The 121,896-nt window shown below is 44.3% G+C and overlaps 2 protein-coding genes across 8 annotated transcripts; one reads left to right on the top strand and one right to left on the bottom strand.

The window, feature by feature from the left end:
* Positions 1 to 664: 664 nt before the first annotated feature.
* Positions 665 to 5,943, bottom strand: JMJD4 (jumonji domain containing 4). 4 transcript variants are annotated; one of them, XM_004284065.4, is made up of 6 exons: positions 5,500 to 5,943; positions 5,078 to 5,243; positions 2,880 to 3,005; positions 2,263 to 2,530; positions 1,539 to 1,685; positions 665 to 1,088 (listed from the first exon to the last, which is right to left on the bottom strand). In XM_004284065.4, the coding sequence occupies exons 1-6, from the start codon at positions 5,762 to 5,764 to the stop codon at positions 786 to 788; spliced, it is 1,275 nt and encodes a 424-aa protein (XP_004284113.2). In that variant the 5' UTR covers positions 5,765 to 5,943; the 3' UTR covers positions 665 to 785. The 4 variants fall into 4 exon arrangements, with proteins under 4 accessions (XP_004284113.2, XP_033269425.2, XP_033269424.2 ...); XM_033413534.2 differs by having other exon boundaries at positions 665 to 1,031; XM_033413533.2 differs by having other exon boundaries at positions 2,263 to 2,494.
* SNAP47 (synaptosome associated protein 47) lies at positions 5,464 to 70,328 on the top strand. Of its 4 annotated transcripts, none has more exons than XM_033413526.2 (6): positions 5,464 to 5,601; positions 6,010 to 6,378; positions 16,759 to 17,303; positions 40,919 to 41,409; positions 48,884 to 49,008; positions 66,357 to 70,328. In XM_033413526.2, the coding sequence occupies exons 2-6, from the start codon at positions 6,220 to 6,222 to the stop codon at positions 66,501 to 66,503; spliced, it is 1,467 nt and encodes a 488-aa protein (XP_033269417.1). In that variant the 5' UTR covers positions 5,464 to 5,601; positions 6,010 to 6,219; the 3' UTR covers positions 66,504 to 70,328. The 4 variants fall into 4 exon arrangements, 3 of the variants coding, with proteins under 3 accessions (XP_033269417.1, XP_004284085.1, XP_049564406.1); XR_007476732.1 differs by lacking the exon at positions 5,464 to 5,601 and adding an exon at positions 58,273 to 61,632 and having other exon boundaries at positions 5,884 to 6,378; positions 66,357 to 66,464; XM_004284037.4 differs by lacking the exon at positions 6,010 to 6,378 and having other exon boundaries at positions 5,578 to 5,601.
* The last annotated feature ends 51,568 nt before the right edge of the window (positions 70,329 to 121,896 follow it).

The raw sequence follows: 121,896 nt of genomic DNA, 5'->3' as shown, positions 1-121,896 counted from the left end.
CCCTACTGGCAGCACGGCCCAAGCGGCACGTCAATGATGTACCTATGACACTTGCGGGGCTTGCATGAAGGACAGCACACGAGGCCTAGAGCCCTGACCAACAGACATCCTTGGCTTAGGATCCTGCTGGGGAGGAGGTGGGCACAGGTGGTTCTAGTGTGGGATAGAGACACAGGCCTTTGGTCTTGGGGCTGCCTTGGGGCCCAGACCCTCCCACTGATGGTCTTGCTCCAGTGGGAGATGTGTGGACTCATGCAGGGATGTGGTGCTACTGCAGAGGGGGCCCTGCCAGACGAGCCAGCTGCCCTGCACTGCTGAGGATGGGAGGCCTGTCAGCTTGGATGCTGGCCTTTGCTGAGGGAAGGCTGGGGGGTGGGGGAGAAGAAAACCTAGCCACATGCCACCCCCACTCCTGAGTCCCCAGCACATTTCCAGCCTCCTTGCTGTGGGTCCAAATGACCAACACCTCCCCATGCACCCCCCCTCACCGGATCCAGTTCCCAGTCCTGGCTGGGCCTCACGAGGACAAGGAGCCTGGACCCTCTGGACAGGCATCGGGGCCCCAGGGATGCCAAGAGACAGCCAGGACATATCAGACCCCAAAGAGCAGGAATTGTGCCTGGGACGCCGAGGTGACAGTTCAACAAGGAGGTGACACATCCCAGGCCACAAAGGAGGACAGAGCTTTATTTCCAGAAGGGACCCTTGCACAGGGTGACTGCCTTCCACACTGGTGCCTCCAGGGTCCCCCAAGGATGTGCTGCACCTGATCCTTGCAGCATGCACTAAAGGGATGTGGTGGTGGCCACAGCCTCCTCCAGCTGCTGTAGGAGCTCCTCTGGCCGTGGTGAGAATGCACTGGTGTCCACTCTCTGGAAGTCAGGGTGGGCCACGACGGACTCCAGCACCTCAGCTATGCGGCAAATGTCAAAAGCGGCCTGCTGGGGGCCCAGCCTGGTGCCCTTGCCGCCCTCCACCTTGCCAGGACCCATCCCCTTCGCCAGGAGGAGAAGCCTCCTTTCAGCAACGACCTTGAGGAAGTGATAAAATTCCTCGAAATTAATCCCGGAGCAGGACTTCATGATGACCTGGGCCAGAAAGAACAACCAGTGAGCTGCTGCTCACTCACAGCTCTAGGCAAGTTCTGCTGACCCTGCATCGAGTCTAGGCTACAAAGGGCCCTGAGACACAGTCCAGTCCTCGAGGATGGAGACACCTGGGGGCCAGCCAGTGATCAAATGGGTCTGAGTCCTGCAGCCTGAAAGCCCCAGAACCCTCACTCAAATAGGTAGGCCTGGTTGCCACCAGGCCCCCAAGACTACAGATCCGACCTTAGAGACCACACCCTCCCTTAAGACTGCAGGCTGTCCTGGGGCTTTTCCATACCCTCCCCACACTGACGCCCTGGGCCAGGTGAGCACCCTCTTGCCCTTGACTGTGGTCCTGGTTCAGGTGAGCCCCCTACCAATCCTCCCACTATAGATAGCCCTGGTGAGCCTCATCCTGTGCCCCCCTCCTGCTCAGACCAGTTGTCCCACCTGGCAGTGGTGGTGCCAGTCGGGCATGCTGTCCCTCCACTCAATGATCTCCTGCTGCACAGCACAGAGCTCCTGCTGCAGAAAGTGCCACATGTTGGCCAGGTTACAGCCGTTGACCCAGTTGTGGTTGATGGAGATAGTGTCCTCCTGGAAGGGGTAGGGCACAGGCTGTCCCCGTGAGCCCACAGGGGGCACCATCCCCTCCCCGTCCTGAGGTCCTCTCAGCTTTCCTCCGCTGGGAGGAGCTGCTTCCATCTCCCAATGGGAGCCAGCAGAGAAGAGGGAGCTGGGATCATTTGAATCCACAATTAGCCCAGAATGGGGCTCCGTAAGGGCTGGGACACCACAGTGTGTGGACCCCTTGCCCACTGTTGCCCAGGAAAGCAACATGGGAGGGAGGGAAAGAGGCTGGGGGCCCTCAGCAGTGCTGCGTGCAGGGAACCAATATAGCCACACGCAGTACCAGCCTTGCCCATGGCCTGCCCCATCCCATACCCAGGCTCTCCCAGAGGGACAGCCTGCCCACTCTATGGGATCAGGGCGGGTGGGCTCAGCCCTCTCTCTGCAGGAACGCATTTAGGAAGGTGCCGAGGGCAAGAAGAGCTGCTGAGCAGGCCAAGGGGCACAGGTGAACGGGGGTAAGAGTCAGCTCAGTGGAGCCCTGTGGCCTGTCTCCCTGACCCATCTGGGCCACAGCACATGGGGTAGGGAGTGCCCAGCATACCAGGTTGTGGACTTGATGGTGCCACCCACTGGGCACAAACACCATCTCGCCTGCCTCCTGTGTGACCTCCAGTGGGGGGCTACAGTGATCTCGCATGGGGTGTAGGCGGCTATCCAGGAGTGTGGGGGAGGTCACGTCGTAGGGCAGGCTACCGTGGCAATCCCGCAGGGCTTCTTCTTGCCCCGGTGGGAAGAAGAACCACTTTTTCCTCCCGCAGATGTTGACGGACCAGCTGAAGGAGCGGAAAATGTCAGCATGGAACGGCGACCTGTGCGAGAGCTTCTGTTGGTGCTGTGTGGCTTGGATGTGGGCTTTGCTTCTTCTGAGTAGACTGGCCAGGCTCAGTGGTCCCCAGCTCTCACACCTGGCCTGTGAGCCAGGTGGGAGGGCCAAGCCTCCCCCACCCCAGAACATCACACAGGAGGTGCACGAGCTCTTTCCACAGAGGAAAGAGATAAGTGGGCTTAGAAATGCCAGACCTGGCAGCCGACTCCATTACGTGGCTAACAGGAATCTCTGAGAGGCTCTGGGCAAGAGCTGACACACCAGCAGGAAGGTTCAGGAGAGTGACCAGGGACGGGGTGTAGGATGGTGGGTGGGAGCAGACAGGCGGTTACCAGGTGCCGGTGGGCCCCATGTAGATGAAGCGGTAGTCATCCACGTCCAGGGCATCCCAGTACTCGTTGAGCCAGTCAGATGAGAAGTATATGGGCAGGGTGAACACGCCCTCCGCCGAGGAGTCCCTTTAGAAAGTGGCATGAAGCTACAGAAGTGGCTACAAGCCAACCTCCTGGCACCCACGTCCTGAGTGCATGAAATATCATGAGAGCTTTGAAATTATGTGAATGACCCCTGACCTGCCTTCTGGAGTCAGCACCAACCACCAGAAGTGGGGCCACCTCAGACCACCCAGCCATAGACCCGCCACCAGATGACCACAGCCCCAAGTAGCCCTAGCTGATCCCTGCCCAAATGACTGAACCAGAGTTGTAAGCAGATGAAATGGTTTTGGGGGTGCTGTGACACAGCCTAGACAACTTGTACAGGCAGTGACCTAGATGTTCCTGGCCACTCCCACACCCATTCCAGGATTTCAGCTTCGGGCTGAGCTGGGGTTTAAATGCATCATCTGCATCATGCTGGTTTCCAGAATTTGGGGGCCTCCTCCACTTTTTTAACCACACCAGTGACCTTGATTCTGCCGAGAAGATTCAAAGCCACAGGCCCAGGCGTGAGGACAGCCCAGGTACACGGAGGTCCTTTTCAACCCCTCACTTCCCTGGATCCATCCCCACAACCCAACCAATGGGGTCCCAAACAGAGGAGCATTCTAAACCAGCCCAAGGGAGAGTGCAGTTCTACCAACATGGTCACACAACACTCTCGGTCAGAGCCCATGACAGGGGAGAGCCTTAGTAGTGCCAAACCACCAGTAGTTCCCCAGAACACCATGCAGGTCCCTCCGCTGCCATGCCTTTGTACAGTGACAGTCTCCTGCTTATCGTTCAAAACCCTGCTCAGATATCACCTCCCATGTGGCTACCCCTGCGTGCCTGATCCAGGCCTTCCTTTGTTCTTTTTATTTTTGGGTTGCCAAGGAAAACACAAGACACTTCCTCAAGACTGAATTTCAAATAAACAGTGAACAAGTTTCTAGGATAAGTATGCCCCTTGTAATACCTGGGACATACTTATACCCAAAAAACTACTCGTTGCTTATCTGAAGCACAAATTCACAGTGCATGAGTGTCTGAATCTATGAGTCCATCTGTGCTGTTGGAATATGAGTCCGTGAAGTCTAGGACCAGAGTCTGGTTGCATCTTAGTGACTGTCTGCCGGGCCAGGTCTCTCTGACAAGTAAGAAGCTGTGTGGCAGACAGTACCAAGGGCAAACTTTGAGCAGGATGCTCGTGCCCTTCATGTACTCTTGGATTGCTCTTGGGAATCACAAGGGCCTGAATTTTTTTTTTTTTTTTTTTTTTGAGTCTTAGTTCCTGCATCAGCAAAACAAGAATTCCACTGTTCACTCATTCATTAAATGAGCACCTGATCGGTGCCAGGGCCCTGTGCTAGATGGCGGGGGTCTGACTAGGACCTCCTCTCTGCTTGTGAAAAGCATACCCCTGGCAGGGGAAATGGCTACAAAACCTAAGGACCACCTCAGAGAGTGGGAAGGCCAGCAGAAGGGGTGGGGCTGCCTTCAAGAGCGAGGCGTTTCTCAGAGCACATCCTTTGAGCTCCCCAGGTGGAAGAAGCATATGGTAGTGGCAACAGATCTCGGAAGGCCTTGTTAAAGAGTTGGCATTGCTTGTTAGTGATGGAGATTTTAAATGGTTGGGGCACAGTCCTGCTTGAAAGCTCACTTGGACTTTAGCAGTGGGGTGCAGGACTTGAGGCGGGGCAGCTAGTCTGGAGACTGGCAACAGCCAAGGTGGATGATAACAGGCCTGACTTGGAGAAGTAGGTCTGGACAGGGGAGGCTGGTCCCAGGGGCATCTGAGAGAACAGGCAAAGGCTGGATGCTGCCAGTTAGATGGAGGTGAAGCTGACAAGCATGGTTCTGGGCAAATGTGACAAAGAAGAGGTGAGTAACCATAGCCCATCTGTGCCTCTGCCAGGCCCACATTCCTCATAGCAACCAAGCCTGTGCAGGCATGGTGAGATGGCCATGATTGGAGAGAATGACACTTCCAACCAGGCCGAGGAAAGTGGGTTAAATTCCGAACTGGGGAAAAGATGAGCTCCTCCGTGTGCAGCCAGGGCTCACTCAGAACTGAAAAGCAGTGCTGTGGCCAGTGCTCCAGGCTCCTTTACCTGCACAGATGCCAGTCTTTGAGATAGAGACAGCCCCGTGAAGAGGAGTAGTTTCCCTGAATGTACTCTTTCCAGTAGCTGATGTAGTCCCTGAGGGTCATGTGTTCTTTGGGGTTGGAGTTGTATTCCCGGACCCCACAATTTGCAACAGGTACAACCACGTCTCCTGAAAGGAAAGGGTCAGGGACAAGACTTTTCTGAGTCCTCCAGCCTGTCAATCCTCCCTGACCCTGTCTGCCCTCCAACTCATTGCTACACCGTCTCCAGGTGAATTCTTCTGGGGAGTGACTCATGCCTTGCCTCCCTCAAGCCCTCTGTGGCTGTCCTCATTTGCGCCCTCCCTCACAGTCCGACCTAAGAGTCTAGTCCTGTGTTTGCACTCCATGCTGTTCTTGCCCGGGGCACTCGCGCTCAGTCCTTACCATAGTTCTGAAGCAGATAATCGAAGTTGGGCTTTCCACTGGGTGTCACCCAGAGCCTCCTGCTGCCCCAGCCCTCGGTGAAGGCGCTGGAGAAAACACAGGGTAAGTTAGGGAGCAGGTAACCCTTGAAAAAGTCGGCGTAGGAAAAGGAGTCCGGCTTCTCGATGAAGTCCACGCGGTCCAGTTTCGGGCAGACCCTGCGGGGGAGACACCCCTCAAGGCCTCGGAAGTGGCTCTCGGCGAACACGCGCGCCTCCCTGTCCATCCCGGGCCAGGTTCGCCGTCCCTGGCGTGCGGGATGAGTGGGGTGGGAGTCTGCCGGGGGGATCTGGAGGGCTGCCGGGAACAGGGCGGGGCTCGGGGGGGGGTGTCGGAGGAGCTGCAGGGCACAAGGAGGGCTGCGGGACGGTCACAGAGGCTGCGCGGAGTCGGAGGAGCTGCTGGGGACGGAGTGCTTCTGGAGGCCCAGAATCCGGCTTCCGGCTTCCCACTTCTCTGCTCTTTAAACAGGGAGGTGAAAAAGGAAGTATTTGTTAAACCTGCTTCCGGAGTACACGCTCTGAGCACCCGCGCCTCACAGCCCCGCGCCGGCCAGAGCGAAAGCGGCGAGGTACAGACACTCATAGGCCGCGGTCGTCCCGGAGCACTCGAGCGGAACCTAGAGCCCGCGGTCTAAGTTCCTGGCCGAGCCTGAAACACGGCGAGCCAGTTCTTGGGCGCATGCTCGCTGCATTCTACGGCCCTCACCCGGCGCAGGCACAGGAGCGGCCCACAGCACGATCCTCCCAGCTCCAGGTTCCCCCGCCCCCGCGGCTTCAGAGATTGTTGAACGGTGTCGGCCCCCAGTCTTGTCGACTTCGCGCCTCCCCCGCGACTCAGGTAAGGCGTGTCTCCAGTCTGCAGCTGGGCCTGTGCTCTTCCGTCAGGGTCCCTCCTAACGCTACCGCCGAAGTGAGGACTCCTCCTCTTTTCAATGCTCCAAGGACTACGGAAGGTGGTGGGATGTGGGCTGGGCTACCAGAGAGGCACAAGGGCCAAAGGTAGTGTCCTGAGGGATGCTGGGTGTCTAAGGGGATGCTGGGGACCTGGAGGGGATGCTGGGGGACTAGGGCGATGATGGAGGCCTAGGGGGCTGATGGGGACTTGGAAGGAATGCTGTAACTTGCCGGTGATGGTGGGACCTGGTGGGGATGCTGGGAGACTAGGGAGGTTCTGAGGGCCTAGGGCGATGCTGGGGACCCGGAGGAAATGCTGTGGACCCGGAAGAAATGCTGTGGACTAGGAGAGGATGGTGGGACCTGAAGGGCATGGTGGGGACCTGGAGTCATGCTGGGGGACTAGGGCAATGGTGGGGACCCGGAGGGGTTGCTGGGGGAATAGGGTGGGTCTGAAGTGAAGGTGTGGGGGCATCAAGGGTGGGGATATGAGGCTGTGCACACCAGCAGACCTGAAATGGGGGACATCAAAGAGGAACTTGGGTGGGGGTGACACGTCAGGGTCTCAGCATGTTGGAGAAATAGATGTCTTTCCTACCCATATCAATATGGAAAGGAAGAAAACAGTTTCATTACTGTATGAGCAGATTACATGCATGTAAGGCATCTTCAAGAGAGTACAGAGCTGGGCAGAACGTCACACATTTTATACACAAGGAAGTAGAAGAATGAACTGTTAAGACCTCTCTCATCTCCTTGAGGGAAAAATAGATGCACCAGTGTAGTCTGCAGCTGATGAGTGACTCCTGCCTCAGTTCTGGAGGTCCGTGTTTACTGCTCTGAGTCAGCAGGTGGTGACTGTGCCCTGTAAAATCTGAACACTGAGTTTGTTTCATTCTTGACTAAAGGAAACACTCAAAGGGCAGGGAAGGGGCAACTTCTTCCCCTTTGTTAAACAGTGAAGATGTAATCTTGTTTATTTACCCTTATAGATGGCATAAGTGAGATTCTGGGGATATGAGGGCTCTGAGCTTTGGAGCGGGGCTTGAGGGGGGACTCTTTCCAAGGGGTATGAAGCTTATGCAGAAGGTGAACAGCGAGGACCAGAAGTGGGGAAAGGCAGAGAAGGGGAGGACTAGGAAAAAGTGAGTTAGGGAGCGTCTGAAGTCCAGGTATAGGAGGGGTCTAAAGTGGGAGCTGAGAACATGGGCAAGATGTTGGAGTGGAGAGTTCGTTGCAACCAGAGCAGTGTGAGGGGTTGTGTGATTCTGTGTGCACTGTGCTCCCTTCCCAGTCTGTCTCATTGTACCTCACATGGTCAAGCTGTGGAATTCTTCATTGGGCCAGTGTTGGGCAGAAAGTTAGAATGCACTGGGAAGTTAAAATGGAGAAAAAGAGTCACCCTTAATTCCATCCAGAGATGAGCAGCTTTTGTTTCTTGATATAGAGTTATCCTTCCAGGCATGCACTCATTCATTCATTTTTTTTCTCTTTGTCCCTCCCTGTACACACACACACACACACACACACGCACACACACGCGCGTGCGCACGCGCGCGCACATACACAAAGACACAGTCTCTCTTTCTATTTTATATGTATGTAAGTTTATATATATAAGCTTTTGCTGCTTTTAACTTTTTTAAAAAGATTAACAGATGTCAATTTCTTGCCACATATTGACCAGATGTTCCTTAATTATTTGGTTTTAGTTGTGGTGAGTGCAGATCATGGAAGGCAAATAGAAAAAGTGTGGGAAGCAGAATGTTCATAATTGTCTAAAGAACTGAGAAATATGGCTCAAAGTTTGCCTCACAGGGGAAATATGAAATTCAGATAGCCATTGCCTGGGAAGAATCCCAGGATTCTAGCTTCTGAAGCTCTGTGGTTGAGACTAAGTTTCATAAGAAAGGGGACGCTTTAGGCCAGCAGGTCCACATGCTCCCCAGGATTGTTGGGGCAACTGAACCAGTAACTCAGGGTAGGAAAGAAGGTCTCCTTTCTTGAGCATTTGCCCTGGGCCAGGCATTTTGTCCTGTATTTCCCCTAGTTCACATGATGGCTCGCTGGTGTTGACAGTATTATCACAACTATACGCATGAGGCCCTGACATAACTAGTGAGAACAGGGGACTGGAACACAGGTCTGTGTCCCTCCAAGGCCACTAGACGGCAGCCCTGGCATCACCTGGGAACTGGTGGGAAATGCACATTCTTGGGCCCCACCCAGACCTGACTCAGAATCTGGGAGCAGGGTACTGCTCTAAGCCTTGTCACATCTCAGTGACACACCCCACAGAGGGCCAGAAAGAAAAATGGCAGGAGTGGAGTTTAAAAGTTAGCATTTTGTAGGAGATGCAGTGGGAATAACATAAAATCCTAGTTGTCTGCTCTGAGAGGTTAGAAAGATAGCACGTACCATGTGAATAGGCTATGTTATTGTAATGAAACGAACACCTGCAAACCTCCCCGGTTGAAAGTGAGAGCCTCTGAGGAGCGGGAGGTGAAGGTAATGGAAAAGACTGGCCACTGGTGCCTGGAGACACTGCTCCCAGTGTTCTGACTCTAAGCCTTCTTGTGGTCAGGAGTTATTGGAAGGTGTATAAAATGTTGCTTAGTCTGTTACTTTGGAAATTAACTAAAAATAGGATGTTTACTTGATACTGAGTCTACTCCAGAACACAGGTCTGATGGAAGTGCTAAGAGAGATCCATTATACTAATTGCAGTGTGTTAATTAGTTCAGTCCCTGTGACCATTCATTTCTTCCCCAGGAGCATCACTGTGTGGATTAGTCTCAAAGACTCTTGAGGTACCTTGCCATGACCTCTTCTCCCTAATTCAGCAGGCATGTTGTGTTTTCACTGGAAGATGTGGGTTCCAGTTTACAGCAGGTGAGGACCAAATAAGGACTCTGTGAACTTAGCATAGAGTGAAGATCTAGTTCAGCAGATAGATGGAAGAAAACTGTCCACAGTGGACACAGTTAATGTTTTCACATCATATGATTTGTGGTTCACTCAACACGTATTTAATGGGTTCCTATGAAGCACCAGCATTGTGCACAAGGCACCCTCCTTGTAATGTTTGCCTTCTCCATTGTTTTGACTGAGTTGGTCAACGTGTAAGCACATTCACAGGCTTTTTGGAATTATGGTGAGTACTGTGGTTGATGAGTGCTGTGGTTGGTGAAGGGGCAAGGATGCCACTGGAGCAGAGGCCTGGAGAGTGAGGTAGAGTTGGCTGTTCAGAGTCCCAGGAGCAGCAAGTGGGGAGCCTGAGACAGGAACAGAGCAGAGCAGAGAGAGGGTACGGGCTGGTCGGTGAGGCTGTAGTTAGTAAAGCCTACATGACTTGGGTGGCGACTTTGGACTTTACTCGAGGTACATGGGGAAGGGTTTCAGCAGAATAATGATATTTTCTAATTTTGTTTTATGACTGTCACATTGGCTGCTGGCTAGAGAACGGGTAGTGGGAGGCAGAGTGAAACAAGGAGGTCAGGTGGGAAGTTGTCCAGGAGAGTAATGACAGTGTTGCATAGTCGTGTGGCTGTGGGGATGGGGGGCGGTGCAGACGGCAGATGTGAGATACAACTGCCAAAACTTGCTGACAGATTGAGAGGGATGAGGAAGAGGGGATCCAGGAGAACTCACCTGGCAGTGCCTTCACTGAAATGCAGGAGCAGAAGGAGGGGCTTGCTAAATTGCAGATGCCTGTTAGATGGTCATGTGGAGACGCCCAGGCAATACTCAAGTCTCAGAGAGTCTGGGCTGGAGAGGAAAGTTTGGCAGGCCAGGCAACAGCTGGAAGGTGATATTTAATGCTGTGAAACTGTGTTGACTCACTTAGAGAGTATTGATTAAGAGGACCAAGGTTGTGACCTGGTCATTCCAGCATTTAGCAGTCAGGTGGAAGAGGAAGAATCAGCAGAGGAGACTGAAGACAGGCCCCAGGGAGTGGGAGACCAGGGGAGCATGGTATCCGGGAAACCAAGACGTGATGTGTCTCAGGAGATGGGCAGGTGTGTTGGACAGAGGTTAGAACAGATGTGGGCATTGGATTTGGCCACCTGGAGGCCTGGACAGAGAAGTGTCAGCGAGTGGCGGGGACAGGAGCCTGTCTGGAGGGGGAGATTCCTGGCTGGTGGTTGGGGGGCAAGCACAGGGAAGCATTTGGAGTCTCTTGGAGGAGCAGTAAGTGGAGAGGACTGCGGGGATGTGGGGAGGGTGTCTGTTTTAAGATGGTCTTAGAGCGTGAGTGTAAACTGATGAGATGATCTAGGACGGGTTGGTAAACTATGGCCCATGGGCCAAGTCTGGCTGCCACCTGTTTTATAAGTGAAGTTTTATTGGAACAGCCACACCCCTTTGTTTCTGTATTGTCGCTGGCTGCTTCTACTCTACAATGGCAGAATAGTTTAAGGGAGACCATGTGCTCACAAAGCCTAAAATATTTACTACCTGGCCTTTAGGGGAAAAAAAGCATGCCCTTTCCTAGTGTCGAAGGGATGGAGACCAGACTAGAATCTGGTCTTTGAGGGAGGGAGCGGGGACACTGCTTCCCGCAAACTGTGCATGGAGACCAGAGGAAAGGCAGGACACCCAGGAACAGGTGTGGTATCAGAGTCCTCAGCTGAGGGAGAGGGAGGGTGTGGGTGGGGTCATTCTAATGCACACGGGAATGTTGTTCTCACTTTGGCCCTTCCACTTAATCCTCATTTATTTTGGTCTGTTGGGAAAGCTGCCATGGAAATCTGTGGTAGGAAAAGTTGTGGCCACAGGTTTTTCCTTTTGCTTTTTCCTTGGTATTTGTCAAACCTGAGTACTTTTCTCATATTTCTTGTATTAGTACAATCATGAGAAGTGTTTCTGTTCTTCTCTTAAATTTTCTTTCCTCTAACTTTTCTCTCTTTTTGAATTTTAGAATAATTTAGAGCTGATATTGCCCTTAGGTCTTTTAGTTATTTTCATGGTTAAACAGAGGCCCAGAAGATGAAATAGCTTTTCCACAGTCATAAAGTTTGTGGCAGAGCTGGAGTTGGAACTACAGCATGGTTCCTTGGATGCTGCAATGCCAGACTCAGTAATTCTTTGGGGAATTTGTGCATAATCTCACTCAGTGCTTAGGGAATACCTCTCAGTACACACTCAGGAATGACAGCTTGGGTCAGGCAATTGTTAATATAAATTCAATTTTCATGCTAAATCAAAGTCTCAAAGTATGGGGAATAGCGGTAAACAAGATATGGCCCCTCCTCGACTCTCTTGGGGGTGGTTCATGGCAGACAGGGGGTGGCCAAGTGGCAGGAGGCTCTTTTCAGCCAGGAGGACCAGAGTCTAGCTGGTTTCAGGGGCTGACCCGAGCTGTGAGCACATTGCAGTGACCGAGGCCAGAGGTACCTTGCCTCTGACATTTGTTTTGGACGTGGAAACACTGAAAACCATGGTTGATGGGGTTAGTAGTCCCTAATGCTGAGAGTAAAAACTTTTCTATTATTCACATCTGAATAACTGCCGAGTGGCCTCATGGCAGGACAGTGCTAGCAGGTTGTGCCGGTGGCTCGCCGGGGACCTCACAGCTCATGGGGGACTGTAGGTGTGTCAGTCATAAAAGCTGAAGGTCTACACACCCTTGCTTCCCTGTCCTGTGAGAAGCCCTAGTCCAGCGACACTCTGTAGTCTTTTTTATGTCTGTTTCAGAGTGCTCAGGTGAGTGTCCTTCTTACTAGGGAGAAAGGTCTGATGAAGACACTTTGGCTTTACAGTTCCTTTTGTCCAGAGTGAACCACTGTTAAAGAGGAAAGGCACCCTCCCAGCTGCTCTGCCCCACGCAGGGAGCTTCCACACAGTCCCACTGTGTGCAGGGAGCTCACACATAAAGCCCCTAAAGAAGACACCAGTCTTCTGTACAGGAGGTCAGGAGTTTTAAACACCTGAGATCTTCGTTAGCGTTCCAGCGACATAAGAGCATGGGTTTCCTGGATCCTTTACAGAGCCCTGCTGAGTTGGGAGTATGAGATTGTTTGTTTGTAGTGTTGAGATTCCCCTTGGTCTGGCATTCATCATCATGTTGCCTAAGAAGATGGATTCTTGGGTTTGTGTCTCCTTGGGGAAGTTTCTGACCCCATAAGCCTCAGGCTCCTCTGTGACTCAGAATGGTCATTCCTACTGACGCACAAGAAGGTGGCACCAGACCTGAGAGTGGAAAGTCTCTGCTTCTTCCTGCTCCAGCCCTGCTACATTCTTCAAGTAGGAGGCTTGCCTTCCTTATAATCTTAATCTGCAGTAGTCTCTTCTAGAATGTTCTTTACCACTTACTGTTTTTGCAGTTCAGTGCAAGTATCTGCAGTCTAATTGTTGCTTATCTTTAACTGTATATGTTCTGTCTCCTTACCCCTGTACCCTCTGGTCCCTGCACTGTATTGTATCTCCTTAAATATGTAGGTCCTAAGGCTATTGCTTTTTCAGAACTGACACTCAGAGAAAACACTTGAAGATGGTAATACTCCTGAAAGAGTATTAGCCAAGCTATCAGTGGACTTTTAGAGCTTCTGCCGTGATAGAGTTGTGCTCATTCATTTGTTGAATGAAGTGAGTTGGAGATGATCTCTGTGGTCCCTCCAGCCCTGACATCATTTTGTCGTGATGACAAAATTCTCATGCTTAATATGGCAGCTTTCTTTTAGGTTTGTCCTAATTTCAGGTATTAGTAATTAGCAGAGCTGGTAGACTGGACTGATTTGTAATACTGAGTAACAGGGGTTGATTGGCACATACGCATATCTGGGAAGTTTGGGTCAGCCCTTGCTACTGTGATTAAGAGAAGTTCTAGAGTGTACTTGGGAAGTACTTCAATCTGATTAACATAGGAGTTAAATTTATTTCTCTTATAATGGAATCAAGTTGTTTGGCACTTTAATTTTGTGTACACTAGGCACATTCTTCCTTCTTTCTTTCTCCTCTTTTTCACTGTCATGTTTGTTTTTGTGGCCAGGTGCTGTCTATAGCCAACTCTGATCAGGTGGTGAAAACTAATGAGACCAAATAACAGATTCTGGGTATGGTGATGTATTAGCAGTCGTTAAAGAAATGGAATCAAGAGTAGACTCTTCACATTCCTAATAGATGAGCTGAGTTAGTTCTGTAGATACTTTGTAGTATTCACAATGATTGTAATAACACCTATAGCATATATTAGGTGCCAAGTACTCTTCTAAGCACCTTTCACATTATCAGTTCAGTTAAGCCTTACAGCTGCAGTGTGGGATAGGTACAATTATTATCCCATTGACAGATCAGGAAGTGGAGGCAGCGGGGCTGAGTAGCCAGGGGTCACACACAGATGAGTGGGAATACCTGCTGTTGTCCATATGAAAGGTTTGTGCTGTAGTCTTCCAGCTGTGCTGCTACCTAAGGCAGTGATTTCAGATGTTTTTGAAATTGTAATGCCCAGCTGAAATTTAGTTTTGGTATATCTTTCATATGTACATTTATTATTAATTTTTAATAAAATCTTATATTATTACTAAATATTTAGTAAATCCTTCATTGAAGTATTAATGAAGAAAAGTGAACAAATCATAAGAACCGAAAATGCACAAATCTTGAATTATCAGAAAATTAATACACCCAGGGCAAGAAATAGAACATTACCAGCACCACAGAGTCAAGGCCTCCTTTCTCCCCAGTTATAACCACCATTCTGACTCCTGTTTCTGAACTTTTCATGTACTTATTTTTAAAATGAATTAAAGTTTGGGGAAAGTTTTAATTCCCGTAAGTCAAATAAGAACATCCTAGGGTGTTATGAATCAATAGAGTTGATTTGTAGAGTTTGCTTCCTAAATATTTAGCTTAATAGAGATTCTCGTATGAAGAACCCATACCCAAAGTAGAATGATCTTTGTGTTGCACATCACTGTTGGGGATTGTGAAGGGTCTGAGACTTTATTGCGGGTTGAAGAGTGAGCCTGCCATAGTTTTGTAGATGTGGCAGAAGAGAGGAGGCCCTCTGTCAGAAAGGGCCTGTTATGCATGGCACAGCAGGATTCATGTGTGCATCTGTTCCCCTTGCCCCCTACATTCTGAGGGCACAGGTGGATGCTGCATATACCATGGGTTTGTGTCACAGCTTATGAGGGGGCTGCTAGCAAATCTGTCCAACACTTGCCTCCAAGGGGACACTGACCTATTATCCTGGTCAGGAAACAGATCTTCTTTCAACCAGGAGGGAGACACTGTCCACAGTTACAAGGAAGATAGCCTGGGACAGTTTTTGGTACATAAAATTTTATGTCAGTTTTTGACATAAAATGTGGAGAAGCACCGTGAAGAATTGCCTCCATAATGTCCATACCTTGTATGTGCAGTATTTAATTAAGCAGTAGGATGAGACCAGCCTGAGCATTGACCTCAGCTATGCTGAGAGTCACAGATGGACAGATACCATAAACCACGAGTGTCTGTTCCATTTATTCAGTCACAAAGTGTTTCCTGAGTTAGGATTATGAATAAAATACGGTCATTGCCCTTTGAGAGCTTGCAGTCAAATAACAAGTGGTCATCCTACCATTTAACAGGTACAGTAAGTGTGCATAAGTTCCATACAACCCCACAAGGGAGAGAGAGAGTGGGAGCGGCCGAGGGCTGGATGGGGCCTCTCTTACTGTGGAAAGAAAATTGCAGTGGCAGTGGGGGGGTATTTTGGAGTACCAAAGGCAGGAGACCAATTAGACTGCCACTGTAGTCCACTTAAGACTTCCTTACATTCCATATCATGCCTACAACCCTATGAGCTTTGGGGTTTTGTTTACATTAACATATTTCATATTTGATGATACATTGCCTAATCTCAAATCACTTTGTTTCTTCATAATTAGGAATCTCAATTCAATTCAGGTTCTTCAGGTGTAGGTACTGCCTTTTTCTTTTGCTGTCCAGGCTTGTGCTGCTTGATGTGGCGTCTAGCACAGTAATTACATTGAAGAGTCTGAGTCTTTAGAATATAACTCAATGAGGAAGTTTATAGAATTCCAGTGGACTCTAAGCTCCATGAACCAAGGACTATGTCATTGTTGTTTCTTTTGTACTTGCAGCCCAGCGTGGCATGGTGGGGGCTTAAAACTTGTTAACCAAATGCAGAGAATCCCTGTACCATTCTGTAAAAGTCCACACGTTTCAACATTTTTAGGGATAATATTATGTCTTCTCCTGTTTTTATAAGTGAAATCATGTCATAATTAAACTCGTGTGTGTGTGTGTGTGCGCACGTGCGCGTGCATGCGTGCAAGAGAGAGAGAACGAGGATTTGAGCAAGGAGGGAAGGAAGGAAAGAAAGAAGGAAAGAAGGAGGAGAAAGGAAAGAAGAAACGCCATATTACAGGTGGACCTCTAATTGGAAGAGCATTGGACTAGGCATTACCCTGCCTAGTTCTAGCCATGTTAATATCATGAACTTGTGGTTTGACCTTGTACAAAGTCCTCATCTTTTCTTGGCCTTATATCCTTTATCTGTACAATGAGAAGGTTGGACTAAGTGTTCTACAAGGGTTGTTTCAAATCTGTCATTCATGACTTTAAAATGCATCCACAGGGAATTCCATGGCAGTCCAGTGGTTAGGACTCCACACTCTCACTGCCGAGGGCCTGGGTTCAGTCCCTGGTCGGGGAACTAAGATCACACAAGCCGTGCAGCGTGTCAAAAAAAAAAATGCATTGATAAGTGCAAATGGTGAATAGTACACCTTTGTTATGTATAACTATATATAAAATATATACATATAATTAAATAATTATGTAGAACCCTATAAAATTAGTTGGGATTACAAGAATGGAAAAGGTTGTCTGTAAGATTATTTTCTATATGAAACTAAGTAAATTTATAAAAATTTCAAAAGGAGAATGTTAGTTTGGAAACTTGTAGAGTGTGTAGTTGATAGGGGTCATCACAGCTGATGGTGTTCCTATGAAGAATCCTTGGGTGGTCTTTTCCAGTGATTTTCTTCTTTTGGTCACATCAGCTGTGGACCCTGGTCCCAATGTGGGTGCTCTGGTGAGTGAAGAGCCCCTGGGGACCTTGATGCTTTGGGTCAAGCACAAGTCTGGCCCCAGCCCTTACCTCTCTGCTGAGTAGGGCAAGGTCTTCATCCTGCCTATCACAGGTGGTGTGAGAGTCCTTGCTAGGTGAGGGCTTGGCCATGTGCTGGAGTCTCCAGTGTGCTTGGAATCCAGACCATATCCTTGCTGTCAGTGTCCTAGTATCTCTAGTCCAAGTGTGATGTCCTATTTTAGGCTCATCTATCCACTAATTTGTCCCCCTCTCCTTCAGAGGCAGAGTGACCTTGGCCGTAGTACAAACCGACGTAGGAACCAGATGAGCAGAGACATCTGCGTCCACACCTGGCCATGCTCCTATTATTTAGAACTTGAGAAGCAATGGGTCCCTGGAAAACTTTCATTAACTTCTCTCTCACTAAAATTTATGACTGATAAAACTAGAGAAACTCTTGTCAACTTTCCTCTTTCTAGTATAATTGAGATCAAGAAAGAAGCTTCTTATTTTATCTTCAGTTCTATTACCATCCTGGAAAAGGACCACAACAAGCACTGGTTCAGTTCCTTGCAGCCTAGTCGAAATGTCGTTTTCAGCATCATCGAGCATTTCTGGAGAGAGATGCTGTTGTCCCAGTCAGGAGCTGCTGTTGAGGAATCATCCTCCCCCATGACCAAGGGGAAGGAGTTGACTGGTCTGATGGCCTGTACCCAGAAGCGTCTGGAAGACACAGCCAGAGTCCTTCACCATCAGGGCGAGCAGCTTGACAGTATCTCGAGAGGCCTGGACAAGATGGAATCTGACCTGGATGTGGCTGACAGGTAAACAAACACTGTAATCATAACCTGGCCTTTGGATGGCTGAGGTATGGTATCTTTTCCATCATCCCGTATTTATTACACATTCAGCCTTCTGAAAACACATGCTGTGCCCCTGTTGTGGACAGTTACACTGGGCTGACTGCTGTGGGCGTGCAAGTAATGAGGGCCAGCGTTCGCTAAGTGTGCAGTATGTGCCAAGGACAGTTTTAAGTGTTGAAGGGGGATTACCTCACTGAATCAGCAGACAAGTCAAGAAGAGTGTGTTGTTCTTCATTTTACCCATGGGGAAACTGAGGCTGAGAGGCTGGGTAATTTGTTCAAGATCACACACACTAAGTTCGTTAGCGTAGTTTATCTTAATTTCTTTTCCATAGCTGTAGAGCAGCAAGGTTTGAGCCAAAGCATTTTGGCTTCAGAAGCTGCCATCTTAGCCACTGCACTAGCCACTCTCAAACCTTCAGTCTTGGGGGCCGCTCCACCCACCTTAAAAACTGAGGACCCAAAGAACTTTTGTTGATGTGGGTTATATATACCGATATGTACCATATTTTTTTAAAACTAAGAAATTAAATAATTATTTATTTAAAAAGTACAATGATAAATCCATGACCTAGTAACATAAATAACATTTTTTTAATGAAAAATAACTTTTATAAAGCAAAACGTGTAGTGAGAAGAGTGGCACTGTTTGAGATTTTTGTACCTCTCTTTAAAGCTTAGCAGAAAACAGCTGGATTCTCATGCCTGATTCTGCAGTCAGTCTGCTGTGATTATCACAGGTCACATGGTCTCTGGAAACTCCACTCTACACTCATGAGAGAATGAGAGTAAAAAGCCAAATAGCCAAATAGTGTTGTGGTATTGTATGAGGTGACTTTGACCTCCCAGACTCCTTTGGAGGGTCTCAAAGACCACACTTTGAGAAGCGCTGCACTGACTATAAGACATATAAGGTAAGTCAGGGATCTTAGAGTCTAGTAGGAATAACCTCTCCCCCATGTCTGGAATGGTTGCTTGAGAGCTCAGGATGAGGTGGCAGCCTCTCAGTGATGGGCCCTGAGTGTGGGCCCCCTGTCTCAGACCAGGGCTGCATGGCTGCTGTTTGTGAGACCCCTTGCCTCTGAGTGACCCCACTCTGCAGTTACCACCTGTTGCTATTTCTAAGCACTGTGTGGTAAAGGGCATCGTGCTAGAGCTACAGGGAACAGGGCCCTGCATCTTATTCTTAGAGGGGGTGCTTATGGTGGTTGAGATGTAAGATCACCAGACCTTTGTGAGTTTTCCTCATGGGAACATGGCTAGACATTTTTCCACCCTCCCTTGCAGTTTCGGGTTTATATGACTGAGTTGTGGCAGAAGTGATGTAGGTCACTTGCAGGCCTAGTCTCTAAAAGCCCTGCTACCCAATCTCTAGTACTGTCTTCCCCTTTACCTGCTGGAATCCTCCAGGACTCGAAGGCCCTAGGACAGAAACATTAGACAGACAGAGTTTAGGGCCTCAAATGGCTTCCCAGAGCAGAACGCTGACCCCAGCCCTCAATTGGACTACAGTGTGAACAGGAAATAATCCTCTATTGGGGCTAGGCCCTTAAGATTTCGGGAGTTGTTATAGCAGTCAGCCCTCGCAGAATAACACAACATTCCTGTAGGAAATTGAGACACCTATTAAATATCTTCAATACATAACAGGACATAGAGACCAGAGATTTAGAAGAATGTTCATTTGCACTGGAAATCAAAGAAATGCACACTAAAATAATGGAAATCTAGGTTTTAATGATCAAATTAGTAACAATTAAAAGTAAGAATACACAATACCAACTGAGGATAGTGAATAAGCATTTTCATACACTGCTTATTAGGAATGACAATTGGTATAATCCTTTTGGAGAACAATTGGGTGGTTTGTAAATCTTCTTTTGACAAACAACAGAGTGAAAGGATGAACCTGAGGCTGGGAGAAAGTATTTGTGATACCTACCCATATCCCAACAAAGGATTAATACCCAGCTAGTTAAAGGCAAAATGAGAAAAAGGCAATTCAGCAGAAAAGTTAGTAAAGGCCGTTGACTGGAGTTTAGACTAAGAAGCTACTATAACAGAGATCCAAAAATATTGTGGTTGAAATAAGCTAGACCTCCATATAATGATCCAGAGGAAGGTAGTTATCCCAGGCAGATAGAAAGCTCTGCTTTAGGCCTTCACCTCTGGCTGCATGTTGGCTAGAAGGTCTCCTGTCTTACCACATGGCACCATCACTACATCAAAAGTTGCTGGTATCACTCACTCGCAGCCAACGGGAAAGGGGAACAAAGAGGGAGGCCAGGGAACACAGCCTTGTCTTTAAGAAGGTGACCCCAAAGTTGCACATATTACTTCTGCTCATATCCTACTGGTAGGGCTTAATCTCATAGTTACACCTAGGAACAAAGAAGCGGGGTAGTTGTGAGAGATTACTCAGGTATTCCATTATGGAAGGAAGAACAGGAAAATGGATACTAGGGATCATTAGTTGTCTCTGCCACAGTGTCTCACAAATGAGAAATCCCAAAAGACCAATGAAAAGGGAGTTTAGCATCCCTACTGATTAGGGAAAGGTAAATTAAACCAACACATGTATTAGTTGGGTAGCACCAGCTGTTGGTTAAGATGTGGGGTGATAAGAACTCTAATGTTTTTGTCAGTAATATGAAATGGTTCAGCCACTTAGGAGAGCAGTTGTCAATACCTAGTGAAGCCAGAGGTGCACAGACCCCATGACTGTGACCTTGCTCTTTCAGATATGTATCTTAGGGAAACATTGGCACTTGTGCACAGCATGTGTGGACATGAACTTTCATTAAAGGATTGTGGATGGTAGCGAGCGATTGCAGTCAGTTGCTTCTCAAGGGGGATTGGGTATATAAGCTATGTTTTAGTCACAAAATAGACTAATTCTTTCATGGTAACTGTTATATGTTAGATCTATACATATCAGCTTGAATAAATCCCAAAGCAGTATTAAAAAAACAAAGCAAGTTGCAGAGAGATGTGTACAGCAGGATACCATTTATAAGGCTTTTTTTTTTTTTTTTGCGGTACGCGGGCCTCTCACTTTTGTGGCCTCTTCTGTTGTGGAGCACAGGCTCCAGACACGCAGGCTCAGCAGCCAGGGCTCACAGGCCCAGCCGCTCCGCGGCATGTGGGATCTTCCCGGACTGGGGCACGAACCCATGTCCCCTACATCGGCAGGTGGACTCTCAACCACTGCGCCACCAGGGAAACCCTATAAGGATTTTTTTTTAATATGCCAAATAATACTGTAGGAAAAACATTGAGTTAAAATATGAAAACCTGAACAGGAAGGGTGCATGCAGGGCACCATACTGTGTAGCTCTGTGGTTAGTTATCCAGAGAGCAGCTGACTGGTGTTCCTGGAGTGGTCTTGGGGTTCATGATACTCTTTGGCATGGGTCCTTTCAAGCCGATTGTGGTAGGCCCTCAGTGAGCTCTCTAATTTGTCCATCAGAGCTGGGGAAATTTCCTGTATTATTTCTTTGATAATTTTTCCCCCTCAGTTTTTAAAATGTGTTCCTTTTGGAACTTCTCCTTTTTTTGTTATCTGACTTCCTGAACTGATCTTCTAATATTGTTCTCATTTTTCATTCTCCTCATCCTTTTGTTCTGCTTTTATTTCTTGAATTTTATCTTCCTACCTTCTATTTGTGTTATCATGTTTGTAATTTCCAAGACTTATTTTTTGTTTTCCAATGTTCCTTTTGAATAGCAGCCTATTATTGTTTCATGGACGCCCTATTCTCTTATCTCTTGGGTTGTTATGGATAGCCTTGTCTTAGTATGTTATGTCTTGTATGGGAAGGCCTGGGTGGACTGTGAAATTTTTGGTTCTGCTGACAAGGGCTGTGGTCACAGTGTTTGAAAGCAGTGCTCTGTGGTCTGAGAATATCTGGTCTCTCTTCCCATGACAGTCCTAGATTTATGCAGTTAGTGTTTTCAGTAGTCTTCACAAAATGTGGTCTCTTCTCTTTCTCTCTCTCTCTCTCTCTCTCTCTCTCTCTCTCTCTCTCTCTATCCCTATGTCCCTCCTTCCCTCTCTGTCTCCCTTTCTATCTCCCTGGCCCCCTCCCTCTTTCTCTTTCTGTACTGAAGGGTGAGTTTTATGAATTCTAAGGTTTTTGGAATCTCTAATCTGATTATATTTAAAGCGACTAATAACTCTTATTTCAAGTGGTATAGAAGGCACTGATGATGTGGCAATGGTGATATGTAAAATAATCATCATGGGATACTCGTAATCAAATATTTTAAAAAGGCTCTGAGTGACCATGTATTTGATACCTAATAACATTTTTGTCAAGCTAATGAGTAATGAGATTGGCTGGCTGCTCTAACTCTACTGGACAAAGTGTGGAAAGGAAAGGATGAGTTCAGAGTGCCCAATAATGACCTGAACATTTCTATATCTGCCTTGAAAGAAAACCTTAGGTCCCGTAGCTGCAGCACTGAGATTTCTGAAATTCAGATCCGGAGTGTCATCCTGTGAGTGACTAAATTACAATGTAAATTGAAATCTCAAATTTGCATGGTGTCTGCTGTTAAACTGAGGGTATTGATAGGGGAGAAATGGGATCCTGAAAATTGGAATGCAGACATATGGGAAGATCCTGATGAAACTGAGAAAATAGAACCCCTAAATTCTGATGAGTCTTCTTTGCCAGTAGAAGCAGCCCTTCCTCCCCTATCTGAGGTGATTAACCACACTTTGCCTGAGGAAGCTATAATGGCCTCCCCCGAGATAATTGCTTTGCAAGACGGTGCAGATTTCTTTCAAGACCCACCCCCACCACCCCCCTTTGCTTCCAGGTATATTGTTAGAGTTAAGTCTCAGCACAGCCCAGAAGATGAGGCATAAAGTGTGGCCCATGAAGAGGTGCACTGCACTCTGAAAGAACTGCATGATTTTTCCAATTTATACAGACAGAAATCCTGTGGGAATGGATATCTTGGGTGTGGGGTGATGGTGAGAGGAATATGAAGTTGGATGGGGCTGACTTTACTGAAGTGGACCCACTAAGCAGAGATCTTGGATTTGGTACCATGGCTCGAGGAGTTAGAAAGGCTCTAACAGTTTGGTTGGTTGGCTGAGATGTGGACTAAAAGGTGGCTTACTCTAAATGGAGTCTGAAATGTCAGAACTGCCTTGGTATACTCCAGAGGAAGGATCCAAGACTTGAGGAAGATTGGAATGGTAGAATAGATTTATTATGTGAGATCTCCTCGCCCATCCTGGCAGGGTCCAAGAAGACACACTTTTTACCATGACTGTGAGAAATAAATTTTTAAGGGGAGCCCCAGCATCCTTGAGCTGTGTGGTTGCTCTTCTCTGTAGGCCAGAAATTACAGTGGGAAGTGGCTGGGATCTGAGCTGGGAAGCCACTGAGCTGGGATCCTTAAATGCAGCAGGGATAATTGGATCCTGGGGTGGCAGGGCTAAGTGGTAAGCACTTAATCACCAAAGACAATTGGGGTTGGTTACCATAATGGACAGCAGAGTCAAAGCAGCAATCAGAATAGTCTGACTCCCAGAGACCTATGGCATTAGCTAGTTGGTCATGTGCCCCTAGAAGAGAAATAGTTGGGCAGTCTGCTCAATTCTTACTTGATCTGTTAAGCAGAAGAGTTCTAGGTCATGTGAACAAGCATCTAACCTGAATTAAAAAAAAAAGTCATGGCTCCTTAATTGATTTCTAGATTTGACCCGGTTTACACACCCAGAACACCTTGAATGACAGGGAAGGTGGGTCCCCTTGTGGAAGGACCTCAGTATGCTACCAAATTCTGTACTGTTAATCTTTCTCCCAGCCTTTCCCAGAGAGACATACGGCATTTTACCAGGGTGACTGTGCATTGGGGAAAAGGAAATCAGATTTTTCAGGGACTACTGGACACTGGCTCCAAACTGACACTGATTCTAGGAGACCCAGAACATCACTGTGGCTCACCTAGGGGCTTATGGAGGTCGTGATCAGTAGAGTTTTAGCTCAGGTTCATCTCACAGTGAGATGGCCCCTGAACTCATCCTATGGTAATTTTTCCTAGTTCTGGAGTATATAATTGGAATAGACATACTCAGTAACTGGCAGAATCCCCACACTGGTTCCCTGACCTCTGGAATGAGAGAGATTCTGGTGGGAAAGACCAAGTAAAAGTCACTAGAACTGCTTCTACCTAGAAAAATAGTATACCAAAAGCAATTTTGCATTCCTGGAGGGATTATAGAGATTAGTACCACCTTCAAGGACTTGAAGGATGCATGGATAGTGAGTCCTACCCCATCTCCATTCAGCTCACCTATTTGTGCAGAAAAAAGATGGATCTTTCAGGACAGTGGATTATCTTAAACTTAACCAGGTGGTGACTATAATTGCAGTTGCTATTCCAGATGTAGTTTTACTGCTTGAGCAAATTAACACATCCTCTGGTACCTGGTATGCAGCACCTGCTCTGGTAAATGCTTTTTTTCCATCCCTGTTAGTAAAGACCACCAGAAGCAGTTTCTATCAGCTGACAAGGCCAGCAATACACCTTCACTGTCCTACTTCAGGGGTATACCAACTTTTCAGCCCTATGTCATAATATAGTTCACAAAGATCTTGATGCCTTTCTCTTCCACAAGATAGCATGCTATTAATGCTGATTGGACTGAGTAAGAAGTAGCAACTACTCTAGACTCATAAGACATTTGCATGTCAGAGGATGGGAAATCTGACAAATTCAAGGGCCTTCTACTTCAGTGAAATTTTTAGAAGTCCAATGGTGTATGGCTCATTGGAGTATCTCTTCTATGGTGAAGGTTAAGTTGTTGCATCTGGCTCTTCCTACAACCAGAAAGGAGGCACAATGCTTCTTAGTGTTTTGGAAGCAACATATTCCTCATTTGGGTGTGTTACTCTGGCACATTTACCAAGTGACTCGAAAGCTGCCAGTTTTGAGTAGGGCCTAGAGCAAGAGAAGGCTCTGAAACAGGTCCAGATTGCCACAGAGCTGCTCTGTCACTTGGGCCATATGATCCAGTGGTATATGATGGGTCAGTGGCAGATAGGGGTGCTCTTTGGAGCCTTTTGCAGTCCTCTGTAGGGAATCACAGTGCTTACCCTTAGGATTTTGGAGCAAAGCCCTGCTATCCTCTGCAGATAACTACTTTCCTTTTGAGAAACAGTTCTTGGCCTGCTACTAGGCCTTAGTTGAGACTGAACACTGGACTTTTCAGCTTCCAGAACTGTAAGAAATATTTGTTGCTTAAGCTACCCAGTCTGTGGCAGCCCAAGCTGACTGATAATACTCTGGAAATCTAATTCTCCTATGCCTCAGGGGTTGCTGGGTTTTGCTTGCTGAGGGTTGGAACTGACTTTTTGTGACTTTTCCAAATTATTTTTTCAAAGTGTGTATTCCTTGTTAAGTGTGGTCACTGAATTTCCGAAGAAGGAAAAAGTAAATAGGTCTTGTTTCTCTCAATTCCCTCCTGGCTGGGAAGCCACTTCAGCTCATGGTGGTAGAAAACTCTATGCCAACCTCTCAGCAATCAGAAGCCCCAATCAGACTCACAGTCCCAGTTTTTGGAGGAAAGGTCTTTATTGCCCACCCTGGCTTCAACAGGCCATACTAAGAATACTTGCGGCTGTCCCACAGCTGCCAGTTATGGATTTGTGGGATGGGGGTTGGTAGCTGCTACTGCTTGAAAGCAGAAGTTGATTGAAATTTATTGGTCTCTCCATCAAACTCACTGCTGGATGCTGCAGATGTTCTACTTGACCTAGAGTTCCAAAATAGTTGCTTCAGACAGTTCTGCCAGTTCCTTCATTTTGCTGGAGGGACAGATTCCTGCAGCTTCCTATTCCACCATCTTCCCTGCTGCCACTAACTATATGGCTTTCATGAATAGATGCTGCCCTTCATGTACCATTTCATTCTGGGGCAGATTTCATGGAGGTTTGCTGTTTTTCTGTATTTAGCAGTTTTCAAGGTAATGACTTTGTTCTTTATCCTCAAAAGATGTTCAGTTATTATTTTTAAAATCCTTTTGAATCCCTGGATTTAAAAATATTTGAGTTTCAATCCGTTGCAATTAGTATCTTATTGATCTTTAAACTTCCATCTTTGAGCATGTTGTGACATTTTTAATCCAATAATTTAGCAAGGAGTAATGTCTAGGATTGTAAACCTTAAATTATATAATATCATGGGTTCCTGGACAGTTCCTGTGACCATTTTTTACACTTTAAATATAACTGTGTTGGGTGAATGGGCAGACAAATACCAGGTAAAGTCCACATTACAGAGCAGAAGCAAGGGGTGGCGCAGAACGTCAGAGTGACTGGAGCAAGTCTTGTCAGTGAGGTTGGCATCCAGAGGCTTTATTTGCAGCTGCCTCTTGGGAGGGAGTTAAGAGCCCTGGTTCCCTAATGCTCATTCAACAGCCATGCCATTCTTTAATCAGATCTTCACCACTTCCTCACATTCTGTGGTAAAATAAGGACTACATAGTGAATTTTTAGAAAACAAAGTTTATTTACATATATTAAAATTCTGGATTAGACACTTCCTACTTTTTGGTATTATGTATGTCAACCGAGAAAAGAGGCACAGCTAAAATAAAAGAATTTATTTGGTGTCTTAGAACCATCACCTCAGTTGTTTGTCAAGAATTGTGATTGGAAGATATAATTACAATTTACGTTTCATTGGGTTTCTAAGCACTTTGCATAGGATACTAGGAAATCTATTGTTGGAGTGTCCAGATTTTATCTTGGAAATGTGGCCATAGCAGTCATGTGGTCAGCCATCTGCCTTTGCCCAGTACAAGAGTAAAATTTGGTTCATGCTATATCAGCATAAGGTGGAGGTCAAATCCAAAATGCAGTCTGTTCTGTTCAGTTAAGCACACAGGTTCACACATGTCTCTTTAAGTGAAACAAGGACGTGTTAGTAACGCAGACTTGATCGCAGTTTGCTGGAATCTACTTGGTGAAATAATTGGTCTGATTCTGTTTTCACTGGGGTTTGTGAGTAAGTAGTATTGTCTCAGTCTTTATATGTTGGAAAATGCCTTTATTTTACTGACACTCTGAACGATAATTTGGCTCTTCACAGTTGAGCCAAATTTAGCTCAACGTTTTGAAGATGTTTTTCCATTGTCCTCTTTGCGTATGTTATTGCTAAAGAGAATTTACTGTTTCTTTGTGGCTAATGTTTTTTTTCCCCTATTTTAGATGTTTTTTTACTCCATTGTGTCTGTGTAGATATTTTAGAACAGCTTTCTAATTTACATACCACAAAATTCACTCATTTTATATGAACAATGATTTTTAATAAATTTACAGAGTTGGACAAACATCACTATAGTTCAATTTTAGGACATTTCCATCACCCCCAAAAGTTGCCTCAAGCCCATTTGCTGTCACTCTCTGTTCTCACCCTAGCCCAGGTCACCACTAATCTATCTATTCTCTTTTCTCTATTGTATAGGGTATTATCTTTTGGGACTCTGGACATTATATTCTGTTTTAGCAGATCTTTCTTTGACACATTGCCCCGGGGAGCAAGAAGCTGATTCTTCTTACTGCCATGTGGGGATGAGAGTCCAGATTATTCTCTTGGCCCTAGTTTATGCCTTGGGATGGAAAAGGACACCTGTTGCTACTGACTGGGAGTGGAATTTCAGGTTTCCCCATAGGCCTCTGCTAATACCACCCTGATTGGGAGAATGAGGGCTGTCTTGTTACCCCCTCCTGGCCTATGTTGACCTGTAAGGTTTCCCTCATTACTGCTGGCTCCTCACATGGCCTTCTCTGACACTACCCCAGTTAGGAAGAAGTACCCCTCAGTGCAGGTAGGAGAGGGTCCATGTCTAGGCTCCTCATGTGGTGTTTGCTAATGAGGGTGGGAGTGGGCTGCACTTCTTTCTGGGGAGTTTGGCTGGAGTAGAGCTGTTATTGACTAAAAGTTCTCTGTCTTGTCAGCTTCCCCTTTTCTATAGGGTAGGGAGAGTAGGCTTTCTTTTATTTATTTATTTATTGTCTGTTTATCCAGGTTTCTGGCTTCTTCAGGACTCAGTTCAGAATATAGTAAATAAAAAGAGAACTCGCTTCCTCAGAGTTTCTGAAGTCCTGAGACCTACCAGCCTGACTTTTTCTCTCCACTCTCCATAATCTTATGTGTGTTTCATATATAATATCCAGGGTTTTAAGCTGTATTTAGTGGGGAGAACAGGGAGAAGCGTATCTGCTCTATCTAGTCCTCGAATTGGAAGGCCTTCAATAGATCTTGTCTTGTATCCAGCCAACTTTCTGAATTCGTTTATTAGTCCTAGTGGCTTCTGTGTGGATCTGTAGGATTTTCCACCTGCAGAATCATGTCTTCTGTGAATAAAGATTGTTTTACTTTTTTGCTTCTAATCTTGATGCCTTTTATTTCTATTTCTTACCTAATTGTACTATCTAGAATTTGTAATACAGTGTTGGCTGGAAGTGGTGAGTGCAGACATCCTTTACTTGTTCCCAGTATTAGGGGAGAAAGCATTCAGTCTTTCACTGTTAAGTTTGATGTTGCCTGTAGGTTTCTGATATCAGATTGAGGAAGTTCACTTCTATATCTGGTTCATTTAGTGTTTTTATTAAGAATGAATATTGGGTTTTATCAAAAGCATTTTCACCATCTATTGAGATAGTCATGTGGTTTTTGTCCTTGATTCTGTTAATACAGTGTAGTATCGTAATTGATTTTCAGATACTAAACATTTCAGATATTTTTGTTCTTTTGATAAGTCCCACTTGGTCATGGTACATAGTCCTTTTGGGTTTGGTTTGGTAACTTTGTTGGGGATTTTGTGTCTGTAGTCATGAGGTTTATTGGTCTGTAGTTCTCTTTCTTGTGATGTGTTTATCTAAATTTGGTTTGGGTAATACTGTCCCTCATCTGTAGTTTCTGGAGAAATTTGTGAAGGATTGGTATTATTTCTTCTTTAAATCTTAATAGAATTTACCACTGATGCCAACTGGGCCTGAGTTTTTTATGTGTGTGGAGTATAATTACCAATTCATTTCTTTACTTGAATAGGTATATTCAAATTTTCCTTTTCTTCTTGAGTCAGTTTAGTAGTTTGTGTTGTTCTAGGAATTTTAAAATGTTATCTAAATTGTCTAATGTTGTAGCGTGAAGTTCCTTGTGGCTTCCTTTATAATCCTTTTCATTTATGTAAGGTCTGTATTAATGTTCTGCTTTCATTCCCAATTTTAATAATTTTTTAAAAGATTATTTATTTAATTTGGCTGTGCTGGGTCTTAGTTGTGGCACGCAGGATCTTAATTGTGGCGTGTGGGATCTTTTAGTTGCGGCATGAGGGCTTCTTGTTGCCACATGTGAACTCTTAGTTGTGGCATGCATGTGGGATATAGTCCCCCAACCAGGGGTCAAACCTGGGGCCTCTGCATTGGGAGCGTGGAGTCTTACCTACAGGACCACCAGGGAAGTCCTGATTTTAGTAATTTTTGTGTTCTTTCTTCTTGGTTGGTCCAACTGAACAGTTTGTCAATTTTGTTGATATTTTCTAATAATTAATTTTTGTTTAAAATGATTTTTCTTTTATATTTCTCTTTTCCATTTCATTGATTTCCTCCCCTCTTTAATTTGCTGTTCTATTTTCTTGTTTCTTAATGTGAAAGCTTATGTTTTTGATTTGAGATCTTCTTTTGTAATACAGGTTTTATGGTTATAAATTTCCCTCTAATTACTGCTTTAGCTGCATCCCATAAACTTTGGTATGCAGTATTTTTATTTTTATGTAGCTCAGACCATTTTCTAATTGTCCTCAGGATTCTTTCTTTAACCTATTGGTTATTTGGAAGTGGGTTAATTTCCAAATATTTGTGGTCTTCTGAAATTGCGTTCTGTTGATTTCTATTTCATTCCATCATGGTCAGGGAACAAAGATACTTTGCATTATCTAAATCTTTTTGAATTTATTGACACCTGTTTTATGACTTAGCAAGGAGCTGGCAAATGACAGCGGACTAAATTCATCCCACCTCCTATTTTTACAAATGAATTTTTATTGGGACACAGCCATGCCCATTCATTTGTGGTTGTTTTCCTGGTCTAATGGAAGAGTTGAATATTTGTAACAGAGACAGTTGGTCCTCAAAGCCTAAAATATTTATTGTTTGGCCCTTTGTATAAGAAGTTTTCTGACCCATGGTCTAGCATAGCATCTATGTGGGAGAATGTTCCATTTATACTTGAGAAGAGTGTATATCCCAGTGTTGTTGAATGAAGCGTTATTTAGATACCATTTAGATGGAATTGGTTGATAATGTTCAAGTGTTCTGTATCTTTGATGGTTTTTTCAGTCCATTTTGAGAGCAGGGCATTGAAGTCTCCAACTATTATTGTTGAATTGTCTATTTCTCCTTCAATTCTGTCAATGTTTTCATAATGTATTTTGTGATTCTATTGTTAGGTGTGTATATATTCATAATTATTGTTTCTTCATAATGAATTGACCCTTTTATCATTATAAAATGGCTCTCTTCATCTGTGTTAATTTTAAAAAAATTTTTATTTTGTCTAATAACAATAGTATAACTCTATACCTCCCTTAGGATCACTGTTTGTGTGGTGTATCTTTTCTCTTTTTACTTGCAGTCTATATCTTTGAATTTAAAATGTGTCACTTATGAACAACATATAGTCTGATCTTTTTTTTTAATCCAGAGTGACAACTTCTGCCTTTTGATTACAGTGTTATTCATTTACATTTATTCTAATTATTGGTATGGTTGGATTTACTTCTGTGACTTTGCTATGTGTTTTCTATATGTCTGTAGCTTTTTTCTTTCTGTTTCTCCTTTACCACCTCTGTGTGTGCATTAGATTTTTTTCTAGTGTACTGTTTAAGTTAGTTCATTAGTATTTTAAAAATTATTTTCTTAATTGTTATGTTAGATATTACAATGTACATATTATGATCTATTTCAGATTAATGCCAATTTAATGTACTCCATTATAGCTTCATTCCCTCCCCTACCTTTGTGCCATTGTCATATATAGTACATCTATATATATTTTAAACGCAATAAAACAGTACTATAATTATTACTTTGTACAGTCTTGTATATTTTAAAGAAATTAAGAGAAGAAAGAAAAATATAGAATATTTTATTCTAATCCAAAAACTGCTTTCAGTACACATCATTTCTACCTGTGGACCTGAGTTACAATCTGTTGTCACACTCCTAACCCCCTTTTATGCCATTATTTTTCATATATATTATATCTTTATATGTTATAAGCCTCAGTATAATTTAAAATTATTATTTTATGCAATTATCTTTTAAATCAGTTAGGAAAAGTAAACAAAATACTTATATTCTCTAATTACCTGCATGATCTCATTACCAGTGCTTTTTGTTTCTTTGTGTGGATTTGAGTTTCCTTCTGGGGGTGTCTTTTATTTTCAGCCCAAGGAACATCCTTTAGTCTTTTTTTCAGGAAACAGGCTTGCTAGCAGTGAAGTTTCTCAGCATTTATGTGTTTGGTAATGTATTTTCCCTGATAGTTTTGCTGGTGTAGAATTCTCTACTGGCAGTTTTATTTCTCTCAGAACTTGGCTTTTGTCATCCCATTACCTTCTGGTGCTCATTGTTTATGATAGAGGTCAACCGTTAATATTATTATGATTCCCTTATTCATGATAAATCATTTTTCTGTTGCTGCTTTCACAGTTTTCTCTCTCTCTTTGGCTTTCAGTGGTTTAACTAGGATGTATCTTACTATTGTTTTAATTTAAGAAATTCCATTTGGTTCTTTTTTATATAATTTCTCTCTCTGATTTGATAGTCTCTGATGAATCATTGTCACTATACTTTTCTTTACTCTTCTTAACATGGTTTTCTTTAACTCTTGAACATTTATAATTACTTCTTTGACATCTTCACCTCTTAAGTCCGGTATATGAGTGCTCTCAGAAATGGATTCTGTTGACTTTTTTCCCTACTCCTGTGTATGAGTCACATTTTTCTGTTTCCTTGCATATCTAATACTTCTTTGTAGAAAACTTGGCATTTTAAATAATACATTGTTGCAACTCTGGATTCTGATCTCCCTCCTTGCCACAGGATGGTGGTGTTTGTGGTTGTTTTTATTTGTTTACTCATTTTAGTAATTTGCCTGAACTAACTCTGTGGAGTGTGTTTCCACTGTCATGTGCAGCTTTTTTATTTTTGTTTTTTTTTTATGTTTTAATTTTTAAGCATGGTTTTAAGGCTTGGTTCTTGGTGGTTGTCCCTGCATCAGCATAGCTTAGTGGTCAGCCATTGATTAGTCAGAGGTTATGTTTAAGTGCCTTGTGCTGACAAGGCTCTACCCTTTGCCATTGGATCTCTGTGTAGATTTGGGGAATACTTTCAAAATTCAGATACTTTAGAAGTCTGCCCATTTTTAAAAATTTGTTTCTGATCTTAAACAGAAGACATTGACTTTTTCAACATGAGGCATACAGTTACATGTCCGTTTTTTTATAGATACATACATGTATGCTTTTATAGATGTCCTTTATCAGATTGAAGAAATTTCCTTCTAGCTTGCTGGGGTTTTAACATGAATGAGTACTGAATTTCATCAGAATCTGTTTTTGCATCTTTTGTGATGATCATACAGTTTTCCTTTTGTTTTTCTACCAATGAAATAAGTTGCGGTGATTAATTTTCAAATGTTAAACCAACTTCAGTTTCCTGGGATTAATATCACTTAATCATGATATTATATTCTTTTTTTATATATTATTAGATTTGACTTAATATTTTCACGGAACTCTATCTGTGTTACTGAAGGATATCGTTACGTACGTATTTCCTTGTAATGTCCTCATCAGGTTTACGTATAGGAGTTATATTGGTCTTGTGAACTAAATGGGCAAAACATTCACTCTTGTTCTGTTCTTTGAAAGAGTTGGTATACAGTTATGATGATTTCCTCTCTATATATTTGGCAGAATTCATCAGTGAAGCCACTTGGACCACAGTTTTCTCTATGGCAAGATTTTAAATTGCAGATTCAATTTCCTTGTGAGGCTATTCTTATTATTAAACTATTTCTTGCCTCAGTTTTGAAATTTTGGGTTTTTCAGGTGTTTTGTGTATTTCATGTAAGTTGTCCCATTTATAGGTATAGAGTTGAGTATAAAATTCCCCATAAACCTTTCAAAGGCTAAATGATCTGTGGTGATGCCCCTTTTTTTATTCCTGATATTGGTAATTTGCATTTTCTTTATTTTTTTCTTTATTATTTCTTGCTAGGTGTTTAATTTTTAAAATTACTTCAAAGAAGCAACTTCTGGCTTTGTTAATAGTTTGTATTTTTTCTGTTTTCCATTTCATTGAGTTTTTAAAAAATAAATTTATTTATTTATTTATTTTTGGCTGCATTGGGTCTTTGTTGCTGCACACGGGCTTTCTCTAGTTGCAGCGAATGGGAGCTACTCTTCATTGCGGTGTGTGGGCTTCTCATTGTGGTGGCTTGTCTTGTTGTGGAGCATGGGCTCTAGGTGCATGGGCTTCAGTAGTTGTGGCACATGGGCTCAGTAGTTGTGGCTCATGGGCTCCAGAGCGCAGGCTCAGTAGTTGTGGCACACGCCGGCATAGTTGCTCCGCGGCATGTAGGATCTTCCCAGACCAGGGTTCAAACCCGTGTCCCCTGCCTTGGCAGGCAGATTCTTAACCACTGTGCCACCAGGGAAGCCCCCATTTCATTGATTCCTACTTTTCCTTTCTTCTACTTACTCTGGGTATAATCTGTGACTTTTTGAGGTAGAGACTTAGATCGCTGATTTTAAACCTTCCTAAGAAGTTTTCAAATATATGCATTGAGAGATATGAATTTCCCTCTTATGACTGCTCTATTTGCATCCCCGTTTTTTTGTGTATCATGTTTTTAGTTTCGTTCACTTCAAATATTTTCTAATTTCCTTTATTTTAGAATTGTGTTTAGTTTCCAAATATTTGAGGATTTTCTAGTTAACTTTTTGTTATTGATTTCTAGTTTCATTTCTTTGAGGACAAAGGATGTGCTCTATATAATTTCAATACTTGAAATTTATTGAGACTTGTTATACTCTTTTTTTTTCTTTCAGTGTTATTGAGATATAACTGCCCTACCATACTGTGTAAGTTTGATGTCCAGTATAATGATTTGACTTACATACATTATGAAATGATTACCACAGTAAGTTTAGTGAACATCCATTGTCTCTGATAGATACAAAATAGAACAGAAATTTTTTTTTTCCCTTGGGATAAGAACTTACAGGATTTACTCTCTTATCAACTTTCATGTATAACATACATCAGTGTTAATTAAATTAATCATGTTGTATACATTACATCCCTAGTACTTAATCTTATTATTGGAAGTTTGTACCTTTTGACTACCTTCATCCAATTTCCCCTTCCCCCAGTCTCCACCTCCAGTAACCACAAAACTGATCTCCTTTTTTATTAGTTTGTTTCTTTGTTTTTTTCTTTTTAAAGATTTTTATTTATTTTAATTGAAGTATAATTGATTTACAATGTTTCAGGTGTATAGCAAAGTGATTCAGTTATACATATATATGTGTATGTATATTCTTTTTCAGATTCTTTTCCATTACAGATTATTACAAGATACTGAATATAGTTCCCTGTGCTATACAGTAGGTCCTTGTTGGTTATCTGTTTTATATATGGTAGTGTGTATCTTTTAATCCCAAATTCCTAATCTTTCCGCTCCACCTTCCCCTTAGGTAACCATAAATTTGTTCTCTTTTGTCTGTGATGCTGTTTCTGTTTTGTAAATAAGTTCATCTGTATCATTTTTTGAAGTGTAATTTACCTACAGCACTATATTAGTTCCAGGTGCACAACATAAGTGTTTTGAAATTTCTGTACATTACAAAACAATCACCATGATAAGCCTAGTTACTGTCTGTCACCATTCAAAGATATTACATTATTATTGACTATATTCCCCATGCTGAATTCATCCCTTTGACTCATTTATTTTGTGCCTGGAACTTTGTACCTCTTAATCTTCCTCACCTGTTTACTCATCCTCCTCTCCCTTCTGGCAACCACCTGCTTGTTCTCTGTATCTTTGACTCTGTTTCTGATTTGTTATGTTTGTTCATTTGTTTTGTTTTAGATTCCACATATAAGTGAAATCATACAGTATTTGTCTTTCTCTGACTTATTTCACATTGCACAGTACCCTTCAAGTCCATCCATGTTGTTGCAAATGGCAAGATTTCAATCTTTTTTTATGGTTTCCATTCTATATATATACCACATATTTATGCATTCATCTGTCATGGGCACTTAGGTTGCTTCTGTAATTTGGCTATTGTGATTAATGCTTCATTGAAAATAGAGGTGCATATATATTTTTGAATTAGTGGTTTTGTTTTCCTCAGAAAAATACCCAGGAGTGGAATTGCTGGAACGCATGGTAGTTCTAGTTTTAATTTTTTGAGGAACTTCCATAATGTTTTCCATAGTTTTCTGTAGCTGTCCCAATTTACATTCCCGCCAACAGTGTTCCAGAGTTCCCCTTTATCCATTTATTTGCCAGCATTTCTTATTTGTTGTCTTTTTGATAACAGCCAACTGACAGATGTGAAGTGATATCTCATTGTAATTTTGATTTGCATTTCCCTGATAATTAGTGATATTGAGCATCTTTTCATGTGTACGTTGGCCATCTGTATGTCTTCTTTGGAAAAAATGCCTGTTCAGGTCCTCTGCCCATTTTTTTAATTGGGTTGTTTAGTTTTTTTTGATGTTGAGTTGTATGAGGTCTTTGTATATTTTAGATAGTAACCCCGTACATGTATATTGTTTGCAAGTGTCTTATTTTTCTTATGTTTCCCTTGCCTGCGGAGACATATCCAAAAAATATTGCTAAGACTGATGTCAAAGGGCGTACTGCCTATGTTTTCTTATAGGAGTTTTATGTTTTCAGATCTTAAATTTAACTCTTTAATCCATTTTGTGTCTATTTTTGTGTATGGTGTGAGAAAGTAGTCCAGTTTGATTCTTTTGCATGTAGTTGTCCAGTTTTCCCAACACTATTTATTGAAGAGGCTGTCTTTTCCGGGTTGTATATTCTTGCCTTCTTTATTGTAGATTAATGGACCATATAAGTGTGACTTCATTTCTGGGCTATCTGTTCTGTTCCATTGATCTTTGTGTCTGTTTTTGTGCCAGTACCTTACTTTTTTGATTACTGTAGCTTTGTAGTATAGTTTGAAATCAGAGCATGATACCTCCCACTTTGTTCTTCTTTCTCAGGATTACTTTAGCTATTTCTGCATCTTTTGTGTTTCCATACAAATTTTAGGATTTTTTTTCTAGTTTTGTGAAAAATGCCATTGGTATTTTGATAAGAATTGCTTTGAATCTGTAGATTGCTGTGGATAGTATGGTCATTTTAATAATATTAATTCTTCCAATCCATAAGCATGGTATCTTTCCATTTGTTTTTGTCACCTTTGATTTCTTTCATCAGTGTCTTATAGTTTTCCAAATATAGGTCTTTAACTGCCTTAGTTAGATTTATTCCTAGGTATTTCATTCTTTTTGATGTAATTGTTAATGGGATTATTTTTTAATTTCTCTGATAGTTTGTTATTAGTGTATAGAAATGCAACATTTCTATACACTAATAACAAACTATCAGAGAAATTAAAAAATAATCCCATTAACAATTAATGCAATGTATTTTACTGAATTTTACTGTATTTTACTGAAATTTTACTGAATTCGTTGATGAGTTCTAGTAGTTTTTTGGTGGCATCTTTTGGATTTTCTACATATAGTATCGTGACATTTACAAACAGTGGCAGTTTTAATTTTTCCTTTCCAATCTGGATTCCTCTTATTTCTCTTTCTTGTCTAATTGCTATGAGTTGGACTTCCAATACTATGTTGCATAAAAGTGGTAAGAGTGGGCATTTTTGTCTTATTCCTGATTTTAAGAAAATGCTTTCAGCTTTTCACTGTTGAGTATGATGTTGGCTGTAGGTTTGTCATATGTGGTGTTTATTATGTTGAGGTATGTTCCCTCTAGACCCAATGTTGAACATTTTTATCATAAATCGATGTTGAATTTTATCAGAAGCTTTTTCTGCATCTTTTGAGATCATATAATTCTTATTCTTCAGTTTGTTAATGTGGTGTATCACATTGATTGCTATGCAGATACTGAGCCATTCTTGCATCCCTGGGATAGATCCCACCTGATCATGGTGTGTGGTCCTTTTAATGTATTGTTGAATTTGCTTTGCAGATATTTTGTGGAGGATTTTTGCTTCTATGTTCATCAGTGATGTTTGCCTGTAATTTTCTTTTTTTGTAGTGTCTGTCTAGTTTGGTATCAAGGTGATGCTGGCCTTGTAGAATGAGTTGGGAAGCATTCTTTCCTGTTTAATTTTTTGGAATACTTTGAGAAGGATAGGCATTAGTTCCTTTTTAAATGTTCTGTGGAATTCACCTGTGAAGCCCACTGGTCCTGGAATTTTGTTTGTTGGGAGTTTTTAAATTAATAATTATAATTAGTCTGTTCGTATTTCTTCCTGACTCAATCTTGGAAGATTGTACATTTCTAGGAATTTATCCATTTCTTCTAGATTGTCCGTCTTATTGGCATGTAATTGTTTGTAGTAATCTATTACAGTCCTCTGTATTTCTGAGGTTTCATTTGTAACTTCCTTTTCATTTCTGATTTTGTGTATTTGGGTCCTCTCTCTTTTTTTCCTTGATGAGTCTGGCTAAAGATTTATCTTTTCAAAGAACCAGCTCTAAGTTTCATTGATCTTTTCTATTGTTTTTTTAGTCTCTATTTCATTAATTTCCACTCTGATCTTTATGACTTCTTTCCTTCTAACTTTGGGTTTTGTTTGTTTTTCATTTCCTGCTTCCTTCAGGTGTAAGGTTAGGTTGTTTATTTGAGATTTTTCTTGTTTCCTGAGGTAGGCATATATCACTATAAATTTCCTTCTTAGCACTGCTTTTGCTGTGTCTTACAGATTTTGGATTGTATGTTTCCATTTTCTTTTGTCTCCAAGTATTTCTTTATTTCCTCTTTGATTTCTTCTATGACCCCATTGGGTTTTACTAGCATATTGTTTAGCCTCCATGTGTTTGTGTTTTTTGCAGTTTTTTTCTTATAGTTGATTTCTTGTCTCATAGTACTGTGATATGAGACTAGAGTTATCTTAAACTGTCCTCATTTTTAAAAATTTCTCTTTCTTTTTTCTGTTCAACTTGGGTGATTTCAACTACTCTGTCTTCCAGATCACCTGTCTGTTCCTCTGTATCATCTAATCTATTGATTCCTTCTAGTGTATTTTTTAGTTTCAGTTACTATTTGGTTCTTCTTTATATTTTCTATCTCTTCTTAAACTTCTCACTGTGGCCATTCATTCTTTCCCTGAGTTTGTTGAGCTTCTTTATGATCATTACCTTGAACTCTACTGGGTACGTTGCTTATCTCCACTTCACTTAGTTCTCCTGGGATTTTATCTTTTCCTTCGTTTGGAACATGCTCCTTTGTCACCTCCTTTTGTTTACCTAATTTTCTGTGTTTATTTCTATGAATTAGGTAGGTTGGTTATGTTTTTGATCTTGGAGAAGTAGGCTTGTGTAGGAGACATCCTATGGTGCCCAGCAGCACCAGAGTTATATGATCTAGGGATGCCCCTGTGGGCATGTTGGTAGGCAGGGCTGTCCCTGTCCCAGTTGGCTACCAGGCCTTGCCTCGTGCAGAGGCTGTTGGCCACTGGTGGGCAAGGCTAGGTCCCAGAGCGGCCAACTGAGTGGCCCTGGGGTTTCCTGAGGCATATCTCAGCCTGCTGATGGGTGGTGCCTGGTCCCAGTGCAGTTGACTTTGGGGCCTGGGGGGCCTTGGACTGCTGTCTGCAGGTGCTGACAAGTCCCGGTACTGGTGCCGGCTTGCTAGTATGTGGAGCAAGGGCCTTGAAACTCCTGGGGCTGGTGCCAGCCTGCTTGTGGGCAGAGCTGTGTCCCAGTATGGTCGGCTATAGGGCCTGAGGTCCTGGGGCTGGCTCCAGTCCATTGGTGGGTGGTGCCAGGTCCTTGTGTGGCTGACTACAGGGCCGTGGGTCCAGGACTGGTCTCAGCCTGCTGGTAGTCAGGGTCATTTCCTCATGTAACTGGCTTGTCAGTGTGGGAGGTCCCAGGACTGTGGCCAACCTGCTGGTGGGTGGGACCATGTCCTGGTGCAGATAGTCTAGACACGAAAATGGCCCTTGCCAGCACCAGTGTCCTCGTGGTAGAACCTAAATGGCCCCCATAAATGGCTGCCACTAGCATCTGTGTCCCCAGGGGGAGTTCTGGTGGCCTTCTTCCTCTCTGGCAGCCTTCTCCAAGTTCAACAAGTGGGACTGACCTAGGCTTCTTTCAGATTACTCCCTCTGTGGTGGGTCTAAGAGCATGTGAGATTTTGCTTGTGGTTTTTTTTTTTTTTTTTTTTTTTTTTGCGGTACGCGGACCCCTCACTGTTGTGGCCTCTCCCGTTGTGGAGCACAGGCTCTGGACACGCAGGCTCAGCGGCCATGGCTCACGGGCCCAGGTGCTCCACGGCATGTGGGATCTTCCTGGACTGGGGCACGAACCCGCGTCCCCTGCATCGGCAGGCGGACACTCAACCACTGCGCCACCAGGGAAGCCTGCTTGTGTTGTTTAAGAGCAGAGTTTCTGTTTTCTACAGCCCTCTAGCTCTGTCTTATGTAAGTCCCACTGGCCTTCAAAGTCAGATGTTATGGGGGCTTATCTTCTGTGTAATACTGGGCTGGGGAGCCCAGTGTGAGGCTTGGACCCATCACTCCTTGGGGAGAACCTCTGCAATTGTGATTGTCCTCCCTTTTGTATGTCACCTACCTGGGGATGTGAGTCTTAACTATACTGTGTCTCTGCCCCTTCTACCCATCTCATTGTAGTTCCTTCTTGATAACTTTAGTTGTGGAAAATTTTTCCTTTCTAGTCTTCAGGTCCTTCTCATCGTTAGTTCCTCTGTAAGTAGTTGTAAGTTTGGTATACCTGTGGGAGGAGGTGAGCTCCAGGTGTTTCTTCTCTGCCATGTTGACCACTCTGTTATATAGAATCTTTTTGTTGTTATTGTTTATATTCTGAATATACTTAACAGAGTGCATTCAGCATTTGGATGATGTTTCTGTAAATATCAGTCAGGTTTGAGATGGTTGAATAGTGTTGTTCAAAATGTCTATATTCTTATTAATTACTTTTGTCTTCTTGCTGTATCAGTTGTGGAGAGCAGTTTGTTAAAATCTACAACTACAGGTATGATTGTCTATTTCTTCTTTTAGTTTTGCCAGTTTTTGCTTAATGAATTTTGAAGTTCTGTAATTAGATGCACGCATATTTACTATCATTAAGTCTCTCTTTTGGATTGATCCTCTTATTATTACGCATTGTCCCTCTTTTTCCCCAGTAACACTCCTTGTCTTAAAGTTTACTTTTGGCATGATTCTTTTTACTTTACTTTTCCAATCCCTTTACTTTCAGTGTATCTGTATCTTTATATTTCACATTGCTTCTTGTCAACAAGATATAACTGTGTCTTGTTATAGACTGACCATCTGCCTTTAAAGGCTGACAATCTGCCTTTTAATTAGAGAATTTAGTCCACTTACATTTAGTATGATTACTAATATGGTTGTGATAATTCCACCATCTTGTTACTTGTTTTCTGTTTATTCCATTTGATCTTTGTTCCTTTGCTTTTCCTTTCCTGCTTCCACCGTTTTCCTCTCTTATTGTCTTTTTAGATATATCTCTGGATATTATTAGTGGTTAATTTAGAGTTGTCCAATATGGTAGCCACTAGCCACATTAAAATTAAGTTTAGGGCTTTCCTGGTGGCTCAGTGGTTGAGAGTCCACCTGCCGATGCAGGGGACACAGGTTCATGCCCCGGTCTGGGAAGATCCCACATGCCGCGGAGCGGCTGGGCCCGTAAGCCATGGCTGCTGAGTCTGCGCATCCGGACCCTGTGCTCCGCAACGGGAGAGGCCACAACAGTGAGAGGCCCGCGTACCGCAAAAAAAAATAAATAAATAAAAGTTTAAAATTCAATTCATCATTGCATTAGCTGCATTTCAGGTGCCCAGTAGCCACATGTCCCCATTACTGGATTAGGCAATACAGATTACTGAAGAAAGTTCTATTAGACAGCTCTCTAGAGATTATGATCAGGATTTATTTTGGTCAAAATTACACCAGGTCAAGTGTGAAAAGAGCAATATTCTAGTCACAAGATGTGTGTTTTTGTTGTGTGTCTACTTCTGGTTAGTTTTGTATCTGTAGGCAAATGTCCCACTGCTCTTAGCCTCAGTTTTCTTTTCTAAAATGTGGGGATAATAATGCCTGCTTTATGGAGTGCTTGTGGAAAAGAAAACTATAAAATGGTAACATTCTTTATAAAAGTCAAAACAGTTTTCAAAAAAAAAAATTAACTCATTGACTACTTTCTGTGTTGTGTTTGCTTTTTTAGGCTGCTGACAGAACTGGAGTCTCCTTCTTGGTGGCCCTTTAGCTTCAAGCTTTGGAAGATGCCATCAGAAACAAAGCCCAAGTGGGACGCCTCAATGGCTAGTTCCAAAGCTTTTGGAAAAGAAGGGATAGTGATCAAAATTCCTGCTGTTATTTCCCAAAAAACAGAATCTCATGTTAAACCAGGAAGGCTCACCGTCTTTGTTTCTGGGTTGGAAATCCACAACTCAGATTCTTTGCTCATGCACAGATTTGAAAGAGAAGAAGTAGATGACATCAAGGTTCATACACCTTATGAAATTAGCATCCGCCAGCGGTTCATTGGGAAGCCAGATATAGCTTATCGTTTGATATCTGCCAAGATGCCAGAGGTTATCCCCATTTTGGAAGTGCAGTTCAGCAAGAAGATCGAGTTTTTAGAAGATGCCTTGATGCTCAGAAGCACTAGAACCTCTCCCCTAGCAGAGAAGGGCTACTCAGTCTGGCATGCAGGTGAGTGATCATCAAAACAATCCGTGCGCAAGACCTCTAAAGTCACAGTCAAACTCAACACACCCATGGTGCGTTGCCGTGATGCATCACATAGAGCAACTGCCAGTTTCAGCTCACTAGTGACTACCTATTTGTTTGTAAATAAAAATAATTTCAGACCATTTTCCTTAGTACTTGCCACCTGAATCTCAAATCACTCAGGTTTATCATGTACTTGAGAGCTGTGCCTTTTCAAATAGGTCAGAAATGGTTTTGGTGATGCTTTCAGAACAAAGGAAAGCTCCAAGTTAGATGTTTTCACCTCTTTCCTCTGTTTGATTTGAGAACCAACACTTTAGGGTCTTAACTAGCATCATCCCCACCTGCTCTGGTGTGTCTCCAGTTCCTTCCCCTGACCCAGCATCACACTCGGTTTTCTTGGCACTTAATTGAGGTATTCCCAGCCCACCGTCCAGATGGGCATTTGGATATCAGAATTTTTTGAAAATTACGCAGCATAGTTTCTGTGTGTTTTTTTTTTTTAGCATCCCAGAAGTATTGTGAAACCCTTGCTTTTCTTGGCATTATGGCTGCATTTAGGTCTCTGTGGGGCATAGACGGTATAGCTGAGTTTGGCCTGAGGTTCTAGTGTGGGTGGCAGGACATGTGGATATGTCCCCAGGTCCCAGCCTCCTCCCTAGCATAGAATAACTTGGTGGTATCTGACTTCTCGGTTTTGCCATTCTGACTGATGTCAAGTGGTATCTTAAAGGTATTTTTATTTTTTTGATTGATTGTGAGGTGGAGCATCTGATGCCTTTTAGTTGCTTTTTGGTCCCACAGATTTTGCTCTGTGGGTTGCTTGTTCTGGGTTTTTTGTTTTTTTTTTTCCCCCTACTGGGCTTTTTTTTTTTCCTCTCTGATTTGCAGTAGTTCATTATTCATTCTAGATATTCATCCCTTGTTGACTTTAGAAGCTACCAATACTTCTCCTAGATTGTCAGCTTCCATTACAGAAATCTTTAATTTTGCTATGGTCAGATTTACCATTTTTCCCCTTAAGTTTATTTTTGAGCCCTGCTTAAGGAATCCCAAAGTCATAAAATATTCTAATACTAGCATTATAGGTGACATTACTTCTATGTTATAGTGATTTTTCTAACAAGTAAGTCTTTTCTTATTAACTTCGATTGCTAGAGTTTGTTTAAAGTAAGAGATATGGGCTTCCCTGGTGGCGCAGTGGTTGAGAGTCCGCCTGCCAATGCAGGGGACATGGGTTTGTGCCCCAGTCCGGGAAGATCCCACATGCCGCGGAGCGCCTGGGCTCGTGTGTCCAGAGCCTGTGCTCTGCAGCGGGAGAGGCCACAACAGTGAGAGGCCCGCCTACCGCAAAGAAAAACCAAAACCAAAACCAAAAAATAAAGTAAGAGATATGTTTGTTACTATTCCAGTTCCTTTTCTTTTTTCCTCTTAAGTGATTGATTTCAATTCCAATATGTAATCTGTTTCCCTAACATATGAATATTTTGATGTTATTCTAGATGACTTCAAGTTTCAAAAAGAAATTGCTTGATAATAGATCTGGTCCCATAAGTATCAAAATGTTGGAAATGTTAATGTAAAAACTTAATTTAGAAACTTACTTTCTTAATTTAGAAACTTACATTTCCAGATTTTTCTTTGGCCCCTCATTCAAGGCAGGGCTCAGAAGCTGGCCCATAAAAGGGCCAAGAAGGGTACACTGTACCAGCCAACATAAGATCCTGACCAGAAGGGCCCTTCAGGAAAGGCCATTTGCAAGCTCAGCTGGGTAGCCTCTCTGATACCCCAAATCTCTGAGTCCCCCTCACTGCTGTTTTCCTCTGGGAGGAGCCTCAGCAGTGAGAGGAGGGAGGAGGCCCTGGCTGGTGGGACCAGATGCAGAGCACCGTGGGCTGTTGGTTCTGACAGTGCTGTTGGAGAATCCCTCTGTGCCAGGCATGGTGCCAGGTACCTACTGTCCTGAAAACAATCCTTCTTCTTACGGAGCTCTACCATATTCGTGGGTTTTATGTTAGGCATGGTGGTTTCAGAGAGAGAACACGACATAGAATGTTACAAATGAGATGGCAGATGCGAGCATGTCACGTGTGTCACAGAAAGTCACACTGTACAAGTGAGAAGGGTGCAAGCTTGCTGTGCCTTGCTGTCATGGAGGGTGGGTCCCGAGGAAGATGGGATGGTAAGCTCTGACTCCAAGCATACAGGTGGCAGATGGGCCTAGAGAGGAGGGAGTGAGTGCCAGGGCCTCTGCAGCCATAATCAGACTGCAGGAAGCTGAGTGAGTGCAAATTCTGCAGGGCCACCCATCAGGAAGGGGAAAATGAACCTCTTGTGCACAAGCTGAGGCTGCTGACCAGAGGCTGACCGTCTTTCTCCTCAAGGAAGCTGCAGATATACTTTTAAGGTTTTTCAGCTGATTGAACCAGGCCCACCAGATTGTCTAGGACAGGCTCCCTTCACTAAAGTCAACTGACTGAGAGCCTTCACCACGTCTACAAATACCTTCCCAGTAACACCTAGATTAGGGTTGGATTGAATAACTGGGGACTATGGCCTCACCCATCACAGTAACGGATTGTATATGTATGGAATGAGCTGAGCCGCATCCACGGTGACAGATGGGTTTTCATCTCAGTGCTAACTTTAGCCTGTGGGTAGGATCCCTACAGTGTGTCTGAGTCTGGACTGAGCATGAAGTGCCATCCTCCCCTGGTGAAGCCTCCCTGCATAGGCGAGGCAGGTGTACCTTACAGCTGTGGATTTGGAGAGGTACAGGTGACAAGGAGTTATGTTTGGAAGAAGCCGGCATGCTGAGTTCAGTAAGCAAGATGGTATCTCATTTGCTTGGAACTTCACAGTAATCCTGCACAAGCCCAGCAATGAGAACTTACTTCTCATTGTTACCTCTCTTGTTGTTGCATCTGTCAGCACCTCTGTTTTTACTATTCTGCACTGGAAACTACAGAAACGGTGGAGGTAGAAACCATGACTTTGACCTCTCAGAAACAATTTCTCTCCTCGATGAGCTATTTTGGTAAATTGTGTGTGGCCAGAAGGTGGCGGTCTAGTAACAGGGGACCAGTGTCCTAGAAGAACTTTCCAGAGACCTCTGTAGTAATGTATAGAGTAGACAGGTTGAGGGCCTGGGGTGGCCAGGCCAGGACTGGGGGAGGAAGAGAGTCTCCTGGGCTTCAAGGGCTGGAAATGATACAGGTGGGCAGATCCCACCTTAAGGAAGAGCAGTTGCAAATTGCTGTTTTTCTGCATAGTATCTTTAAAATAATCTTTTAAATTTTAGAATAGTTTCAGACTTGAGAAAAAGTTGTGAGGATAGTACAGAGAGTTCCCATGTCTCCCACACCCAGTTTTCCCTATTCTTGTCATCTTACATTAGTATCGTTCATTGTCACAACTAATGAGCCTGTACTGATACACCTTTATTCACTAAAGTCCATATTTTATTCAGATTTCCTTATGTTTTACTGTTCCAGAATCCCATCCAGGATCCCACATGATATTTCGGCATTTCATCTCCTTGGACTCTTCTTGACTGTTACAGTTTCTCAGACTCTCTTTGCTTTGATGATCTTGATGGTCTTCAGGAGTAGTGGTCAGGTTTTTGTAGACTCCCCTAGTTGGACTTTGTGTCATGTTGTCTCATGATCCACTGGGGTGATGGGTTTTGGGAGGAAGCCCACAAAGCTCTTATCATATAAGAGCAAGGTCCGTGCATAGCATTTTTAAAGAGTTTTTTTGGTACTGATTTTTGTTTTCACTGTTTGCGAATTGTCGCCTTCTGAGAGGGGCCTTCTCTGACCACCTAATTTAAGAGGACTAGTTTCCCATTCACTGATCCTATAGAAATCTTGCCTAGCACTTGCCCTCTGGTGCTGGTACCCTCTAGTTTGCTGTTCAACTTCCCACACTGGGATGTGTGCTCCAGAATCAGACACAAGTCTGTCTTTTCTCACCCCATCTCCAGCACCCAGGACAGGCCCAGGTAACCAGAAGGCACGCGCATCTCTGTGTAATGATAAATAAACTTCTGAGGCATTGAAGTCTCTGCATAGGGTCATTAATTTAAGATCATCTTTTGAAATAGTGAAGTTCTGACCCTGGGACACAGCACCATGCTGACCACCAACAGACTTCATGTGGTCACTAGATATGGGTATCAGGTTGACCACCAACAGACCCCTCCATGTGGTCACTAGGACACAAGCACTGCACTGACTTCAGACAAGCCCCATGTTATTAGTTTATTAGGACATGGTGACCCCCTGACTATCGACAGACCCCCGGAGAGCTGCTTGGCCCTCACCCACTTGATCCCTTCCAAGGACCCATGAGTCAGTTGAGACTGCTGTCTCTCTCCATTTCAGTTTTCTCTCTGTTACACTTCCTGTTGTATTGAGAACATGGGATGTTTTGTTTTTTTTTTCTGAAAGGGCTTCCCACCCCAGTTATATAAGCTGTTGTATCCATCCCTGGGTAGAGTAGGCATTTTCCTGTGTCATCAGTGAGGCGTACGGGGCCCAGAGACAGGGAGAAAGATTTGCTCAAGGCTGGACAGGCTTGGAGCGGTTTTTCTGCTCCCAGGTCAGGCCCTGGTAGTCTTTGGTCTGAACTTGCAATGAGGTCAGGAGTCTATGTCTGATGCACAAAGGAGACTGGCTTCCCAGTGCTGCCCCTGCCAGCGCAGTCCTTACTCAGGGTTTCCCTCGATGCCTCCTTGTTCTTGGAAAGTGGAATCATCTGTAAGGTAGCATGTAGCTTGAACAATTTGTGATTATTTTGTTTAACTGAGATAACTAATGACTTTTGAGACAAAAACCATCTTATACTGAACTAAATTAATTTCTTCAGAAGATATTTCAAAGCATTGAAGTAACTGAGTCAGCAACCCAAGTCTCAACACAAAGTTCACGGGGGTGGCCGAGTTTTGTATTAGGCAGGATCCTGCTGATCCCACAGCTCGTTGTGAAAAACATCTCTTATTAGTATGTTCCAGGAAGAAAAATCCTCAGTTTTGGTTTTCTGGTTGTTTAAGTAATCCCATTTGTTAAACATTCAAAAATAGTATGTCTCTAACTGTAATATAGTGTAGGTGTTGAAATGGAAACCAGAGTGACAGTGCAGGAGCACAGTGCTGGGCACAAGTGTGAATTAGACATGGGCCGTGCTCTCAGAGAAGCTAGCTGGGGAGATCCCAGTTTGAAAAGATGCTGAAAAAGGTAAATAGCAGTGCAGTACCAAGCAAGTGACTGTCAAAGGTGTGTAAACTGAATGGTACCAGGACAGATGAGGGAAGATTGCTGCTAATGGAAGGGCTGAGTGGAGAACATGTCTCCAAACTTGGGCTAGGGGACATCTGTCTGCATGACATGTGCAGAGCGGGGGCAAGGTGGGCAGGAATAGCATGCTGGGGCCAGGGTGCCGGGGTGGCTGGAACAGGAGTCTGCAGGATCAGGAGCAGACTAGGAAGGAGGAGGGTGTAGGCTGAATGGGGAGTTTGCTTCCACCCATTAGGCCATAGAACCACTGTTAACATAGACAAGTGAAGTGCGCTTTGCCATCATGTTATCACTGATAATGTTTTAACGTCAGGTGTGTTAGTTGGCCTTTCCTTTAGGCTAATAATATCTAGTAAAACATGTCCTCTGTTGTCTAGTTTAGCTCTGATGGTGTTCTATTGCTGTTTTAGAAAAGTGCTTTTCATTATGTAACTAACATGTTAGTGACATTTAGATCATGTAAGACCAACCGACAGTGAGTTGTATGCTATGGAAAGTTCTGTGCTAATTAATAAGCCCTTAGGATGTTGAAGTAGTGGCACTTTGGAGATTCCAGGACACAGGTTGTAAAATCAATTTGGTTGGTTGCAACCAGCTTTTATATAAAGAATAGAATAGAAAAGCACATCTGAGTACATGGTGTGTACTAAGGTTTTTGTCTTGTGAAACTTTTTCAGACCTCCAAGGTGCTTGTACGGGTGTAGCAGTTCTGTGTAGGAAGCACTTCGCACAGTGGTGCACAGTTAAAGGGCACGAAGACTCTCACAAAGGGCCTCCTTCCCAGTGGAGATGGGCCTGGGGAGGGCTCAGGCCCACAGTGTGGAACCCTCGGGTCTTGCCTTCATGCAGGTTTTGCTTCGCATCAACTGGTTCCTGAACTCACTCCATCTGGCCAAGACCCTTTTCCTCTCTAGGATCCCAAGAAACATGCTTTCTTGTCATCATGTCTTCTTTGCTCAGCTAGGTAATCTCAGGGAGTGTTAATTTGTAAGAAATTTTTTGAGAAATAAGAATAAGGGGATGTTTGTGTACCTGCTGGAGGTGGCTGGTCTCTCCCTGGGGAGGAGGGGCTTGTGCAGTTGGTGTGTCCTGGATTCACCACCTGGGTTCCTGCTGTTCAGGCCCAGCAAGACCTTTACCCCAAGATGGATTTCCTTTCCTAACAATGCATTTATCAGTTGCTCCAGGCTGCTCGGATGAAAGGCAGCTCTGCTGACTGCCACTACGGTCCTAGGAAGGAAGTGGGGTGTCCTGCTTTTGCCCTCCCATTTTGCTGAAGCAGAGAAATCTGCTCAAAGGAGTTGGTGCTGGAATCCACACTGCTGGTTCTCACCCCAGAACGCTTTCCAGCATCCTAATAAATAAACATGGCTATATTGACACATCTGAGGTGGTCTGTATTATGGAGAAAAGCAGGTGACAGACTCTAAGCTATGCTCTTATCTGGGCCTTACAGTGCCAGGGTTGCAGAGGGAGGCAGCTCTTTAAATAAAGGATTTTCACGGTTCCTTGCCAAGCTGCTCTTCTGCTTCTTAGCAAGACTACCCAGGCATAGATGTGTGAATGGAAACACCCCTGAGCAATGCCTTGCCACGTGCAGCAGTCTGGCTCACCCCTACCTCAGTACAGCTCCACATTCAACTTTGCTTGACCTGACTAGCTGACCATTTCATGTGCTCTCTAGAACCAGTGTTTTGTGGGGTAATCAGATGGTAATGCAGTTCCTAGTAGTGTATTTCATGTACATTTCACCAGGGCTCAACAAGTATTATGTTTCATACTCCAATCTATTGTCCTCTCAAAAAGAAAAAAATCACTCCTGGATAAAGCATCTTTCTTCTAAAAGCCAGTTAGAGAACTAGATCCTGAGTATTTACAGTGTTGCACACTCTGATCAGTGTGGGGTAAGGAAGCAGCCCTGGATTGGGGTAGAAGGCCAGGCTCAGGTGGGTCCCACATTCAGTCAGCTCAGCAGAGGTTCAGAGAGGTGGACTCACCGCTCCCGCAAACACAGAAGCTCTAAACAGTAAATGCCTGGGAAAACACTTCGTCAACCCAAAGAGCTCTGACGGTCTTAAACACTTTTTGTAAAGTTCTGAATGCCCTTGCGTTGTTCACACCTTCTAGAAGATGCCACTCTGTTTGACTTTCCATTTCAGCATCTGGGCTTTTGGACCGAGCCATGCACTGTGAGCCCTCCTCAGGGAACCAGGAAGGGAGGCCACTTCAGCTACAGATGAGCGAACCGTTAATTTCCGAGGGGGACAGCCAGGAACTGAGACAGGTAACATGCATTCGTAGTGTCATGTCCTTCCCTGCAGGCAACTCACTTTTCTTTCTTGTCTAAAAACAACTCTCCACTGATTTATGCTTGTCTGTCACCTGCACGGAAATGCTGGGACATCCACCTGATTTGCTCAGCTCCCTATAGCTTGAGGAAGGGCGGTGCCCATTCTGAGTCCTTGCGTTTTGTGGCATGCAGACACACATAGCATTCCTGTGCATACACAGTGGTCTTGGCAGCTGCCTATGTCTGTTGTATGTGTGTGTATGTCTGTATATGTGGGCTCAGATGCACATGTAGGCTGTGTATGTGCACGATGTGTGTGTCCAGGTGGGCTCTGTACACGTACATGTATGCATGTGTGGCGTGTGTACTGTGTGCACACGTGTGCAGCACCTGTATGTGTGTGCCATCTGTGTGTGCACTACCTGGGCATGTACAGTTGAGGGCACTTGCTCTCAAGTGCTCGACACAGGTTCTTGCGGAGGCTTGCCACTTTTTGTCCAGGAAGTTGAAATTTAAACAATGTTCGATAGAAATACTTGCAACTTATCTTCCTATGTTAATGCTGGACAACACAGTGGCCTTTTCTTTTTCCTTTTTTAATAATTATGTAGCAAATACCTAGACGTTATATCATTTCATTCATAAATATTTCAGTATGTAGCTTTAAAAGATAAGAACCGTTTTAAAAAATCAGCACAATACCATACTCACCTTAAAAAAGTAAAAAGTAAATTCCTTGGTATCATCAGACATCAAGCCAGTGCTCACATTTCCCTAGTTACCTCATTTAGGAAAATGTGTTACATGTTTATTCAGATCAGGATCCTCATGAGGCCCGTGTGTTGCATTTAGCTATGTTGCATAAAGCTATGCCTTTAATGCATAGCTTTCTTTCCTCTGTCATCTTTTTCCTTTGAAGTTTATTTGATGAAAAACCTAAATTGTTCCTCTGTCAAGATTTTGCAGCTTGTATCTTCCTGACTTGGTTTCCCCAGCTCCCAGCAGGTGGTGAACTGCCTGCTCTCTGCCCTGGTACTCTTGTAGGTCGGTTTGTACCTCTAGAGACTCCATCAGATTCAGGCTCCATTTTGGAGAGACTGTTTCATTGGTGGCAACCCACACTTAACATCAAGGCATACAAGAGACTGTATGTCTTTTAAACCTGTTTTTAAATAATTTTATTCTGTGTGTCTACATAGGCATAGACTCCTTTAAGCTCAGCCTTTTCTATTTTGGGAAAAAAGTGTTCATCTTTTGCTATGGGATATTTTAAATATACATGATTTGTCACTTTTTCCTTCTGGTCTAACTTTTAATCTAAGTAATGACACAGAGACATGCCACTTTCTAGCTGCAACTAGGAAATTCTGCAGGTTACTGATCACTTCTTTTGATAGGCTTAGTGACTCCAGAACACTGCAGATCTTGTCTGCCTTGGGGCTTGAGAAACCCTCATACTATAAAGGCAAACTTAGCCTGTTCTCATGAAAGTGGGTAAGATTGCATATAGGCCTCAGGCTGGTAGGATCTGAGACCCTCCTCTCCCATCCTCCAATGAAGGTGTCTGTGGCTGAGATGAGCTCTTCTATGTCCCACAGTTGTGTTGAGGCTGAAGCAAGAACATGGGTTTTGTAGGACATGGGAAATGTAGGAATTTTATCTGTTAATTCTAGTGGTGGCCATGTAGTTTGAGAGGGCCCTTGCAGTTTCAAATAACCAATCGCTACTACCATGTATATACAACGTACCCTTCCCCTAAAAGCTGTGATAGAATGGTGTAGGATGAATGCACCAACAGCTGTGAGTAGAATAAAATTCCTCAGTGACCACTGAGGTCACCATTCTTTCCCATGAAAGTGTGTTTCTTATGTGGTTGGTCCTGACTGTCATCAACAAGTCTTAGTGAGCCCTGTGGCGTCCATGCTGGGAACAGCAGATGCCATGGTCGTGAATCAGGAGGCTGGCTTGGGGGCAGAGGACACGGTGATCCCTGAGCAGTTAGGCTGGGAAGACCCACCCACAGGAGGGGCAGGACTTTGTGCTAGTTAGCTGCCTCATTCTCCTTCCCTGCAGGGAGAACCTAATTTCATAAGAGATTGTCCTTTTGAGGTAAAACACATGTTTCATATTTAGAGAAGAATTCTGAGCTGTGTAGTTGAAGCTCAAGCATAGGTAGGAATGAGTTAAATTTCTGGGGAAAACGAAAATGCAAGAAAATCTCCCTCCATTCATCTGTGGTTTCTGTTGCAGATGCTATTAAAGTCATTACGTGGAAATGGGTTTTGGTGACTTAAACTGCAGTTGGGGTGCTAGAGAGAGGATTTGCCGTGATTTCCTCAGGGAGCAGCCGTGCTTAGTGCAGTGTGCCAGCTCCCTCTGTGCTGGGCCCCTGGAGCGGGCATGTGGGCTGCGGTTAGGCCCCATCTGCTGCGTAGCTGTGGCCGTCCACCATCCGCTGTGGGAGGGCACGTGGTGGAGGAGGCTGGGAGAGGAATCAGAGTCCCTCAGATGGGTTTGGCAGAGTCCCTCAAATCATTTCCAGTGTCTGATGTGCTAACCTTTCCTGCCTCAGAACTCCTGCTCTTTCGTTACTAAGTCTGTGGCTACCATATATTTGATACAACATTTGGAAGTGATAAAACAAAAAGCAGCATGGCTCTGTCCTGAGGACATTGCAGTTTTACATAAAGTTTCTTCATAACTTCTTAATCTGCACTTCTCTGTCTTGTCCTGCGTTTGGTGTTTTTTCATCCCGCCTCCCTCTTTCACCAAGAAGGAATCAGAATGAAAAGCTGACCCAGGTCTGGTCTCATGGTTTATCAGGCTCTGCAACAGCCCTGGCACTGGGAACAGCAATGAAGGAAGACTTGCACTGGATGTTCTCATCATTTCCAATAAAGAGGGATGCACAGAGTGTGGATTCATGGCGAGTTTTTAGGTCATAGTTTTGAACTTTCTGTTTGATTATATTCGGCATTTAGTCTTCCTACTGTATGTGGTATCTTTATAAACAGTAAATGCAAAACACAAAAATTAAAAACTGAGGTGATTAATTCAGTTCAGTCAGAAAGTTCGTTTACTGGAAAACCTAGCTAGTCAGCTGGCGTGAGGAGAAGAGTTTATTGAAAAGGCAGCCCTGCGGATGCCTGTGCTGGGGAGATGAGTGAGGCCCAGGGCTTTTGTCTCTGTGTTGCTTAGCAGAGCCAAGTTCCACATGTATCTGCACTGGCAATTCACTGGATCTTTCCTGAAATAATTCTAGGCCGGAAAGGATGCTGTGGTTCTCTACTTGCTGTGAAACTATCTTAAGAAATTAATGTCCTTCTTTTCTTTTTTTTTTTTAAACAGATACATATATTCATTTTCACATTCTTTTCCATTATGGTTTATTATAAAATAATCTTATTTTCTTGTTTTAGGAATTATAGAATACATTTCATCTTCAGTAACTCCACCATTCTGGTCTTTTCCTCTGTACTTTGTTCCCAGTTAGTTAAATTTGTCCCAATTCATCTGTCTCCTCTCCTACTAGTCAGGGGAAAAAAAAAAAAAATCTGTCATTTCTTGCATACCTAATCTATGTAAAAGAATTGTGTTTAGCAAGTGTTCTTCAGCCTAAACTAAATGTCTGAATCAGTGAATTATTTAGCTGTGGCTTCAGTGAGTTATTTGGAGAAGACAACAGATCTGGGTTTCCTTGGATAATTGTCAGGACAAAGTCATGAGATAATGAGCAAGGGGTGATATCCATGATGCTTCTCATCAGTTGTGGCAATGGACTAGACCACACTTCTGGAATGCAGATTCCAGAACTGATACTGCTTAGGAAGGAGGGGATGGCTAAACTGGTGGGCCCTCAAAAGTAGAAAGGCAAGGGCAATGCACTCCAGCTATAGGACCACCGAACAGTGCTGGGACGGTGTGTAGACACCTTGTTGGAGTGAGCTCTGTGGAGGGGTCTGGGGACAGAGAGCTGGACATGTCCACTTATCAATACCTTCATTTAGTCTGGGCTTTGTCCTGTAAGCAGTTTGGAATCATTGAAGTTTTTAAGCAAGGAGTCATGAGATAATTTCAGATTTTTACCCATTCTCCTCAGGTTCTCCTGTTGTCCTCTGCTGCCTTCTGAATCTTTCAGGCTGTATCATTTCATTCGTTAATTATGGGGCACAGTTAGATGGTTAGTGTTTTTATTTGTGGCTTTGATACCAGCCTGGATATTAGCAATGAGCTAGGCCGTTTATTTAAATATGTGTTACTCTAATTGTGAATTATTAATAAATGTTTCTGACATCATATCCTATGTCACTTCTAAACGTTAAACCATAAGAAGAGCCTTGGTAACCAGGAAAACATACCTAGTAACTTTTGATGTCCACACACAGTGGACATTTCAATAAGAGGTCATGTGTCTTAGGATGAGCCCTGGCCTAGGAACCTGGCATCCTGGCGCTGGTCCCAGCCCCTCCCTGTCAGCTCTGTAGTCCTGGGAAGGCTGGTTTGCTTCCCTGTCCTCAGTCTCCAGCTCTGAAAAGGGCACTGACTTGTAGCGTATTCCAGTATCTACCGTCTAATGTAGAATCCACCGCAATGAAATGAAAGCTGAGTTACAGAAAAATGTCACGCCTTACTTTTAAATATTCGTTCATGGTTTTCCTGTCTGCTCTGTTGGTTAACTAGGTCACTGGTAACGATGAGCATTACTTTGACAGACAGGAGACAGACACGCGGTGCCCCCACCGCTAGCCCAGCCCTGCCTGCTGTGGTTTCATGTGCCTCCCACTGCTGCCTTCTGTAATTGCCTGGGACAACCAGCTCTTCTCCACAGCAGCATTCAGAACTCCCATTATGTTGGATGTGGTCACCACTCTAGCAGAGGCCCATGTTGTCTGTGGCAGTGGTTGTTCGGAGTGGGAGGACCTGTCAAAGCGTGTGGCTGTGTGTCCTCTGCAGTTGACAGAGAAGGCTATGTGGGCACACCGGACCTCCCTCACATAGAGGCCATGGTGTAAACGTGAGTTGCATGGAGGTGGCATCTGCCCTTCAGGTCCAAATACCCATGCAGATGAATCTTGGGGGTGTATTCTGTCCCTTCCACTGCCCCTGGGAACTGTGGACAGGGGGGAAGCTGCCAAATAAGGAACTCTAAGATACTGTGCCAAGGGCAGGATTCCAGAATGTACCAGCATCTCAGCGAACAAATTCTAGAGCAGCTGCTTGGCTGTGCAGAAGGTAGAATGCCAAGGAGCAAGAAACAGATGCTCAGGCATTTAGACTGGGAGGATGACTTGTTCCCCCTTTGGAACATTTTCCTGTGCTCTTGGTCAGCTTTCAAATGAACCTCAAGTCTTAAAATCAAGTGTTTGATTATATTGTTATTGAGTGCTTGGCTATGGAAGGTTTCATATATTATAACGATGTTTTTTATTGTGGTAAAATATATAGAATAAAATCTTGCCATTTTAACTATTTTAAGTGTATAATTTAATATCATTAATTACATTCAAAATATTGTGCAACCATCACCGCTATCTATTTTATTTTCAAAGCTCGTTTATCACCCCAACAGAAACTCTGTTACCATGAAGCAGTAACTCCACATTTTGCCTCCCCCCAGTCCCTGGTAACCTCTAATCTTCTCTCTATGAATTTGCCTATTCTGGGAACCTCCTATAAGTGTAATCCTTTTGCATCTGGCTTTTTTCACTTAGCATAATGTTTTCAAGGCTGATCCATCTTGTAGCATGAATTGGTACTTCTTTCCTTTTTATAGGTGAATAATATTCTGTTGTATGGTTAAAACATACTTGGTTTATCCATTCATCACCGATGGACACTTGGATTATTTCCACCTTTCAGTTCTTTTGGACATATACCTAAGAGTAGAATTGCTTGGTTATAGGATAATTCTGTGTTTAACTTTTTGATGAGCTGCCAAATTATCTCCTTAGCAGCTACACCATTTTACACTCTCACCAGCAATGTATGAGGATTCCAGTTTTTCCACATCCCTGCCAACACTTATTTTCTTTTTTGAAAATTTTAAAATTATTCTAACTATCAAATAGAATAGATAAGGAGGTAAGTGTTGGAGGTAAGGGTCCAACTTCATTCTTTTGCATGTGGCTGTCTAGTTGTCCCAGCACCACTTGTTGAACAGACTATCCTTTCTCCATTGAGTAGACTTGGCACCCTTGTCAAAAATCTGTTGATCTGAGGACTCTTTATTCCATTAGTCTATTCTTATGCCAGTACCAAGCTGTTTTTATTACTATAACTTTGGGTAAGGTTTAAAATCGGGAAGTGTGAGTTTAATTTCATTCTTTTTCAACTTGTTTTTACTATTCAGGGTCCCTTGCAATTCTATATGAATTTGAGGATTAGCTTTTCCATTTCCGAGTAGGGGGGCTGTTGGAAATTTGATAGGGATTACATTGAATCTGTATATCACTTTGAGGAGTATTGCCCTCTTGCCAATATTGTCTTCCAGTCTAGGAACACAAGATGTCTTTTATTTATTTAGGTAGTCTTTATTCCAGCATGATTTTATAATTTTTAGTCTTTCACCTGCGTGGTTCTTTTTTCCTAGGTATTTTATTCTTTTGGATGCTATTATAAATGGGATTATTTTCTTAATTTCTTTTTCTGATTCTTCATTGCTGCTGTATAGAAACACAACTGATTTTTGTGTGTTGCTCTTGTATACCGTAACTTTGCTAAATTTGTTAATTAGTTCTTCTAGTTTTCTTGTGGATTCTTTGGGATATTCTATATATATAGGGTCATGTCATATGAAAATAGAGATAGTTTTACTTCTTCTTTTCCAGTTTGGGTACCTTTTATTTCTTTTTCTTGCCTACTTGCTCTGTCTAGGACTTCCAGTGCATAGCAGTACTGTGTAGCAGTGGTGAAAGTAGGCATTCTTGTCTTTTTCTGATCTTAGGGCTTTCAGTCTTTCCCCATTGAGTATCCTATTAGCTGAATTTTTCATAAGTCTCCCCTTTTTTTTTAAAGTGTTTTAAGTTTTTACTTTATTACAGGCTTTTCTATTTCTAATCATTACAAATGTTTTCAACATTTCATTTATCTGCTCCATTGTATTGCATTTATATTTCATTATGATTCCCATCTGTCTATCATATATTCAAGTTATGTCTACTATTTTCTTTTTTTTTTTTTATTTTATACTGGAGCATAGTTGATTAATAATATTGTATTAGTCTCAGGTGTACAGCAAAGTGATTCAGTTATACATATACATGTATCTATTCTTTTATAAATAATTTTCCCATTTAGGTTATTAGAGAATTTTGAGCAGAGTTCCCTGTGCTATATAGTAGGGGTTTGTTGGTTATTTTAAATATAGTAGTGTGTACATGTCAATCCCAAACTCCCAGTCTATCCCTCCCTCCCACCCTTCCCCTCTGGTAACTATAAGTTCATTCTCTAAGTGTGTGAGTCTGTTTCTGTTTTGTAAATAAGTTCCTTTTATCATTTTGGGGGGGGGGTTCTGCATATAAGTGATATCGTATGATATTTGTCTTTCTCTGTCTGACTTACTTCACTTAGTATGATAATCTCCAGGTTCATCCATGTTGCTGCAAATGGCATTATTTCATTCTTTGCAATGGCTGAGTAATATTTCATTGTATTATTTCATAGTAATATTTCATTTCATTGTACCACATCTTCTTTATCCATTCCTCTGTCGATGGACATTTAGGTTGCTTCCACATCCTGACTATTGTAAATAGTTCTGCAATGAATGGTGTGCATGTATCTTTTAAATTATGGTTTTCTCCGGATATATGCCCAGGAGTGAGATTGCTGGATCATATGGTAGCTCTATTTTTAGTTTTTTAAGGAACCTCCATACTGTTCTCCATAGTGGTTGTAGCAATTTACGTTCCCACTAACAGTGTAGGAGGGTTCCCTTTTCTCCACACACTCTCCAGCATTATTGTTTGTAGATTTTTTAATGATGGCCATTCTGACCAGTGTGAGGTGATACCTCACTGTAGTTTTGATTTACATTTCTCTAATAATTAGTGATGTTGAGCATCTTTTCATGTGCCTCTTGGCCATCTGTATGTCTTCTTTGGGAAATGTCTATTTAGGTCTTCCGTCCATTTTTGGATTGGGTTTTTGATTTTTTTTTTGATATTGAGCCACATGAGCTGTTGTTTGTAAATTTTGGAGACTAATAACTTGTCAGTCACATTGTTTGCAAATACTTTCTCCCATTCTGTGGGTTTTTTTCGTTTTGTCTATGGTTTCCTTTGTTGTGCAAAAACTTTTGAGTTTCATTAGGTCCCATTTGTTTATTTTTGGTTTTTTTCCCATTATTCCAGGAGACGGCTCAAAAAAGATATTGCTGCAATTTATGTCAAACAGTGTTCTGCCTATGTTTTCTGAGTTATTTTTGTGTATGGTGTTAAATAATGTTCTAATTTCACATGTAGCTGACCAGTTTTCCCAGCACCATTTACTGAAGAGACTCTCTTCTCTGCATTGTAGAGTCTTGCTTCCTTTGTCATAGATTAATTGACCATAGGTGTGTGGGTTTAGTTCTGGGTTTTCTATCCTGTTCACACATCGGTCTATATTTCTCTTTTTGTGCCAGTACCATACTGTTTTGATGACTGTAGCTTTGTAGTATAGTCTGAAGTCAGGGAGCCTGATTCCTCCAGCTCCATTTTTCTTTCTCAGGATTGCTTTTGCTATTTGGGGTCTTTTGTGTTTCCATACAAATTGTAAAATATTTTGTTCTAGTTCTGTGAAAAATGCCGTTGGTAATTTGATAGGGATTGCATTGAATCTGCTGGTTGCCTAGGGTAGTATAGTCATTTTGACAATATTGATTCTTCCAATCCAAGAACATGGTATATCTTTCTGTTTGTATCATCTTTGATTTCTTTCATCAGTGTCGTATAGTTTTCAGAGTACGGGTCTTTTGTCTCCTTAGGTAGATTTATTCCTAGGTATTTTATTCTTTTTGATGTGATGATAAATGGGATTGTTTCCTTAATTTCTCTTTCTGATCTTTCGTTGTTAGTGTATAGGAATGCGAGAGATTTTCGTGTATTTTGTAACCTGAAACTTTACCAAATTCATTGATGAGCACTAGTAATTTTCTGGTAGCTGTTTAGGATTTGTTATGTATAGTATTATCTCATCTGCAAACAGTGACAGTTTTACTTATTCTTTTCTAATTTGGATTCCTTCTGTTTCTTTTTTTTTTTTCTTTGCGGTATGCAGGCCTCTCACTGATGTGACCTCTCCTGTTGCAGAGCACAGGCTCCAGACACGCAGGCCCAGCGGCCATGGCTCATGGGCCCAGCCGCTCCGCGGCATGCGGGATCCTCCCGGACTGGGGCATGAACCCACATCCCCTGCATTGGCAGGCGGACTCTCAACCACTGCGCCACCAGGGAAGCCCGATTCCTTCTATTTCTTTTTCTTCTTTGATTGCTGTGGCTAGGACTTCCAAAACTATGTTCAGTAAGAGTGGCGAGAGTGGACATCTTTGTCTTTTTCCTGATCTTAGAGAAAATGCTTTCAGCTTTTCACTGTTGTGTATGATGTTAGCTGTAGGTTTGTCATATATAGCCTCTATTATGTTGAGGTTTATTCCCTCTATGCCCACTTCCTGGAGAGTTTTATCATGAATGCGTGTTGAATTTTGTCAAAAACTTTTTCTGCATCTATTGAGATGATCATATGGTTTTTATTCTTCAATTTGTTGATATGGTGTATCACGCTGATTGATTTGAGGCAGTGAAAAATCCTTGCATCCCTGGGATAAATTCCACTTGATCATGGTGCATGATCCTTTTAATGTATTGTTGGATTCAGTTTGCTAGTATTTTGTTGAGGATTTTTGTGTCTATGTTCATCAGCGATATTGGTCTGTAATTTTCTTTTGTGGTATCTTTGTCTGGTTTTGGTATCAGGGTGATGGTGGCCTCATAGAATTAGTTTGGGGATATTCCTTCCTCTGCAGTTTTTTGGAATAGTTTCAGAAGGATAGGTTAGGTGCCTTTTATCATGTTGAAGAAGTTCTCTTCTAGTCCCAGTTTTCTGAATTTTTATCGTGAAAGGGTGTTGGGTTTGTCGTTGCCATTTCTCCATCAATTGAGTTGATTGTGTTTTTTTCCTCTCTGTTCTAATAATGTGGTATATTGCATTAATTGATTTTCTAAGGGTGAACCACCCTTGTATTCTGAGATAAATCCTACTTGGATTCAGTTTGCTAGTATTTTAGTATGTTGTGGTTTTGTTTTCATTTGTCTCAAAGAATTTACTAATTTCCCTCTTTGACCCACTGGTTGTTTAAGTGTGTTGTTTGATTTCTACATACTTGTGACTTTTTTAGTTGTTCAGATTTCCAGTTTCATTTCACTGTGAAGGTACTTTCTATTACTTCAATCTTAAGTTTGAGGTTTATTTTGAGGAATACCATGTGGTCTGTCCTGGAGGATGTTCTTTGTGCACTTGAGAAGAATGTGGGTTCTGCTGATTCGGATGGAGTATTTCGTGTATGTCTGTTGGGTCCAGATGGTCTATAGTGTTGTTCAAGTCTTCTGTTTCCTTATTGATCTTCTATCTGGGTGCCTTATCCATTACCAACATCTTTTTATTAACTTTTAAAAATAGTTAACAAGTATTAGACGGTTTTTGGGTTCAGGCTGGGAAGTTGGTTTTGTGCAGTTTTTAAATGTGAAATTGGACTGTATGCATGAACACAGTGTTGAGTAGGCTGTGTGGCCTTGGGCAGCATGTGTCTGTCCATCCCATCTGTGGCATAGGGCTGGGGACTGATTGTTGGAAACATGGTTTCTCGTAGCCAATAAGTACCTTTGCCATGTTAGCCATGTGGCCTTCAGCAGGCTTCACATTTCCCTGAAAAAGTACTATTATCACTTTTTACACAACAGGGTCCTGCCTTAAGGCTTGCATGGGTTTGAAGTGAGGATGAGGCCTGTACTATATGGAGCAGAATTCTAGCACATATTGAGATATAAATAAATGTATCAGTGGGACCCCAACTGTCTTTGACCTAGTCAACTCTGAAGAGCCCCAAACTTAATGCATTTTCTGTCTGTTTCATATTCTGAGAATGTCCCTGCTGAGGCATTTACTTCCGCATGTAAGATGAACCTTCAGTTTATTGAGCATTTCACTTGGTAGGGATTCCATTGCTCTCTTAAAAACGTGGTTCTCATCATGGGAAGCTCTGATAGCAGCTTGGCTCTCAAGACCCCTCTCTAGTCCTGGGAGGTGCTTTCCCTGCCCAGACCTTGAGTTACAGGGGCCATCTTTGCTGTGGGCCATTGGGGCCATTTGTAACTGGAGGCCAGTCAGCAGACTTCAAGTGAGGGCTAATAGATCCCTGAAGACTCAGCTCTGAGTCTTGCTATACAGACACAGCCATGGTGCCTAAGGCAGGTTTGTGCTCATCCACCCTCTGCCCTGAGAGGGGGTCGTGAGGAAGGGAGCATCGTGGTGGGGGAACTCCTTAAAAGAGAACCCTGTGCTGCCCCTGTTCACCCACAGAGCATCCTCAGGTCCTCAAGGAATGCAGCGCAGAGGACAGGGTGGGATGCAGGGGGTGGTCTGTGAGTGCTGAATGTGACAGGTTGCAGCTTAGGATATTCTTTACAGCCTCCAGAGCTTTGGCTGAGAGGGAGCCAATTTTTCCCTCTTTACCTTCTTTACAGCATGTTCTACCCCAACTGGTAGAATTGCAGACAACTTGATTTATCCCAGCTCTATTCTTAAATGGTTGCTAGTTTCTCACTGCAAGAAAATTCAGTTTTTCAGTGGGTCAGTTTAATAACAAGATCAAGGCAAACAGTCTAGCCAATACTAACTCACTTTAGGTGCTTAATATTAATATACTAATACTCTAAATCCTGGAGTTCTGTCATGAGGTAGAGCAAAACATTTTTTTCAGACTATAAGTTGAGGCAACAACTAGCATATTGTAGACATTTTAGAAATATTAAGGCCCGTACTTGTATGTACCATGTCCTTACACAGTGAAAGCACAAGCTTGGTTGTTTCAGGACCCCCTTGGGGGCACAGCTTACAGCAGAGCTTGGGGCCTCTGATTCCCAGACTTGCACACCTTGATAGCTGGCATGAGGCATACAGTTAAATACATCTGTTTTGATAAGTGAACCTCCTCTACTGGATGAGCTATTTTTCCATAATTTATTTTCTGTTTTTATAAACAAAATGGAAATGGTTGGAAGGCTAAAATGTCTCCATATCAGCTCTTATATCAACCCAGACGGTGTCTGTGCCACCTTTCTGAGGTCTGTGGTATTGCAGAGATGGAGGTCACTGTAGCATGTGACCAAAGCAGAAGGTCTTCCTCTTCCAGAGAGGACAATAACTTCTTCTCTGCCCTGGGGACCACGTGGTGCCTCCCACTTCCTGCCTGAGTCATCTCGGCTATCCCCCTTGCCGGTTACTGACGCTGTGAGTGAGCCCAGCATCCTGCCTGTGGGGAACCAAGCCTCCTGCTCTGGCTTTGTTGAGCGCCTGTGACCCCTGAGCTGAAGAGCACTGAGTGTTTCTGTGGGTTTTATTTCCAAGATACTGCTCCCAGAGGTATTGGCATGTATGTTTCTATGTCTTAACTTGTGGTTATGTGCATTATATATTTCTTTGGAGTTAGTTTCTCCTACAACTCAATGTACTGTTAATCAGGTAATTTCTGTGTAGGTACAAATGTGGCTGGAAAGATGGCTGGCTGCTGGGTTTATTTATTAGTGGAGCAGAAACTTGGGGAAAAGTCCATTTTGACCCTGGTCTTTGACTCAGAGCCCAGTGAAGTCTCATCTGAGAGGCCAGTTGATATTCCAGAGGCTGGCAACATCATACATTGATGACTAGACAGCTTGTCATCCTGGGCCACAGAAGTAACAACTGTTTTTAAGGTTTGGCCAGACTTCATATTCTCCATTCTTTCCATCCCATGTTATATGGAATGCACACGATGCCATTTAATTACTTCAGTCCCTTTCTTAAAGGAAAAAGACACTGGACCAATATTCCAGTGGTACTAGTAGTTTGAAAGTTTACTCAGTAATTTTCTTTGCAGACTTAGTAGCTGTAAAGATCTCGTTTATATTTTTGTGGTGTTAATTAATTTCAAGTGCAGTTTTGGCAGACCAACCAAGGGTCTCAACAGGCTGCATAGAATGGGTGCTATTTTTAAGGCCATCATCTCAGTGAAGCTTTTTCCAAATGAAATTCAACAGGAACCAGCCTTTATTTGGACTGTACACTCAGTAAAATGCTCAACTTTTGTAGGCATGTCAGCAGTTCTTACAAAATAAGTTGTATGTGCCTTTTATTACTGTGCTTATTAAGTGTAGACTCAGGAATGTTGGTGTTCTTGCTTTTGCCACTGTTTCATTTTGGAAAGAGGCAGTTGATTCATTCTCTAGAGAAAGATGGCCATGGAAACGTAGGACACATAAGGTCAGTCACACAAAGTGGCCCTTGGTGGAAGTGCTATCATGTGGTGATGTGGTCCTGTGCTACCTGGCACAGTAGCCACTGGCTACTGAGCACTTAAAAAGCAGTTGGTCTGTGACTTCCCTGGTAGCACAGTAGTTAAGAATCTGCCTGCTAATGCAGGGGACACAGGTTCGAGCCCTGGTCCGGGAGGATCCCACATGCTGCAGAGCAACTAAGCCCGTGCACCACAACTACTGAGCCTGTACTCTAGAGCCCGTGAGCCACAACTGCTGAGCCTGCCTGCCACAACTACTGAAGCCCGCGCACCTAGAACCTGTGCTCTGCAACGAGAGAAGCGACCGCAGTGAGAAGCCCGCACACCACAATGAAGAGTAGTCCCCGCTTGCCACAACTAGAGAAAGCCTGTGTGCAGCAATGAAGACCCAACACAGCCAAAAATAAATAAATAAAAAAAATAAATTTCTTAAAAAAAAGCAGTTGGTCCAAGTTCATACTAGCTTGCTAGGACTTCATATAAAAAAAGAATATAAAATATCTCATTAATAATTGTTTCTATTGACTTCATGTTGAAATGCTAATGTTTTGGGTTGATGGGTTTAAATAAAATATATTATTAAAATTAATTATACTATTTACTTTTTATTAGAAAATTTGAAATTACAGGTATGGCTCTCCCCTAACTGGACATCTTGCCACAGTTGCTCAGGGCTCTAAGAGCTGGCACAGGTTCTGGGGTGTGTGAATGGACTGCCTATTCCTGGTGGGAGCCCTTCTGCCATTTTTTAAGGGTCTTAGGCAATTTCTTTCAGTGTCTCAGTGATGTGACCTCTGAGTCATGGCCATGACATCTATTGTCCACGCAACGGTCATGTCAGGGCTGTTCTGGGAGCTGGACCCCAAGAGCTTGAGCAAGTCACCCACCCTTCTCAACCTCAGCTGTGAAACAGAGTTAGATCGAGGATCAACAGGGAATAGTTAGGGCACATTGCAGGGGTCTCATAACTCCTATCCTTATTTAGGATAACTGGAGGATGAGGAAACAGAAAACAAAACCATGTATATATATATATATATATACTTTAATCCCCAGTTTTTCTTTTCTCTGAAAGTGTACGGATGTTGGGATGAGAAAGCAAGATGAAATGGCCACACAATATTATCAGCAGTGCTTATCTGATAGGCAGTAATTTGCATTTGAATTTTGGAGGAATTTTATTTTCTCCTCTAAGTTCTGTTTCCTGGTTTTCTATGTGCACTGTAATTATCGGAACAGAACAGGACAGTTGACTATCTGTGTGCACTAAAGGGAATACATGGCTGCCTTGCTGAAAGCCCATCTCCTGCCATCAGTGCACGTGCAAACACTGATTGTTTACAGTTCAGAATCTGGTGGTCCTGAAAGACAGTTCAATTGAAAATAAACTTGACCACATTTTGATATGATTGACAAGGATGTAGAGGTAGCAAAGAGAGCCGCAAGGTCTGTGCGGGCTGATCACTCAACATAGGAGAGAGATTTGACACCCTCCTCGAGGGTGTCAAATCGGATGCAGGTGTGTGACAAAGGGGACATTTTATGCAAGTTCCTGGTAGAACGGCCTTATTATCACACTAAAATGGAGGTAATGAGGAAGGAATAGTTGACCAGAGAGAACAGCATGGAAGGACCTGCCTAACATAGTGATGAGTGGTGACTTTTTTATTATGCTCTCTGGGCCTCAGCCATATGAGATCATAGAAATGAGAGATGGAAAAGACCTCCTGTATTAGGTCATCCAGCCCATCCCCTCCAGAGCTGACTGACCCCACAGTGTACTTTCCAGAGCTCCGTCCAGTTTTTCAAGTGACTCAACTGATGGAGTTTCCACCAGCTCCCAGAAGGTGCAGAAAGGTGGTGTCTGAGACAGCTAACTTGGATCTGGATTTATTCTTTCTCATGATGAAGATCCCAGCGATGATGCTTTGTTCAAAGAGAGATGTGGGGGTGAATCCCACCTCTGTCGCTAACTTGCGGATGACTGCGGATGACCCCAGCTCACCTCATCTCCACATCCCCCTCCAAAAGTGGGGGTGCTTTGCTGGGCTCCTTCAGTCTGAGTGTTCTAAGACTTGGCGGCGGCACCTTACATAGCACTTTATGGTTTTCACAGCTTGTTCACATTTGTGATCTCATTTGAGCCTCACCATTCTTAGGGCAGGAGTTGATCTTATTATCCTCCTGGCCGTCTCCCTGCCTTTATTGTTTCTTGTTAATCAGATGAAGCAGTTCTCCCAGGCAGTGGGTGCTGGGCCAGGTGGTCAGGCATTCCTTTTGATTCTAAGCACAGAGCTGCTTCCTTTTGACCTCACGGGTACTATTATACCTTCTGAGACACCACACGGGTACAGTTTACTCTCCTTGAGGTGTGGCCTCCTTTCCCGGCACTAGCACTGCTCAGGATTGTCCCAGGCCTCCTGTGCAACCTAGAGCTTTCTTGCCTGTGTCACCTGGTGGGACCTCTGGGAGCAGGGGGCAGGATTTCAGTGTGGAGTATGATATATTATCAATAGATTGCACTTGGGGTCCTCTGAGGTGGTCACCCAGGCTGTTCACTAGTAACATCCATCCCTGTGTGATAAAGGACTTTGAATGGATCTGTAGGCAGGTTCATCCACTGGGAGTTAGTAAGCAGGGCACCAAGGGCTCATCTTAATAATTCAGATTCTGCAGTTCCTTTTTCTTGACCTAACCAATGATCTGAAACTTTCCCTAAAAGAAAAGAGGTATTAACATTTATTGCAAGTAGTTTGGTCATTAAGATTTCTCTTAAAATCATTACTTTTTGTTTCGGCTTGGGGATATTAAATTTTTAAACCAAGGTTCAGTAAGTATGTAATTAAAGTACATTTCACAATGCAACTAGTCCCAATAGAATTGTAATACAGTGCTGCTCTTAACTAGTTTATGAAACTGTATGAAGTATGACATGAGTCACAGAAATGGGGACGAGGAGCTGCCATCCAGCCTGGTCGGCTCCCTTGGTCTAGCCATGCTGGAGCAGCCCTGCACGCTGTGGGCGCCATCCTCCCCTGTGGCATCACTGTGTGTTTATGGCATTTCTGAGTGTCCTCCACGTGTCTGCGCCCACAGATATCCTTTTTGCCTCTCCACAGAACCCTGCCGTCTCCCAGTTTTTCTCAGTAGGCCCACGGGGTTATGTTGTGTAACTGCTTCATCACCTTGGGTTATTTGTGCTGTGTTTTGTTCTGCCTTTTGTATTTGTATGTGAAATATTTCAAACATACAGACAAAAAAGTGTTTTGCCTTTCTTCTTAAATTTTGTTTTTCCAGCTTCAGTCTGCAGTTAGGCACTTGGATACAGAAAGGTAATGAAAACAATGATTGGGTGAGAGCTGGAACTCAGATCTGAGTTGTAGGATCCAGATCCCTGGTTCTGCCCTGTGCTGCTACTGTTTGCAGGAATTCCACGTGGATGTGGTAACATTCCCAGCAGGGCTGTCAGGGTTGGTGAAACAGCAAACCGTGGGTTGGAAACAGCAGTGCCGCAGGGGTGCATCTCCTGGGGCTGTGTGGTCAGTCTCCTTGCTTATGGCTTGGAGCAGGGCCAGAGAGCAAATACATCATCTTCCAACAGCTCTACCTCGCTGAAGGTCAGTGCCAGAAAGTGGCAGAGCTGAGACCCAAACCCAGAGTCAGAGCTGCAAGCTCTGGCTCTGCTCAGTGTGTTCATCATTCCCATTGACTTACAAATTTTCTTAAGTACTGTAAAAATAACGGAAAGAAATATTGTCTGTTTTTGAGAGTATAAGAAAAGGCACCCCTCCTATCATTTGTGCTTCCCTTGCAGATCCTGAGGAAACTAAAAGATCTCGCGTTGGATGCCGAATCAGAGCTGGAGAGACAGGATGAGGCCTTGGATGGCATCACTGCAGCTGTGGACCGGACAACCTTAACCATTGACAAGCATAATCGACGAGTGAAAAAACTGACCTAGAAGGACAAGAAAGCATAGAGGTGACTGCTTTTGTTGAGAATCACTTCTCTGAGTACGTTGTTCTCAACTCCTGCATGCTTCCTTTGAGATGAAGACCCCAGGAAGTCATTCCAAGCGCCCTGCCCCAGGAGGTGCACAGCTGCCTCAGGGTGAAGGGCTGCTGTTGACAGCTGTGAGCAGCTTAGCTTGGGGTGATTGTGGCTTCCACCAAGGGATTCCCTTGCAGGGAGCTGAAAGTGCAGCTGAAGGAGAGGAGTTCTGCCTGCAAATACAGCGAGCCGCTTCCTCCCAAGGCCCTCTCGGGCTGCTTGTGGAGTCAGGAGCACACACACATTCAAACATGGGCTGAGCCCTATTGAGGTGGCCATGACAGCAAGGCGGCTCTTCATTCTGAGGGTGGGCTGCACCCAGCACTCAGGGACCACTTTGCTTGGCCACAATCCCAGGTCTCCAGTGGCACAACTAGCTGCATTTTCATCCTTTTTCCATTCTTGATAAGCATAAAAAGGTTGGTTTAAGTCTCTGTGAAAGAAATCTACTTATTTCTAACCCTCTGCCTATCTGAACACTCTAGGCATATCCTATGTCAGCAAAATCTCTTCTCCAGGATCACATTCAGGTCTGAGCCTGCCTCTCCTACATGGGCTGCTCAGCACAGACCCCACTGCCTTCACTTTGTTCCATTTTTCTTTGGTGAACAGGTCAGTTTCTTTTTGGTTGTATTATAATTTCAAACCATAGCTGAGTCTAGTATACCTCAAGGTCATCCTATAAGCACCTGAAATATTTTCACTGCTCAGTTTTTAGTCAAACGTGAAAATAGTACATACTGCACCTATTTTAAAAAGTGTTAATTTTTGCTTTTTTGCCCCATTTCTACCCGGAAACAAAAGAGAAATGCTAGCTTTAGAATATTTTTTGAAGCTATGCATTGATGCTGCTTTTTGCTTGGTTTTGGGTATCTTAGTGTGTCCCTGGGAGAGCCCCTCATGGGGAGACAAGAGGAAAGTAGAGAAGTGGGTGACCTCCCCTGATTCTCACAACAAGCCACCTCCAGACTGCTTTGAAATAGCATCCCAAAGAACCTTGCACAGAGAGGCTCATTTAGACCTGTAGAGATGTTACTTTGAAGCGCCTTTCCTACAGCCCTCCTGGGATGGCGCTCGCAAGCCCTATGCTGCCTTGCTGCACCACTCCACTTGCATACTAAGTCCTGGATCGTTTTAAGAATTAATTCACAGATGCAGTGTAAGTTTTCTGGGGCTGCCCCAACAAAGTACCACGAACAAGAGGCTTACAACAATAGGAATGCACTTCCGGAGGCCAGAAGTCCAGGATCGAGGTGTAGGCAGGCTGTGCTCCTTCTGGAGACTCTAGGAGAGGATCATTCCTGCCACTTCTAGTTACTGGTACCTCCATGTATCCCTGAGCTTATGGCCACATCACCCCAATCTCTGCCTCCATCGTCATGTGGCCATCTTCCTGTGTTTCTGTGTCTCAAATCTCCCTCTCCTCTCTCTTATAAGGATCCATCCTAATCCAAGGTCATCTTATATTGAGATCCTTACCTTGATGACATCTACAGAGACCCCATTTCCAGATAAGGTCACATTCAGAGGTTCCCAGTGAGTATGAATTTTGGGTTACCTAGGGATGCCCAGCCTTGTCATAGCTGACCCATTCCAAAAAGACATGGAAAGTAGCACTTTTAGAAAGTAATGTTCATAGGGGTCTTTCAGTTCTTTCCTGTTTTGCAATTTGGTATATTATATTCCTAGTCTCTGTTTGTCTTACTTGGTTCGTGCTTACTAACCTCCAAAATGACAGGTGGTTTCTGTCAAGGTTTCTCACGCTAATGCAGCATGTGAGCAGTTTGCTCTTGACCTTTCCTGGCACATCAAGTGGTGGAGCTCTTGGAGCTCATGGTCATTCCAGGGGGTCTGAGCCCCGTGCAGCCCCTTCTAGTGCTTGATGACAGGGAGGTCGGGGAGGACACGGCAGGTGTGAAGATGTATCAACAAGGACATTTATTGAGAGCTCATGCCTAGAGGCAGCGGCAGCTGGATCACGTCCCTAGGGAACTTGGAGGAATGCTGGAGGAAAGGCAGCTCGTGCCCTGGGCACAGGGCAAGTGCAGGTGTGCAGGCTGCGCCCAAATACTGTAGCTTCTCACAGCAGCCCATGAAGAGTGAGTTCCCCTGAGGTAGAGTATGTGGTTCTCACCGTGGCCACACACTGGGTTCATGCCAGGAACTCAGAAGATACAAACACACACGCACACACGCGTGCACTGACCCCACACCCCTCAGTCAGAATCTCTGAGGGTATATACATTACCCAGATGTTTCTAATGAGCAGAAGGGGAAGATCCACAGGCCAGGTGACTTACTGCCACTAGACCTGCTCTCTCTCTACATCTAGCTCTAGAGAGCCCTGAACAGCTGAAATGAAAACGAATCTGTCCCACTCATGATGCTCTTCTGAATCCAGGTGGGCACTGCTCAAGAGTTCCCAGTGCAGCCTCCAGCGGCCAGCCAGCCTCTGCTTGTCCTGAAAACAGATACCACCCAGCACTCATGTGGCATCAGGGCTGCACACACCTCGGCTGCTAACAGGCCTCTGGAAAGCAGGGGGCCAGGACTCTTGGTGATCCCTCGCCAGGAGCAAGCCCTGAGCTCTCTGGGCCTCACGCTCTCCTAATCCGTCACCTGGGGATGCATAAAGCCCAGACACTCTGGGCATGAAGGTGTGTGGTACAGAAGACATTGTACTGTTAGAGGATTATTCTCCAGGCCTTTTCTCTCCCATGAATAGTTAAATTGATAGAGACTATGGTCTGTTTATGTGGAGACTTACAGTGTAAAAAAAAAGGCCATCAAGGGCCATTTTATGCTATTTTTTTAACCTTGGCCCTAGAGTTAACTTTTTTAACCTTAACCCCTTCCAGTAGCAGAAAATCCATGTGCCAAACTGTTAGTCACCAAGGCTGAAACAAAATTGCCAGGAACCGTATAACACCAAGCATTGATTCCCACAGCACACTGATTCCCCACCCCAGGTGCACTAATTCCACCTCCCATTGCTCCCTCAACTTATGGTGCACTGACTCTGCCTCCACACTTCAGACATGGGAAGGACACGAGGGGGAACAGATATTATGATGCTCCTAGAAGCAGTACCAGGGGAAGGAGATGAGCAGGTAGGCTGGTGATCTCTCCTGCCATCCTCAGGCAGCCCAGGTGGTAAGTGCCATGATGGTTAGAACCAAGTGGATCCCATCAGGTGAGTAGACCCTCTGGAGAGTGGCAGGAAGGGCACACTGAGCCTGTTGGCATCATCATCGCTGGTGTTTGGATCAGGACCTATTGTGTCTCCTGTTTTGTTTTTTACTTTCCTGATGTGGAGTATATCCTCTAACATTGACATTGGGTTTATGTGTGGGGTCAGGCTCACCCACATGAGTACCAAACTCTATTTGCCGCTGTTTAGCCTGTGACTGAGGGAATTATGAGGGGATTATGTTAGTTTGTTGTCACCCCGTAAGGTGTTTGTACTTCCTAAAACATGTAACACTTTGAGCTCAGTTTTACACTCTGTAGAGGTGGGCAGAATACAAGACCCACGTCTGATGCAGCTGTGAGACCAATATTGAGCTGAAATGAAACTGCTTTGACATTTCATCAAAAATGGCTGATCCTTTTGTTTGTTTTGTTTCTATATAAGGGTCAGGTAGAAAATACTTCATCTTTCAAGCCATATGGTGTCTGTTGTGAACAAATGGCCATGCTATGTTCCAGTAAAACTACCTGTGAGATTAGAATTTCATACATGTCATGTGTCCTGAAATGTTATTCTTGTTTTGATTTTCTTCGTTCAACCATTTGAAAATTCAGACATGTCCTTAGCTTGCAGACCATAGGAGAACAGACTGCAGGGCTTTGTAGTCACCTGCCCAGGTGGGTGTGTTCCCTTTGAGGTTTCACATAAAGTTGTCCAGCATTGTCTGTGCTGGAGGGCAACTTACTTCCCTCCTCAGCCCCAAACTCAAGCATGGCCTGAGCTCTTCACATGCCACTGCCGCTGGTGGCCAAAGCTGAGCCTAGGGTTGTGGCTGGGAGGGTTCTGGGTATTTTTGCCATAAAAAATAAAAAGGGCATAATGAAAAAGACAAAAATGGCATAATGAAACATGAAAAATTAATGACAAAATCTTTAAAAGATTTTATTGTGGAAAAATGAAAATACTAAAAATATTTTAATACAATTAAAATGTGTGTAGATTCATGGTTATAGTTGTATTTGGGTATAACTTAGAGGAAGTGATGATACTTCCTTTCTCAAAGTCAGTCATTAGGGATTCAGGATCTAATGTCAATTGTAAGTTCTTTACGATATAAAAAAATCTGTTGTCTCTTCAGGTTTTTCTGGAAGTAAAATAACAGATGAAGGATGCTATTTCTTATCAATATATTTCTTGTGTATAACTGGTAGTACATATCTGGACTACATTTAAATGTTCCATCACATGTCCAGTTCTTATATTTAACCAAATCATCTAAGCAAGATCTGTGCCAAATGCCAAAATTCTGGTTACATCATGTACTCCGCTATCAAATAGCAAAAACGTTTCACCATTTTCAAGAAACTTATGCTCATCAGGAATCATGTAACCATTTATTTTTGTGAGGGATAGGAGGTCCTAGATTCTTCTTTTCCCTCCGACTTCTAATATTGCATAAGTTTGGTAAAGAAAGCATTAGAGAACAAGCTGCCATATCTAAATTAGCTAAAGAATCGATAATGCTCTCAAAGACTGTTGTGAATTAGTTACTTTATCTTTTATGGCACAGTTGCCATACAGCCAATTAGTTGTGTGACCGAAATGCTTGCAGCAAAGATGCTTACAGCAAACATACCGGTCATAGGCTGGGAGACCCCTACCACCTTGTTTCTTGACTGTGCTCAGCTGTTCAGAGCCTCAAAGCCTGCACTGATGGCACAAAGTCAGTCCTGTTCCTTTTAAAGGCAGAAACAGGAAACTGTAGAGAGAGGGGAGTGAGATGGGAAATGGCAGGTACTGGTTTCCACAAGTGATCTTCTCTGGAGGCCCCAAATCAGCACACACACAAATTTTAGGAGAGAGGAAAAAACAAAAGTCAATCCTTGAGGGCTTCCCTGGTGGCGCAGTGGTTGAGAGTCCGCCTGCCGATGCAGGGGACACGGGTTCGTGCCCCAGTCTGGGAAGATCCCACATGCCGCGGAGCGGCTGGGCCTGTGAGCCATGGCTGCTGAGCCTGCGCGTCCGGAGCCTGTGGTCTGCAACGGGAGAGGCCACAACAGTGAGAGGCCCGCGTACCTCAAAAAAAAAAAAAAATCCTTGAGACATTTTCAAATAACACAGGAAACTCAACTATATGCAGTCAGTTGGGGTGGGGGCTTTGGTTTTGGGTTTGATGAAATGGCCTCTTGGAGACACTTGTATTGATTGGGGCCTCAACCCTGGCATGAGACCACACGACAAGCAGGTGCCTCCAAGGCTCCACTGGCCTCACCTGTGAGGAGCCCTCTCCCCTTTCACTGCTCCCAGTTTAATTATTAGCTATGGGTTTGAATAAAACTTGAAACACTTGCAAATTGTAATCAGTTTTCACGTTTGCAACTGATTTCCACAGCCACATAATATCTCAAGCTTTTGGCACCCATCTGGAAACTAAGAACAGCAGTGGGTTTGCTCAGGAGGTAATTTTCCCTGACTCATTTTGAAAGTGAAAAGTCACAGGGTTGGTCCTTCAGCTAGGGTGGTCCTGCTTCCCAAAAGGACTGCTCAGTCTCATCCCTCAGCTTCCTCCGTGAGAAGTAGACTGGCATGGGCAGAGTGGGGAAGGCATAGATTCAGAGACAGCAGGAGCTGCTCGCCAGCCCAGGAGAGCCATTCAGGGGCCACATGCAGTGTCCAGGTGAGGAGACCCAGGCTGCAGGGGTGGGGAGCTATGAGCAGGACCATGGTCAAGGCTGTGTTCTGTGGGCCTGACTCATGTCCTGGGCTCTCGCTGGTTAGGCAACCAAGTCCAGGCCATCCCATCATGAGTGGCTACTGTCCTGGGGGGCACTGGTGCCGCACTAACTGTCCAACATGTTCTCCCACCAGGTCTGAAGCAGCACTTGTTCCTCAGAGCCCTCTGAATTTTACTCTTATCACCTATCACAACCTCTGCCCCTTTGTCTCACCCTGGGGAGGCAAGTGTGAGCTAGGGAATGGGCAACTCACTTCCCCCATCTATCCCTTCTGGAGGTCGGAGGGTTAGGGAGATCTAGGGCATGTTTCCTAGAATGAGTAAAGGGCAGGGTGCAGAAACCCAGCTGTACATGAAGGAGGGTCAGGGCCTCACAGGTGTCCCAGGATGCCTCTTCCTCCACACTCTTAGGCTGCTTCCACCCATCAGCAGTGGCTGTTCTGTTCCCACGCCTGGCCCATGGAGCTGGTGCTGAGAGATTAATGAGGCTGGCCGTTTTTTAGAGGCTCAGGGCAGATGCCTTGGAAAGGGGTGGGAGGTGAGGTGCAGCCATTGGGCTCCCACACCATGGAAGGTGAGGAAAAACAGAGAATGCACAGCCTTGTGAAGTCCCTTGGGTGTAGTTGTTTGGACCTTGCGCTGCATTTTCCAATGGAAATGACGCTCTAGAGGGCAGTCTGTTTCCTAATGTGATGGCAGCATTGAGATGCGCAGCATGGGAATGAAGATGATAGGGATGGGTCAGAGGGCAAGGCCAGGGATCCCATTCCCAAGTGCCCAGTAAGTGGGTCATCTGTGAATCAAACACTCAAGTCTGCTCATGTGTGCTTGCCTTGCTCTGAGTGCTTACCTTGCTCTGAGTGCTTACAGAAGCTCCCCAGAGGGGAGCTCTGTTTACCTTTCTTATGGGCAAGGAAACAAACACCTAACTCCCACCCAGGGTCGGCACTCAAGCCTCTGGGGGCTGCTGAGATCCTGACTGCCCAACAGGAGCAAACCCACAGGAGGGACTGTGGGGAGAAGGGAAAGTGTCCCAGGTCGTGGGTGTGGTCTGGATGAGCCAGGGTTACTTACAGATCCAAACCCACCCATTTATGCCCCATCTCATAGAAAACTGGTTTCTTTTCGGAAGCAGTAGCTGCCTGCTAAACTTTCAGACCACCTTTCTTACCAATTGGCTTGTTCATGTAGGACATTGCCTTGGTGCAGGAGGGTCACAGAGAGGGGTTGAAGCAGTAGCTGGGGAGGCGGTGAGATGCCCTCTGGGACACTCACTGTCCTGATCCCTCCAGCTTAACCCCAAATCAGGAGGTGCCTGAACCTGGAGCCTCACTCGCTCTGTGTGCTTGCTGCAGTGTGCGGTCATGAGGAAAGACACCATTGCATCTTGTTCAAGCCCACTCTGACCTCTGGGTCCTATGAAGTAAGCACTCTGCCCTCTTGGCATCATAAGCTAGCCTGAGGCTGCTCACAGCTCCACCCACTCTTGCTTGCTTAGCTCTCCCTTGTCACACTGCCCAGCACAGGAACATCATCATGGGTGGGGTCTCCGTGTTACTCTGCCCTCAGGGTCCACAGACTTCAGCATGGGTGGGTTCTCCCCATCACCCAGCCCTTCACTCTTACCAGACCTTACAGCATGGAGTAGGGTCTCCCCCTCACCTGGCCTGGCTGCAAACTGTACAAAAGAGCAGATGGAGGTGTATGATCTTCCTGGGGCTGCTATAACAAAATACCATGAACTGGGTGTCTTGAAACACCAGAATTTAAGCTCTCACAATTCTGGAGGTCAGAATTATGAAATCAAGGTGTCGGCAGGGCCCTGCTCTCCTCAGAGGCTCTAGGGGAGAATTCTTTCACCTTTCCACTTTCTGAGGCTACGTCTCTCCATTTCCACTGCATCTTCGCATTACCCCTTCCTCTTCTGTGTGTCTGTCTCAAAATTCCCACTGCCTCTTTCCTATAAGGACACTTGTCAGTGGATTTAGCATCCACCAGGCAATCCCGCATGATCTGCTCATCTTAAGATTCTTAACCTAACTGCATATGTAGAGACACATTTTCCAAGTAGGTCATATTTACAGGTTCCTGGAATTAGGATTGGACATATCTTTTGAGGGCAACAGTTCAGCCTATTATAGTCTGCCTGCTGTTCCTCCTAAATTCACATTCATCCCGCATACAAAATACATTCACTCCATCCCAACATCTCCAAAAGTCTCAACCCATTATATAACAGCTCTTCATCCAAAATCTCATCTAAATATCATCAGCTCTGATCTCATCATCTGAATCATCTAAATCCAGTATTGGTGAGACTCTTGGTATGGTCCATCTGGGGCAAAATTCCTCTCCATCTCTGATCTGTGAAACCAGAAAACAAATTATCTGCTTCCAAAATACAGTGGTGGGACAAGCATGTGATACATGACAGACTGTTCCTACTCCAAAAGGTTGGGGGAGGAGAGGGGGAGTAGAAGTTAGGAAGGGTCACCAGAGTTGCTTGTTTCCTGTCTGGCATGTGAGGAGCTGGGAAGTCGCCACTCCATCTTAACAACAATTTAAAAACTGAACAGACTGAAAATGAACAACCCTTCTTGGATCCATTAAAGAAGTGAGTTCACAGGGCAAACCTCCTAACTCATTCTAGGAGGCCAGCATTTCCTTAATACAAAATCAGACAAAGGCATTACAAGAAAACTACAGACCAATATTTCTCATGACCATAGATGCAAAAACCCTCAACAAAATATTAGCAAACCAAATCAACAATGCATAAAATGATTACACACAATGACCAAGTGGGATTTATCCCATGTTTGCAAGGCTAGTTTAACATTCAAAAAACAATCAATATAGTCCATCACATCAACAGACTAAAGAAGGAAAATCACATGATCATATCAATAGATATAGAAAAAGCATATGATAAAATCCAATACTCATTCATGATAAAAACAGCAAACTAGGAACAGAGGGGAGATTGCTCAACTTCATAAGGAACATCTACAAAAAAATCTACAGCAAATATCATAATGGTGAAAAACTAGATGTTTTCCTGCTAGAATCAGGAACAAGACAAAGGTGTTCTTTCTCACCCTTCCTTTTCAACATTGTACTGAAAGCTAATGGCAATAAAATAAAAAGAAAAGTATACTGATTGGGAAGGAAAAAATAAAACTTTATGCTTGCAGAGAATACGATTGTCTATGTAGAAAATCTGATAGAGTTGACCAAAAAAACCCAAACAACCTGCTGGAACTAATAAACCGTTATAGCAAATTTGCAGGATACAATGTTAATATACAAAAGTCACTTTCCTATATACTGTTGATGAACATGTGTAATTTGAAATTAAAAACAATGTCATTTGCATTAGCACCCCTCCAAATGAAATACTTAGGTAGAAATCTAACAAAATATGTACAAGATCTCTATGAGAAAAACTACAAAATACTAATGAAAGAAATCAAAGAAGAGCTAAATAGATATTCTATGTTCATGGATAGGAAGACTCAATATTGTCAAGATGTCAGTATTTCCCAACTAGATCTATAAATTCAATGCAATTCCAATCAAAATCCCAGTAAATCATTGTGTGGATGTCAACAAACTGATTCTAAAGTTTATCTGGAGAGGCAAAAGACTCAGAATAGGTGACTTAATATTGAATGAGAAGAACAGAGTCAGAGCATAACCTGACTTCAAGACTACTATAATGCTATAGTAATCAAGATAGTGTGGTATTGGTAAAAAAATAGACAAGTGAAACAGAATAGAGAGCCCAGAAGTAGACTCACATGAATATAGTCAATGGATCTTTGATAAAAGGGCAAAGGCAATACAATGGAGCAAATATAGTCTTTTCAACAAATGGTGCTGGAACAACTGGACATCCACATGCAAAAAATAAAAAATATGAATCTAGGCACATACCTTACATCCTTCACAAAAATTAACTCAAAATGGATCATAGGCCTAAATGTAAAACATGAAACTATACCTAGAAGATAACATAGGAGAAAACCTAGATGACCTTGGGTATAGTGTTGCCTTTTAGATACAACACCAAAGTCATGATCCATGGAAGAAATAACTGATAAGTTGGACTTCATTAAAATTTAAATTGTCTGCTCTGTGAAAGATAACTGTCAAGAGAATGACAAGTCAAGCCACAGAATGGGAGAAAATATTTGCAAAAGACATACCTGATATCCAAAGGACTGAATGAACAAACTGTGGAGCATCTAGACAATGGAATGTTAGCACTAAAAAGAAATGAGCTATTGAGTCATGAAAAGACATGGAAGACCCTTAAATGTGTATTACTAAGTGAAAGAAAACAATATGAGAAGGCTACATACTATACGATTCCAACAATATGATGTTCTGGAAAAGTCAAGACTGTGGAGACAGTAAGAAGACCAATGGTTTCCAGGGATTTCAGGGAGAAAGGGATGGATAGGCAGAGCACAGAGGGTTTTTAGGGCAGTGAAACTACTCTGTATGATACAAACATAATAATGGTTATATTTGTCAAAACCCATAGAATATAACACCAAGAGTGAACCCTAATGTAAACTATGGTCTTTGGGTAATAATGATGTGTCAGTGTAAGCTTATCGATTATAACATATGTACCCTTCTGTTGTGGGATTTTGGTAGTGGGAGACACTCTGTGTATGTAGGGACAGGGAGTACCATCTCTATACCTTGCACTCAATTTTGCTGCATAAATCTGCTCTAAGAAAGAAAGACTACTTAAAAAAAAAAAAAACAGGGAAAGGAGGGAAGGAGAGGGGGAGGTAAAGGAAGGAATGAAAGCAGTCTCCAGTCCCAAGCAATACTAGAATCCAGCAAAGTCCTTTCAGTTTCAAGACCTGAGAATAATCCTCTGTGATTCAAGGCTTTGCCCTCTGGGCCCAACTCCATTCTTGGAGTCATTCTTCCTTTTTCTTGAAGGATAGAACATGTCAACAGCTCAGTATTTCTATCAGCCTGTTTGCTGCCTGTAGAATTTCAGAAGTCCAACAGCCCTTTTTTCGCTCCATCCCTTTCAGTTTAAGCTGTCAGTGTTTCTGCTGATTAACATTCTCAAAAAACTTGTGGGTTGCCTGTGTTTGTCATGGGGATCCACACCACAGACAAGAAGATCCTCCATAGATCCTTCCTGGGTAACACCATCTCTATTCCTGGCTTCTGCTGAGATGGTTGAGTGCATCCATGAGGTCACACCCTTAATCTCTTCAGCCACACTGTTGGCTTTCTCACCAGTGCACACTTTCCCAACCATGAATCTCCTAATTTTAGCCTCTTTTGCTATCTGAACAGGCTGAGAATTTCCCAAACCATCAGGTGCTCATCATTTCTGTTAGTTCCTTCCTCAATTTATCTCTTCCCTCTAAAATGTTACTATAAACAGCCAGGAGGTACCAGGCTACACCTTCAAAACTTTGCTTAGAAATCTATCTCTTCATGTTCATTTACAAGTTGTGCTTTCCACCCAACAGTAGAATACAGTTCAGCTGAGTTCTCTGCCACTTTATAGTAAGTTTCCTCCAGTTTCCAATAACATGTTACTCATTTCCTTCTGAGCACTCACTGGCAGAGTTTTTAACATCCATATTTCTACTAATAGTCTATTCAAGGCAGTTTAGGCTTTTTCTATCACGTGTCTCAAAACTTTTCAAGGCATTACCTAATTCTAAAGCCACTTCCTTATTTTTAGGTATTTGTTGCAGTGGCACCCCACTCCTGGGTAATAGAATCTGTATTTGTTTCCCGGGACCATAACAAAGTGTTACGAACTGGGTGGCTTGAAACAACAGAAAGTTACTCTCATAGTTTCGGAGGCCAGAATTCTGAAATCAGGGTGTTGGCTGGGCTGCGTCCTCATCTGGGCTCATCTGGGGCTCCAAGCTCATCCAGGATGTTGGCAGAATTCAGCTCCTTGCAGCAGTGAGACTGAGGTCCTCATTTCCTTTCTGGCTGTCAGCTGGGCCGCTCTGAGCCCTTGGAGGTCACCCATGTTCCTTGCCACATGGCCCCTCCATCTTCACACTAGCAGCAGAGGCCAAATCCTTCTCATGCTGTGAGCCTAGGACTCTCCCTTTGCAACCAGCTGGAGAAAACTACTTTTAAAGGAAGTCATGTGATTAGGTCAGGCCCACCTGGATACCTTCCTATCTTAAGGTCCACTGATCTGGGACTTTGATTCTATATATCTGCAAAATCCCTTTGCAACAGCACCTTATTAGTGTTTGATCAAATAACTGGGAGAGGCTGTGTGTACACCAGGGCAGGAATTTTGAGGGTATCTTAGGATCTGCCCCTCTCTGTTTCCAGTATCCAGGAAAGCTGTGGCCCGGCCCTCATTCCTCACCCACAAGGAGTAGACGCATCGACCCACAGTGCTGGCTCTCCTTGCTGACTGTAGGACTTCAGTAAGTTACCTCCCACCTTTGAAGATTCATTTCTGCACCTATAACAGGTGGATTCTGAAGATCCACTGTCACAACCAGGCAGAGCCCCTGGCCCAGGCTTACTTCCTCTCTGCTTCTCTGTGAGACGCCCCCACCCCTGACGGCTGTGAGATGTCCTCACACTGGCTTCAGGAGCTAGGAGAGAGTGAAGAAAGGGCTTTATGAAGCCACTCCTGTTCCAGGAGGCTGTTAGTGCCGAGGGCCTGGGAGAAGTCCCCTTCCTCTCCTTCACGCGTTTGAGGAGACGGAAGGAGCACAATGAAGCCAATCATGAGGGCTGCAGCTGTGGGGAAGAAACCCCCTCACCCTCTTGGCCTGGAGGGCGACGTGACCAGGTGCCTTTGTCGTCTCAAAAGGAACCTCTTGCTATGGTTCTAGCAGGCTGTTTTCAGGGTGACAGCCAGACCAGAACCTGCAGCGGGCCAGGGAGGTACAGCTGGGGACTTCCAATGAAAATGGCCAGCTGGACACCAGCCCCATCCACAGAAATGTTCCTATTTGTTCCACATGTTCGGCATGTTTTTAGTTTAATGGTTTCTATTGTGGTGCACAGTGTTTCCAGCAATAAAGTCAGGACAGACAGGAGGTAACTGTGGGCCCAGGATCCCCATATAGCGAGTAGGGCACTGCCCAGTTGCCAGTGACCAGGGGTGTGAGTAAGGGTCTGAGAGGGGACATCGTGGTTTGCTGCTGTTTGTGGGTACAGCTCACACCAAGAGAAGGGCAGTGCAAAGGGAGAGCAGGAAGAGATGCAGACCTGAGGGGTGAGGCCTCTACGGAGCTCACTCTGCTCCATGTGGGGTCCCTCAGCGCTCTGCGTGCTGTGGATGGATTGGCGAGACAGTGTTTCTGATGGGAAACTGGCTCTGCCTGATTGGAGAGCAAGTCCAGAGCCCCCTGCCCTCTGGGGCTTGAACCTTGTCTGTTTGAAAGCAGGATCCCCTTGAATTTAGTTGCTTCCCACAGCATTTCAGTGCAGTAGACATCAAGCATTTCTGACAGTCATCAAGCACAGGTGGTGAGCTCCTATCACTGGAGGTGTTCCAGGAACCAGGACACGCTCGAACAGTGACTGTACTTTTTTTGGAGAAACTGCCATAGGGACCTGTCCATCATGTAACATCATGTAATGCTGTGGTTCAAAAACCCGCCTTCCTACCTGCTTGTTACAAGAAGGTCACTAACTCAAATTGCTCGTGTTTGGGCCTGAGACAAGTCTGGCCCTCCTGGTCAGCACTGAGATCAGCACTTTGTTCAACACCCTCAACAAACACCCCTCAGCTTCTGGGAGGGAAGAGAGGCAGTCCCTGCCTTGGAAGGGCTCAGCATCCATGGAGAGAGGGGCCGAGGCCCAAAGTGGGGCAGGGATCTTTTGATAGCACCCAGGGCACTAGGAGGCTCCCTCTGATTGAAACAGAATGGGGAGAACTAGCCAGGGCGTCTGAAGTTCTGGGTGAAGTTCTCAGTGCTGTTGACAGATCTTGTGATGAATTGACTGACTGCACGGAACAGAGCTCACCTGTCCAGTGCCTGGGAACCTTTCTGGAAATTGCCATGGAGTGATTCTCTGGGAGACAGAGATGCAGATTCTCCAGGTGGCAGCCCCTTGGGACTACCGTCTTCGCTCTCCTCTTTGCACCAGGGCTGCAGGAACCCCGTGGGGAGGGACCCACCTGTAGGAGGGTGCTTGGCAGAGGAAGCAGAGACAAGGCCCCAGTCTGTGCTCTCTGGCTTTGGCCCCCATTCCCCCTGGGGAGATAGGGCAGGTGGCTGCAGCATGCTGGCATTCAGGGTGAGCCCTAAGCAGGCCCAGAGGTGATACTGGAGCCCCCATTAGGGTCTAGGTGCATCACCTATACCCACGTGCAGCTGGGTTCCTCCACCCTTCCAGTGGGGCCTGCCAGGGGTCAAGTGGGCACATTTATACCCATAAGGGCATTCCTGGCACACAGTTGGCATCAAACCCCATTTAGGGTCATGGCTACATGAAGTCCAGTTGGATGGCATAGAGGAGGGCTCCTGATGTGTATGCCGCTGGGAAAAGCTATTTTTATTGCCCTAAACCTCAGCCTCCAGCTTGGGTGTGTCTCTGAGCAGGGGAGTGGTGAGCATGGGTGGTGGGAGTGAGGAAGCAGAAAGCAGAGGGCCTGGGCAGCGTCCTGGGGAGAGGGAGGGGTGGGCGTTCCTAAGGCCCCTTCCTGTAAAGAAGAAGGCCCCATTGCTTGGGACAAGAACAGTCCTGCAGGAGGGTGTCGGCGGTCCCTGTGGAAGGACTCCACACTTGGCATCCGCCTCTGACCAGTCTCTTATTTTAGAAAGAGGGCCGGACATTTTGTGCATTTGTATGACTGAAGTTGCTGTGTGCTTGGCATGACTAAATCGCAGACTCTCACCAAAAGCAGATGTTTATCTCCAGATGCCATCCCAGCGAGCACATGGCCTGAATAAATAAATAAATTACTCTGCAATTTCAGAAGTAAAGCATGCCTGTCAGTATTGGCTTTCAGTAATTTTCAAGGGAGAAAGTTCCAAAACAAAAGTCTGCTTGGATTTGGAAATGATACCTCCTTCAAAGCTTAATTCTTTCCTTATGTTCAGAGTCTGATAAAAATGAGATACAGATTGAGGCCTATTTTAATACAGTCCTGCTATCTGTACAGTGCTAAAGGATCAAGATAAAATTTTGTGCGGGAAGTATTTTGCTCATTCATTTGTTGAGCACACTCACCTCTGAGTGTGGGCTTGCCTGGACCCCCGCTTCAGGACCCCTGGGAAGATGTGAGAGTGAGCTTATAGCCACAGCGAGGCAGAAGTGGGCTGGGCAATGGTCAGATGGCAGGGAATTTGGACACGGGCAGGGGGAGGGCATCCAAGTGGAGGGGACAGGCGATGGAAGGGGCAGGGTGCAGCTGGTGCAGAGCTCAGGTGGCATCTCCCAGCAGCTGGAATCTGGGGTGTATGGAAGGTGGGAAGGGGTGGACTGTGATGAGCTGCTTGTCTTTGGTAAAGCGTCAGGGTGGGGGGAGCAAAGGACCCACACCCTCCAGGCACCAAGCCTAGAGAGGGAGACGGTGAAACCCTGATGGGTGTTCTGAAAACAATAACTGAGCTGATACAGTGGTACCTGCACACACCGTGGAGCCTTCCGGACAAGTGTTTCTGCACGTAGGCTGCCCTCAGCTTGGGCAGACATCAGCAGACCACGGGAGGCTCCCTGCTCCTTGATGAGCGTCCCACCTGTTTTTTTTAAAACTTTTAATTTTACATTGGAGTATCGCCGATTAACAGCGTTGTGATAGTTTCAGGTGCACAGCCAGGCAGCTCAGCCATATGTATACATGTATCCATTCTCCCCCAAACTCCCCTCCCATCCAGGCTGCTACATAACATTGAGCAGAGTTTCCTGTGCTGTACGATAGATCCTTAGGATCTCACTTTCTGACCAGACCCCTGGCCTCCTCAATCCCTAACCTTCAGCTCCTCAGGCCTTGGTCACCAGGGTTTGCACAGGATACTAACCAGGAGCCCTGCCCAGGGCCGGCCTCTCTCCCTCCCGATTCCAGAGCTGGGTTTGGTCAGGGGATGCATGCCTGGGGTGTCCAAGGGTGCAGCAGGAACAGCCTTGTGGAGTGGAAGAGAGAGGGCTAGCCTGGCTCTAGGGCAGAGGAGCCAGTGGGAGAGAGTATTCTGACTTGTAGCCCACCAGGCTTCCTTGGTGCTGTTGCTGTCAGTGTTCCTGAGCCTGGGTGAAGACACATCACGGGACAATGGTGTGTGTACGTGAGTGTGTGTGTGTGTGTGTGTGTGTGTGTGTATTGGGTGTGGGGTCAGGTGTGTGTGATGGAGGGTATGTGGGTGGATTTAGAGGTGTGTGTGTATGGGTATGTGTGTAGGTTTCAGTGTGCATGAGTGTGTATGTGCATGGGTGTGTGTATATGTGTGTGCGCATGTGGTTTTAGGATTTGTGTGAGTGTGTGGATGTGAATGAATGTGTGCATGAGTATGTATATGGATTTGGGTGTGGGACCTATGTGCACGTGAAGGGGTTGGGGTGTGAGTGTGTGTGCATGGGTGTGTGAGAGGATCTGGGTGGGTTGGGAGCCTGGACCAGGGTGCCCTGTGGCAGGACAAGGAATTCTGCTTCCTAATAGCCGAGGTCAGCCATGTTCTGTTCTGTCGTCGGGCAGTAGCTGCCAAAGAAGCTGTGCAGCCCTGGGCAAGGGTGGATCTGAGGCTGTCTGCTCCAGACTTTCCCCTCTACCGCCCACAGTACGTTAGTTGCAACATCTGAATTAGGAAATGTGAGTATTCTCAGCCACGGCGGTTGAGGGAATGGCGCTCGTTTGGGTGGTGTGCCAAAGATACTTAGCAGCCACTACTGTCAGCTGCACGTTGGTGTCCCTTAGGGAGATGGAAACCTGTGTCTGGGGCAGAAGTGTTGTCGTCTCAGAGGGACTTGAGTTTGGTCTCCACGTGTCTGGTCAACCCTTGCTCCTTGCCCACTCCAGATCCAGCGTGTGATACCTGTGCTCTGTGTGGGCTCTGGCTTCCCATCCAGGTGTGTGGTCCTTCCATCTGATGTTGAAGCCTTCCTATTGGTGACAGCCAGGTTGTACTGGCACTAGTTTTTCATACTCTGTGCACTCCCCATGCAACAGTTAACTAGTACCACCTCAGCACAGAGCAGAGCAGTCCTTGGACTACATCACTCCATCTGAGTGGCCCACCAGTGTGAGTCACAGGTCACAGGACCCAGTAACTATGGAAGACCAGCAATCTGTGCCCTATCCAGTGGACACCAAACAGTACTGCTTTCATCAAGTTTTGGAGCCACCATACGAACTTTTTACTCTTCTCCCAGTCTTCTGCTTCAGTCACAGACCCTGGACCTTTCACACCCCAGGGAGGAGTTTCCCAGGATGTGGGACTTTGGCATGAACACTAGGATGTCACTTCCCTGTCCTGGGACCTGAGGAACCCTAGTGAATGCAGGGTCCACATGGTCCCTCTGAAAAGGCACAGCGGTAAAGAAATTCATTAGCCAAAGTGGCTTCACAGCGCTAAAACCTCCCACCTGTGTTTCTCAAATAAGCAAGGCACACACATCCTTTGTGGGGGCATACTACACTAGTTTCCTGTGCTCTCCCATCTCCACCTCCACTGCTTCCTCCCTCCATGCGAGAGGGACCACATGCTCATCAGAGCACTCCAAGGACTAGCTGGGAAGGGCACAGGATGTGCACAGCCACGGGGCTCCCTTTGGCCCATCTGCTGCTGGCTTTGAGTGGCCCAACGCCCCACCGGACACCAAGGGCCCTGTTCTTAATGCACCACCCAGGGAAACTTGGGTCGAGCTCTGGACTCTGGGAAGGCTGAGGAAGCTGGGTCAGACATAGAATTTCTCTTGGAAGGACAGGAGTTGTGGCACCCCAAGTTCTCTGCAGACCAGCAGAGAATGGTATCACCATCTTCCCTGGTATCACCCCACCCTCCTGCCCCCCTGGGTGGGGTGCCACTCCTAGCTGGCCAGGCTTTGGCTCCTGGCCAGCTGAGAGCCAAGGATGGGAGAAGGAAATGTGCATGAGACAGCTACACCAGCTCACCTAGGCCCAGGCTCCAGACAGGGATGGTGACCCCTGCGGGTGGGCCCACACCCAGCTCCTCACTCCAAGGGGAAGTAGGACCCTCATGGCCTCATCTCTTGGACCCCATCCTCCCTGAGTGCTGTCAGTTCCTCCCCAGTTGCTGTTGGTCCCACTCCCCACTGCAGTGTATGCAGTGCCTTGTTACAGCCAAAGGAAGCCTTTGGGCCAACTTTCCACTGAGGAAAGGGAGGCTGCTGTCCAACCTCCCTTCCTAAGCCTGGCTCATCTTCTCCTTGAGTGATGGACGATACTGCACAGAGCTCAAGGAGAGGCAGCTGAGGAGGGTTTAGGAGGAAGAGAGGCTCCTGTTTTAATCTCCACCCCCTGACAAAGGGAAGGGAAGCTGAGGCTCTGCAGAAGGAGAGTGGACCATCCCCTAGGCAGCTCAGGGCCCCGCTGTGGTGAGAGCCAAAAACAGTATTACCCTGAGAAGGAGCATAGGGCAGACAACCTGTGAGTCCACCCTCTGGGCCAAACCATCCTGCCCAGGAGGTCAGGTGTTTCTCCCCAATTCTAGTCCTGTATTTTCAGGTCTTCACTGAAAGAGGCCAAATGAGTTTCAAAAATGTTAAGGAAATCAAAATTAAAAAGTAGAAAAATTCACAAATACAGAATCTGCAAATAATGAGGGTCAACTAATTAATGGTTTGTGTTTACTTTCTCTTAGAAAGGATCATGCTGGCTTAAAATAAAAACATGTATATGGAATGCTTAAAACTGGAAAAAAGCTTAGGAAACTCTGGCTTGTGGAGGAGGAAACAAACCAGGATACTGGGTGGAGTCACCTCGGGAGGCTAGGCCAAGGCCAAACGGGCATGTAAATACCTACTTTTGTCATATCTCTGGATGAATGTGGGCAAGCTGAAGAGTTCACGGCAGAAATAGGTTTTTCCCACACGCCACCTTCCATGCAGAGCCGTCTGGGGTCCTTCTTTAAGGTACTAACTGCATGCTGCAGGTCTGGAACCCTCCTGGTTCTTCCGTGACCCACAGACATTGGAACTAAATGTCTGCATAGATTAGGGATGGCCCCAGCGTCCTTGCAAGTGTTGGGTGCTTCTTACTGACTTTTCTAATTTATGATTAAAAATGCAAGCATCTGTGTGGAGCTTTGCAACACAAGTTTGCCTTGCCTGGAGCTTCTGGATCAGTGTCTTGACATTGCAAGGCAAACTTAAAAACAAAACATTAAATTTCCTGTAAAACCAACAAATAAATTGTAGCTGAGACTGCCCATAAAACAGCCTCTTCCTTGACTACCGTGGTAAAAGTCACAGTTTAAACACATAGTAGTAAGTGTATCATTAGACTGATTTGAAATCAAGCTTTAAATCCATGATCTTCTCTCTGGGATTGTTCTTCAATTGCAATTCTCATCTTATTTATGGATTGACCATTAAACATTAATTCCTATGATAATAACTGGTCCTGAAGAACTGTTTGCAGTAGTAACTGTGCAGACACATTTTCACCAGGTGCCCTGCAGGGTGGGAGCCTGTGCACCTCCCCTCCAGACTGATGGTTGCTTTTTAGTACACCTTGTAGTGATATTCTCAAAACTATTTTAGCAGATATTCTTTGTGAGAGGAAAGAAGAGGGGAAATTTATGCTGGAAAAATGGTTTTCTTCCCTAGTTACTTTTTAATCTACATAAGGAAAAGGAGGTTATTTTCAGGTAAAACTCTGACTTGCAGACACAGCTAGAGTGTTTGACTCTGGAAGCCCATGCTCCAAGGGCCATCAGAAGAACTTTCTGGCCACGCATGCCCTGAGGAGCAATGCCAACCATGAGCTGCTGTCAAGTTTCGTGTCTTCCTATGATGTCAGGTACATTTGTAATGTTATGCAATGTTTCTATACATTCAAGATTTTGTCACACAAACTTCTTTCCCATGGAACTGGGCCCAGAAGGAGGAGGTTGTATCTCCATCACCTTTGGTGGCCACTCCATGGAAGCAAGCCTTCCAACACATGGGCTCCTGGAGCATGTGCTAATCCACTAAAACCAATGTGGGGGAGCTGTTCTGGGACTTCATCCCCCACCAACTCAGAGGTAATTATGCAGTTATTTATTCATATGTCCCTGTGTGTGCACACACAGAGGCATACACACACACACACACATATGTGCAGACAGACTCAGGCACATGATGCTCATGGAGACACACAGGCATGAGGAGACCTGCAGTCCCACACAGAAACATGCAGACACACAGACACATGGAAACGTGCAGGCACATGCAGACAGGCACACACACAGCATATACTCAATATACCTTGTTCCAAAAGTTTTTAGAGCAGCTTCTAAAGGATGCATAAAATATCTCAGAAAATAGATTAGTTACAAGAAAGAAAATTTGGGAAAAGGATAGTGACTTCAGATGGAGGTAGGAATAAAAGCTAACAGAAAGCATAACGATGCTGATGCAGTGACAGCTAGCTCACCACGTGCCTGGGCTGAGGCATGTGTGATTATCCTGCATCTCCCAGGTGAGAAGCTGCATGTCCAGCCACCTCTTCTGGCATCTTTTGATGGTGTCATCATGTGAAGCACAGAACCACCCATCAGGAACCCCTCTGAGCCACGTTTGTGACCAGCGCCAGGCAATGCCTCGCACAGGTCGGTGCCTCTTGGTGACAGAACGGGAGTCCCTCCTGAGGTCTCTGTGTGTGTGCTCTGCTCCTGCAGCCTGTGTCTGGCATCTCTCATGCCCCAGATGAATGCTGTGGCTTTGGCATTTACAAAGGCCATTGCTGGAGCGTTGTGGACTGTTCTCTTGGGCCCAAATATGGTTTGGAGTCAGAGAAGATATTTTAAGGAGGGGTGGGGGGGCTCCTGTTTGGACAACCCCTGTGTCATCATCTCTGTCCTTTTTGTTCAGAGGAATGATTGGCAGCCAAGAGACCTGTCCCAGCTGTATGGCCATGTGGTCCCAGGCATTTCCTTCCCTCTCCAGGCCTTTCCAGCTTGGCCACCTGGTCAGTAAGGGCCTGCTGCTTCTTGGGCCCTTTATTTATTTATTTTTTTAGGCAAGGAATACGACTTTATTCGGAAGGCTGGTAGATCAAGAAATGGCAGACTAGTGTCTCTGAAAAACCATCTTCGGGCCCTTTAAATGAGCTTGTTTTTCTGGTAAGACTAGACTCTGCACTCACATGATGGGAATAGAAACCACAGGCGGGACCTCAGAACAGAACAGGTGCAAATTCTCAACTGATAGATACCATCTGGCAGCCTGGAAAAGCTAGAGTGGAAGAGAAGCAAAAACTCAGGTAAAACCCCACCAAGTGAACAGGAGCCTCATGGGGCAGGTGCATGGTCAGGATCCTGCCAGAGTCTTTGTAGCACTCCTACTGTCTGAAGCTCTCCTGTGTGTTTAAATCCTTATCTGTCCCCACCCAACAACTGCGGTGTAAGACCCATAAGACCTGGGACTTTATCCAAAATTATTGATGAGTTGGAGGTTCCATCTCAGGTGCACATCGGGCCTCATTGGCAGCCTGAGTGAGGTGGAGCAGCCCAGGCGAAGTAGAGCAGGTATTGAGACAGAGGCCTCAAGAGAGGAGAAGGTCCAAGGCCTGCACATGTGTACTTCACTCTCTGAGCAACAGCATGCTGGAGTTGAGTCACAGCTATAGCCCCCCAGGGGACAGTTTGAAGGGTGCTCAGCTGTCATACTTGGTTGTTTCTGTCCAAGCCTCATCAACCATGCAGTTTCCTTTAATGAGGACAGGAGCACATCGTGTAAATCTTTCCCATCCTCCCCAGTGGTCCCCAGTGGCTTTAATTTAGCTGATTATGGTCTCTGTTACAACTAGGTACTTAACTCTGCCGTTGTAGAGTAGAAGCAGCCAGCGACAATATAGAAACAAAGGGGTGTGGCTGTTCCAATAAAACTTCATTTATGAAACAGGTGGCAGTCAGACTTGGCCCACGGGCCATAGTTTACCAACCCGTCCTAGATCATCTCATCAGTTTACACTCACGCTCTAAGACCATCTTAAAACAGACACCCTCCCCACATCCCTGCAGTCCTCTCCACTTACTGCTCCTCCAAGAGACTCCAAATGCTTCCCTGTGCTTGCCCCCCAGCCACCAGCTGGGAATCTCCCCCTCCAGACAGGCTCCTGTCCCCGCCACTCATTGATACTTAACATCTACCTGTGAGGTGCTTGGAGGGTACCACCTATGAATTCTATCTGTGATGTCCTGGGAGGGGACTGAGCAATGGGATACAGGGTGGCCTCACCACTGTAGAGAGGCCCACAGTGAGTGGGAGCTCCATGCACACTCACAGTCAGGTTTTTTGGAGCGAGGAAAGGGAGACCTGGGGTCTCCTGACCAGAGTGGGACTCTGGGTGCTGACCAAGGGATGCTCTGATTCACAAACCATGCAGCCCTGGATGCCCATGGATTGTTGACGAACTGTTGGGATGTAACGGGGTTTGCAGGGGGTGGCAGAGGGGCCTTGGCTCAGGAGGACATGCTGGAACTTCCCTAGTCAGAGACAGCAGGGGAGGCCAGGCCCAGGCTCCAGGAAGCCGCTCTGAATCCCAGTTCCTCTTGGCAGAATCTAGACTCAGGTCCCCAGATGCTGGAGAGACACTCGGTGGGCTCTGTGGGGCAAAGCAGTAGGGGTGGGATGTCTGGGCTGCAGTCTGGAGGAGAGAGGGAAGGGACCAGCTCCTGGCCTGTCCCTCAAGGCTGCCTCTGACCCATGTGATGGACCGGAAACGTAATTTAGAAAATCCTCATGGCATCACCGGAACTAGACTGGCCTGCTGCTTCCAGGAAGGGTGGAACCGCCCTCTTGTTCCCTGGGGTAGGCCAGGACCAGTGGGGCCACCAAGATGACTCACAGGAGGGCCAAAGGCCCACAGCCAATCCCAGCCTTGAGTTTCTGGTGTCTTAGGCCCACAGGTATATGCTCTCTCCTGGGCAATCAGGCCTGGGCTCTGCAGTCAGGGTTTTCCTTGTGCTTAGGCAACCCCTGGGTTGGCTGGGACTGACGTACACATCACCTCCTTTAACCTGCCCCCTATTGCCCTTGGAGGGGTCCCTATACCCCAGGCTGGCTGCACTCTCTGAGTAGGGATGGACCTCCTGAATGAATGAGAGGGTGATGCATGAAAGAGAGCTGTACAGGCAGGAGAGAGGCCCGAACTTGCCCTGGGTGGCTAAGAGCTGGGATCTCCCAGGTACCCCCAGCATCTGGTCCTCAGGCCAAGCGGGTCTTGCAGCCCCAGCTTGGCCACCATGTCCCACCCAGGCCCCGCCCCGCTCTTGCCTGGGCTCCCCACCCCAAGGACGCTAAGCTCATCAGTCCCCTCCTGGCCCTGCCCCAACTCCCCAGAGACCCCTCCCAGGCAGGGGCTTTACCTCTCTCTGCCAGCAGTTCCCGGCACCCTGCTCCTGCTCTCTCCTGCTGCACAAGCTTGGCCAAGACCCCAGCTTACCGGGATAGTATAGTTCCTTCTCTCAGAGCTCAGCACAGGCTGTTCCTCCACATAGCATCCTGGCCCGCTGGACCCCAGAGCGTCATCCCTCAGAAGGGCTAAAAGAGGTGGGCTGTTGCCCAGGGTCTCACCCACTGCTGCTGCCTCTGGCCCTGCATTGTCTCCTGAAAGTTTTGGAAAGTCCTGAATGGTGAGATACTCAGAATATCTGATTTCACACATACTCGACAGACTTCAAGAACAGGAGTGGGGCTTCCCTGGTGGCGCAGTGGTTGAGAATCTGCCTGCCAATGCAGGGGACATGGGTTCGAGCCCTGGTCTGGGAAGATCCCACATGCCGCGGAGAAACTAGGCCCGTGAACCACAACTACTGAGCCTGCGCATCTGGAGCCTGTGCTCTGCAACAAGAGGGGCCACGATAGTGAGGGGCCTGCGCACCGCGATGAAGAGTGGCCCCCGCTCGCTGCAACTAGAGAAAGCCCTCGCACAGAAACGAAGACCCAACACAGCCATAAGTAAATAAATAAATACACAATAAAAATGAAGGAATTCCTTTAAAAAAAAAGGAGTGGCTGGGATCTCTGCTTCCTTCTCTGGAGTTAGCCTGTCTTAGCATCCGGAGTGTGGGCTTCTTGAGGGCCGTGTTGGTTTTCTGGGTGTCCTCCCCTCAGAGAGCCAGTTGAAGGAGGAGCCTCAGCTGTAGCACCCAGCACATCAGTGGAGTTGCTGGGTCACCGAGGGAAGGGGCTTCAGGGATGCAGCTGAGTTGGGCAGGGGAAGGGGTGACACCCTCCAGCACCTGAGGCTCACTCCTTCAGGGTCTGTAGGGCTCTGACCCCTCCCTGCCTCACCTGGGTTTCAACGTACAAATACAAATTCCTGAGCCCCACAACAGGCCAGGACCAGAACCCTAGGGAGCCCAGAGATCTGCATTTGTAGCCTAATGACTCTGAAGCCTGTGGCGTGTGAACCCCTTTCTCCAGAAGCGATAGTACCCAGTTAGTAAGACCCCTCCCCTGAAAAAAGTCTGACGGAAGTACTCCTTGTTCCACATGACCCACACAGCCAGGGAGTGGTCACCCATCATGGCAGTGTGCCCTGGCCGTGGGCTCCATGACTGGGGTTAGGGTAGAGTAGGCTAGAGGACTCACCTGTGGTAGGGTCTGGAGGGTGTGGCCCAGGGCCTGGGGGTGCAGTAGAGGGGCCAAGGGAGACTGCTGAGAAGGCCGCAGGGTGGCCAGGGCCCTGGGAGGGGAGGGAGCCTCAGTGTGGACACCTCTGAGCTTTCCCTGAGGGGCGGCCCAGAGGCACTAAGACAGGTATCACTGAACTTGTATGGACCAGCTGGCCTGCCTGTGGTGGGAGATGGCTCCCTGCAGGCCCAGGGTGGGCTATGATGCTAGGTACATGGGCCAGCGGCTTCCAAGTCCTGGGCCCCACCCTCAGGCAGCAGTCTGGTGTCCACTGGGGGAAGCCAACACTACAGGCATGTTTGCTGACCCCCCATGGCCATCTACCCTAGGCAGGTGTGGCTTGGCCCTGTCTGACTCTCCTTTTCCTTGCCTGTCTTGAGTCAGCACAGGGGCCTGGGGTGCAGAGGTGTTGATGAGGCTGAGGTGCTATGGGAGAGGTCCCACCTTTCCTGGGACTCCCCAGTCCACACTGAGCGGGCTGTCAACAGTCTCTGAGAAGACACCACTGGTGGTCCCCTCATCCCTACAGGACAGAGTCTCTGCTCCTGTCCTACTGCACTCTCTCTCTGTGCACCATGTCCTGGTCACCCCCAACTACCCCACCTGCCCTTATACTTTTTATTGAGGTGAAATTTGCATAACATGCAAGTAACCATTTTTAAGTAACCTTTTTTATTTATTTATTTATTTATTTATTTATTTATTTATTTATTTATTTATTTTGTGATACACGGGCCTTTCACTGCTGCGGCCTCTCCCGCTGAGGAGCACAGGCTCCGGACGCGCAGGCTCAGTGGCCATGGCTCACGGGCCCAGGCGCTCCGCGGCATGTGGGATCTTCCCGGACCGGGGCACGAACCCGTGTCCCCTGCATCGGCAGGCGGACTCCCAACCAGTGCGCCACCAGGGAAGCCCTCTAAGTAACCATTTTAAGTTCAGTGGTATTTGGTGCATTCACAATGTTGTGAAGCCACCATCTTTGTCTAGTTCCAGAACATTTTGTTACCCCCAAATAAAATGCCAATAAACAGTTTCTCCCCATTCCTTTCCCCCTGGCCCCTAGCAACCGCCAACTTGCTTTCTGTCTCTGTGAATTTGCCTGCTCTGGACATTTCATATAAATGGAATCAAATAAAATGTGGCCTTTTGTGTCTGTCTTCTTTAACTTAGCACAATATTCTTGAGATTCATCCATGTTGTGGCATGTGTCAGTACTTCATTCCTTTTTATGGCTGAATGATCCATTGGTGAATATTGGGCTGTTTTCATTTTTTTGACTATTGTGAATAGTGCTGCTGTGAATATGGGTGTACATGTATTTGCTCGACTCCCTGTTTTCGGTCCTAGGGACTCCATTACCTAGGAGTGAAGTTTCTGGGTCATATGGTAATTCTATATTTGATTAACCATCATTCTGTTTTCCACAGTGGATGTACCACTTTACATTCTCACCAGCAGTGTACACAGATTCCAATTTCTACACATCCTTGCTGACAGTTGTTATTCCCCCCCCCACCCTTTTTCTTGTATCTCAGCATGTGTAAAGTAGTATTTTGTTGTGGTTTTAATTTGCATGACCCTAATGACTGATAATAATGAACATCTTATCATGTGCTTGCTGACCGTTTGTATATTGTCTTTAAAATGTCTATTAGTCCTTTGCCCATTTTAACTGGGTTGTTTGTCCTTTTGTTGGTGAGTTGAAAGAATTCCTTATATATTCTGTATACTAAACTCTTTTCAGATATATGATTTGCAAAATTTTTCTCCTGTACATTGTCTTTCACTTTATTAATAATGTCCTCTGATACACAAAAGTTTTTAATTTTGATGAAGTCTGTTTTTCTTTTATTGCTTGTAGTGTCATATCTAAGAATTCATTGCCAAATCCCAGATCATGATTTGTCCCTGTGTTTTCTTCTATGAGTTTTATAGTTTTACATCTAGGACCCATTTTGATTAATTGACGTGGGGGGTTAATTTGAGCTAGGGGTCCAACTCCATCTTTTGTGTGTGGCTATCCAATTGTCCCAGCATCATTTGTTGATGAGATTCTTCTTTCCCCAAATGGTCTTTGTACTCCTGGTGAAATCCACTGGCCATAGATGCTTGATGTGTCCCTGTACTCCCAGCTCCATCCCATTGGTCCTATGTCTATCCCTGCGCAACAATCTGCCTTGCATTTGAACCATCACTGTTCCCTCAGCTTCACCAGGACTCACATTCTTCCTGGGTACCTGGGTCCTGAGCCTCTTCCCAGCTTTACCTCTGATTTACTGTCCCTGCCTGAAGGGGGGTTAGACATGCTTCACACTAAGTCTACTCCAGCTGTGGCCTGTGGGTACCTGTGCTGGCCCTTCTCCACCACTGTTACCTGTGTCCATCCTGGGTAGTGCCCCACTAATGAGGAGGGCAGTGGGTCCTTCTCACCCAATTCTCACCCTCCTCCCCTCCTTCCACCTCCATGCAGTTGGCCCTTTCCTGAGCGGGGCTGGACCTGGCTCCCTGCTCCATGTTCAAGTCTCAGAGCAGAGGTCCAGCACCCCTCATCCATGAGCCATCCTGGTCGGGAGTGTGGCCCCATCAAAACCCTAGGGCTATGGGGAAGCCCCAGATCTGGGAATTCAGGACTTGTTGGTGATCCTGTGTATGTACATGTAAAGGCCCAGTTCTGACACCCACGCCCATGGGCTCAGCTCCCAGCTCGACCACGTCCATGGTCTGAACCTGGACTGGCTGCCCACCCTGTAGTAGACAGTGACCTAGTGCCGTGAGGGGCTGAGCCCATCTTTTCTACCTCTGCTTGGGCCTGAGCCTTCAGAGCCCCTGGGAAGACTGCAGCCAGGGTGAGTCACTGCTGATTAAACCAGGCAGGAATTTCCTGGGTGGGGTTATGTTCCTGGAACAGTCCTGCCCTCAAGAAGCATGTGGGAACAGATTACCACTGCTCAGGTATAGGATTATAGATAACCATCTGAGAGGCTTGGCATTGCAGAGTGGAAGCCTGTAGGAACTGGACCCTGAGGGCGGACCACAAGCTGACCAGATAGAGGGAACAGGGAGGGTGTGGGGGGCAACTGAAACTCAAAGTCCAGAGAAGAAAAGAGGATGGCTTGTATGGGTGAAGGTGGGCACAGCTGGTGTGACCAGAGCACATGTGAACCTGAATTCTTATGAGTTCTTATGAGTGTCATCACATGTGTGCAAGTGTACCTGTGCATGTGCAAATGTGTGCATATATGTACAAGTGTGCATACATGCAAGTGTTTGTGTGTGTGACTGCATGGGTGTGGGTGTAATGTATACATGTGATTGCATGTGTGCAAGCATGCCAGAGTGTGTGCAATGTGTTCATGTATGTGAATGCATGTGTGAAATTGCTCATGTGTGTACATGTATATTGTGTTCATGTGACTGCATGTATGCCAGTGTGCTCGTGCATGCAAGTATACTAGTGTGAGTGTATGCATGTGTGAATACAAGTGTGTGAGTGTGTTATGCAAGTGCACCTACAAGTGCATGTGTGTGCATATGCAAGTGTTCATTTGTATGTTTGCCCATGTGAGTACAAATGTGTGTGTGTGTGCACAGTGCATATGTATGAGTATGTGTGTGCACGTGTGCATTCCAGAGTACCTGTTTGTGTGTCCAGTATGGACCAATGCCCTAGATGGTTGATAAAGGGCAGGGGCTCCAGCAACACCCTCCAGGTGGACATCCTGCAGCATCAGTGAGGCCTCCTAGGGTGTGGAGCAGAATTGCTATAGATTGGTGCAGACAGGCTCCTAGAACCCAGGTGGTGAGGACCAGGGTCAGATGGAGGCTGAGAGCTATGGTCCAAACAGTAAGAGGGACAAGCCCAGAGCACAAGTGAAATGGACAGATAGGTGGGTACCCAAGGGAAGTGGTGATCCTCAGTTGAGAGTAAAGAGGTCTCAGGACTTGGGAGCAAGAGACCCTGTCCTGCCAGATTCCAGGTAATCTGGAATCACAGACCCCCATAGCCGGGTTGGACATGGGCCTGAAGGGTCGCACTCAAGGACGGGTCTGGCTGGCTCCCAGACTGTGGAGCAGGGTCAGCTCCACCTCCTGAGTCCCTGTTGGTCTCAGCTAAGGTTTGGACCACTCCTCCAGCACAGCCTGGCTGGCACTTGTCCCCAGGGTCCTGAGCCCCATGACCAGGATCTCCCAGGGCCACCAGCTACCCAACCTGTGCTGCCTCAGGGCCTCCCCTACAGCTGGTACCTGAAGGCAAAGGGTCCCAGGACCTAGAACAGTCTCTAGCTTTCTCCTCAGTGAGACACAGTGAAACCCCAGGAGGCCCCTGGGGTCAAGAAGCCCTAGGGGAACATGCCCCAGGGCAGGTGGGGAATAAGGAGAAGTGGACACTGGGCATGAGACCCAGCCTAGAACAGGAGCTCAGTGCCCCCTGCCCCACCTGCCCTTCTCCCAGCAGGCCCCACCAAGAGGCCACAGGGTCAGGTCTGAGAAGACCAGGTCTGAGAAGAAGGGCAGCATGTTTGGCCAGGGGCAAGCCTCATTTCCTGTTCTAGAGAATGAAGACTCATGGCAGCTTCCCTCGTGGGCCTCAGGGACAGTGGCTGAGGCCTCTGCTCTCCGGAGGGACATGCCAGTGTGAATCTCCCCTGTCACCAGGGCCAGGCTGGGGGCTAAGAACCAGGGGCACCAATGGCCCCTTCATGATGCCCCCAAGAAAAGTGCACAGGACACAACCCCTGTACCCACACATGGCACCCACACACAGCTCCACACGTGTGCACAGCCAGGCCACAATCCCTGCTGTGCATGCATGGCATGTCCTAAGGATCAGCTTCCCTGGGGTCAGGCCTTCCCCATCCCTTTAACCTTCATCTGTACAATGCCAAGGAGCCCCCACAGTGGTGTGGGGAGGACGTAGCAACCTCCAGGCAGGTGGGGCAGGGAGTTCAGCAGCAAGCAAGGACACTGGACCCTGGTCATTCCAGCTTGGGTCTCCTGGACAAGGGATGATGCCCTATGGCTTGGCCTGTCTGGGGGCAGACACAGGCCAGGTGGACAGAATGGGGAAAGAAGACAGGCTGGGGCAGGTGGAGATGTGGGCCCACAGCACAACTTATGCAGTGCTCAGAGTTTTGACTCCACAGGCACAAGCAGGGTGGGCTTCTGGGGGTCCTGGGGCAGCTTCTTTCCTTCCTTCTCACTGGGTAGGCCCTCGCAGGGTAAGGGGATCTCTCTCACATCAGAGGACAAGGGTGGTGTTTGGTCCTGGAAGTGGGGCAAGCAGCCCAGCCTCCCTCAGGGATGTAAAAAAAAAATTAATGAACAGAAACCCCAATTAAATGGAGTCAGGAGACCAGAAGGGGGAGCTCTCACACCCTGCAACTCCTCTTCTTTCCTGGCAAGGACTCAGCCAATGAAAGGTCATAGACTCTTTGTTTACTGTAGCCCTCCCAACTTCCTTTTCCCCTCTATAAAAGTGTTCTCCTACCCTAGCCACACAAGGACTTGCCTGTGGCTCACCATGGTTGCAGACCCCAAAATGCAATTCTCTGCTGGAGTAATAACTGGCAGTCTGTTTTAGGTCAACATTTTGGTGGCCCATATGGGGGGTCAGAGAAGGTTCCAGAGCTGGTAATCAAACAGGTGTGAGACCCCACTGTCACTCACTGCTTTTCTTGCTGACCCTGGGATTTGAAGGTACATCTTTCTCCTGGATCTGAGCTCATGTTCTCTTTGCATTTTGAAGCTCTCCAGGTTTTACTTGGGATCAATTTAAAGTTTCATCCTTTCTGGTTAAGGCCTTGTTTTGTATGTGAGTACTCATTTGGCATTCTGTGTTAACCTTCAGCAAATTCCCTCTGGAACAGGAGCTGTTTCTCCTGGAAGTGGCTAGTCTTCAACCCATTCCTTTGGAAATGGGGTAGGGGGTGAGGGGGAGGCTGGTTTATTGGAGCTGTGCCAGTTCAGCCTTTGGCCCATTCCTTTGAAATAGGGGTTGTCCTATGGGAACTGGGCTGAGCCTTCGGCCTGGCTCCTCCAGGACCAAGCTGTTTCCTTAGAACTGGCTGGTATTAGGCCTGCAGGCTGTTTGAGTTTCAAGCCTCCAGAGCTATCTGAGCTCTTTAAACTGTTTGAACTGTAAACTGTTTGAGCTGTAAGCTGTTTAGGCCATTTGAAAATTATTCTTCCACTCTAGAGAAGAAACCCTGATAAACGGGATCCTAGTTACCTAAATATTTTGAGGTTACCCCCCGACACAGGGACTTTGCGCTGACTTTATGTTTAAAAACCACAGCCCTTCCTCATGCACAATTCTAACTAAATGGACCAACCTAACCAAAGGCAATTTAGAAAGTTAATGACCATTATGGGAAAGTTTGAAATCCCCAAATTTAATTTTCTTAAAACCAAATTAGACTACCATAGCTCTAAAATTTCCCAAACTGAATGGAATGCCTATTTTGATTGGTATTTTGAGGCTATACTCTCAATTCCCCTATCTTATTTCTGTCACCAAATTTCCCTTTTCTCTGAAACTCTCTCCACTCCCCTTTCCTCTGAATTTGTTAGAATCTGTTCCTTTAAAATTAAGTCTTCTAAGGATCCAGAGGCTAAATCTTTAATTTCTTATATGTCCTACACTAAAGCTGAACTGTGAGTCATAGTCAAGGAATTTCCCAAAATAACCAAAGATCCTCAGATATTTTCTGAGGAATTTAATACAGTCATTCAAACTTATCAACCTGGTTTCTCTGACTTACATCAGCTAGTTCATATGCTTGTCACTGAAGGCCAGGCCCAGCATTGGATGAAAACCGATAACTGGGAAAACTTTGAAAGGTCTCTAGTATTACAACCAGGAGATCAGCCTGCTAACTTATTATATGATTAGGTTCAGGCAATCACTACACAACTTCATTGGACAATTCCTAGGGCTTTTCCAAAGGTTGTTGATTGGGACAAAAGTCAGACTTGCACACAAAAATCTGAAGAACATGTTCATCACTATTATAATTGACTTCGGATTATTTTTAAAGAAAATTCTTGTCTTCCTTCAGATATTGATTCCACCAAGGTAGCTTTTAACTCTATGTTTATTAATGGACTGAATCAGGGCCTTACCTTTCTAGTAAAAAGGACCAGGATGGAATGGGAAACTGTGTCTACTCCACAGATTAGTTAATTAGTTAATTAGTTAATCTGGCAAACAAACTTTCTAAATGAGTCACCTAAAAGGAAGACTGCTAAAATGCTTAATCTTCAACTCCAGCAAATGAGGGCCCCTAAGGGAAACCAAAACTCTTCTTGTTTCTGCTGTTACTACAAAACAATGATATTGGAAAAGAGATTGTTACAAATTTAAGTGCTTTAGGCACTTGCAGCCCTTTGACCAACTTTTCCAATGTCCATCCAGTTCTCAATGATGAGGCTCAAAGGAACAACAGAGGCTCTTCCCAATATTCCCTCTTAATCATCTTGGAGAAACACTTCTCCAGATTATGGTTGGGTCTCTTCCAGTACTAACTGACAAGAGAGCCATACTCTAGTACCAGAATGTTTAAATAGTGGGGATCTCTAATGAACCTCAACAGATTCCTGTTTCTGAACCTATTCTGTTTTTCTTACGCTCTCTGAGAGATCCACACCCTTTTCTCTTTAGTTCCTCTGCCCCTATCCATTTATTAGGCCAAGATTTCTTAAAGAAGTATTATGCTGGAATTTTCTCCAAAAAGAGTAAATAATTCTAGAATTTGACAGTAGTCATCAAAGTAAACAATCAGGTGAATTAAATGACCTTTTGACACCTTTTATTTGCTCTGTCTCTGATAGCAGAGCTGATTCTGGAAACACTGATAATTTGTCCATATTGAATTAGCTACCATCCTCCTTTGGGCAAAATCTCCAACTGATTTTGGCAAAATTCACATGTACCTCTCATCAAGATTCAAATATATCCTTCAAAGCCTCTTCCCAGAATGTATATATATAGTAATATAAGTAAAGAAGCCCTTTAAGGCACAAGGCCCATAATAGAAGATTACAAAGTTCAAGATCTTATTATCCCTCGGACTAGCCCCTGTAGCACTCCCATTTTATCAATGATAAAACCTAAGGGCCAAGGGTGGAGGTTTGTCCAGGACCCCCAAGCAATAAACAACATTGTTATCCCTCGACACCCTGTTGTTCCTAACCCTTGTACTAACATCCATTCCTACCAGAATTGCTTTGTGCAGTGCATTCTTCATACTCCAGTTGATAGAGCTAGCTGATACCTTTTGCCCTCACTTGGGAAGAAAAACAATTCACCTGGACAGTATTGCCTCAGGGTTTTACTGGGAGTCTCACAAATCCTGAAGGCTGATACGGATGACATTAGGTTCCCTAGAGGGTCTACTCTGTTGCAGTATGTGGATAATTTGCTTCTTTGCTCTCCTTCTCAAGCCTCCTCACGGAAAGGCACCTTCCACTTGCTAAAACTTTTAGCCTTAAAGGAATATAAGGTCACTAAAGAAAAACTGCAGTTTGACCAGACCCAGGTTTGATATTTAGGGCATCTGATATCAGAACAAGGGCTATATCTAGATCCAGATATGCTTCATTGTGACCTAAGTTTCCCCAAACCCAAGAATAAGTGCCAACTGCAAGGTTTTCTTAGGTTAGTCAGTTATTGGTGAAATTGGATTCCAAATTTATCTCTTATGGCCAAATCTCTGTATTTATTTATTTTTTTTAACTAAAGAATAACAACCCCAACCCAATTTTATGGGCAGAACCGAATAATATAACTTTTAAGGCCTTAAAGGAGAGTGTGAGGAACCCACCTGCCCTTGGGCATCATAATTATCAGATTCCATTTTTCTTTTTTGTATGTGAAAAGAAAGGGAATGCCCTTGGGGTACTCACCCAAAAACAAGGGAACCGACATCAACCCACAGAGTATTATAACCAGAAGCTGGGCCCTGTGGCATGTGGATGACTCACTTTGCCTTAGGGCCATTACTGCCACTGTCTTTTTGGTGAAGGTCACTGAGAAAATCACTGTGGGATCTTCTTTAACTATTTTTGTACCTTGTACAGTAGAAGCTCTCCTGAATTTTCATCCCACCCAATATTTCTCAGCCAGCTGCCTCACCTCCTGTGAAGTCCTTTTGTTAACTGTTCCTCATGTAATGCTTTTGCATTGTGGTAACTTTAACCCTGTTACTCTTCTTCAACTGCTTAATGCTGATGGACCACCTCCTGACTCCTTGTGATGAAGCTCCTCTGCGTAATGCTGAGTCTCATGGTTCACTGATGGTTCTTATTTAAAAGGTAACAATGGTCACCACAGAGCATTGAGTAGAGTTCCCTGTGCTATAGAGTAGGTTCTCATTAGTTATCTATTTTATACATAGTAGTGTATATATGCCAATCCCAATCGCCCAATTCATTCCACCACCCCCTTCTCCCCTTGGTATACATATGTTTGTTTTCTACATCTGTGTCTCTATTTCTGCTTTGCAAATAAGTTCACCTGTACCATTTTTCTAGATTCCACATATAAGCAATATTATACAATATTTGCTTTTCTCTTTCTGATTTACTTCACTCTGTATGACAGTCTCTAGGTTCATCCGCATCTCTGCAAATGGCACAATTTCTTTCCTTTATATGGCTGAGTAATATACCATTGTATATATGTACCACATCTTCTTTATCCATTCCTCTGGACACTTAGGTTGCTTCCATGTCCTGGCTATTGTAAATAGTGCTGCAATGAACATTGGGGTACATGTATCTTTTTGAATTATGGTTTTCTCCTGGTATATGTCCAGGAGTGAAATTGAAGGAAATTCAGAAAAGAGGGGATATATGTTTATGTATAGCTGATTCACTTTGCTGTACAGCAGAAACTAACACAACATTGTAAAGCAACTATACACCAATAAAAATTAATAAAAAAAGAAATTAAAAAATGAGGTTTAATATCATCTTAGAAGTAATATCACCATATTATAATCCAGATAGTCATCATGTTTATGTATTTTTCTTTTACCTTTCTAGGGATAATCACATAATTCAGGATTAAAATGTAGCAGCCATTTATAAGAAAATAAATAAAAGGTAACAATGGTAAATATTGTGCTGGGAATGATGTTGCAACCCCTTTTGATGCTGTTGAGGCAGCATCTTTACCTGTGGCTACCTCAGCCCGATACATTCTTACATAGGCTTACCCTTTAGCCAAGGACAAAACGGACAATATTTATGTTGATAGTAAATATGCTTTCAGATAGCCCACGATTTTGGGATATGGTGGAAGCAATGTGTCTTCCTTACTTCCAGCAGAAATAAAGTTTAAAATGACCCCTATGTTCAGGAATTATTGGATACGATATTTTACCTGATGCTTTAGCTATTAGTAAGATTCTGGGGTATCCTATACTTGACTTTCTGGAAGCTAAGGGAAATCACCTTGCTGAAATTTCTGCAAGGAATGCTGCCTTTAAAGGAACCAACAGCAGCCAAACCTCTGTCGTGGTCCAAAGGAATATTTCCCCCAAAGGATAACTTAGAAAAACTGGCTAGAGAAGCCCAACAACTGGCCTCAGAAAAGGAAAAATAAGATCGGAAATCCAAGAATTGTTGGTTCCATAAAAAGAGAAAGCTCTGGTTCAGACCAAATAATTTGGTTCAGACCAAATAACAGCCCAGTCCTACTGGAGACTCTAAAATTCCCACTCCTCACCACGGTACATGCCTCAATCCAGTGGTCCACTGAAAAAAGATAGCCTTCATGAATCAATATTGATGGGGAAACATTAACAAGGCTACAAAAAGTTCCTACCTCACTTGCCCTGCTGGTCCAAATCACAGCCCAAGGAGGCCTACTTGTACTGCTCCTGGACGTTTTAAACTGCCTAATGGACCATTTGAGTTCTGGCAAATGGATTTCATACAACTTTCTCTGTCTAGTGGATATAAATATGTTTTAGTCATGGTATGCATGTTTTCACACTGGACTGAAGCTTTCCCTTGCAGACAGGCTACTGCCTCTTTTGCGGCTAAAGCCCTTTTGGAAAAAATTATCCCTATCTGCAGAATTCCTCTTGAATTCATAGTGATCAAGGAACCCATTTTATTGGTCAGGTACTTCAACACGTCTCTACAGGTTGGCTGATTTTACGACTCTTTTATTGCACTTACCACCCTCAATACTCTGGTTAGTCGAAGGCACTAATGGCACTATTAACACTCAATTGGCAAAATTCATAGAGACTCTCCAAATACCTTGACCAAAAGCATTTCAGAACTCATAAACTCTCACCCACTGAGATAGTCAGAGGATGCCCAACGTACTTACCTCCTGTCTCTTTTTACCCACTACTGATAAAAGGAGAGAGACTCCAATATTGCAAAGATCTAATTGCTTCTATTTAAAATTACCATGTTTTGGTTGAACAATCTTTTCACAGTGCACTCTCAAGAGATGAAGACCTTAAGCATCATACCTTGAAACCTGGATACTTTGTCTATTGGAAAAGGTACCTCCAGAAAGACTCTCTTCAACCTCACTAAAAAGTGTCCATCAAATACTTCTAACCAACTGTTGTGCCACCAATCTCCAGGGAATAAACCTTTGAATTCACATGACACACCTAAAGAAAGCACCAAACTCTGACAGGACCTGCACATCATCTGGTGACCTGAAAGTACAGATTTCCTAGAATTAAAGCAGATGACATCTGATGAGACAACTTTCCTAAGATATCCAGACCAAGCCTTGGTATGATCTTGATAACATATGGACTTTAGATAAAAAGTGCCTGAGAGTTCTCCCTCCTACCCCTCCTTGTTACTGAAATGTAACTTCAATAGTTTTCCAATCTGTGTACTTACCCTCCAACATAGGACACTACACCCAGGAAAGGTCCTTCTTGGCTCTGAGAGAAAAAAAGCTGCTGAAACCGGAAAACCTGACTCTTGATCTGCAATGCTTTCAGAGATCAAAAAGAGAGAAATGTAAAAAACTAATAAACAGAAACCTCAATTAAATAGAGTTGGGACACTAGAAAGGGGAGCTCTCACTCCCTGTGTCAATAACACAGCCCAATAAGAAGAAGAAAGACTCCTCTTTTTTTCTGGCAAGGACTCAGCCAATGAAAAGCCATAGACTCCTTGTTTACTGTAGCCCTCCCAACTTTCTTTTCCCCTCTATAAAAGAGTTCTCCTTTCCTTGCTGTGCAGGAGCTTGCACATGGCTTGCCATGGTGGCTGACCCTGAATTTCAATTCTCTGCTGATCCCGAATAAACCCATAGTCGCTGGAGAAATAGCTGGCAGTCTATTTGTTTTAGGTCAACGGGACTCAAGCCAAAAGCCAGTGGCCCCAGAAGCTAGGCCACAAGAAGGCGGCTCTCCAAATAGCTCTCTTGTTGGAATGGGCCACATCCAGGGCTCCTCTTCCTGGGAGTCCCTGCCTGCCCTCTGTAGCCAGTTGAGAATAAAGGTCCAGGAGGGCAGGGTTGAGGAGACAGGAGCATGCTGCTCCGCCTGCTCCCAAGGCTGGAATGTGGAATGAGAGAAGGATCAGGTTTCCTCATTTGCTTGACAAGTTCACTTAACCAGTGGGATCTGAGCCCTGTTCTAATGGGAACCAGCTGTGGGAGGGGGAAGCTGTGTCTGGAAGGAGCACAGGCCACGTACTCCCTGCTCAAGTCATCTCCCAGGGAAGACTTGGTATAACACTTCTTTTGCAGCTGGGGAAACTGAGGCCCAGGGAGGTGGGCCACAATAGACCCATGTCCAGGGCTCCTCCACACAGACTGCAGCTGGCGATCCTTGAGCCAGGCCTCCATATGGCTTCTCCTTGAGGTCACTGCCCAGGGGGACTGTCCTCAGGCCCAGGCAAAGCTCCCCAACAGGGTTGGCCCAGCTCCTGGTCTGTGTGCCTCCCACCCAGCCCTCCTTGACCAGAACCTGCCTGTCTGGTTTCCATGCTCCCCAGGGTGAGACTTGCATGTTCTGGCTTGCTCTTGTTTGCTTTGCTTCCCTTTAGTACCCTCACAGCTTCCCCTCAGGTTAGGGCACTCAGGAGTGAGGAGCGTTTCTTCCCACACCAGGTCTTGGGGGCACACAGGCTTTGTACATTGGGAATAATTCACAGATCTGTCAGCTTAGGGTTGTTTCTGGGAAGGGTAATAGCCATGGTGTGGGGAGTGTAACCCCAGCAGCCTGCCACTGGCAGTAGGAGAATCCAGGCTTATCCCAGCTGCCTGATCTTACCCCACCACATGATCTTCAGCCCTAGACATCTTTAAATTCAGCTCTTACTACCTCTTACTATGTATCAGTTAGTTTTTGCTGCATAACAGACCATTCCCAAACTTGATGGCTTAGGACGACAGATATGTCTCATTTCTCATGACTCTATGGGCTTCCCAAGTGGCTGGCTGGAGCTGAGTGTTATGATGTCTTCACACAGGTGTCTGGAGGGCCACAGGGTTCAGAGGCTGGATGGCACTGGAGTTACAGCTCATTGGGGCTTCCAGTTTGGTTGAGCCCTCCTGGAAAGGGCTAGGGACAGGGGTGGGGAACTGCAGTGGAGTGAGAGGTAGAGTGAGGAGGATGCCCATGGCCTGGTTTAGGCCTGGCAGAGGCTCCCAGGCAGGAGGCAGGTGGGAGCTACTTGGCCCAGCCCCTGGGTCTAGGCTCTGAGCAGAGGGACATGGATCAGACCTATGTCAGGCCTGAGGATAAATGATGACCACACCTGGGGTTGATGCCTGGACCCAGGACCCCATGCCACTCGCAGGCACTCAGGACCTATTGCAGGGCCAGGCCTCTCCTTCCTGGCCTCCTAGGTATGTCCTGGGTCTGTCTGGCATGGAGTTCATGGGGGTGAAGAGTGGGTAGAGAACACTGAGGGCATGAACCAAGGTGTGGGTGGGCTGGTCCCCGGGCAGGAGCCCAGTATTGTTCCTGATATTTTCCTGCTATGCTGGCCTCAGATAGCAACTCCAGGGAATCAGAGGCAGCCTGGTCTGAGCCCATCTTGCAGCTCATCCACCCCACCGACCCTGACTAAGGCCCATGAGGCCCAACATGTGGGGTGGGGAATCCTCAGAATCGATCCTGGGAGAGGTTGCCCCACAGAAAGCCCCCACAAGGGCAGGTTCCCAGGGATAGCCTGAGTCCTCCCACCCAGGGACATCATCCATGCCAGCTGGAGGGCAGCATGGCTCTGCAGAAACAGGCCCATGAAGTGGAAAGCGCAGTCAGGAGGGTCTAGGGGGCCACAGTGGACTCCTGGGTCAAGATGAACAGAGGAAGAGCCATATCGCAGGGATGGGAAGTACTAGTAGTGGACAGCCTGGGGTGGAGGGAGCAGGTCTCCCTCCCCATGGGGGACACATGGGTGGGGCAGGAGGGAACATGGAGGATGGAAGGAGTAGGACTGTGGGGGACAGTCGGAGGTATAGAGGGGGACATGAGCGTAGAAGGAGCAGGTCTGTGGGAGGACAGCCCCAGGAGGACAGAAGGAGACCTGAAGGATGCAGGAGGGGACTTGGGATGGTGGGGAGGAATAGGCCTGTGGGGAACAGTTAGTGGGAAGGGAAAGAGAAGACATGGGGGGTGGAAAAGCAGGCCTGTGGTAAGGACAGTCAGGAGCTGCAGTAGGGGACATGGGGGATGGCAGGAGCAGCCTTTACGTGGGGACCCACACTCACAAACAACAGTGAATTCCCATGGTTTTCATGAGCTGTGTCAGGGGTCAGCAAACTTTTTCTCTGAAGGGCCAGAGGCCTGGGCCCTACAGTCACATCCCTTACCTCTGTGGCTGTCTCAGAAAAGCAGCCAGGATGACCCATAAATGATTGAGCATGACTAGGTTTCAATAAGACCTTATTCATGCACACTGAAATTTGAATTTCATATAATTTTCACGTTATGATATATTTTACTTCTTTTTTCCATTCATTTAAAAACATAAAATCACTCTTAGATGGCAGGCAATCCCAAAGCAGGTATAAACCAGAGTGTTAAGTTGAGCTAGAATGGCAAAGCTTTTAAGAATTATAACATGAAAATACAATAATATGCAATACTCAGCTGGCCGTGGAGATGGGCAACTGTGTGTACTGCTGGTAAATGCTGTCAAGCAGCCCAGATTCTCCTAGGAAACTCCTTGGCAGTGTATTGGTGGGAGTTTAAGCTAGTACAGTCTTTTCAGGGGAATTTGACAGTGCCCACCAACTTTTAAATATGCTGACCTTCCAACCAGCAATTGCATTTAAAAGAAAATCCATCCCACAGGAATACATGTTGAGAGTGCAAGAATGTGGCATTATCTGTAAGACTGGAAAACTGTGATTTTTACTAGGGGGTTATTGAGATAGTTAACATCTGTGAAAGGATGTGTTGGTTACATGGAACATACTTCTGTATGTTAAGTGGGTTCACATCCATTTCCACCTGTGTCTACACATTATCCCTTAGTGATGGTCGTGAGGATTGGGGCCTCTCCCTGGTCGTGGAGGAGCTGGGACAGTCTTCGTTGAGAGGCGGTGGAGCTGGAGCAGCAGAGGGGAGGGGGCCTCACCCGTGGCTGCCCTAGCTGGGGCGGGAGGCGGATTAGAGAACATTCCGCAGATGCCGCTGCCGGGCCTTCCTCGCCTGCCTGGCGGCAGCCTTTTGAGGCCTCTGGCTGACCCGGCTCCTGGCTCCTCCTCGGAAGGCAGCCCGAAGTTCCTGTCAATGTGCACCTGGCCAGGCCCCTCCTCATGATGCGATGCTCATCTCTGAAAGCCTTCGGGGAGGAACCCTGCCAGGTGAGGGAACCCTGCCAGGTGAGGGGTCAGAGGGGGGAGGGGGAGGAACCTCTTCGGGTCACGGGTGGCTGGATAGCATATATCTGTGCGGCCCCTGGGGACAGTGGTCACTGACAGTTCCCTGAACAGCTGTCGGGTGTCCTGGGTGAGGGCACAGGCCAGCACAGCGCGCAGAACCCAACCTTAAGGCCCTAGCAAGTGCAACAGCCTCTCGGCTCCCTCTGCCAGCCCCCAAAGTAGGAGATGCCCTTGCAATCACACTGTGGTCGTGGTTTTTTTTCATCACTGCAGCTCAGTCCCAACCCCCAGGGCTCATGGAAGCTCCAAACACTGGTGGTGAAAGTGCCAGGAAGAGGTCAGCGTGGCCAGCCACCAGCCCTCACTATCCCACCATCAGACGCTTTTCTGACTGTAGGAATCTGCCTCCCGTTTTCCCAAGTTCAAAGGCAGATGGCTGATCTGGGTGTGTCTGTCCCTGCTGCTTCCAGCTCCCAGGTCTTGTCGCATTAGCCAGGGAGGCAGGGGCTCTGCTCTGATTGAAGGCCTCTGACCCACAGAAGTGCTGCAGGAGCCCTCTGACTGGGGCCCCAGCAGCAGACTTGATTTAGGTGCTGGGCTGGTTGGAGCAGCACTGGCTCAGCTGGTCTCCAGTACATGGTGCTCTGTACTGACTCAGCTCCTGGCTGACCCACATATAGGGCCTCTGAGCTCTCAGAGCTTCTCAGCAGATTCTCCCATAACCTCTGTGCTAACCTAAAGTTCAGAGTGCAGGCCTCCACAGTCCTGCTCACACATGGTCCCCTCACCAGTAAAAGGATATTTACGAGGTGTCCCCACATGGCAGGTACAAGGAGGACCTACCAGTCTGTGAGCTTGGGTGGTCTGCACTTCTCCCACCTCTTACCTTAGCTCTGAGTTTGAGCCTAATAAAAGCCCTTGCTGCCTCCCAGGCAAGTTCAGAGCTCCCTGCCACCCCCAGGCCTGTGCTAGGACTCCCTGTCTCTCCCAAGCTATCCTAGAACTCTCAGCCTCAATCAGGCCAAAAGGTGGAAACAACCTAAGTGCCCATCAATGGATGAATGGATAAACAAAATGTGGTATATCCATACGATGGAATATTATTCAGCCTTAAATAGAGATAAAATTCTGATACATGCTACAGCGTGGAAAGTCCTTGAAAACATTAAGCTAAATGAAATAAGCCAGACAAAAAGGACAAATATTGTATTATCCCACTTACATGAAGTTTCTAGAAGAGGCAAATTCATAGACATGAAAGGAGAAGAGAGGTTACCAGGGATTGGGAGGAGGAGGGTAACGAAATAATTTAATGTGTACACAGTTTCTATTTGGTGTGATGAAAAAGTTTTGGAAATAAATGGTGGTGATAGTTGCACAGCATTGTGAATGTGCAACTTAATGCCACTGAACTGTACGCTCATAAATTGTTAAAATGATAAATATTATGTTATGTATATTTTACTATAATAAGAAGACATATGATAAGAAAATTCACTAAAACATTATTTGTAGTAGCGAAATAGTAAACTAAATATCAATCAATAAACTATGGAAAAACATGCAGTGGGACATTGAACATTAAAGAGGAAGGAAAGCTAAAAACATTTGCCATCTCTGATGACATTTATGGCTCAACATTCTTTATACCCCAACATGTCACGATTTCTGTTATTATTGGCACTTCAGTCCTAATCATTTTTTCCAACTTTATGGATTAATTTAGTTCTTGAAATTAAGCACAAGTTTTTACACACACTTCAGGTTAATCTTTTCCCCCTATGTGTTTATGAACCAAAGTCAAAACTGCTCATTTTATGTACTGCTTGCACATATGTAGGTAACATGCAGGTTTGAGTAATGGCACGACAGATTAGTTTTTTATTTTTATTTTTTGCAGTACGCGGGCCACTCACTGTTGTGGCCTCTCCCATTGCGGAGCACAGGCTCCGGACGTGCAGGCTCAGCAGCCATGGCTCACGGGCCCAGCCGCTCCGTGGCACGTGGGACCCTCCCGGACCGGGTCACGAACCCGTGTCCACTGCACCGGCAGGCGGACTCTCAACCACTGCGCCCCCAGGGAAGCCCCAGATTATTTTTTACTCTGAAGTCCATCCAAATCCTATTATAATCCCATGAATAGTATGAGCTTTAATTTACGCCACTTTATGAGCTTTAAATATTTTGGAAATTTTAAAATTACCCTTTTTACTTACTTTTTTACTTTCTTGCTTTCTGATAATACAGGCATTTTAAAAGTGCTTCTTTTGGGAAAGATACTTGTTTCTTTTCTTAACTTTTTATTGTGAAATGATTATAGATTTATAGGAAGCTGCAGTTATAGTACAAAGTGACCCAGGTAACTTTCATCCAAGACTGACATCTTTTACAAGTGTAGCATAATGTCAAAACCAGAAAATTGACATTGATACAATACAGGGAACTAGACTACAGACCTTAGTCAATTTTCACCTTTTTAAAAACCTACGTTCATGTGTGTGTGCATGCATGTGTGCATGTGTCTAGTTCCTTGCAATTGGATCTCATTAATAACCACCATCAAGGTACAGAACTGCTCTGTCACCACAGAGGAGCTCTAATACTGCCCCTTTAGACTTACACTGCCCCGAAAACCCACTTCTCCATAAAGCAACATCAAAAGTTGTCAAAACCAACTTTCTCAGTACTCTGGAAACTAATCAAAAATTTGCCACAACCCGAGGAGCATTTAATAAAGAAAAATATATAAAAAGGATTATATACCATGACGAGGTGTGATTTATATCACATTTAAGAAAACATTGGCTAACCCAAAGTCATGAAGATTTACTTTATGTTCTCATCTAAAAGTTTTAGCTCTTACATTCAGGTTTTTATGATCATTTTGAGCTAATTTTTATGTGTAATATCCTTATGCCAACACCACACTGTCTTTGTGTAATTTTGCAGCTTTAAAATCAGGAAGTATGAGTCTTCCAACTTTGGGTTTTGGGTTGTTTTTTTTTTTTCAAAATTGTTTTGGCAATTCTGAATCCTTGAATTTTCATATAAATTTTAGGATCAGTTTGTTGAATTATGAAAAAACTAGGCACCTGGAATTTTGATAGGAATTTTATTGACTCTGTAGATCAATCTGGGGAATATTGCCATCTTAACAATATTAAGTCTTCTGATCCATGAACATTGAATGTCTTTCTGTTTATTTAGATATTCTTTAAACTCTTTCTAGAAGGCTTTATGGTTTTCAGTGTACATAGCTTCCACTTCTTCTATTTAAGTATTTTATTCTTTTTGATGCTATTGTAAATGGAATTGCTTTATTAATTTCATTTCAATTGTTCAGTACTTCTTATTTTCCAATCTGGATACTTTTTACTTCTTTTCTTGTCTGATTTCCTTGGCTCCAGCAAAATGCTGAATAGAAGTGGTGAGAACAGACATCTTTGTCTTGTTCCTCATCTTATGGAGAAAGCATCCAGTCATTCACTATTAAGTATGATGTTAGCCGTGTAGGTTTTGCAGACACTCTTGATCACATTAAGGAAGTCCTTTATATTCCCAGTTTGTTGAGTGTTTTATTGTGAAAGGGTGTTGAATTTTTTCAAATGCTTTTACTGCATCTATTGAGATTATCAATAGATAATGTAGATATGTAGACTTTGTTCTTAATCTATTAATGTAGTTTATTACATTAATTGATTTTGGGGTGTTAATCCAACCTTGCATTTCTGGCATGAATCCCACTTAGTCATGGTGTATAATTCCTTTCATTTGTTGCTAGATTCGGTTTGATAGTATTTTACTGAGAATATTTATGTCTACATTATATGAGATAATAGTCTGTAGTTTTCTTGTGATGCTGTTGTTTGTCTTTGGATCAGGGAAACACTGGCTTCAGAGAATGAGTTGAGAAGTGTTCCCTCTTCTATTTTCAGAGGAGTTTGTGAATGAATGACATTAATTCTTTAAATTATTGGTAGAATTCACTATTGAAGTCATCTAGTCCAAGGCTTTTCTTTGTGGAAAGTCTTAAAAATTACTAATCCGATCTTTGTAATAGCTCTATTCAGATACTCTCTTTCTACTTGAGTCTAGGTTGTTTGTGCTTTTTTAGGAACCTCTCCATTTCATCTAAATTATCTCATTTGTTGGCATACAGTTGTTCATAGTATTCCCTCATAAAACTTTTTTTTTTGGTAAATCATTCCTGATTATAGTAATTTGAGTCCTTTTTTTCGTTGTCAGTCTAATTAAGATGTTGATCAATTTTGTTGCTCTTTACAAAGAACAAATTTTTGGTTTTGTTGATTTTCTCTATTTTGTATTCTATTTTTTTTATTTCATTGATTCACTCTAATCTTTATCAACTCCTTCCTTTTGTTTGCTTTGGGTTTAGTTTCTGCTCCTTCTTATTACTTAAGGTCGTTATTGATTTGAGAACTTTCTTTTCTTCATGTAGGCATTTGAAGCTATAAAGTTACTCTTAAGACTTGGTTTAGCTACATCTGATGTTTTGATGTGTTATGATGCTGTGCTTTATTTTCATTTATCTAATAGTATTTTCTAACTTACCTTGTCATATTTTCTTTGACCCATTGGTTATTTAGAGGTGTGTTATTTACTTCCCATATATTCGTGAATTTCTCAGATTTTATTCTATTATTCATTTCAGACAATTCCATTTTGGCTAAAGGACATAAGTGGTATGATTTTAATCCTTTAAATTTATTGAGGTTATTTTTTTTGACCTCGCATGCAGTCTATTCTAGAGAACATCCCATGTGTTCCAGAGAAGAATTCGTATCTTGCTGTTGTTGGGTGAAGCATTCTATAGATCTTAGGTCTAGTTGGTTTATGGTATTGTTCCAGTACTGTTCATCATTGTTTATCTTCAACTTTTGTTTTATCTATTATTGAAATGTGTTATTAAAGTATTCATCTTGACATTAATTGTCTATTTCTCCCTTCAATTCTGTCAATTCTTGCTACATGAATTTTGGACTCTGTTTTAGATGCATATATGTTTATAATTATGGTATCTTCATGATGAATTGACCCTTTTATAATTTTTTATATCTTTATTGAAGGATAATTGCTTTACAATGTTGTGTTAGTTTCTGCTGTATAACAAAGTGGATCAGCTATATGTACACATATATCCTCGCTCTTGAGTCTCCCCCCCACCCTCCCTATCCCACCCCTCTAGGTCGTCACAAAGCATCGAGCTGATCTCTAGCAGCTTCCCACTAGCCATCCATTTTACATTTGGTAGTGTATATATGTCAGTGCTACTCTCTCACTTAGTCCCAGCTTCCCCTTCCCCCACTGTGTCCTCAAGTCTGTTCTCTATATCTGCGACTTTATTCCTGCCCTGCCACTAGGTTCATCAGTACCATTTTTTTAGATTCCATATATGTGTATTAGCACCCAGTATTTGTTTTTCTCTTTCTGACTTACTTCACTCTGTATGACAGACTCTAGGTCCATCCACCTCATTACAAATAACTCAATTTCATTCCTTTTTATGGCTGAGTAATATTCCATTGTATATATGTGCCATATCTTCTTTATCCGCTCATCTGTAGATGGACACTTAGGTTGCTTCCATGTCCTGGCTATTGTAAGTAGACCTGCAACGAACACTGTGGTACATGTATCTTTTTGTTTTTTTAACATCTTTATTGGAGTATAATTGCTTTACAATGGTGTGTTAGTTTCTGCTTTATAACAAAGTGACTCAGCTATACATATATCCCCATATCTCCTCCCTCTTGCATCTCCCTCCCACCCTCCCTATCCCACCCGTTAAGGTGGTCACAAAGCAGTGAGCTGATCTCCCTGTGCTATGCGGCTGCTTCCCACTAGTTATCTATTTTACATTTGGTAGTGTATATATGTCCATGCCACTCCCTGATTTCGTCCTAGCTTACCCTTCCCCCTCCCTGTGTCCTCAAGTCCATTATCTACATCTGCATCTTTATTTCTGTCCTGCCCCTAGGCTCTTCAGACAATTTTCTTTTTTTTTTAGATTCCATATATATGTGTTAGCATACAGTATTTGTTTTTCTCTTTCTGACTTACTTCACTCTGTATGACAGACTCTAGGTCCATCCACCTCACTACAAATAACTCAATTTCATTTCTTTTTATGGCTGAGTAATATTCCATTGTATATATGTGCCACATCTTTTCTTTTTTTTTACATCTTTATTGGAGTATAATTGCTTTACAATGGTGTGTTAGTTTTTGCTTTATAACAAAGTGATTCAGTTATACATATACATATGTTCCCATATCTCTTCCCTCTTGCATCTCCCTCCCTCCCACTCTCCCTATCCCACCCCTCCAGGCGGTCACAAAGCACCGAGCTGATCTCCCTGTGCTATGCGGCTGCTTCCTACTAGCTATCTACCTTACATTTGGTAGTGTATATATGTCCATGCCTCTCTCTTGCTTTGTCACAGCTTACCCTTCCCCCTCCCCATATCCTCAAGTCCATTCTCTAGTAGGTCTGTGTCTTTATTCCTGTCTTACCCCTACGTTCTTCATGACATTTTTTTTCTTAAATTCCATACATATGTGTTAGCATACGGTATTTGTCTTTCTCTTTCTGACTTACTTCACTCTGTATGACAGACTGTAGGTCTATCCACCTCATTACAAATAGCTCAATTTCGTTTCTTTTTATGGCTGAGTAATATTCCATTGTATATATGTGCCACATCTTCTTTATGCATTCATCTGTCAATGGACACTTAGGTTGCTTCTATGTCCTGGCTATTGTAAATAGAACTGCAATGAATATTGTGGGCCATGACTTTTTGAATTATGGTTTTCTCAGGGTATATATCCAGCAGTGGAATTGCTGAGTCATCTGGTAGTTCTATTTTTAGTTTTTTAAGGAATCTCCATACTGTTCTCCATAGTGGCTGTATCAATTTACATTCCCAACAACAGTACAAGAGGGTTCCCTTTTCTCCACACCCTCTCCAGCATTTATTGTTTGTAGATTTTTTTTTGATGATGGCCATTCTGACTGGTGTGAGGTAATACCTCATTGTAGTTTTGATTTGCATTTCTATGATGATTAGTGATGTTGAGCATCTTTTCATGTGTTTGTTGGCAATCTGTATGTTTACTTTGGAGAAATGTCTATTTAGGTCTTCCACCCATTCTTGGAATGGGATCTTTGTTTTTTTGGTATTGAGCTGCATGATCTGTTTGTATATTTTGGAGATTAATCCTTTGTCAGTTGCTTTGTTGGCAAATATTTTCTCCCATTCTGAGGATTGTTTTTTTTGTCTTATTTATAGTTTCCTTTGCTGTGCAAAAGCTTTTAAGTTTCATAAGGTCCCATTTGTTTATTTTTTATTTTATTTCCATTATTCTAGGAGGTGGTTCAAATAGGATCTTGCTCTGATTTATGTCATAGAGTGTTCTGCCTATATTTTCCTGTAAGAGTTTTATAGTGTCTGGCCTTACATTTAGGTCTTTGATCCATTTGGAGTTTATTTTTGTGTATGGTGTTAGGAAGTATTCTAATTTCATTCTTTTACATGTAGCTGTCCAGTTTTCCCAGCACCACTTATTTAAGAGGCTATCTTTTCTCCATTGTATATTCTTGCCTCCTTTGTCAAAAATAAGGTGACCATATGTGTTTGGGTTTATCTATGGGCTTTCTATCCTGTTCCATTGATCTGTATTTCTATTTTTGTGCCAGTTCCATACTGTCTTGATTACCATAGCTTTGTAGTATAGTCTGAAGTCAGGGAACCTGATTCCTCCAGCTCCCTTTTTCTTTCTCAAGATTGCTTTGGTTATTCGAGGTCTTTTGTGTTTCCATACAAATTTTAAAATTGTTTGTTTTAGTTCTGTGAAAAATGCCATTGGTAAATTTGATAGGGATTGCATTGAATCTGTAGAATGCTTTGGGTAGTATAGTCATTTTCACAGTGTTGATTCTTCCAATCCAAGAACATGGCATATCTTTCCATCTGTTTGTACTTTTATAATTTTTAAATGTCCTTTATCTCTAGTAATATTTTTATTTTAACATCCATTTTGTCTGGTATTGGTATAGCTACTTCAGTTCTTCTGTGGTGTTCATGGTATATTTTTTTACAACCTTTTCTTTTGGCCTATTTGTATCTTTGTGTCATTTGTGGACAACAAATAGTAGGATCTTTGTTTTATTTTGTTTTATCCAGTCTCATATTTTCTACATTTTGATTGGATATTTTAATCCATTCATAGTTAATGTTATTGTTGCTATTGTTGCATACATGTCTACCTTTTGATTTTTGTTTTCTATATGTCTCATAACTATTTTGTTCTGCTTTTTGTTTTCTATATGTCTCATACTTATTTTGTTTCCCCTTACTGCTTTCTTTTGCATTATTTTTAACATTTTCTGGTGTAACATTTTAATTAATTTAATAATATTTAACTGTATGTTTTGTGTGATTTTCTTAGTGATTGCTAAGGCTTACAATACAGCCATACCTTGAAGATATTGCAGATTTGGTTCCACACCATTGCCATAAAACAAATATTGCAATAAAGCAAGTCACATAAATTTTTTTTGTTTCCTAGTGTGTATGAAAGGTATGTTTACACTATATTGTAGTCTGTTAAGTGTGCAATAGCATTATGTCTAAAAATATAATGTACAGACCTTAATTTAAAAATATTTTATTGCTAAAACATGCTAAGCATCATCTGAGCCTTCAGCAAGTCATAATCTTTTTGCTGGTGAAGGGGTTGAAATATTGCAAAAATTACCATGACACAGAGAGGTGAAATGAGCAAATGCTGCTGGAAAAATGGCACCAATAGATTTGCTTGATACAGGGTTGCTGCAAACCTTCAATTTGTAAAAAAGTGCAGTATTTGCAAAACATAATAAAGTGAAGCACAGTAAAATGAGATGTGCCTGTATAAATCTTAACTTATCAAAGTTGACTCCAGATTTATATTAACTTAAATCAAGGATATGTAGAAACTTTACTCCTTTATAGTTTTACTTTTCCCCCCTTTTGTTGTATTACTATACATATTTTACATGTATGTGTGTGTGTGTTACAAACACAATAATACATTGCTATAATTATTAATTTACCTAATTTTATGTCTCTTTAAGTAATCCGAGGGAAGAAAGAAGAGCAACCATACAGTTATAGAGTTTATGTTAACTTTCTCATTTGTCATCTTTGTCTATCTTCATGTCTTCCTGTGAATTTGTGTTGCCATCTAATGTGACTTCCTTACCCAACCACCACCTTTGTGCTCTTATTATCATTATCAAATGTATTACATTTATATGTTAATGACCCCCAAATACAATTATATACATATAGCTTTATGAAATTGCTCTTAAAATAAGTTAAAGGAAGAAAAGAGAGGGTGTATACATTATACTGTCTTTTGTAATTACCTATATAATTACCTTTACCGGAACTCTTCATTTTTTCATATGGATTCAAATTGCCATCTGTGGTCACTTGCTTCCAGCCCAAAGAGTTTCTTTAATAAATCTTGTGAAGAAAGTCTGCAAGCAGAAAATTCTCTTATCTGGGAATGTTTTTACTATGCCTTCATTTTTTTTTTTTTTTTTCGGTACGGGGGCCTCTCACTGTTGTGACCTTTCCCGTTGCGGAGCACAGGCTCCAGATGTGCAGGCTCAGGGGCCATGGCTCACGGGCCCAACCGCTCCGCCGCATGTGGGATCGTCCCGGACCGGGGCACGAACCCATGTCCCCTGCATCGGCAGGCGAACTCTCAACCACTGGGCCACCAGGGAAGCCCCATATGCCTTCATTTTTTAAAGATAGTTTTACTATATAAGATTCTTAGTTGATGGTTTTTGCTTTCAGCATTTTGAATATGTTATCCACTGCCGTCTGGTTACCATTGTTTCTGATGAGAAGTCTGTTGTTAATATTTTGGAGTTCCCTTTTGATGATTCATTTTTCTTTTTCTGGTTTCAAGATTTTTCTCTTTGTCTTTGTCTTTCAATATTTCGACTATGATGTGTCTGGGTGTGTATCTCTTTGAATTTCTTCTACTTGAAGTTCTTGAGCTTCTTGGATGTTGTGTTAGCTTCCTATTGCTGCTGTAACAAATTACCACAGATTTAGGGCTTAAAACAATACAAATTTATTCTCTTATTGTTCTGGATGTCAGAAGTCTGAAATGAGTCTTACAGGGCTAAAATTAAGATACCATCAGGGCTAGTTCCTTCTGGATGCTCCTGGGAAGAATCTGTTCCCTGTCTCCTCTAACTTCTGGGGGCTGCTGATATTCCCTGGTTTATGGCCACAGTAATCCAATCTCTTGCTACTGTCATATCTCCTACTACTCACTCTGACCCTCCTGCCTCCCTCTTATAAAGACCCTTGTCATTACATTGGGCCCACCCAAATAATCCAGGATAAGTCTCCCTTTCTCAAGATCTTTAATTTAATCATTTCTGCAAAGTCTCTTTGCCATACAAGATAATGTTCTCTGAGAATTAGGGTGAGGACATAGTTGGGGAGGCCATTCTTCAGCTTACAACAGGTATGTCAATTACTATTTTTCACCTAATGTGGAAAATGTTCAACAATGATTTCTTCTAACATTTGTTCTGTTCCTTCCTCCTTACCTTCTGGTATTCATGTTATGCATATGTTGCCCTTAATGGTGTCTAACATTTCTTGGAGGCTCTGTCAGTTTTTCTTCACTCTTTTTTCTTTATTCCTTCAGATTGCACAACTCTCTTCAAGATTGATGATTATTCTTCTACTTCAAATCTACTGTTGACTTCTCTAGTAAATTTTTCTTTTTGGTTATTGTTCCTTTTAGGTCCATAACTTTATTTGATTCTTTTTCATGATTTTTATCTCTATTGATATTATCTGTTTGGCCAGACATTGTCATCAGTTCTTTGAACATATTATAATAGCTTCTTTGACATCTTTGTTTACCAGAATGTTAGTGGCTTAAATATACAGGCTCTTTCACAGGCAGTTTCTATCACCTGTTTTTTTTTTTCTTGTGTATCAGTCACACTTTACTGTTTATTTATATAGATTTTGTTAAAACAGGACATTTCAGATAATATATTGTAGTAACTTTGAATACTGCCCCCTCCCCCAGAAATGGGGCTTGTTGTACTGTTTCCTTGTTCAGTTGTTTAGAGCCCTGGCTGGTCTAGTTCAGTGAAATCCATTTCCCCTGCAATGTAGCCTCTGGTGTTGCTCCACAGAGTTAACAGTCTTGGGAATGTGTGCAGTCTCCCTGTCCACCAGGATGACTGTGGTTTTAGCTGGCTCTCTTTGTCTCTGTGTCCAGTCTCCCCATCAAGTTTTTGGCTGGTCTGCCTCTACTGGTATCACACCCAGCTGTTAGCCTCCACTAACTGCTAGCTGACTCCTCCAATGTTTATAACAACCCTGTGACATAAATTGCCTCACAGTCTGATCCAGTTAAAGTCAAACTCCTTGGTAGGGGCAAGGGTGTTGCCAGTCTTTGAGGCTTGCTCCACCCATCCCCTAGGAAGTACTTTTGTGCTATGGAATAGGAGTTGTGTGTAGGGGCAGTGCGCAGGAGCAGGTATTGCTTTCCAGTTCCTGACACTACCCACTATGGAGCTTCCACAGCTCAGAACCAGGAAGGAGGGGATCTGCATATGTTCACTGGCTGTTGAATCTACCCAGAATAGTTCTTCTGCCCCAAGAAGCTGGTGGAGATGAGAGTTGCAACTCTGCTGCTAAGAACACCAAAGTAGCTTCCCCAGTACACAAAGCTGTTTTGGAAAGAGTTTCTGTACTCTTCACCAGGCACCCACCCAGATCCTCCCTACATGGTGGAAGGTGAGGGTGGGAAGATGGATGTTGCCTGGCTGCCACCACCCACTCAAGATAGGCCTTCTGTAGCATTGAGCAATGGAAGATAACATCTGCTGATGTTCACTGGCTGCCAGACCCATCCTGAATAGCTCTTCTATACCATGGAATCTGAAGAGATGGGAAATGCAACCTGGCTGCCTACTGAACTGAAACAGCAAGACAGAGATGTGAGGGAATGGATGCAGTCCCTAGCTTGAACACCACAGTCTCCCATTTATTGAGTTTCTATAGATTTTTTTTTTTTTCTTTTTTTTGAGGTACGCGGGCCTCTCACTGTTGTAGCCTCTCCCGTCGTGGAGCACAGGCTCCGGATGCGCAGGTTCAGCGACCATGGCTTACAGGCCTAGTCGCTCCGTGGCATGTGGGATCTTCCTGGACTGGGGCATCGGCAGGCGGATTCTCAACCACTGCACCACCAGGGAAGACCCCATAGATTTTTTAAAATAAATATTTCTCAATTTGTTGTAAGCCCTTTGATCAATATCTAGTCTTTAAATGTTTATATCTGCAAATTTTGGCCAGGCTAATAGATGTCTCTCCAGGGGAGAGGTTTCCTTAAGCTCTTCACACCACCATTCTGGAAATCTTACCACATTCTTTTTATTGCTGAGTAGTATTCTTTTGTATGGATGTAATAGAATTTGTACAATCATTCACCCATTGAAGGACATTTAGATTATTTCCAGTTTTTTGCTATTATGAGTAAAGCTGCTATAGACATTCACATATAGATTTTTGTGAACAAAAATGCTCATTTCTCTGAAATACATGTGCAAGAGTGCAATTGCTGGCTTGTATGGTAAGTGCTTGTTTAATTTGGGAAGAAACTGCCAAACTATTTGCCAGAGAGCCTGTGCCATTTTACATTCTCACCAGCAATCTTTGAGAGGCCTAGATTCTCAATACCCTCACCAACATTTGGTATTGTCACTATTTTTAAAAATTTTACCTGTTATATTAAGTGTGTAGTGATATCTTATTCCCCTAATAGCTAATGATGTTGAACAGCTTTTCATTTGCTATTTACCATCAACTTTACAATCCCTTTGATAAAATGCCTATTCATGTCTTCTGCCCTTTTATAATCAGATTGTTTGTTTACTGTTGAGTTTTGAGTGTTCTTCATGTCTAGGTGTGAGTCTTGTGTCAGATATATAATTTGTAAATGTTTTCTCCAACTCTTTATCTTGTCTCTTTATCCTCTTGGCATGGTATGTCATAGAGCAAAAGCTTTTAATTTTGATTATGTATAATTTATTAATTTTTTCTTTTATGGATCATACTTTTGGTGTCTCATCTACGAACTGTTCACCTAGCTTTAGGCCCTGGAGATTTTTCTCCTAATTTTTTTTTAGCTTTTAAAATTTATTCATAAACCCATGGTCAATTTTGAAATAATTTTTTATGAAGTATAGAGTTTGGTTTACACTTTTTTACCTTATGTATGTCTAATTGCTCCAGCATCATTTGTTGAAAGACTATATTTACCCATATTTAAATGCTTTTCTGCCTTTGTCAGAAATTAGTTGGGCTTATTTGATTGGTATATTTCTGTTTGTCTTTTTTATTCTAGTGATCTATGTGTCTTCCCTCCACTAATATCACACTGTCTTGATTATTGCAGATATTGTAGTAGGCCTTAACATCAGATAGAGTAATTCCTCTCACTTTATTCTTCTTTAAAATTTTTTTTTGGTATGCAAAAGAACCATTGCCTTTCCATATAAATTTTAGAAGAAGCTTATTTAGGTCTACAAAAATTTTTTTTCTGGTATTTTGATAAGAATGGTGTTAAATCTATAAATCATGTCCAAAATAATCCCTGGGGCTTAGGTTTTATGGATTTTACTCCCATGATTATTTATGTTATATGGCACAGTTGACCTTAAGATAGGAAGATTATCCTGAGTCTGACCTAATCACATGAACCCTTGAAAAGCAGAGAGCTTTTCCCAGCTGATAGCAGAAGGAAAAGTCAGAGAGATGCAAAACACAAGGATTTGATGCACTGCAGCTGACTTGAAGATGGAGGAGCCATATGATGAGGAATGTTGGTGACCTCTAGGAGCTGGAAGTAGCCCCTGGTTGACAGCCAGCAGGTAAACAAGGACCTCAGTTATACAGATTCAAGAAATTGAATACTGCTAACAAGAATAAGCTTGAAAGTGAGATTTTGCCCAGAGCCTCCACATGAGAACTCAGTCTGGCTGACAAGTTGATTTTGGCTTTGTGCAGAGAATTCAGCCACAGCATTCTGCACTTCTGACCTAATGAAACTGAGATAATATATATATACTTTTATTTAAGCTGATAGGTTTGTGATAATTTGTTATGCAGCAATAGAGAACGAATACAGATTTTGGTACCAAGCATGAGCTGGTGCCTTAATAAGTACCTAAATGTGGGGTGGGTTTGAAATCTGGCAGTGGGTGGTGGCTAGAAATATTTTGTAGAGTATAATGGGAAAAGACTAGATTGTATAGAAGAAAATGATAGTAGCAGAGTGGATGTTGAGAATGCTGCAGGTGACTGGAAGAAGGAGGATCCTTGTTATGTAGTGGAAGAATGCTTAGCAAAAATTGTTTCCAAACTTCAAGAGGAGGCCTGCTTTCTACTTATTGCTACAGGAAAAATGCAAAAGGAGAGATAAATTGAGGGAAGATCTGTTAAACAAAAAGACACCAGGGCTTGATGATTTTGAAAATTCTCATCCATGCTGTTTGCTTTTATCAGCAGTTTTCCCTTTACATTGCACAGTAGTATTCTGTCATATCAGTGTACCACAGTTTGTTCATGCATCTGTCAATTATAGGACATTTGGATTGTTTACTCTTTTGGCAATTAGGAATAAAGCTATAAACATTTATGTACAGGTTTTGAACAAAC

Source organism: Orcinus orca, chromosome 3, assembly GCF_937001465.1.
Source record: "Orcinus orca chromosome 3, mOrcOrc1.1, whole genome shotgun sequence".
Classification (NCBI taxonomy): domain Eukaryota; kingdom Metazoa; phylum Chordata; class Mammalia; order Artiodactyla; family Delphinidae; genus Orcinus; species Orcinus orca.
This window is presented reverse-complemented; position numbering and strand designations above follow the sequence as displayed.

Coding starts and splice junctions, on each gene's coding strand:
- JMJD4 (XM_004284065.4), bottom strand. CDS start 5,764: ATGGACAGGGAGGCGCGCGTGTTCGCCGAGAGCCACTTCCGAGGCCTT. Junction 5,244..5,499: donor TTATCTGCTTCAGAACTATG/GTAAGGACTGAG, acceptor CTTTCCTTTCAG/GAGACGTGGTTGTACCTGTT. Junction 1,089..1,538: donor ACTGGCACCACCACTGCCAG/GTGGGACAACTG, acceptor TTTCTGGCCCAG/GTCATCATGAAGTCCTGCTC.
- SNAP47 (XM_033413526.2), top strand. CDS start 6,220: ATGCTCGCTGCATTCTACGGCCCTCACCCGGCGCAGGCACAGGAGCGG. Junction 17,304..40,918: donor GACCTGGATGTGGCTGACAG/GTAAACAAACAC, acceptor TTGCTTTTTTAG/GCTGCTGACAGAACTGGAGT. Junction 49,009..66,356: donor ACAGCCAGGAACTGAGACAG/GTAACATGCATT, acceptor CTTCCCTTGCAG/ATCCTGAGGAAACTAAAAGA.